The following is a 108,287-nucleotide window of genomic DNA, read 5'->3' as shown; positions in this document are numbered from 1 at the left end:
GTCTTCGACACTTCTTACAATTAAATCGAATAATACATCCCTTAAATTTTCTTCTGCGCTATTAATTGGTGTGGGTCCCTGGTTCCACTCAACAAACGCAGCAGACAGTAAAGTTATTACATTAATAGGATTAATATTTACCATCTTTCCGAATACAGTAAAAGCTGGATATACGCAACAAAAGATTGGCTGGATAAGTGCAACGTTTAAATGCCCAGAATCGGCACCTCGGCTGTATGGATAACCAACAATGTTCTACACGCTTATAAAGAGCTAATTGCAATATATATATATATCCAAGTTCTCCCACTTATCTACCAACAAATATTATTTTCACATGACAAGGGCAATCAATTTAATTAACTTTACGATATGTCACGTTATCAAAAGGTATAATACAAACTCCATTTCAATATACCCATTTTATCATGTTTATTACAAAAACCGTCTCGATTTTAAAGAATGTTAATAACAACAGAGATACAGATGCACATACTAATCTCATTTGACACGTGTTTTTATTATACAAATTACACAGAATGCTTTCACAACAGTGAAGATTTAGATAACGTGCGTAAACTGCATGATAGGCGAGCCGCAGAAATGACAATATTTATTTATTCAATTTGTATTTTAAAGCAAGTACATCATGAGAATAATAAGTGTATCTTTATCTCCTGGTATACACACTGCATATATTTATAATTTATAAATCGCTCCACCTTTGCCACGATGTCATAGGTGGGCAATAAAAATAATTAATCCTTTCGTTGCTGTTAAGAAACTTGTTACTGTTATTGTTACTCGCTACTTATTACTGTATAATTTAGTGCAAGCCTACAGTGCTTCATTAAAATCAAAGTTAGAACGGCTACTACCATAATGGATGTGCGCGCAAGATGTAAATCATTAAAAATCTGCAAAACTGTAGGAGGCAATTTTAAAAAATCGCATACCAATGGATTTGGAATAAAATGCTCGTCATTTTTTGTCATTATGAAAATTTCAATAAAATGAAAAATTAAGTTAATACATTTTTTTTTGTTATAAACAAATTGTATTTTTTTAAATTTTTTAACGCCATGTTATTGTACATAAGAAACCATTAACCTCGCCCATTAACAATTTTTTTGTATGTCTTTCCGTTTTCGAGATAGCCGTTTCGAGCCAAAACTTCAAGGGGTGGTTTCACCCCTTAAACTCGAGTTACCGCAGCTAAAAAAAAATACGTGTCGATTATTTTTAGCTGCTTTATAAGTGTACAAAGTTTCATCAAAATCGAAGCCGGACCGTTCGCGATGGTTCCTTGCAAGTGTCGCGAAGTCGAATTTCAGCTGTTACAGGAGCATGAAAGAGAAGCTCACACTCGCCTTCTTTCTTGATTTCCCGAAGTTGCGCAAAGCGCCGAGCTCACGTACACGTGACTCGTGCGGTAGTATATATCTACTATCCCCACCTCTCCGTTAGACGCTAAGGAAGTTTGTCGTTTCTAGTGTCGACGTCGATGCACTCAATTATGTACTCAAATCTGGTCACACTGAGTATTAGGCTTATTCTCATATTGTCCGTCGAATGTAGGATTGTCGATTTACAATACCCACCAAATAATATACCTCCTCTGATATTTTGCTATGAGTGATATATCTTCCTTAACATTGTCTTAGATATTTCATGTATAGTTAAGAATTTGTTTTTATAATATATATTTTATTGTATAACATATAGCTTTATTTATCTAATAAAACAAAATAAATTACCCATTACGTAATAATAAATAAATATGGTCTGAAGTATGTATGGCCTCATTTTAACTCAAAAAATTTCGTTAATATGTTACAAAAATGTTCGTGTGAAAAAAATTAAAAGCAAAGAAGTTGCATCATTATGCTTACTTTAGCACCATTGTGTATTTGTATTACGGCACCGATAAGCTAGCATTTAAATTTATTGGCTGTTCTCTTTTATGACCTTTCTGGACAGATAAGAGCGATAAGAGCTCCAAATTGTCCACTTTTCTTACCAAGCTAAGGGACAATGTGAGAAGAATTACTGTACTCATTTAATACGTATCATCAACAATGTTGAAATTAAAAATCGTGTAAACTTATTCCTAATTTAAATAGTATAAAATTACTAATATTTAACATCATAAATCTTCAATGTTTTTGTACTGTTGACAGAGAATTATTTTCATTTCATAAACACACGTCTAGATTACACATTTTAGAATTTGCTTTTAAAACACGGTAAAACGTTTAATAAATCATTAAACATATGTTTAACCCTGGCATTAGTATCTTATTCTCAACTTTAAGTATTGTGAAATTGTTGATAGCAATATTATTTCATAGTAACTCTTTGACTCTCGCATGAAAGTAGGTTATTTACGTTTAATATTTATATCAGTGGTTCTTAATTCGTGGTTTGCACATCCCAAGAGGTCAGATAGATATCTGGGGTCCGCGAACTTGCACATAGAAATATTAAATATTTAGATTCATTAGGTATAACATTAATTAACATTATAATAGCTATTAGACTAGAATAAATCTTTCGAATCAATGTCCCGAATTTAACAAAAAATTACAAGCTTTCTTAGCTAAGCTGCTGTTATAAGTCTTTGGAAACTTTCAAATGTTAATACGAGTATGTACTTTGCTAAGACGGAATTGAAATCCAAAATTCTGTAACAGTATCTGTTCAAAAGAAAGAATTTTGCAAACACCGGGAAACAACACAAAACACTAAACAATTGTTTTTTTTATGTTGACGACGTTAAAATTTACTATCTGACATAAATTCTATCGAAGATGCAAACCTACCTAAGGATAAACTCGTTGATTTCAAAATAAAAAATTTGCTAGAATTGAAATTAAAAGAATCTGAAAATTCTGATATTTCTTGTAAATTTATCTTAGTCTTATAAAGCTACCTCTGAAAGCTTTCATCTTGTTTCATGCATTATACAAATCTAAGCAAGTCAAAATTTTCAACATTAATTCAACTACTTAAAAAACATTTATTATAAACAATTATTCTGTAAAATATTGCATAGAAAGGGTATATGGAGTTCCATTAAATTGCCAAAAGGGCTTTGTGGGAAAAAGAAAGGTTAAGAACCACTGACTACGCAATGAGTGTACACGCCTATTTAAGATTAAGGTGTAGATGAAGAATTATTGTCAAACAATCCATATTCCTTTAACTTATTCATTCATGTAATTGTATTCAGTGGAAGTAGCAATACTTTCTTTACTACCTACATTCTGACAGAAAGTTATTGAAAATATGAATTAGAAAAAATACTACAATTTAATTTTAACTTCCATTATTACACAATATTAACTACTTCTTTCAATGGTAAATAAAGGATTAAATATTAATATGTATGTTTTTATCTTAAGTGTTTCTTCAATATTAAGTAATTGAGGTTCCAAATATTTGCCAATCTATTTGTTTTATTCGTATAAAGCATAAAATACAGTAGACAGTAGACGATCTCTTCTATCCAAACCCTTTCTTCGCTGTGGCTCTGAAACAAACTTTTTTTTTTCTCAATTTCAATTAATTAAAAAAATTTTTTAATTACAAAGAAACACTTGAAACAGCACCGGCAATTCTTCACTTTCAAATTTGACACAATTGTTTCTGTAGGACAAAAATTGGAAACGCTACTATTTTTCTTTTCCTTTTTCTCATATTTAAATCAGTACCTTTTAGGAATTAAACAGCCAGAAATGGCCACAGACCACAGAGAACACTAACTGCACAATCAATCTAAATGCGAAACGGGAAGAATCTTCTTGAAAAAAACAAAGAAAATCACATCACGAAATTCACGGTCAACTTCACAAGAAAATTTGCATTTAAAACCCATGCGACTGATTGCCAAGTCACAGCATGCATTTTGTAATAATATAACTAATCTTCTCTACGTAATGATCATTTTCTATTCCTTTAATACCACTGAAATTAACCAAAATATTCTTTCCAGGAAAAGATTTCTTTTTGTATTGTAGAAATTGTTATATCCTTTGATAACACTGAAAACATCAACGCATCCTCCTGTTAAAAGATTACATTTCTAATGTAATAATTATTGTTTTCATTCGAAGCCACTGAAACTTTGGTAGGTAAACTAAAAATAATGAATGCATTGACTCAGCATAATGGTCATCTATTTGTTGTTCCGACACTATTGTGTGATTAAACCACTGCACCTTCGTTTGCGCCATACTGTAACGCACTTTTAAAGTAATAGTTTAAAAGAGCGTCACAATGTTGGTCGCCAAGCACAAGCACTTGGATTTGTTTTACATTTCACTGTACACATTCTGTTTTTTTCTTTTATACTTTTCAAATATTTATCACTAAACACTGTCCTTTCAAAAAAAAAAACGATTTTGTCCTTTTTCACTGAGAGAAAAGCACAGGAAGCCATTTTAGAATTTTGTCCTTTCACTTTCTTCGGTTCACTTTTCAGAACACATCCACACAAGTCACTTATATAAGTATTATATGTATATATCACACAGATAATTCTACATAATCATAAAATGCAACTTTACAATTAAGTAGACTTAATTACTGTATCAAATATAGTTTAAGCAGATCTTTCATATTCCACCCTTTTCATAAGCAAGATTTATTTTAGTATAAAATATTTAATAAAAATTAAATGAAATTTAGAAATAAAAGATTCCTCTAGGAATTTCATTCGAATATGAAAGAACTGTGTATACACGCGCTAGTGTATAATTACAGTAAATATTAAATCTAGAATCATTATGAGTTACCTGTGATAGTTCGATCTTACTTAAGTGTGTCCATAACTTATTGAATACTGAATTGCTTCATTATTACGTTTTTCATACACATGTAAAAAGATATGATACAATGTAATAAAAATTTGTAATTGAAGATTACGAAAATATGTGTTAAATTCCTTCTTTCGTCCTTATTATGATTTTTGTATTTCATTCAGCAATTCAGACTCATAGAAATTTGATGCTTTTAATGGATATACAAATATTTATATGTCTAGTATCTTCTACTTTAATATTTCCATTATTTGCAACTTAACAAAATTATTCACACACAACTAATTTAATTTTGAGAAATTTGTAACATTGAATGTTTAGAATCTTTAGCTTTCATATATTTAATGTAGGCTATAACTTTGATTTGGATTTGATTTAAAAATTTTTTTAAATTTTGTTTTTAGTTTTATTTACTTCCATATCTTATTAACCCTTTTAGTCTTGGATTCCGGATGTTACAATCAGAATAATCAGTACATTTTGAAATCTCGAAAAATATAAATTTTGAAACAAATTTTATGCTTATATTTGCCCGTTCCAAGCAAATAGTGTTTTCCTATGACATTTTCTTATATCAAAAGCAAATAAAATATTTAATTAAGACGCTCAAATTAGGTAGGATACTCTACATGTTACAAAATTATTGAATTTAAAACATCATTTATATATTAGATCCAAAAGGGTTAATTAAATTCTATTGCCTTTTATTATCGTTAAGAGAGTTTGTTTTATAATCGCTTTGAATTTCTTAAATTAAATTAGTTTTTTTTCATAGGGTTTATTTTTGTACCTACTGTTTTTAATGCTTATTGGTTATACTTCTGAAATAAAAAATTTCATTAGATTATGCACAAAATTTGCAAGTTTTAACAAACTTCGGGTTATCATTTTTTTCCTAAATTTTTAACACTTATAGTTCACTATAGACGTTCATTGAATTGCATGATTGATGCGTGAAAAAGGCTTCCACGCTATTACTGTAAGATTGTTATACGCAGTGCACGATTTATCAGACAAACATGCTTTGAATTGGAATTGGTTTCTTGTAATTCAAGGATTAAAATTTTAACAAGACAAAAAATATGATCCTCTAAAAAAAATTATTATATAAAAAATTATATTAATGTACAAACTCCTTAAAGCCAGACGAATACTTAATATCCATATGAAACTTTTTCGAAAGCTGCAAATAATGTATTTAAAGTGATGATACTAAACACCTTAGTCAGTATACATCTATATATCTATATATTTATGTATCTGCATATATATGTATATACATATATAGATATATATATATATACACACACACGCACATATATATCTAAGCGCTACCCCCCTTAACAACGACGATTACCAGATGATCCTCTTTGAGTCCTTCTTCACTGAGACTTGGACAGGTTCTTTTCAATAGTTCTGTAGAAAATGCACAGGGTGGAAATGCATAAAGAACTCCAGTCCCTTCTGTGTCTTTGTTAAGTAATGAAATAACTCCTGCTGCCTCTTTTTGTTTCAAGTATGACACTAAGTTACGTAATGGTCGAGTCTGCACGTTCGTATCGTCTGTAGAAATAACTGTGCTTGAACCAGCCAGTCCTAGGAAAATAGCATGCGAACTGGAAGTTTGAATTCTCTTTGATACATCATCTAATTTAGGTTGATCTAAACGTAATCTTTGTGTAATTCTTAGCATATGTTTTCCATCTTCATCTTTCATTAAGGCTTCAATTATTTCTGTATCACCATCAGTTAAATGAAACTTGGCTGGAAATAGAGAATTTTTTAAGATTAGTGCTCCTTGCCATACTGCTATTGATTTTCTTGCAACTTCCGGCAACGTTCGGGAGGTTGAAAGCATTCCAGTACGAGTATTCTCTGAATCTGAATCTGAATCAATTTGTCTTCTACGAGGAGATCTTGATCTCGATCTATCTACACCAGGTTCTCTTGATAAAGAACGACGTAAGCTTCTGGGGGTTTCGTACTCTAGCTCTGGTGGTGGTCTACGGCTAGACCAATCAGCTTCATCTCTTATGTAACTGTCTGGGTAAGTTCCACGATAGCCTCCTCTTCCTCCACCTCTCCTGTCGTGCCATGGAGCAGATCCCCTACCTCTAAATCCTCTTGGTCCATAACCAAAGTCACTATCTGGTCCATAGGGATCATAAGAAGACTCGTAATCTACTGGTCTTGGTCTAAACTCTCCGCTTTCTTCCGAGTAAGGTCTTGGCTTAAATCCAAATCCTGGAGTTACATCTGCAAAGTCTACTCTCAGTCTTCTGTCTGGACCACCTAAAGGAAATCCTCTCATTTCTTTCACAGCAGCTTGAGCCGCATCGATCGAATCATACAGAATATAGGCATTACTGTCGCCTTTTATGTAATCAATTTTCTTTATTGCTCCGAATCGATCAAATTCTCTTTCTAGTTGTGGAACAGAAGTCCATGGTCCTAAACCACCAACCCAAATTCTCGTTGTAGGAGTAGCTTTTCCATAACCAATTTTACATTGAAATTTTCCTATATATTGCCCGGAAAGTTCAACTTTACACCTGTGTGCCATATCTAAAGTCTGAAATCTGACAAAAGCATAAGCATTTCCTGTTCCTGGTGGAGGTCTTTTAATATCAATATCATCTACAATTCCATATTTACTGAAAATCCTTCTTAATTCTTCTTCAGTGATATTGATTTCCAAGTTTCCTGCAAAGAGAGTTCTCGTTGCTAGTGGATCATCTTCTGGTGAAACATGATGTAAATAATTAGGGAATTTATCTTTTTTATTTTCTACGCGCTCAAATCCATGAACCGGATGTCGTATCATCATATGTCTTGGTGGACCATAATGGTGAGGTGGACCAGGATGAACATGAGGCGGACCGTGATGAATCGGTGGTCTAACAAATTCATGATGAGGAGGAGGAATCGCTTCGCGTCTCATTTCTCTATGTGGTGGAGGCAATCCAACTGGGGGTCCGTAAACTCTTTCATATCTTTCTAATGGTCTATGTCTATCTGTTGGACCAGGACTTCTAGTGTAATATCTTTCATAATCAGGTGGTGTGATAGATCTTGGACGACGATAAGTATCAGGTCTTTCATAAACTGGCTCAACAAGTGCTACTTTGTCATACATAATAATTCTTGGTTTTGCATGTTTTGCATCTCTAGCATCTTCTGAACTTCTAAAGCAAACATATGCAACACGCTCATCTAGTTCATGAGAAATTCTAATGGAGAAATCACCAAACTTTTTGTACTCTCTGTAAAGAGTATCTTTAATCACTTCATCGCTGGCTTTTGGATGAATCGAGCTGATACAAAGAACTTTATAACTGTATGGACGCTCTGGGGGTAATTCTCTGGGTGCTCTTAAATAATCATCTCTGTGTGAACTCGATTCTACATAACGTGCATGTGACGAGGCACGCGTTGGTGGACTAGGACTTCTTGCGCCCCTGCTACGACGACGAATTCTCTCAGGTGTTATTCGTTCATCACTGGAATCATCATATCTATAAATAGATAAAAGAATTTATAATAGAAGATACATTACTTTTTAATGTCAAGAAATAAAATTACAATAATTCAAAATTACTTGACACTGTCTTTTATGTACAAAAATAATGAAATAAAATGCACTTAATTACAAAAAAGTATTGAACGAAAAAGGTGTAGTTTATTTTTAACATTTTTCTTAAATAAATAAATCTCAGTAAACGACGGTAAAATTCTTACCGTCCCATGGAGGATCTGCTTCGTTTGACACGAGGAGGCGGAGTGTCTCGACTAGAGCTTCTCTTCATATTATTGCGGATTTTAACCGTGATCTTATGTCGATCGTCACGCGGAATTCCAATCATCAACGCTGCTTAACACGGCTGAGCCGAACGAATGTTGAAAGAAAAAAACAAAGAATCGATAATCACACGAAGGCTTTCAGCATGAACAAACCGTCATTCACGAAGTCTTTATCCTTCTCAACGAACACAAAATGGCGACTTTCCTCTTTCTTTGGTTGATTTCCAGAATTTCCTTGCGAGCTAAAAGTAATACTACAAAAATTGAGTTAAACATTCAAGTTCTGCATTTTTTATAATTCTATATTTTCGCGTCAACTTATTTTTTCTAAATTATTGTTATTTTAATTCCCATATGTGTGTATATTATACTATTTGTATTTGCAAGCTATTGATTTGCAATTGACTGCGTTTACACGGTTCGAATTTACGTCAAAGCTATACCATCGATGTACGGTCGCCACAATGACTCATACTCTAAACAAGGGAAAGTCACCAGCTCTAATACCAATCAAAACGCTTCATCTTTCAACAAGCATCCTTTATTGGTACCAGAGCTAGTGTCTTCCTCTAGGGACCAAGAATTAATATTTCTCTCTATACGTACGGAAACATTGACTCTGTCGCAAGGCGTAAACTCTTCCGATTTATGCAATAATGTTGGTAGCTCCTAATTGGTAGAATGAGGTGTTTCAACATCATTCCACCAATCGGAAATCCAGCATCACATATGCATCGTGAACTCTGGGCAGATTTAATACCCCTCAATGTAACTACGTCGATGTTATAATTTTGGTTAATGTATCAATATTTCAACTTTACCAAAATTTGCCGATCATTGCCGATTAGACATTTAAATTGACTGCGTCATTTCATCTCTCTCTAAGCAGAGTTTCGTCTCTTAGTATATAAGTATATATATCTATTTTTTATCATAGCTTGTGTCTATACTATATCTTTAAGGTGAACGAACAATAGCTCTTTGTATTCTTCTAATAAATAATATTATGTATTAACAAGTGATACAGTGTATGAATTAGAAATATGATTATGACACGCTGATTCGTTTAAAATATTAATTGATTTAAGAAAATAATACAAAAATGCACATTAAAGAATCTGTACAGATATATTAAACGCGGGAAATGACACTCACACGTCAGAATCCTTATCAATTCGATATATTCCTAATTTGACATCTAATTTTTAGAATAAAGGATAATATAAATAAAAGTAAATACACCAGGAGGCACCATAAGTTTAAGAATGTAACAAAGGAAGTTTATGGATTCAAAATAATAAAGAAATATATAAAAGGAAAAGTTAACCTTAAATAACTATGAGGACAGGAAGTACCCGCCCTTTTGAGTCAGCCATATTGTCCATGTCTTCCGCTTTGAGAAGCGAGTTACAGAAGGGTAGCAAACAAGATTAAAAGATTGGTAATAGTTCTGTATAGGTTTTCGTTTTTTAATATTCGTTCTATTACTTTATAATTACGGTAAGTCTACTATTCAGATATTCAGAATTTTTGGTAATTGAATTGTTTCTTATCGATTACTTTTTCAATGGTTTATAATTTAGTATAGACATTTTTTTACCTTTCTGTCATTTTCCTGTTTCAATATTTCTCTTCGTTTATTTTACAATTCATTAATTTCTTGATATGTGTTCAATCTTTTCATGTTATAGAAATATACGAGAAAGACACAGAAAATATGTTTTACTTTATAATTTTTCCAGCGTTTTATCTTTCTAAAAATATTCTATAGAAACATCTATATGACCATGCGTAAACGTTAAGTTTGTGTGCGTTTGGTATTCTTCAAATCAATTAATGACTCAAAATTGCTAAATATTATGCGGAAAGATCAATACTTTTCCGATACTTCGATTTCGCGTTGTACGAACTCCTATTCACATATGCCAATTCATTCACGTTTATTAAAATCTATAAATAATTTTTTTGTAATTTAATATTGCATTGTATTTAGTTTAATGAAATATTAATCTTAAATAAATGACAAAATTAATTTGGAAACTAAACTCCAATGTACAAGGTAAAAAATGTAAAATATTAATAATGCAACAGTACATTTCTGCCATAGTGAAAATGTCAGAGCTTAACACAGATCATATTGACTCTGTGGAAGAAGAACTGGAAGTGGAATCAAACTACAAGCCTCCACCAGAGAAAACAATAGAACAAATTCTAGAAACAGACAAAGAAGATGAAAGTCTACGCAAATATAAGGAAACACTTCTAGGGGAAGCAAAGTCTGGCGGTGTTGTTGTAGGTGCGAATTACATTAATTGTTAAAAATAAGTGTGTTAGAGAATTGTTAAATAAGAAACGGCGATGTGAATTTTTTCAGATCCAACTGATCCAAGAAAAGTAATAGTGAAGAAATTAGCACTTTGTGTCGTAGACAGACCAGACATGGAATTAGATTTAACAGATGATCTTTCTCAATTAAAAAAACAAACTTTTGTAATAAAGGAAGGTGTTAGTTATAGAATCAGGATTGACTTCATTGTGCAACGTGAAATTGTGCATGGTTTAAAGTATATTCAGAAGACCTATCGTCTTGGAGTACCTGGTAAGAGTATTGTTAAAGGTTAACTATTAATTAAATGGCAAATGCTTTGTCATTAATTTCGAATTTTTAATCTTATTCAATTTAAATTATGAGCTTAAACTTTTGTATTTGGTTTCTGTTCAATGTTATCATTGCTAGGTGTCACAGGTAATTTTAAAATTCAATACTTTTGTAATAAATGAAATATTTGATTATCAATTATCCATTGATAGCTTTTCATTTGTATTGCATTACAGTGGATAAGATGATGCATATGGTTGGCTCTTATCCACCAAAAACAGAAGTGCAATCATATACTACACCTGCAGAAGATGCACCGGCTGGAGTAATGGCACGTGGATCCTACAGTGTAAGCTCCTTATTTACCGATGATGACAAGCATGAACATCTGAAGTGGGAGTGGTCGTTTGAAATTAAGAAAGACTGGAAAGAATAAGATTCCTTTCATAATGGAAAATCTTATTAACAATCGCAATTAAAATAAAAATGCCAAAAGGGACTCTAATTTTAATAGATATTCAGCCGTAATGCGATGCCATAACTGTATTTTTTAAGTAATAAGAAAAAGAATAACGTTGATATTTATTTAGATACTTTTCCTGAATCGTAAACCTTGAAAGTAAACAATTGAATACAGACCTGCGCGGGTTCGCGCCAGTATATATATATATATATACATACACATAAGTACACACAGTCTCATATACACACACACACACAAAATTATGTCATGCCACCAAATCATGTAGACACTATTTTGTAATTATTTAGATCATGCACAATATTAATCATGATTTGATTACTCTTGCGGTGTGGTTGCACATATTCTTATAATTTTTTTTTTGCTTAAAGTAATTAACAGTGTAAGGTTTTTTAATGCTAAACAAGGCATTTACATATTACTTTATTAAAGATGCTAGGCTCTATTTTAATGCATTTGGTTTAATAAAAATGTATTAATAAGCAACAAACATTTTAATTTAAAGAGAAGTTGTAATTTTAATGTTGGGAATTTAAAATTATGTAAAACTTGAAAACAGTGAAAATTTTTTAGCTAAAAACGCACATTACTAATACAGGACATTTAGAATATGTAACAAAAATATTCGTTATATCGTGTATACCAGTATTACTTTTTATATGTTTATTATATTCATATTGTACTTGTTACTATTAAAAGTATCTGAAGGTATACAACAATTTTCGAAATATTTCCAAACATTTCAAAGCTAGTCGTCAATATGTGAAATTTCAAATTTCAATTTTATTTGAATTGCCAATTATTTTGTTAAAAATTTAATATTTGCAATATGAGAAGATAGTCGTTCCATAAACAGTAATTTTAAGAAAAGTTTTGTAATGTAAGTTGATAGTAACGCTAAGTCATTGCGATTGTAATTCTAAATTACAATAAAAGATAAAGTTGTGAACATAATTCGTGAGAAGGCGAATTTAATATAGATAACATTTTGTGTACGATTTATTGCTGCTTTGTTACTGCAGGCAGCAATGTGTAATAAGTGTGAGTGTATGTAAAATTAGTATAAGTTTTTGTTTCACGTACATTTATAATGTCATTATATGTATAAAGACCTAACCCAATCCGTTATTCAAGAGTGTTGTATTACAAGTATTACTAATTTTTCTATTCTTTGTATGTACCTGTATGAAATAGAGAAATTTATCGTTACTGAATTTGGAATTGAGATATTAGTATTATAGGTGTTTTATCTACCAGCAGTACAGATAAAAAATTGTTTAGTAAGGACTTTTAAACTCAATTTTTTCAGTTAAAACCATCAATAAAAAGAATTAATTTAAATTTAACAAATTTTCCAGGAGATTCTTGTTTGCGGTTTAATCCTGATCGCGTTGTAATGTAAATCCGTTTTAAAGCTACATAAATGATAGAAGGGTGGCAAATTCAAGAGAATTTCAAACGAAGGTATCAATTCTGGTATATTTAACACGTTGATTGTCATGGTTGGTCATTGTAACTGACGCTTTGACTTTTTAACTTTCATTCAAGTGCTTAGAATGAATGAACCCGAATACTTATAAATTTTTAAATATTATTGTTGTTAGGAGCGCTATAAAATGACAAGTGCACCATTGAGCTATTAAATATTTCTATTTTTTTATAGTAATGTGGAACAAATGATGAAGACATTCCTAGAAATGGAAAACAGACAGTCAATGTATTAATCAAGATTTATTTATATATAGGGTTGACGACAGAATGTGATCGACTTAGATAACTCTGGTTCAATAAGAGCTTTAAAAAGATTACAGTCATCGTTTTTTAAAGTAGAATTACATGTTTTTGTCAATACGATAATATAATACGATAATAACTGATGTTAAAAAGAGTACAATGGTATTTGACAATATGATGTTCAAATGAACTTGAATACAAAAATAATGATAGCTACGTTGTTATGTAACATTGCATTTGCTTGACGTCTGTTATGATACCGTAACGATAAGAATACGTAATTTCGTTTAAAAAAATTTCGACGACCTTGAAATCTCAGATTATGTGCACTCGTGTAAATGTTTTTTTCTAGTGCAAGATGCGGAAATATGTAAGGTGCTCGATTATTGAATTTTTCGTATTCAAGGTCATTTGAAGATTATGTATACTATTATGCTTATTTTGATATCAATTATATTACCATAATGACAAAAATGTGTAATCTATTACCACAGACGAGATATATCTCGTCTGTGCTATTACGTCATCAAACTGATCAAACGCGTGGTCGTATTAACAGTTCCCACTGTCCACCGACAGAGGTCTCTTCCAGTGATATCAGACGACAGATCGGTGTCCAAAGGAAACTGCACCTCTACTTACACAATTAAGTGTAAGTACTAAATACAGTGCTGGTAATATTGCATTTATTCTTATTATTTAGCTACCGGAAGTTGAAGGATGGTTTGATTAAAGAAATGCATGAGAAAGTTTAGAAAAGGCAGCCGTCCCGAAGTGTCACTGCTAAAGAACAATGCTGCTGCTTGAAGGATCTGGCCACGAAACGATAAAGACAGATCCTCGTAGCGGGACGAATTATTTTAGTAATTCTATAATATGTGGAACTAAACTTCGCCGATGGGACAATCACGGTATGTGGAGATGGACATTCACAAGAAACGTAACCGAATGAAAGTGGCATTCACCCTCTCTGCTTGAAAATCTAGTCGGGCGGGTTTTGATATGCCCCTCTGAATTTTCACAAGGCAGGTTTAATGTCATTCAACTTAACGTGTTTGCATTCCTATAAATTGAAGCAAGAACGTAATGTTGTCGAATATGTCGGTGAGTACGCTTCCTACATGGTAAATTTATAGTGCGCCCGCCGCCACTGGTCGCGCTACTTCCTTACGTGCGCGGCTGTTCGCAAATTGCCGTGATTCAGGCAGATCTTTAATTGTTAATAACTTTAAGTCGTAGTCCCTACTGAAATATCGTTATTCTTATATCTTATATTCTTGATTTTCGTCTTATTTTGGTCTATAGAATCACCCCCACAAAGGATGACTAATGGTAGCGGGGAACCCTGAATACAAAGTACATAAGTATTCAAAGTGTCTCATATTTTTGTACAGTACTGCAATTACAATGTTATACGGAAGATACCTGTAATATAAGGTTTATTGTTCGCAGCAGGTAGCGAGATTTAAAGCCATCACTACATTTTTTTGTATTCCACCGCGTGGCTCCCTCTGTCTTCTTTCATTTCCAAGTTTCTTTTCGTATCTCTCTTCCTTATATGCTTCTCTCTTCTTCGCAAACTTCTCTTTTTAAGAGAGGATCGTGGGCGGAAATTAGAATAACCAGTCTAGCCAGTCGTGTTGTGGTCGGCGCACGGTGTACGTCTGTTCCGTCTCGAGTGAAGATTTTTTGAAATACCGCCCTTTCGTTCTTTATATTAATTCGTTCGCCGTAAAGGAAAGTTCCTTGTCTACGACTTTAAAAACACGTTAAACTGTCGAGGCTTCGTTCGATTTAAGTTTCCACGATTTCGTTCGAATGGGAAACTCTACGATTTTTTGCAAGTTTCAGATATTATTGGGTTCCCTTCACGTTAATCGATTTTGGATACATCGATAGAATTGCATCATGATAGGTCTGAATTTATCGAGTGCAGCGTGCGTATATTTATACATACACATATGTTTCCTTTTTTTCATACAAATATACTGTCAGTGTTTTAAAAAATTAATATTTACATTGCCAATTGTGGTGTTTATCTTTAAATAGTGTTTCGTTAGTCTAAAAGTTTTCGCTTTGTGCGTCATTGTTTTTTTTTTTTGTAGACTACACTGTTTGTTGTGTCATTTTATAATTGACTTATCAAAGAGTAGTTAGCTTAAAATGTGAATTTATACTTTTGTGATCGCTAGATAATGGGAAATAAACGAGAATACTGTAGAAATTAATTAAATATGTATTTCGAGTTTGATGATTCGCGGTAAATCATTTTATGACCGAATTGCTATATTAGGAATATTCATTTCCAGGATGACTTTTATTTTTTTCAATAATTAACATGAAGAGACAAAAAATACTGTGCAAAGAAATATGATAGTAAAAAATAATCCGAGGCACGGTTAAAATAAGATCTAAAACGTAACGAAATAGTTTCATTTGACTTTTAAGTATTCGATGACACAGTAAGCGCGTGGAATGTCAATGAAACGTATGAATGGGATAGTATGGGATAGTACTCATGGCTGAATTAATAAATTACAAATTAATAAAGATATTAATAAAACAGTTCTTGTTTCATTTCAAATAGGAAATAAAATTGTTTTAAAAATTGTTGTCTAAATAGTATTTTTATATTATTTATAATACTATTTAATATTATTAAATATAAATAGTATTTTTTATATTTCATAGAATCGCGAGATATAAAATGAAACAATGATCGTATATCTTTTTTATGACATTATTATAATCAATTATTAAGTGTATTAGAAGTATCGATGCCATTTTTTCTAAAAATGTATTGTACATTATTATTCGAACGATGAATGATTCGTAAACAGATATAGTATTATCATAGTAAGAGTATTCGATTTAATTAAAAAAATATTAATGTTGCAAATCTTTCGAAGTAATTCGAATTAATCGATCGCCAAGATTTATAATATGGAAGTCGACTTGTGTTTCAATAATTTAAAACTACTAGCAACGGTGTGCGAGGAGGAAATTTTAATCAGCGCAGATATAGAACGTTATAATGCTTTCTACTTGTACAATACAATTTCTGATTACCAAACATTTTTTTATTTTCTTTTTCTAAACGATCGGTTGTCATTTAGGGGGATATTTTATATTATTTATTCTACCAAAAACCTTTGAAAATATCGATTTTTTGTTACATTTTATGTAACATTATTTAAAATTATTAAATTGTTTGCACATAATTATTTAAAATTTTTAATTTGTTGACAGTGCATATGTTGCTACTGAGAATTGTTTTCGTTAATGCGAGAGCTAATGATTCGATAAAATAAAAATCTCGATTACGAAAAATCATTTTGAAATTGCTACCGAATTGCGGTCAATTGGTTCGCATCGAAACCATTCTAATAGCGCATGCGTACGTACAATCGTAAGGCCTCTTTCAGATGAGAGGGTACGGGTATAGTCCTCTCTTTTTCGCGCTTTGGTTCGGTCATTCGCTTCTACGATGGTGAACAAAATTATAAGACACCCTCAGAATTACTAGGATAAAGACTAAAGTGGATACTCTACAGTAAAACGCGTATTTTAATTTTCTTTTTTATAATTTTTTGGCAACATTTTTAGCGTATCTACCCTTGGCATCGATAATGGTTTGAATTTTTCTGGGCGTACCTTCCACAAGCTGTTTTGCATCGTTCAAGACTAATTTACGAAAGAATGTTTTGTTTTCTGATTTTACGTCCCATCTTTACAATTTATGAAGTATTGCATAATGAAACAGAACTAATACTTATATAGAATAGTCATTCGTATTTATTGACAGTATAGATCCTAAGAAGCACTATGTATCTAAGTGTCTGAATATTGACGTAATATTCACAATTAGACATCGTGTCGTGCAAGATCTATTTTATAAGAATCGTTGTGAATTTAATAAATGAATTTTATATCTTCATTAGCTAGACTCAGCGTTTTAATGTAATATACAGGGTGTTTGGTCACCCCTGGGAAAAATTTTAATGGGAGGTTTCCCTGTATTTCTTATAAATAATATGAATTAAAATAAAAATTATAGTATACAGGGCGTTCGAACACCTCTGGGAAAAATTTTAATGAGAGATTCTAGAGACCATAATAAGACAAAAATAAAAAATACCAATTTGTTGATTGAGGCTTCGTTAAAAAAGTTATTAAAAAATTAAATTAAAAGATTTCAAATCACCGTAGAAAAATTATTTTCGATTGCAGGACTCAATTGCGATCATTTTTGGTCAATAGACATACCCCTGAAACACTACCCACTTTTGAGAAAAAAATTCGGGAAATTTCGCCAATTTCGGCGAAAAAAAAATTTTCAAATCGTTCTAAAAAAATTATTTTCGGTTGCAGGGATCGATTACAATTATTTTTAGTTACTACACATACCTACGAAATCCTACGCATTTTCGAGAAAAAAATTCCTAATCGAAAATGTAATTTATAGTTGTCCGAAAATTTCATGTGAATCTTTAAAACATCATAACTCCTGAACAGATTGGACGATTTTAATGTTTCAAAAGGCAACCAACGCGTATTTTGGTGAAGAATATATGGAAAATCCAAAAATATTCGAAAAATTGTTCCTTATCCCCGTAAAGTGAAGAAAACACCATAAAAATGGTCCCATTTTTAAACAGCTATAACTCCTGCAATAGTGAATATATTTCAATGAAACTTTTTACTGAAGTAGAGCTCATGAGTACCTACAAAAATGTACTAGACAACTTTTTTGTTGGGTGACAAACAAAATGATTAAAAATAAAAAACGAATTTTTAAGAAAAATCGTCAAAGGGTAATTTTTCGACGAGAAAAAAAAAATTTCAAGTCGTTCTGGAAAAATTATTTTCGATTGCGGGAGTCAATTACAATCATTTTTGGTCAATAGACATACCCCCGAAATCTTGCGCATTTTCGAGGAAAAAATTCAGTACGGGCGGCACTTTAAACGTTAATATCTTTTTATAGAAGCCTTCATCAACAAATTCGTATTCTTGATTTTCGTCCTATTTTGGCCTCTAGAATCTCCCATTAGAATTTTTCCCAGGGGTGGCCGAACACCCTGTATGTACCAGGGTATGAATGGTTAGTGTAAAAATAAAATTCATCCGACTCTATGTGACAATAAGGGCGGGAAATAATATCGCCAATATCTATGGGAAACATGAGAGACTTCAGAGAAAAAATTTGATTCGCCTCGTACAGGTCTTAGTTACGTTAAATAAATTTATTTAATTTGTTTAGTAGAATAAGAATTTATTTCTCGGTACGCAACATTATTTTTGGTGTTAAAAATAGAATATTCGAACTTGTTACTTGGTGAAATTAGTGTGGACTAATAGAATTAATAATTCTCTGGCGACGCGAGTGACGATTTTAATTATCGAGCTGGAAAATTGAAAATTCGACGGGAGACTAAGGAATCTATAGTACGTCCAGAAGTAACCGTGGCACGAAATCAAGAAGGACGAACAAAGACAACTGCACTGTGAGTAACGAATTTCAGGTATTCTCTTAACTCAGGAGAACTTTAACGTTTCTACTAATTGAATTTAAGAAGGAAGAAGAATAAAACCAATGGCCGGAATGAACAACATTACTGCCTCGCCTATTTAGATTCGCAAATGAAAAATGAGCGCGAGGCACAGTGTAATCGAATAATTTACATTAGTGTACTTTAAGGCAGTAATGAGTAGAAAATCTTTTCTAGGTGATGCCTCGGAAGCCTAAACCGAGATATTTGTTGGCCGTGCTGTTGTTGTTGGTTGGTCTTCTCGACTCTGGTTACTCGACGTCCGCTCCTCAATATCCGGTTTGCAAACCGGGTTTTGAATTTTGGTCCGTCGAGCGTGCCACCTGCTGGCCTTGCACCAAATGTACTCCTGAATTTACTTTGAGCCCCTGCGCGATTTACAAGGATTCCATTTGCGGACCACTGTCGGCCCTCGAGCTCGATTGGTCTTTCCTTTCAACGAGAAAGCGACCGGAAACGGGTCAAAGGAGCTTGGAAGCCGTTACCTCGAACATGCTATGGAGATTCCCAGATTTAGAGCAACAGCAGGTCAGACATGAGTCGAAGGACTTTGTCGACCGCGTAGAGAATTTCAAGAGGAATATCGAATTACAAACAATGTACCAGGTACAAAAAAGAATTTTTCACTTCTAATGCGTTAGCTGGTTCCACCTTCCTTTAGGGACCAAAAATAACATTTTAAATATTTTGAATATCGGGGAAAATCATTGACGAAAATTTATAATAGTCATTTACATCTAAAACGATAGAAATCGATATTTCTTAAACGATGAATTCCCTTTCTATAATTTCTTATATTTTATGATTGCTATCCTTAACTTCATTATTTAAGTTATAGAATTAATGGTTTAAAAAATATCGACTTTTATCGTTTTTGATATAAATGACTATTATACAGGGTGCGTGGCCACTTCTGGGAGAAATTTGAATGGGAGATTCTGGAGACAAAAATAAGACGAAAATCAAGAATAGCAATTTGTTGATTAAGGCTTCGTTAACAAGTTATTAATGTTTAAAGTTCCGCCTGTAGAATGGCAATCTGCAAACAGTTGCGTGCGCATGATAGTGGTTCTCACTCAGCATAAGAAACTCTACTTATTGACGTATCGACAGTCTTACAGTACCAAGTACAAAAAACAATTTTTCGCTTCTAATGCATTAGTTGGTTGCACCTTTCTTTAGGGATCAAAAATAACGTTCTAAATATTTCGAATATCGGGAAAAAATCATTAATTTGATTGTTATTTAAATTAAGGATAGCAATCCTAAAATATAAGAAATTATAGAAATGGAATTAATGGTTTAAAAAATATCGACTTCTATCGTTTTAGATATAAATGACTATTATATAAGGTGTGCGGCCATCTTTGGGGAAAATTTGAATGGGAAATTCTAGAGGCCAAAATAGCCAAAGTCATTAACGTTTAAAGATTCGCCTGTAGAATAGCAGTCTGCGAACAGTTGCTTGCACATGATAGTGGTTCTCACTCAGTATGAGAAACTCTACTTATTGACGTATCGACAGCTTTACAGTTTTGTGAATGAGAGCCACTATCGTAGCTGCTCGCCGATTGCCGTTCTACAGGTGAAACTTTAAACGTTGATAACTTTTTAACGAAGCCTCAATCAACAAATTGGTATTTTTTATTTTTGTCTTATTCTGGTCTCTAGAATCTCTCATTAAAATTTTTCCCAGAGGTGTTCGAACGCCCTGTATACTATAATTTTTATTTTAATTCATATTATTTATAAGAAATACAGAGTGAAATTTTTGTTTCAAGCCAAAGTAAAAAATCAACGATTTTTTAATATTGTTCTTTAATAATTTTTATTACTAAGAACAGTTACCGATTCAAACGACGATACGATATTTTGAAGTATAACAAATGATTGCAATCGATAATTTTTTTTGTGATCCCCTTATATTCAATTTCGTTGAAATTTCAGAGGACAACCGAGCCTCATCCAAGGAAAACGCCTACGTTGGAGGAGAGGATCTTGTGGGATTGGCAAACCGGGGCGCTGATCCTTGCAGTCTGCGCGTGTATTCTGTTCTTTTTGGTCGCAGGATGTTCTGCGTTGATCTACGCAAGGCAGTGGCGCCGAATGAAAAGGAACTTTGATCCAGGTAAGAAATCAGCTTCAAATATTTTGTTCGTGCATCACGAGTTGTTCGAGGCACCACTTTTAAGTTATACCTGTATCAACGAACTTACTCATTTGTAGTAGCTTTCACGTTTGTAACCCGATTTACGAATGATCTACAGGAGTTTTCTTTCAATTGGGACAAGGAGGGACATAAATATTATTTTTGTAGGCGGCGTAGTGGAAAAGATTTTAAAGTTAAATCAATTTCTTTTAATGGATCTGTATATTTTCATTTATGTGAGCATATCATTCTGTGACAAATTCATTGACCTATAACAAGTCTAGTACTCGAGTAAGCACCTTAAGTGTAATAAAATCTACAAAATCTCACAGCCTCGTACCATAATGTTTACTTTTCTAAATATTACTGTACGGCGAGCAAGTCGTCGGTTTAATTTTTCAATTTGTCTTTTCCAGATTCATTCTCTTCCATTCGACCCAAGCCTATTTATTTTATTTTCATCCGAGAAATTCACGTATTTTTTTGGTAAATTTGTTAACTTCAATGTTCTACGTACTTCTTCAATACTAATATTAATATCATCAAATGCTTTCAACTTATGTTTTACCTTTATGATATTATCAACTTTTACTGATCGTATAGAGTGGATTACGTTGTTACGAACGGTGCGCGATTAGGTTTGGACAGGAAAAGTAATGGAGGTCCGGAAATGGAATCGAAATAAAATTAATATATGATAGGAGAATAATAGTAATAGAAGATAAAGGTTCTATTGAACTGTCTCGATACATGATAGTTTGAAACAGTTATTTGTGAAACCTTTTCAATCCCTGGTTAATTGACAGTACCACAATACGGAAGGAGATACGAGGAATAACTGTTATGAAAAATTCAAGGCCACGAACTTTGTTAGATTCAATTCCGAAGGATTAATACATGAACTGTGGAGGGGGATAAGAAGTCGTTTAAAATGCCAGGCAGATTTTCTTCATTAGAGAGCCGCTCACGACCTATGCTCACCTTGGCTCGATCTATCACGCCCGGATATGACGTTCCGGTGCTCGATGTCTCTCTATTTTTTACGAAGCTATGTTCTGCGTTCTCTTTGTAGTTATCTGTCACCATTGTTTTTAACCGTTTTTTTTTTCATTGGAATAAATAATGTGTTTTTGTTTACAAGCTGTCAATCTCATCGTTTTAGACATATGGCTTATCCTAGTTGCGTGGGACACCCTGTATAACACGCCTCCTTCTTCAGCTCCTCGTGTGTAACAATAGTACCGGAGGCACATCAATTATTAAATAAAATTTTCGAAACGAGAGTTATATTAAAAACAGACTACGCTTGCTTCTGAAAGTAAATAAGTAATTTGTACTAAATATATTTTAAAACAATGCGAATGATAAGTATGTATCTTCTGATTCGATCGACAAGCAAACATGTAATAATTTAATGATCAACAATTATTGAATTAATCATGACCTTTGATTACAACCACTTTGATCACATTGCTTGTTCATTGACCAACGATTATTGATTATTTGATAATTGGTAGTCAGGATTAATAGCATGTTTTTATATTCATCATAATCTTCAGTCATCGATGGGATCACGTTTTGCCCAACTCTGACTTTAGACTGGAGCGAAGCTGTCGCTAGATTCATCCCATGAAGCCTTGAGAAAGCAAACCGCATTCCACAGCTGTACAACTCGCATTCCAGGCTCCGTAGACGATATCGTCGTCCTATGATTCTCAGCCAAACTATCGATTAGAAATAAACGACAGACTCGGAATTTTACTCTTCGAAATTCTTAAACTACGAAATTTTTTATATCTCAATTCGATACGATTATGACAAACATTATGTACTCATTTTCGCACGAAAAATTCATTTAAATAATTTTTAATCATTCAGAGATGCATGTTTGACCTACGACCATATCATGATATGGACTGTTTAATTTGTGGTGTAAGTCCGTGTTTAGAAAAAATTGTCAAAACAAAAAATTTATATTTAACTTTATATTTATGGACAATTTGTAATTCAAATTTTTAAATATTTGTTTAGAGCAATTGAAATTTCTAATATAGCTCTTAATTCTATTATTTAACAAATTAAAGATCATCGTGATATTTGCCATCTGAAATTTCTTCCTATTACAAAATATAACAAAAGTGTTCAAGGTGCTCCAGTTATTTCATTAACCCTCTACGTGCCAAATTTGGCGACTTTATGTCTGAACAATGTATAAGTCGTTCAAGTGATTTATCTTACTGTAATCATTTGTATTGCACTGCAATGTTTATTACATGAATTATGTAACTATCAAGTGATATAAATAATTGTTTGAATTGTATAGATTAAAATGAGAATCTTTTGGTACTTGCAGTGGGCTTAGAAGAGATTTCGTCTCGGCTGAATTTAATGGTCAAGGCGGAACTAGCGGAACTGGTTGCGGGCACGTCCATCAATTCAGGTGATCCAGAAAAGAGGTGTCAGTACCTACAAAAACTCTTAGGTAAGAAAATTTAGTGAATTTGAAACGATTTCAGACATTTTCAATTCGATTAAAAAGTAAGAAAGTAAAGAGATATTAATTATAGATATCGCGTAAGCGTTATTCGAGAAAAATTCATATGATAAAGTCCTTGATCATTATATCTAATAATGGACTTAAGAAACTAAAAATTTAGGTATTTAAATTCGTTAGGGGCACTTTTTTTACAAGCTAAATGTGTTTCTATAATCTTTTATCCGGACTACACTGATGTAGTTGATTTTTTGCCTAAACGTCACTAAACTCGATCTAGACCACTGTGCAGTGTGACAAGCCAGTTGAAACTAAGCGAGATGAAATACTTCATTGAGAGCAGATTACAGGATGGTAACCTGTATAGAACAACCCATGTAAATCAATTTCTTTGATGGTGTCGTAATAGTAAAGAAGCCAGCGAATGATAATCTCTGCTATGAACTCACCCAAACACGGTATCTTCAATTGTAAACAAAATATAGATTGGCCAGAGCACGAAAGACAGAGAGAATGAGCTGTGTGCAAAAATATGAAGAATTGCACTTAATAAAAGTAGTTAGAAAATTACAATCACACAAGATAATTCGCTGCAGATAAGTACAGTGATTCCAAAAAAGTTATGGCGCAACAACCAATTTTCATTTTTCTAAAGATGCGGCCGTTTTCTCTGTAGCGCGACACGCAGTCGCTTCAGCATTTCCAAATAATATTCTTTATTTATTGTGCGATCTTGTGGGATGTGTTCGTGGTGGACAACACCTTTGCCATCAAAGATCAAAATGTTTTTGTTATTTTTGTACAGATCGAAAGGGAGAACCTCCTGTAATGATCAGTTGGCCGGATGTCAGTGGAAACCTTTATATAGAGGAGGGTCGGACTACAAAAGGAAAGAAGCTACAAATTCCTAGAATTCATCGAAACATTGATACGATTTTAAATAAAAAAAAAAATCCAACGTTTGATAAATAAAAATTGAAATAGTATTAATAACTTTTTAAAATATTTGATTAAAAATTACCTTGATGGTACATATTTTGTATTTATATTTGCATTTACGACTCGTTCGACAAGGATTGCAGATAGAGAAACACTGAAATAATGAAAGTAACAAATATCGCCAATTATACACAAGATATTTTGTATTATTATTAAAAATGTAATAACTGCCAAGCACTTATAATCAATTTTTGTTATTTAAGCAAGTGCATAAAGTCTTCGTTCGAAGTTCCGAAATTCGATTAAAATCGAGCGACGATCGACTTAGCCTATCGATTATTTATTTCTTTTTATTAGTATTAGAAACTGCCATTTTTAAACGATAACTTTACAATGTACATACCGAAATATCGAATAAAATTATATACACGGTGAAAGTAAATTTTCTTTATTCGTTTTCGTGAGGGTTTCGATATTGAAAATGAAATAGAGAAGTCCAAGAATTGTTTAAATCGCTAAATTTAATTGCCTTAAAATTACAATTACAATTTATATTAAAATAATTAACGTTACGACACGCAATCTGTATGGATAGCATTTGAATTTGTCAGAAAAATATTCCCTAGAAAAAGACAATTTTTTCCTTTCTCATTCAGGCGTCCTCGCTCTCTTAACATTCCTTTCTCTTGGATTTCCGTTAATTCTAATATTCGAACCATCTGTTAAGTTTGGTCTAACGATACCGAAAATACAGTTTTATTTTATTTCCTTTCGTTTTTATTACTACGATATATGTTTCGTTCTATGATCGAGAATATCACTGCATTGTACAAGACGTATGGAAACTAATCAAGACAATGGTTTTGTAATTAACGTTGAAAAAAACATAATGTGACGCTCTAACATTCGTAGAATTCTTTACAATAAATTAAGTAACCAAGTCAAAGTATTTTCGCATAATAAACGAACACTTGGCGATTATTTGGCTGTATTATACATATATGTATGTACATTTAACAATTTACCGTTTCGATTGGGGCGCAAGATAATATAAAATATTTAAATTTAAACAAAATTGATTCATTCCGTGAACTTTATCTACAACTAGTGATGGGATTTGGAACGCTTCGTTTCTATAAAATGGCGGAAAAATCTTGGGTCTTAAAAAGCTTGATCATCTTGAAAGTTTTACAATTTATAAGAATTTCGATAATCGGTAATTCCCCATCCCTGACATATGTACTCAAGATGTTAAACGTTCTTTAACTCAACGCTCGAAACTGACACTTATCGATATTCTCAAGACTTTCAGAAGGACCAAGAATTTCACTATTTTCCGAATTTACAAGACTTCCAAATCAATCAAAACTTCCAACATCTTTAACATTAAGTCTTATTCGAATAGCTTTGAATCTGTGTCGCAATACACAATAAGATTCGAAACAATACGAACCGCTTCGAAATCCCATCACTATCTACAGCTAATCGTTCGCAAAGTTCAAGGTATCAATGAAAGACAAATTCGTGACGCAGTTTGCAGAATAATCCATATCGAAATGTTACAGTAATCCTATTTATTACCTACGGTAACGATAATTAGAATTTTTAATCGAAAACTACTCTAGCTGTGATATATGTCTCTAAATTTTGGATGCTCTCTTCGAATGTTTTCTCCTTTTTTAATAGCTTTCGTCGTTTATACTTGTAAATACTATCAAATATCGACAATAATAATTGGCACAAAAAGAATAGTAATTTCAAAATAATCGCTAATTTCGGTTTGTTAATTGTAAAAGAATATTTTGTTTTGTATTCGTTCGAACAGCAACAACTGGTTAAATAGTTTTGTTTCTTACGGTCGATTTAATCATTTTCAAAGAATTTGCGGCAGATTATTCATTCGAATTGACGAGCTATCAATTAGGAACGTATTTTCTAAAATATCGTTATACTTCAAGATTAAATCGTCACTATCTTCGAAAATATCTCCTCGTCGATAAATATTGGCAGCTTTCAATTCAATACTTTCGATACCTGCTCCCTTCGGTCGAGAATGAAGATTTCGATTTCAATTCCAGCGCAAGACCCAAACGGAACTCGAATTTGACCGCGAAACTCCGTCCAAATTCGTAATCGAACCGATTCTCTATTTATATCCATGCAAATTCTTGATTATCAATTGGTCCATTTTGTCTTTTGTCTCTCGACAAATAGCGAGAGAGTAGCGATGGTTTGATTCAGAGAAAGTAGAATACCCAATAAATGGCATTGAATAGCATAAAACTAACTGGAAATATGATTCTTGAATATTTATCGATAATATTCACATCCTTGATCTTCGGCATCGACACTCGCAGTACGGATGCTCCTCTTCGTATCGCATGTAAAACCTGTAACCATAATTTTATTATTTAAGACTATTTAAGAATTTTATAAACAGCTAGTTTACAATTAGCTTTAACGTTGGTCATTTATCATCTTTGAAACTTAAAATATAGCAAAGTCTGGAATTGTTTACCTTGGGTTTGTGCTGCTTGGGTCCTCTGTATCTGAGACCAATGTTTCTTCCATGTGTATTATAAGCCGCGACTCTGGAAATGCGAAAACTAGGGGGAAACTTGGCAGGATCGTGTTCTCTTATGGTTGCAGGTGTTGAACTACCGCTGATTAGGCCCGATCTATTTCTTATACTTGGCAGAGGTGACATTCGGAGGTCTTGCAGTTCTATTATATCCGCTTCCGTTGAACCAGGAAATGGGGAACTCGTTTTGATTCCTGCAAAAATTATTTTCTGTTTTCCATCTTTCTTTAAACCTTTTAAATTTATGCGTTCAAGGGACTATTGCTGTCGAGGCTGTCATTTTTTCTGCCTCTTATGTGAATTTTTTTTAATAATAGGTAGGCTGTTTTGTACTGAGATTTTGCAGGTAGATTTATTCCTCTTATAAGAATGTACAGTATTTTTTTCATAAAAAAATATTAGAAATTGTGGGAGTTATAATTTCTTGTTTAAATGCGTTTTTTTAAACTGGCTTCCATGATATTTCAAGATTTAACAGACCGATTTACTTCAAATTTGAAGAGAATATTCAGCAGACACGCCTTTATCGCTGGAACTAGAGATTTTTAAAAATGTTGACTTTTACTATTTTTTTTTTTTAATGTGCTAAAGACAAAAGAAAGGTTATAAAATAGAAATTTGAAACTTGAAACGCCGTCATTCCTTTATACATTATAGTTCTTGCTATAACTACACCCTTCCCAATGAAGATACTTTAGCCCCCTCTGTTTCAGATTAGTGGATTGGCTGGAATTGTGGAAGCCAGTGGAGCAACTTTTTCAGACAAGCCATTAAACAAGAAGTTATAACTCCCACAATTTTTAATACTTCTTGATGAATAAAATATTGTATATGCTTATAAGATGAATAAATATATCTGCAAAATCTCAGTACAAAATAGCTTACCTACCATTAACAAAAAAATCACAAAAAAGGCCGAAAAAATGACAATCTAGACAGCAATACCCCCTTAACTTCCAAACATACAAAAATATACTTGTGCGCTGGTAACATATCAAAACGATCGATCAAAATCAGTAATATTTTAGAAAATAGAATTATAATAATTTTTTAACTTTTAAACACTTAGTTTAGTTAATTAAAACATCAATTTAATTTACACAATACACATGATTTTTGCATAATAAACGGGGAATTAAATAATACCGGAATTTGAACTCAACAAAATATTAGTTATGAGCCTTTTCATTTAATTTGATGTTATTAGTGTGTGTACATAATGTCTAACGTACATTCGAAACTCATTATGGCTACCTGACTTGGAAGAAATGACTTTCTTGTCATCGATTTCCTTCTTTTTTGTCTTTTTCTTGGCTCTGGCGCCCCAATAAGTGTAGTTAACCGCTGCATACTCCAATAAAGCCGCAAATACGAAAACGAAACACATTACTAAATAAATGTCAATTGCTTTCACGTAGCTAATACGTGGCAGTGAGCTACGTACACCTGTCGATATCGTAGTCATTGTGAGAACTGTCGTTATACCTACAAAATAAACAAAGTTCACAAATTAATACTATCTTATGTAAGTACAAGTTGAATATTTGAAATAGACAAAGAATCGATCGAGTATTTTTTGCTGAAGGAATTCCTGAACTTAATAGTAAAAGTAGTAAAGTAATTTTTATTTACCGAGAGCAACTCTGGCACTGGTTGCTTCATGATTGATCCAGAAACTGACCCAGCTCAACATCACGATGAGGATACTAGGCAGATACGTTTGAAAAACGAAGTATCCGATGTTCCTTTGAAGCTTGAAGCTCAACGAAAGTCTCTGATATATGCCGGTAGCCAGCCTCTCTTTCCGGTCGTTTGTTTCGTATCCAATTATCGTAAATTGTGGCAGTTCCGCTTCTTCGACACCACGAACTGGAGTTTCTTTCCAATACATCACCACGTCCAGCACCGTGTATCCGTCTGAGAGAATAAACAACTCCTTTCAAGTTTGCTATCTCGATGACATTTTATCGAATTATTCTGGTATCCGTCTTTAAAATACCTTAAAGATACTTAAACAATCACAATTTCGTTTGTTCACAGTGTGTTGTAACGAGAAGGTACATATGTCGTAGAATTTGGAATATTTTACCACGATAAAGAAGTTCCCGAATTTCTAGAACGTAGACTTCTTCCGAGCAGCTAGATACATCAATAATTTAGTATTTAAGTATTTTATATTTATTATTTGAAATCTTAAAACAGGAACTTGATGATAACAATGGACGCAAGAAAATAGAATAGATTTGCTCAACGTTTATTTGATATACAGTTGCGGATAAAATTAAGTGGACAGGTCAAGGAAATAGGTATAAATTAAATTTAACCAAAGTAGTGTAACTATTATGCACTTAAGTTTTATACAGGGTGTTCGGCCACCCTTGGGAAAAATTTTAATCGGAGATTCTAGAGGCCAAAATAAGACGAAAATCAAGAATAGCAATTTGTTGATGGAATCTTCGTTAAGAAGTTATTAACGTTTAAAGTTCCGCTGGTATTGAATTTTTTTCTTAAAAATGCGCAGGATTTCGGGGCTAAGTCTGATCACCAAAAATGATTGTAATTGACCCCCGCAACCGAAAATAATTTTTCCAGAACGATTTGAAATTTTTTTTTCGCCGAAAAGTTTAGGCACCTACCCTCTGTCGATTTTACTTAAAAATTCGTTTTTCATTTTTAATAATTTTGTTCGACGCTCTACAGAAAAGTTTTTACTATTGTAGAAGTTACGGACGTTTGAAGATTGGGCCATTTTTATGAGGTTTTTCTCATTTCACAGTGTTAAGGAACAACTTTTCGGATATTTTTGGAATTTCTACATATTCTTCATTAAAATACGCGTTGTTTGCCTTTTGAAACATTAAAATCGTCCAATTCGTTCAGGAGTTATGATGTTTCAAAGATTCACATGAAACTTCGGGGAACTATTTCAGGCCTCAAATTATACATATGTATATTCGGTAAGGAATTTTTTTCTCGAAAGTAGGTAGGATTTCGGTGGTATGTCTATTGATAAAAAATGATTATAATTGACCCCTGCAATCAAAAATAATTTGTTTAGAACGATTTGAAATTTTTTAATTTTATCGAAAAATTTGACACCTTCTCGAATTTTGTTCTCGAAAGTGGGTAGGATTTCAAGGGTATATGTATTCACAAAAAATGATTATAATTGAGCCCCGCAACCAAAAATAATTTTTTCAGAATGATTTCAAATTTTTTAATAACTTTTTAATGAAGCCTCAGTCAAGAAATTAATATTCTTGATTTTCGTCTTATTTTGACCTCTAGAATCTCCCATTAAAATTTTTCCCAGGGGTGGCCGAACACCCACTATATTATATACCTTTATGGTACATTTAATTTAATATAAGTTTATGGAATATTTAACGTATAATTGAAATTAATATTTAATTAATACATATTTAACAAAAATGTTGGTTAATTGCCGAGGGACAAAAATAAGTGGACAGGTAATAAAATATATAAAAATATAAAATCAATATGTAGTATGACCACCCTTTACTACATTAATTGCTTTAAAAGCGAAAATTTCAATGTAATATTTATCAATATTTTCAAATGCCAATCGTAAATATGTATTTAAAGCAATTGTTCTTGTACTGCCGTTTTTCTAATCATACGTTTGGATTCAGTATGCTCTATTAGTTTTCGATTAGATTCAAATCCGGACCTTGTGCTTGTTCCTATTACAAAATAAATTCTTCTTCGAGTCCCATTTTCGCAACTGCCTCTTTTAAATTGTCGTTTATTATTTAAATATACCTGTTTGCATTCGTTATTCCGTCAGTCTGTACCAAATTGCCAACTCCATTCCACGAAAAACACAAAATTATTGACCCTTCACAAAATTTAACAGTTGCCGTAACAATACAAAACAGCTTTTTGTATGCTTCATTTCTTTTTCTCCATACATGACGCTTCTTTTTTCTATTGCTGCAGTTTAAATTTGTTTTCGTCGCTCCATATTATTTTTTTCTAGAGTGATACTGATATATGTATATATTTTTTTGCAAAAGCTATACGTTTCCTCGTGTTGATGTTGATAATATACAGCTTAGCAAATTACAAATTTGATATGAAAATTCTTTTTTTACTGACATTCTGCTGTTTCTTTAGAAATAATCTGTTCTATGCAAAGCTTACGCATCAACCAAATGGTTCATTTGAGACTACTGCGTGTCCACTTATTTTTGTCCCTCGACAATCAACCAACCTTTTCCGTTAAGTATATTTTATTTCAACACAAATGTAAACATTAATTTCAATTATTCGCTAAATAATTTATGTACCATAAAGACAAATAATATATAAAACTTAAGTGCATAATAGTTATAGTGCTTTGATTAAACTTAATTCATACCTATTTTCCCTACCTGGCCACATAATTTTGTCCGTAACTGTAATTTATTTAAATCAAATCGAAAGAGTTCCTGAAATTTGATCTCTTACTTTGTTAGAGATTTTAGATGAGATACTCTGAGAAAGAAGGAAGTAAAATGGGTCAAAGTGGGAAACGGAAGGATCCTACGAAAGGTAATATCGATCGTACAGCTTTCAATCTCTACGGTGCAGTTCTGCGAATCGAGCGGATAGTAGTGCAGATCCATCATGCAGGCCAGGGTCGTCGTAAATCTCATGCCATAAGTGACAGATCCGTCTCCGGACAACCGGACGAGTTTATTACGCTCGGTCACGTCGTGCAAGAAACTGCGAACAAACCGAAAACCAACATTTTCTTTCTCAAAAACATCCTACCGTCTACGTGTACACCTTTCCCAGTTAGTAGAAATTTCGGAAATATACAACGGTCAATAGAAAGGACCCCGCACGGATCTTATGGAAAATGGCCCCCGGTTAAATTAGCTGAATTTTTGATATGATGTAGTTTATTATGTCTTGTATACAGGGGATTAAAAGTCAATAATAGTGCGCCTTATTCTAGATTACCACGTTTGAGTATATTTGAGTGTAAAAAGCACTGTTGTACACTGTCCATTTATTTGACCCCTTAAAACTCAATAGCAGTACTGTGGGCTCTTAAATATTATCCCTTGACCCCCTAACCCTCTGACTCCCCTTCAGGAATCAAAATAAAAAAACGCCAAAAAGGTAAAAAATGATTCTCTTTTTCAATGTACAAACATGAAGCACCGTCGATATTAATATTACTCAGTATACACCACGAAGAGATTGCTCGATTGGATTCTGCACACCATGCGGCCCTGAAAAGGGCCATTTTTATAGTTCTCTCTATTCGGCCATAAGAATTTCAACATTCATATTGTCTTGATGCCCTCTATTAGCGGCATCTCTGGTCCTACAATTGAGAAGATTGCCATCCGAATATTTGGCATGGCTTTGATGACGAGCAAATCCTAAAAACCTTACAACACTTGCAATATGTGCGCATGTACCCAATGTTTTGGCACCAGATTGACAGGTGCAGTAGTAACCATTTATTACTTCCTCTTCTAGTTCCAGTTCATTTACGGGAATGTGAGAAATAACAACTTAATGTTTGGTACTGTTATCTAGCAACGTAGTGTCAATCTGCAATTCATCGTCATCATCTTTTTGCAACAGAGGGTCAGGGGAGTCAAGGAGTAATATTTAAGGAACCACAGTACTACTATTGAGTTTTAAAGGGCCAAATAAATGGACAGTGTACAACAGTACTTCTTACACTCAAATATACTCAAACGTGGTAGTCTAAAATAAGGCACACTATTATTGGCTTTTGATCCCCCGTACTTCGGAAACTTCAATTTACGAGCTTGGGCACATTGGAACTTTTCATCAAGACATAATGAACTACATTATATCAAAAGTTCAGCTAATTTAACCGGGGGCCATTTTCCATAATTTCTGTGTGGGGTCCTTTCCGACATTGAAATAACTTTGGACCCATCATTTTATAATTATTTAATATCTGTACTTGTAGAAATCATTTGATTCTGTTTAATTAATTTCTAAACATTAGAGAATAGAATGTCTCAAATATCTGTATCTTGATTTGTTTATAGTTCTATCTTACAATTGTAATTTCACAGTTATACAGTGTGTTTGGCCACCGCTCGGAAAAATTGTAATGGGAGATCCTAGAGGCCAAAATATGACAAACATCATGAATACTAATTTGTTGATGGAGGCTTCGTTAAGAAGTTATTAACGTTTAAAGTTTCGTCCGTACTGAATTTTTTTCTAGAAAGTGGGTAGGATTTCGGGGATATGTATATTCACCAAAAGTGCTTGTAATTGACCCCTGTAACTAAATATAATAATTTTAGTATGATTTGAAATTTTTTAATTGCATTTAAAAATTTCAGTACCTACTTGAATTTTTTCTAGAAAGTGGGTAGGATTTCAGGAGTATTGTATTCACCAAAAATGATTGTAATTGAGCCCCGCAACAAAAAATAATTTTTTCAGAATGGTGTGAAATTTTTTAATAACTTTTTAATGAAGCTTCAGTCAAGAAATTGCTATTCTTGATTTTCGTCTTATTGTGACCTCTAGAATTTTCCATTCAAATTTTTCTCAGGTGTGACCGAACACCCTGAATAAAAAAAATGTTTAATTTGAAAAATGTACTATTATAAATATTTTATATTAAACTTTTCTGATATGTATGCTAAAGGTAACGTAAATACCAAAAAAGAAATGTAGATCATCATTCTCAAGGCACTCATTTATATTTGTGATAAAAAATGCTTCAAAACAAAGAACAGTAACTAAAAATTAATATTTCGTATGAAATGGATCGGTAAAGAACAGTGAAATTTTCAATCAACACTGTCGTACGGATAATTTGTTAGTTATATCATATTTAAAAATTTCTGTTTTCACCTAAAACTGCCATTTACCTAAAATCCTTATTGTATTAACAATACATGAATCACTAATCCGTATACTTTGAGAAATAACGCTTGAACTCTCTAGATTTGGTAGATTACTATTATGTTATTTTTTAATCTATTAATTGTGTAATAGTTAGTATATTGCATGGTACAACATTAAAAGATGCTGGAATTTCTGGAAATTTTTAAACTTTAATAATTTGTCAATATCAACAACTTTTAGAAAGATTCAACTGTCTATTTTCAAACTCTTTTGATAGAGTTTATACAATACAGATTTCTAGACATTTGTCGTGCTCACCTGTTTTTGTCGTTGGCGAAAAATGTATCTGGAACCCAAATTTTTTCCGCAAAATCCCCACTAAGAGTAAGAACCTCCTCATCCTGGGAAAATGCTAGTCTTTCGTCCGTCCAATACTGATTTAAGTACATCGTTATCGTATAATCCTATTATAAAAAAGACAATGTTACTTCTTAAACAGAATCACAACAGATTTAGATTATTTAGATTACGGTAAAAATTCATTTTTAACCATTATCTATTACGTGATAAATAATACAAATGTATTTACCATATTCACTTCAGAGATTGCATCGAAACTTGCAATCGTAAGATCCATACCAACCAACAGAGGTTCTCCTGAAAAAGTAATTACAAAAATGTAAACAGAAAACATGAATAATTTTATTTCCAAACATCGAAAATACCGATAATCCGATGATTAATGCATTTTATTCCAGCTACTATACAAATATTTCCAATTTTAGATGAATCTGGTGAATTAAAATAATCGATTTCGATCGTTTTTCAATACTTACCGCCAAAATTTGGTCTCAATCGAATATCGTATCCATCGAGAATTCGAGATATAGTTTGTGTCACATTTTCCAATCTATCGGACAGACCTGTATTTTCAAAACTGGCCCTGAAATTTTACCAAATATGACAAAACAGTTGACATATAGTACAACAAAGTCTCTATAAAAAAAAATTATGGTGAAAATTTGGTGGTCTGCACATAGAATATAGTAGAGATATTAAGTTATAGATCCATTTAATATTAAATGCCTACTACATATGTAACTTGCTTTTGAATCTGATAAAATTAATTAATTATTACCAGGCTACTAGGTAGATCATCTGCAACAGAAGGGAAATCTGCTGCAGCCTCATTCTGCGAAGCATCCCCAACAATTACATCAGCAAATAAAAGAAGACGTCATCTTGTTAGGTTCTTGTACCTCAACATCAGGCTGTCAGAAACTGTAAGTAAAATCGATCTGAGTGTTTAAAATATTTGTTTGTTATTTGGGAATAAAATTTGCCCAGCTCTGTTTTAGTTTTCAATAATTTAGAAGATGACTAATTTAAATACATGTAGTCGTATTATAAATCAATAAATATTGAAGAAACTAATTTCATTTAATAGCCGAACAGAAGTGTTAATGAAGACATTTGTTTAAAATGATTTTTGTCCGGCATGCTATTGTCTGTGCAACCAAATTAGTGTAAAAATCATAGAATTTTCGATAGAAACGAGATAAAGAGATAATTTTTTGTTTGAATTATAACTAAGAGCATTTATATTCTAGAACGATAGAAGAGCGATAACAAGCACGTTTTGAAATAAAATTTCCACAATATTTATGAAATACCAATTCTGTATTCAGATCTGTACTGACCATATAGCTGACTAAAATTACAATAAAAAGAAACATACTCTTACTGACGTACCTACGCGTACAAAACATCGCATACTTCGATCTTATTTTCATATTTCAGTATTTTCTTTTGTCCATTATGAAAACGAAGAAAAACCATTGATAAAAGATAAAAGAAAATCGAAGAACATTCTTCGATGTAAAGGGTTGCTTTAAAGGTGGATGTACTCGATGCGTTCAGCGATTGGAGCGATGTCGACGGAAAGGCCGTCGACAGGATCTGCGGACATCGTCAAGGATAATGTCACCGGGTGTTAATGCACTCCCTTTCTGACACGGCAGTCTAATATCTCTTGACTGTATTCTCAACAATATAATTCTCTAACAATATTGGGTAGAGATCGAAATATGTGTCACATGATAATGATGTTGCAAAGTCACTTTTGCGCAAAGCAGTAGTGTGCGTTCTAACTTCTGGGACCGAGTCAGTATTAAAGTAAATGTACCTATTACTGCAGAATACTACAAAATATATGTAGCGAAGGGAAAAGAACAATCTTAAAAAATGGATGCATTAAAAAATAGAAAAGAAGAACGTCCGAAGAAGGAAAGGAAAATTCTACAAATAAACAATTCATTGATGGAGTTTAAAACTAAGGAAGCCAAACCACAGACAATGCGAAAGCAATGTGAAAATAAAAATTTCTAAGACTTCAAAAACAAAAGAGGAAAATTTAATTTCTGCTATTGTTTCATAGTTATAGATCCAACCGTTCGAATATTGTTTTCTGTCGATATTTCATCGGTTTTGTTTCGTCTGGTGTGTTGGAAGCGTGATATCATTAATTTGGTTACTAATGCCGCGTGAAAGTTATTTAAGTCGGCAGGAAAAGGACAAAATTTTAGCTTTTGATAAAAATAATGTGAAAATAGGGCGCAGTTTTTCACCACTGAACGGACAGGTTGATTCGCGAGCACTATCCCACATTGACGCCGTTGTCGAGGATATTTTCTGATGCTTTGGATGCTGCGCGGTACTCACCCTCTCTACTCACCCCTTTTCCCCTTTCTATACACCATCCGTGGCTGCCATTCTCTACTAACCTCCTTTTAACTCTTAGGTTACGTTTTATCCTTCCTCCTGGAAACTATTATCTTTCCTCGTCTCTCACTGTTCCTCGCGAACAACTTTTCTATTCGCCTTTTATCTTCCCCTTTTTATGCTCTACTCTCCTACCTTTTTCCCTTCTGTTTCACTCTAACCCTTGGATTCGTTCTATCGTTCTTGCACTTCCTTCCTTCGGTACTCATTCCTCGCCACTTAGTCACTTAATGTTTCTTCTTTATTTGCCCGTGTCATGCCCTCCTTTTCACTTATTTTTCATCCCTTACCCTTTCACATTCGCACTCTTAACTCTCCCTCTTTTTCATTGTCTATCTAACCCCTCACCTGCTTATCTTTACCTTCTGTTTGGACACTGATAACACTAGCCTGCATCTCTCTGCACTTGCCATTCCTTGGCTTCCGAGACGGACCGAAGGTTAGCGCAAAATGAACCACACATGCGCAACCCTGCTTTTCGACGACCTAGTGACACAGAGTTGACTACCCCGTCTCTCGATTTCGATGTCGAAATCGAACTAGAGCCACCCTTTGTATGTTGCTGCAAAATACACACCGGTATCGAGAGTCGTTAACCTTACAAACTTCCTACCCCCATCGATTCTACCCTCGGAATAAATTCTTTTATTTTCAGGAACATCGAAGGAAGTGGTCTCGTGAAAATACAGTGATTAATGAAAGTATTTTTTGTTTATTTAATACTTTTTAAATCTAATGTTTTATAAATATTCAAATATTAGCTGTACATAGTTTCATCATTATTTCATAGCCATTCATTTGAGGGGATTCTACAAACCAAAATAAGAAATTTGCGAACAACTGCGCGTGTAAAGCAGGTCTTTCTGTGGCGCATCCAAAGACGGCGGATACACGATAAATTTACCATGTAGAGAACGTACTTATCGACGTGCTCAATAGCAGTGCGTTTTTGCCTCAATTTATGGAAATGCAAACACATTGCATTGAATGACATTTAATCTGTCTTGTGAAAATCCAGAAGTGATATTTTCAAACAGAGAGGGTGAGTGCCACTTCCAATAGGCAATTTTATCCTCAAAAATCACCCACACACGAGCATACACGCACTGCGTTTGTCTCGTTCGGGGTGTGTAAAAAAAAAATTAAACTAAACTAATACTAAATTAAAATTGACAAAGAATATCACGCCAATTATAATCTGTATATTCATTAACGATAGCTACCAAATTGAGGAGACGAAAACTATTACAAAATTAGATCGAACAAGAACAAACAACGAACTAACGACAATCGTTGACTACAGGGATACAAAAGATGCAGCTACTGACCGAATGAACTCTAATTTTACTTCGATAAACGATTGAATTTAAAACCTGAATTTCTTAGAAGAAAAATAATATAATTAAATTTTATTTGATTATTTAACTCATTTATTTATTTGAAAATAGCAAATTAATAGTATTTTGTGTAGATTGTAAATAAATAAATCATAGAATAAAGTATTAATCGTATTGTTGAATTTAATATGAAAAGTAAGGAAAGAGAAACGAATAAACGATGCGAAAATTTCGTGAACGTTGTAGAATGTAGGATTATTGGAGTTTGCGCAATAAAAAGATTAGCTCCCAGGTGGGAGATTCACGAGGATCTGTAACAAGAATCGCGTGTAGATCTTCCTCGCAAGTGCCGGTACTCGGTCGAAGCTTATTCAATTTTTCGATATAAGTTATTAGTGTGTCGACAAGAAGTATCTTTCAAAAAAATTGAACGCAATGCTTACGTAAGTAAATTTTTTGTTTTGATACGAATTTATACATACTTTTAAATACGCGTGAATAATAATGAAATTTCTAGCAAAGTATGTACTTCGAGTTCAGAATTAATCAGTGTTGACGGAAAATTGATGGATAATTTTTTCAAAATTAGTGGAAAATTCAATAACTTTGATTCAGTTTTTACGATTTAAGAATATTTTTCTTTTTCAATTAAAATTAATTGTATATTTCAATATATTGTTGACACGTTAAATAAATAGGAAAGTTAGTAAGAAAAGCGGCTTGAAAATTTATGAACGTCGTACAAGATTCAAGGTTTTAATTATTAAGGCTGTGTACTATTTTTTATTATTAATTATTTGTTTCGTTTTAATATTGGAAAACAAATATAATCGCCGTGTAATTCACATTTTGTTACGATTACAGTTCTTCTGTAAAAAACATTTTTGGCAAGTGAAGCCGAATCGAAGAATATATGTATTGTGAAAGCTCTGCCAGTGACCGGGATTCTGTGTCGATTATTTAGCCAGCTTTACAAATATGGGCAGTATTTAAACAGGTCGTTAATGAAAAGCTGAAATTAAAGAGCTATGAGTTTCCATTAAACGTATACACGTAATAGCAGCGAAAAAAGCAATCGTTACTTTTTTTTCGTCGCTTTGACTCGCCTTGTTGATTAAAGTTCTATTTTAACAAATATTTAGTAGTATCGAAGCATAAACTTTTCAATCTTTCGCATCACAGAAATTGGTCTTGATTTATATACAGGGTGGACCACCTAACTTGGCCAACTCAATTATTTTTGTAACTAATGGACGAATCAAAACTTTGTTTATTATTAAAATAATTAAAGTTGGGTGATTCACTTTATATTTATATGAATTGCAATTTTTAAGAAACAATTTATGGAAATGTCTCAAAAACAAGTTCAAAAAAGTGAAACAATTTTTTTAAACGTTGATTTAGATATTGTTACTCGAAGAAATATGAGAATACAACAAATTTCAAAACTATTAATTTCTATAGTCATTTTGTAAAATGGACACCGGAAGAACTTAAAGAGCGATTCTGACGTAACGAGGGAGAACGTTCACTCGAAAGATCGAGAGAAACCCTCGTCGGAAGTTGCTGAATCCGCGACTAAGAAGAGCACTTTTGTACTCACATCCCTTCTTCTTTTTCCCCTTTCCTACAACCACCTACATATTTAACCCTGCTCTGTCCGATATCTGTAGTTTCTTTTCTTCAACTGATCGTGGTCTTTACCTATATTGTTTTTTTTAGTTCTGTCGACCCTCAGTGTTTGACTTTTTTGACAGAAAATTTTATTCGCGAATAATGAATACAGATTAATTCATAAACTAACTTCTATGTACACTTCGTCCATAAATTTATTTATAAATTAGGATCCATTAACGAACTTTTTCAAATCAATATTCAAACAAGCAAAGACGTGAGCAAAATCTAGTTTACAAGTGAGTCTAATTCTCATTTCTATTCATTATTTGAGAAAAGAATTTGCCCAACTCTTATAGCTGATGAAAAATGAATTCAACGACTTACAATACAATGATCTCTAGACAACCTTGTACTTAAAAATCTATAACAAATTATTAAGTAAACGAGTTTCTTTCGTAACACATTATCAATGATTTTCTACAATTGAATGTAAATATGTAAACACACTTATCCTTCAATCTTTTGTTCACGTTATAATTACGATTACAAATATGTCTTAAACGCATTACATAGTACTACTAGCTTTTGCCCGCGGCTTTTCTCGCACAGGAAACCGTTTAGTTCCCTCGAAAATGGATATTGTTTCTCCATAAAACCTTTTAAGCCCCCATTCACCTCTATAGAGTTTTAATTTTATGTCATATCGCCATCTTACATTTCAAAATTGATACCATTTTCATAATTAACGTCCCAAAAAAACCTTCATAACGACACCCATACCGATATTTAGGCGTATTTACACCATTGCAACGGTTTAGTGATAAGATAATAATTACGTACTTACATGTTAAATTTGAAGTTTCTAGATCCATTTACGGAAATAAGGCAACTTTAATGCGAAATAAGTGTATCAATGAGCATTCAGACCAAGTATCAGGTAAATCCGACCACGAACAAAATATGTCCCATACAAACGTTGCAGCCCCTTTTCACCCCTTCAGAGGTTAAATTTTTTTAAAATGTCGAAATAGGTGTTTGATTAATTATATCAAAGAGTATTAAGACCAAGTATGAAGCAAATCCGACAACAACAAAAATATGTCCCATACAATCGTTGCAACCCCCTTTCACCCCTCCAGGGGTAGAATTTTTTATAATGCCGAAACAGGTGTTTGTTTAATTATGCCAAAGAACATTAAGACCAAGTTTCAAGCAAATCCAACCACAAATAAAGTATTCCTCATACAAACGTTACAACCCCTTTTCACCCCTTCAGAGGTTGAATTTCTTAAAAAAACCGGAATAAGTGTTTGATTAATTATATCAAAGAGTATTAAGACCAAGTATGAAGCAAATCCGACAACAAAAAAAATATGTCCCATACAATCGTTGCAACCCCCTTTCACCCCTCCAGGGGTAGAATTTTTTATAATGCCGAAACAGGTGTTTGTTTAATTATGCCAAAGAACATTAAGACCAAGTTTCAAGCAAATCCAACCACAAATAAAGTATTCCTCATACAAACGTTACAACCCCTTTTCACCCCTTCAGAGGTTGAATTTCTTAAAAAAACCGGAATAAGTGTTTGATTAATTATATCAAAGAATATTAAGACCAAGTATGAAGCAAATCCGACAACGAACAAAATATGTCCCATACAAACATTACAACCCCCTTTCACCCCTCTAGGGGTAGAATTTTTTAAAATGCCGAAACAGGTGTTTGATTAATTATGTCAAAGAGCATTAAGACCAAGTTTTAAGTAAATTCAATCAGAAATAAAATATTCCTCATACAAACGTTGCAACCCCTTTTCACCCCCTTAGGGGTTGAATTTCGGAATATCCTTTCTTATTCTTTGTATACATCATAAAGGAAACCTCTATGCAAAACTTGAGCTTTTTATGTCCAAGGGCTTACCCTGGGTGTTGATGAGTCAGTGAGTCAGGCCTTCCATTTTATTGTATAGATAGATGGATAGAAGAAGAAGATTACATCAATTGGCGTAAATAAATTGAAATTTTTTTTTCAGATTCATACTACTTGTACTACTAACAACACGAAAGGATCAGAATTTCGCTCTTGATGTTTCCATACCATTATCGAGGACTTTATCGAAGTCCGAGTTAAACAGGGGAACAGTAAATGATATGGTATCTAAAAATATTACCATGGTTCTCGAGAATCTCCTAATGAATTATGAAAATAATCAGCTACCCACGCATGGAAAAGGTAAAGTATTTGGCAATAGTTGTATTACATGGAACAATATTGTTTGAAAATTAATGTACAAAAGTTAATTTGATGTTAGTGTAGATACTATTATGAATTTTTGATTAGCAGGAGTACCGACTGTGGTAAAAACGAATATTTTGATAAGAAGCATGGGCCCTGTATCTGAACTCGATATGGTACGTCTAAAAAATAATTAAAATAATTAATGTTTTCATAAGCAGATAATTATCAAGACATTGTATTACACATATTTGGTACCGGTATCTCTTCATATTCTTTTAAAATTTTAAAGTTAAATTTTTATAACTTTTATTTTCATAGGATTATTCGATGGATTGTTACTTTCGTCAATCATGGAGGGATTCACGTTTAAGCTTCTTGGGCCCGATAAAGTCGCTCAGTTTGAGCATCAAAATGCTGGAAAGAATCTGGAGGCCGGACACGTATTTTTACAATGGAAAACACAGCTACGTGCATACGATCACAGTACCTAACAAATTGTTAAGAATATCACAGGACGGGGACATCCTTTACTCTATGAGGTTACTTCCCGTTTATATTGGCAGCCAATTATTTTTTCTTTATTAGTAAATTTTGTACTACGTTTGTACAGACATTGATTATAGAGTTTCTTTTTTAATAAGTTAATATAAATCATAGTTAATGCTTTAATTATTCATCTGTATTGCTATTTCAAAAGAATATTAGGCGAAGTTGTCGAAAGATTATCTCATCACGAATTTGAACGGGACCTTTTTTAATTGCTTTGTTATAACATATTGTTGCGCCGGGACGGGGTGTTTCTTATTGAACTCATTAAAACACAACTAGACACAACACTAGAAACTAAGAACTGATGAATAGGAAACTTTATTAACAGAGCTTTGTCAACACGTCTTTACTCTACGAGGTCTCTCGTCGTTCTCATCTTTTGAATCGTTGCCGGTTCCTCTGGCAACCGGAAGGAACGGGCTCTCGCTTCCGCTCGTTCGAAGGAGCAGGTTTCACATCGTTGCGGAACAGTCTTCACGTTGCCGCAACGATGCATCTTCAGTCCGTCGCAACACTGCTCCCCCTCTTCAAAACGCGGACGTCCCGACCGCGGCAGATTCAGCTCGGACAGGCAACTTCAGTGTGAGCCTCCAACCTCCAAATCTGCCTCGAGTTTAAAACACCTCTGTCTGTAAAGTAAATAAACGAATAGATCGAACGTTTACCTGAGTGGCCTTTACCAGACAGTTAGCGCCTTGACATTCGTCCTCCGTCTCAAGGAAAACCACTCAAAAACCTTGAGCAAGACGCCGGTGCAACTTCCAAAATTCCTCTGCGAGAATGAAGAGATCCCGACTGCTCCTCGCCCTTCCCCTTGAATACTTGCGACTTGCGCGCTTCTTTCTTGACGTCTTCTCGGATGTGAGTTCCCCCAACTAAACGGAACAGCCCCCCTAGAGATGTTCCCCAATCATCAAGGAGAATTTCCTCGATGAAATGGTTGTCCGGAACATACTACGACTTTGCAGTCCGGCCACCAGAACCCCATCCGGATGGAGCCCCGGCTGTGGGGTAACCCTCCCGGTGAGGATTACGCTTCCACGACCGTTTGCGACACGCAAAGAAGAGAGGCTGTCCGCCGCCAGCAAGTAACCCCCACCCTAGCCTTCTGCGACGAAACGTCCTCTTCTTGGGCGAAGATGTCGGCCATCCTCCTCGATCCTCATCTCCCTGTATCCTTGCAGGAAACCTCCCGTGAATCGTACCGAGCGAGTCGATTCACAGGTACGACCCTCGGTTTGGACTTCGGTGAACGAGCTATTCGATAAATCAACTCATTAAGCCGATTTTTCACCTCGTAGGGTCCCTCCCAGTCGTACTGGAGCTTCGGGCATCTTCCCTTCGTTCTTCGAGGATTATACAACCACACCTTCTCCCCAGGAACAAAGGAAATTGATCTCGAGAACGAATCATACCACGACTTCGTTCTCTCCGAACAAATTCGCATCCGCTGTCGAACGAATTTATGAATTTCTTCTATTCTTTTCCTAGTTCTCACGATGTAACCATCTTCTTCTTTCCCCTTAGAAGAAACAGCTCCCCTTAGAAGATCCAGAGGAAGGCGCAGCTCCCGTCCCGTGAGGACCATCGACGGCGTATTCTGTGTCACTTCATGTTGCGAAGAACGATAAGCCAGCAAGAACGTTGGAATCCATTCGTCCCAGTCCTTTTGGTGTTCTGCAACAAACTGAGACAGATATCGCAACAAGGTTCTTATCATCCGCTCTACGAGCCCGTCCGACTGAGGGTATAATGGAGTTGTCCTCGTCTTCCTGATTCCAAGTATCTTCATTAGCTCCTTGAAGATGCTTGACTCAAAACTCCGACCCTGATCGGAGTGCAGCTCGAGCGGAACTCCGTGTCGGCTTATCACTTCCTTCAGCAACGCTGTGGAAATTGTTGTCGCTCGCTGGTTAGGAAGTGGAATCACCTCTGGCCACTTCGAAAAATAATCCATCACAACCAGCGCAAATCTGTTCCCAGCGGAAGACCTCGGCAGGGGACCAACAACGTCGAGCGCTATCCTCTCAAAAGGTGCTCCTACGTTATAAACCTTCATGTTTCCTCTTCCCTTCTCCGCAGGTCCTTTCCTCGCGGAACAGCTATGGCACCGGCGACACCAATCCTCCACATCCCTTCGGTGGTTCGGCCAAAAGAAGCGTTGTCGAATTTTCGCCAAAGTTTTCCTCACCCCGAAGTGACCTCCAGAAGGCGTATCATGGCATTCCTGGAGGGCTTCGGTAATCTTACTCTTCGGTACCACCAATAGCCGACTGGCCTCCTCTCCGCCAGCAGATTCCCACCTCCGGAACAATAAACCATGATGTACCTCCAATGAATCCCAGGTCTTCCAGAAGTACTTCGCTTCATGGGAAAGTGCTGAAATCTCTTGCCAAGTGGGGTTATTCTCTTCAATCTTCGACTGCCGAATAAATTGCAGATCCTCATCCTCTTCCTGGGCCTTAACCCAATCTTCCGTCTTCGCAGATATACAGATGGTTCTGAAGACAAGATGCTCCTCTTCGCGACCTTGCTCCCCCTCCACGGCTCCAATCCTCTCCTCGACCGCGGCATCTCTGGCCGAAGCGGCAGCCCTCTCCGTCGTACGCCGCTCCTCAGCTCGCTCGCGTTCCTCCACTAACATTCGCTGTTGCTCCTGGAACTGAGTGGCGATATTCCGCTGCAACCCCTCCAGAAGCAACTCCAGCGACGACAGAGCCTCCGCCCCGGCAGCAGAACGAGTCTCCATCCCACTTCTGACACCACTGTTGCGCCGGGACGGGGTGTTTCTTATCGAACTCATTAAAACACAACTAAACACAACACTGGAAACTAACAACCGATGAATAGGCAACTTTATTAACAGAGCTTTGTCAACACGTCTTTACTCTACGAGGTCTCTCGTCGTTCTCCTCTTTTGAATCGTTGCCGGTTCCTCTGGCAACCGGAAGGAACGGGCTCTCGCTTCCGCTCGTTCGAAGGAGCAGTTTCACATCGTTGCGGAACAGTCTTCACGTTGCCGCAACGATGCATCTTCAGTCCGTCGCAACAATATAAACAAAAATAGTAAAAAAGGTTGGTCACGTTGTAATAATTTTGAAAAAATCAATTACCGCCGACAAAGTTTGAGTGATGAAACAGAAGACAATTAATTATTCCTCTCTAAATTCAAATATTTATAAATATATAACACTATTTATTTACGACAAATTTTTTACGAGACAATTGAGACGGAAAAAAATTACCAATCTAATACCATGATTCATGCAACGTCCTGAATTAATTCAAGCGTATAACGTTGCTCGTTATGTGCTTATATTTGAAATGTTATAAAAGAAATTTCCTAACTCTATTTTTAAATTAAAAATAGGCTTACGATAAAAGCAAAATGTCCAATGGAACTGAGGAATTTTCCTATGGATCGACAGTCTTGTCCACTTATTCTTGGAAGTTGTAAGTAATTTTTGAATTTCTTAAAATTTTGCATAATATTGGAAACAGTATTAAAAATCATTATTTAATTTTTTTGGTCCACCGATCAAAAGGAATTATTTATACAGGGTGTTCAGCCACGCCTGGGAAGAATTTTAATGGGAGATTCTAGAGGCAAAAATAAGACGAAAATCGAGGATACTAATTTGTTGATTGAGACTTCGTTAAAAAGTTATAGAAACATTTCCAGCCACACAGTATATTTTCGGTAAAGAATTTTTTTCTCGAAAGCTTGTAGGATTTCGGGGGTATGTCTATTCATCAAATATGATTATAATTAACCCCTGCAACCGAAAATAATTTTTTTAGAACGATTTGACATTTTTTAATTTTGTCGAAAAAGTCCACCTCTCGAATTTGTTTCTCGTATGTCTATTCACGAAAAATGATTGTAATTGATCTCTGCAACAGAAAATAATTTTTCCAGAATGATTACAAACTTTTCAATTTTACCGAATTTCAGCACGTCCACTTGTTGATTTTTTCTAAAAATTTGTTATTCATTTTTAATAATTCTGGTCAACGCCCTATAGAAAAGTTGTTTAATACTTTTTTGTAGGTACTCATGAGCTCTACTTTAAAAAAAAATTTCATTGAAATATATCCACTATTGCAGGAGTTATGGCTGTTTGAAAATTGGACCATTTTTATGGGGTTTTTCTTACTTTACGGGGTCAAGGAACAACTTTTCAAAAATTTATGGAATTTCTACATATTCTACACCAAAATATGCGTTGTTTGCCTTTTGAAACATTAAAATCCTCCTATCCGTTCAGGAGTTATGACATTTTAAAGATATGCATTTTTGGGGATCCATTGCTGGCCTCACATTACATTTTCGATCAGGAATTTTTTTCTCGAAAACGCGCAGGATTTCGGAGGTATATCTATTCACCAAATATGATTGTAATTGACCCTCGCAACCGAAAATAATTTTTCCGTAAATTATTTGAAATTTTTTAATTTAATTTTGTAAGAACTTTTTAACGAAGCCTCAAACAACAAACTGATATTCTTGATTTTCGTCTTATTTTGGCCTCTAGAATCTCCCATTTAAATTCTTCCCAGGTGTGGCCGAACACCCTGTATAACTATCTATTAATTTTAAGTTTAATAATGATTATTCCGATTATTTTGCTCATTTTTAGATGCATATACTTCTCGTCAATTAGTTTATGAATGGCAGGAGGGTTCGTCGGTGAATTTCGTTCCTGGAATGGCACTTTCGCAATTCGATTTAATGGGCTCGCCATACCGAAATTTAACTTTCATTCGTCGGGAAGGTGAATTTTCGGTTCTCCAGGTTTCCTTTAATTTACAACGAAATACTGGTTATTTCATCATTCAAGTAAGTCTATATCCGTACAATTTTATATTTTCTGCTTTATTTAATTAAAGGACAATGTTAAAAAATCGATGATTTTTTACTTTGGTTTGAAACAAAAAATTCACTCTGTATTTCTTATAAATAAAATAAATTAAATTTATAAAAATTATAGTATACAAGATGTTTAGACACCTCTGAGAAAAATTTTAATAGAAGATTCTAGAGACCAAAATAAGACGAAAATCAAGAATACTAATTTGTTGATTGAGGCTTCGTTAAAAAGTTATTACCGTTTAAAGATTCGCCTGTAGAACGGCAATCTGTGAACAGCTGCGTGCGCGCGATAGGTTAAGACAGATCGGTCCTAGAGGTTCTCACTCACAAGACTGTAAGGCTGTCAATACGTCAGTAAGAAGAGTTTCTCATGCTGAGTGAGAACCACTATCGCATACCCGCAGCTGTTCGCAGATTGCCGTTTTACAGGCAGAACTTTAAACGTTAATAACTTTTTAACGAAGCCTCAATGAAGAAATTGATATTCTTGATTTTCGTCTTATTTTGGTCTCTAGAATTTCTCATTAAAATTTTTCCCAGAGGTGGCCAAACACCCTGTATATTTCACAAATCATAAGCTTTATCGGCCATTTTAATACTTTTATGAATTTATTAGGTTTACGTGCCCTGTGTCTTAATAGTAGTACTCAGTTGGGTATCTTTTTGGATTCATCGTGAAGCTACCAGCGATAGAGTCGGTTTGGGTAAATATAGGTAAAATACCGGTATACCGTTATACTGGTATTTCGATATTTCGGTTTCTATAAGGGTTGTTACAATACAACCAATATTTACCGATGTAAATCTCTGAAAATAACAAGTCTGTATTGTATATTGTAAATTTAAGTTCCTATTCCTTATTTGATTATAAATTATTGTTAGAGTAAAGGATCTATTACTTACATTTTTGTTAAATTGGCAATGCTTATATAATTAACAGAAAATTGTTTTTTTTTTTTAGGTATCACCACAGTTTTGACATTGTCAACTATTAGCCTCGATTCCAGAACCGATTTACCAAAAGTGAGATATGCAACAGCACTAGATTGGTTTCTGCTTATGAGTTTTGGATACTGCATCGCTACCCTTTTAGAATTTGCTGGCGTCCATTACTTTACAAAGGTATTTCAACGGTTAACACCTTCGAATCTTCAGTTTAACGATTTTTTATTTTTTTAAACGCTGCACCATTTTAAGAAGTTATATTACTCTACTTTGTGATACTTTGTTTAAGCGGTAATTATTCATCCTAATAAATCCATGTAATTATTAATTTAAATTTATTCCACTTTTCGACGATTCGTACGTTCGTACAATTTTCAAGAATTTTTAAAACTCTAAAAATGTATTATTGATAGGTTGGTAGTGGAGAAATTCCTTTAGATGAAGAGGATTGGGATAACACGAGCGACGCTAGTTATCAAGACGGAATTTGTAGTATCGTGTCATGTAGTTCTCATTTAGTACATCCAGAATCTACAACTGATGTCCCTCGCGAAAGAAGCTCCTTAATATGTGACGTCTACAGTCTTAACGTAAGTATCTTATGCTCACACATAAAATTATTCTATTACTAGATCGTTAACTAACTTCTGCGGATTACCCTTAAATGATGTTGAACTTTGCTGAAATTCAGCTGTTTTGCCATAACAAAACTTATTGATAAATAGTGCGTTGACACCCGCGAGTAGTGTAGAGGATGAAGTATTCTTCGAACTGCTCGCTTCCCGTTCTCTAGTACCGGATTGGTTTTAGCAATCGCATAGGAAAATAATTCCTTTCATTCAAAGCACTGTAATTTCATCGTGATTTATAAATGTTAAAATATTATTTGACATTCATTTTGTCGAAATGAAAACCAGTCGATAACCGTTGCTATTCACAAGTCGATCAATCAGCTAGCGGTCGATAACCATTACCATTCAAAAGCGATTCAATCGGCTAGCAGTCGGTAACCGTGGGCAACGAAAAGCCGATTAATCGGCTAACAGTCGGTAACCGTTGACAACGAAAAGCCGATTAATCGGCTAGAGGTAGTAAAGTTTAAGATAATAATAATTTGTTCATTCAGGAATCAGTAACCTATGGACAAGGATGCATTTCCGTCTCTTCGAAACCATCAACAATGGAAAGACAAACACAAACAGAAGTATGGATACCAAAATGGCGGCAATTTCTGTATTGTCTCACTGGAGATGAGGCATTTAGGTAGTATACATACCTTGTTAAAAAATATTTTTAACAATGCAATAAATACATATTTCAACACAACACAGTGAAAAACGCTACAAACCTTCTTTTCAACCCAATAATATTTCTAGTATTTCTTTTTTTTTTAATTGCAGGAGGTGCAGACAAAGAGAAGCGGCTAGAAACTGTAAACAGCATGGAGAAAAAATTGCAAGACATATAAATAGTGTTTCTTACATTGACAAAGTGGCACGAATAGTATTTCCAGCCTCTTTTGGATTTCTCAATATTTGTTACTGGGTCACTTATGTCACTTACCAAGAAGAATTTAAATGGCAAGACCCACCAATCGGGTCAATTTCATAATAATACTCGCGTGTAAAAAAAAAAAATAAACGGTATAGTCTTAACTGGTAAATTAGAACGATCATTATGTTCTGACTTCTGGTTTCGAGTCTATATTAAAAACTTGACTATTGTGTGTATGTATAATACAGTCGTGAACAGAATTGAGTAGTCATTAAATTAAAGTTGTTTTGTTTACTCATTACACCTGTCCACTTAATTTTATCCACGACTGTACTATTTATTATTAGAATCGGTTGGTTTTTCAAAAAATCTTTCACTACTGATTACTAACGACTCCCATTGATCAATTTACGTACCGTCCTTCCACGAGAAGAAGGCACAGCGTATTTACATCCCCACTCTTGCTGCAGTCCGCTGATTGGCTGTCACCGATTTCGTCACCGTTTTCGATCAATGCCTGTAAGTCAGCGGACTGCAACAGGAGTGGGGATGTAAACACGCTGTGCCTTCTTCTCGTGGAAGAATGGTACATGCACCCTCAAATTTGGTTTCGCAAAAACTGAAAAGTGTTGCCTCCGTATGTTACTCCGTGTTTATGCCTCATCTCTCCATGTCCCCAAGTCCGTGGTTCGTGATCAGAACTTTGCATATCTAGAAACTTTAGGGCCTTCTGTAGCAGTGTGGCCAGATCGAGCATATTGAATGCATCGAAAACGAGAAGAGCAACGACGAATTTGCTATGGTCCACAGCGAAGCATGTCAAGCATGTGTCTGCTTTTCCCCCCATTGCTCTCCTAGGGGCTATAGCAAATTCATCGTTGCTTGTCTCGTTTTCGATGCGTTCAATTATGACCAATCTGGCCACACTGCTCTGCAGTTACCCAATCTTAAACCCAAGTTACCGATAGGAGTTTTCACGCAACAGTGCAATCTTGCGTATGCCCTAGGAACTTTTATTCGTGTCATCATTGACAATAATTCTTACCTTCGTCCTTCGTTTAGTATCTGTCTCACTCATGGTATTATGCTACACCAGTTTCCGCTTTGTGATCATGGGCTTCTGTAAGAGTACTCTTTCTCGAAAAAGGTAGCTTCTCCAAGACGTTAATTGTGTTTCGCATTGAAGCTAGTGTATAGATTTTCGTCGAAGTTTTTCGAAGGTAAGGCATATTCATGGAACTGCATCTTTTATGGAAAAAAATAGTGACATCGATAATCAATAACAAGCTAAATAAAATGAAACATACCGATTATCAAACAGCTTTATGACGCCTTCTTGCTCCTTCGTCTGACGTATTTTTTTTCTTTTTATTTAAGAGAAAAGGTTTCAACATTAATTTACTCTTCTTACCACTCATCGAAATATAAATCTATAAAGATTTGTCGTGTTATGATAGTAATGATTCAGGAATTGTTTCACGACAAGTAAATAGCATCGTTTATATTTTATGATTATCTGCATTGAATACTATTTCATTGACATCATTCAGTGACACTTTTCTCTAACTATTGTTATACGTTTTTGATAGTGTCTTCTATGCAAAAATGTTTTAAAATTTACAAACACTCAACTTTTCTTATGTTAAATGTAGTTTGTAAATTGACTGGACCTGAGTCATGAACTGTCTCTAGTGGAGCTTTTTAGTAATGTTGAAACAAATATTTTGTTACCCTTTTCTTTCAATTAATCAGATTCTTTCATATTTTTTGTAATGCTAAATAATGCAACAATTATATTCTGTTCTATATCTGAATTAAGTAATTTTTTGTATAACCATGTGTGATAGTCAATAATAATATTTTGAAAGTGATTGAAATTACTTAATACATAGTTACATTTTTATTTTTATATTTCTCAGTATTCATACAAAAATTTATAAACATATACTTGCATAAATATAATATTTTCAATGATTTATCATTCTTAATAAAGATTTATTGATTGTAATGATTGTAGTATAATGTTTCTTTTAAAATCCTTTCCTTAAGAACATGATTTTTAATATATTAACCCTGTGTGGACAGAAGTTTATTTGAAAAGTATTCTATGTACAATTTTATTTTAATTTAGTGAGTTGTTGCACATATATTAAGGAAAATAATTTGTGGCGAAGGATTTTTATAGAATTTTTTTATGTATGTTTACAGCAATAAAAAAATTTGTCCGCAAAGGGTTAATTTCTTAATTAGTAATTCTATAATGCTATATCATTTTGACATTGAAAAGGAAATGATATGTTAGGTATTTTCCAGGAATTGTAAAGTACATTATTTATTTCATAATATTGTGCAACAAAATTATATGGTGATAGGTTTAATATTTACTTTGATAGTTCTATGAACATTTTCAATGTTAATAAAATATTTACTCCAAAATATGGTATTACCTTTAATTTGTCAACTTGTTCAATTAAACTATAATATGACTAATTGAATTCTGTAAATGTAAATAAAATAGTTATATTTCAATAAAATATAATGTAATATATTTCAGGCCAGTTTCTTTTAATGGAAGAACAGGCAAATTAATTCATAATGGAGGGTCCATTAGAAGTGAAAGATTCTGCTACAGGTGCAGAAGAACCTATTAAATCAGAAGCACCTGTGCAAAATCCAGATAGTAGCGATCGAAGCGATGGCGCTGTGTCACCTCCTCCTAATTGTAGTATTTGTTTAGGCAAGCTAGTGAATACATCATTCACAGACAGCTGCCTTCATCAATTTTGTTTTACTTGCCTACTTCAATGGTCTAAAATAAAAACAGAATGTCCATTATGTAAGCAAACATTCAAATCAATCATACATAATGTAAGATCTGAAGAAGATTACGATCAATATCACGTGCCTAGAGAATTGGCTACTTTGGATATTAATTTTGAACTTGGACATGGCGTGGACGTCACTGGACATCGTTTTCATTACAGGTGCTGTATAGAACTCCAATTTCGTGTGTATTTTATTAGTACTCGTTATTTAACGCGCGATATTCGTAATTATAAAATTTTAATCATTTTAGAACAACGGTGATAGGACATCATCGGCGTCCGCATGAAATAGTGCTTAATCCAGAACAAGTTGCAAGAAGAGAACAACTGCCAAGCATAGCTCCTCAAGTTTCAATGGGAGAGCGTTTACGTAGACGTATAAATCCTGCCGATTACCGTCGTACTATTTATAGGCATGGAATTTGGGCTTCTGCATTACCTGATGTATTTGGACGTTTTCGCGAATGTAGTCCTGATTACTATCGGTTAGTCAGTATTCATCTATTGCTCTACACAAATGTCAACAAAATTGACATAACAGTATTTTATTTACAGAAGAGAACCAAGAGAGTTAAATCGACTTATACCATGGTTAAATAGAGAATTACAAGTGTTACTTACTAACAATGCTTCACATGTTGCATATGTATTGAGAATTATATTGGATGCTCTTAGTCAGTATGATATTAGAAGTCTTGAATTTCGCGATTTAGTGCGCCCTCATTTTGGCACGTTTACAGATCACTTTGTACACGAACTGCTCATTTATGCACGAACTAATTTCGATTTAGTTGGATACGATCAGTCTGTGGTCTATTTACCCCAAGGTTCATAATTTCATTAGTTATTTTTATATTATAAATAATACTTTGTACTGTTTTTATATGAAATTAATATTTGTTACAGGGTTTTCAAACGAATATGTGTCAAATATTGTGTCACCTGCATCTAGCAGTAGTAGTACCAGTTCTGACGACTCGGACGTTCGAGTTCTTGATGAGGCCATTGACCTCAGAATGAACGTTGTTACGCCTAGTTCGGGTCCCCATACGATCAGTATACCTGGTAAACTATTATTTATTCTTTTTAAATATTTAAGTTTGAAATATAATTGAAAATATTTTTTTAATTAGGTCCAAGTACCGTGGGACAAATGTTTCAATTGGATATTTCGTACAATGTACCAGATGTATTAACTATTTCCTCCGATTCCTCTATTTCTGACAATGAGTGCGAGGTAATCGGTTACGTTAAACCTCGTCATGAAAGAACACCGGAAATTATAGAATTAGTGTCTTCGGATCCTGAAGAAATTAACATTTCCCAAGTATCGGCTGATAATGCACAGTAAATAAATAATTTTTTTACTTTTTAAAAATTTTAATTTTAAGCAAAATAATTTCTGAAATTATTCTTTTAATGTTTATACTAGATCTTCCACGTTTACTTTTTACGCAGATGACACTCAACCTAGTACATCCGCTAAAAAAAGAGCTTCAATTTCTTCATTTACAGAAAGTAGTTCTGATTCAAATAGCGATTATACTTGTAGAAAAAACAGAAAATATCAAAGTCGTGTCAAGAAATCGAAAAGATGCACCACCAAAAGACGCAATCGTTCGGTTGAAACTAGGTCTCGTAACCGAGCAAGTAGAAATTTGTCCAGTTCTGGAGAAAGTGAGACTAGAAAAAGAGGAACAAGAAAAAATACTCAACGTACGATAAAAAGGAGAATAAGCAGCAGTAGCGATGAAAAGAAATCGAGAACACCGCAATATTCTGCAAAAGGTACCGTACGCGTTCGTAAAGACTTGATTAAGAAAGAAAATTGTTGCACGGACGATGAGTCGTACAGCAGCGATAGTAGTAGCGAGTCTGATGAAAATACTAGTAATAAAAAATCTCGTGCGTTACGAAAGCCGAAAAGAAGTTACAGTTCTAGCTCGAGTGACTTTGATACGGGTGAAAATGAAAGAGTTACGAAAAGTAGAGATAAAACAAGGCGAGCATCAGTTGTAAAAAGTTCGTATCGAAAAGAATCAAGATACAAGGATGATCGACAATCTATATCTAGAAGCAGCAGTACATCTTCGTATACGTCACAAAAAGATAAAAGAATTAGCTCCAGAAGACGGGAATCTCAACGAAATGGAAGCGATGACGATAGCAAGTCTACAAATAGAGATATATCGAGAAAAGGACGCGAATCTATGTTTAAAGCAATGATGGCAATGCGGAGTAGTTCGGACTCTGAAGAAGACCGTTACCGATCGCACAGTCAATGTAGCAGTTATTCAAATAAATCGTACACGCGTAAGAAAAAATCTAAACATAAAGATAGGCATAAAAGCAAAAAGAGGAAACGATCTAGCAGTAGAACGTATAATTCATCGATGCGATCGCGATTAACTCGACGACGTCCTGTTTAAGACTTGATATGTACGCAGCATTGAAACATTCCGATTCGAAGAATGATTCTACTAGATAAAAAGTAAAGAGAAATGTACAGCTCCTATGAGTGAAGGAGTCATCTAAGATCTCAGGGTAACTCTAAATCAAAATCGATGGAAATACGACGATGCATTTGATCGTTAATTTAGTTCGAACATAAAAAGATGCTACTAATAGCCCATGTTAATAAACCATTTAATTCAAAATTGATAACGAAGTTTTTAAAGCATTCGTTCATAAATGAATTGTAAACAATGATGAAGCATTGCGAATTCGTATTAGTTCTTCACGGTTTAAAATTGACATTTTTAATGGTCATACCATGATAACATGATAACAATTACGGCCAAAAGAACTTTAAGGCAAAGTATTTGTATTACGCTATATGAAATATGCAGTCGTATTGTTTCACTCCTTTGCTTTTTAAAAGAAAATGGCTTCCATTTGTGTTGTGTAACAATTTGTAAAGACTCTGTATAAAAGTTCCAACATTAACTAATAGATTTTCCTGTTTATAATTTTTTTTTTAGTGTACATTAATTGGATAAAAAAAAGTACCCAGATTCAATGTTAAAAACTTTGGATAATGCGTGAAAGAAGGCAAAGCGTATTCTATAAATGAAAACGATTACAGAGTATAATATCTCACCATTATCTTCATCAATGTACAACAATCTTGGGTATATTTCTTTACGATCTTGATTCCCAAAGAATGTTTGTAAATATACATGTATCTTATAAACAAATAATTTAATTAAAAGTTTACACAAACATAGTTTTTTTGTAAAGTAGGTAAACCTAGAAATGTTATATGTACATTATACATGTTATACGTAAATCATAAGGTAATCGGTTTGTAACGGATAATGAGTTTACCTTTTTTTTTGAAACTATAACATACATATTTAACCCTTTTGCTACTATTGACGACTAAAGTCACTTTTCGTGAATCTATCTGTGGACACAATCGATGACTTTAGTCTTTCACGAAATATTGCGCACATGGTACAAGAATCGTACTGAACACTGTTGAAGTAACGTTACTTGAAATATTTTATTTAAGAAATAATTTCATGTCTGAGACAATGAAATGTTGCTTAGGAATATGTCATTTACTCGTACAGTAAAACTGGGTACGTGAATACTTAGCAGACCTTATGGCTGTAGTGTATGGATACTTTTTGTCCAGCACTACTGTAGCAAAAGGGTTAGCATCGATTCGAAATTCAAATGATAATATCGTTTCTATGTTGTTTAGACAATTTTATTTATTCTTTCCGTAAAAATGATACACTCTTTTTAATACATAAGGTATATTTTTTCTGGATGATTCAAACTTTTAGTTAAGTAAAATGCACTCCCTTTGCGTTGAATGCGTGTAAAAGGCTAAAATAAAAATTTTGTTACATAATTAAGCACATGTTACTGTGAATCATGATACATGAATATAATGCCTGTAGCTTGTTTGAAATTAAGAACAATATTTGTTATACCTGATAAAGTCATCTATATCCATAGTTCTAGCACGTTTATTTGCAGCGTCTGCTTCTTGTAAGATACCGTTTACCATCTCTTTAATATCAAATCCTTCTAATACTTCCTGAATAATGTGTAAAAAAGAAGTTTTTAATATTCAAAAGCATTTGCTTCATCAGATGTATAATATAACTTGCCTTATCGTTCAGACTACAATGAAGTTTATAGTTTTTCTCCAACATTGTTAATATTGTGGTCTGCTTAAATGCTGCGGAAAGTGTTTTATTTTTCCTAACAAACGCAATTCGTGTCAAACCATCCCACTCTTGATAATTAATAGGAGGTGGTGGGTTATGTGGTTCTATCCTAACTACGTTTGATTCCACTTTTGGAGGAGGTCTAAAGTTATTTTTTCCTACTTTCATGAGTAAATCTACTCTTGCCAACAATTGAGTATTTATACTTAAACGACAGTATAATTTATCACCTGGTTTTGCTACTAAACGCTCTGCAAATTCTCTTTGAAACATAAGCACAGCACATCTGTAGAAAATAACGTGCCAATCAATCCCATTTCCTCTTGTGTCTCCTGTATATTAGAAATTAGCACGATTCTTTTAAAAATATTTTTAATTTCTTTATCAATTCCATTGTAAATTACCTGAACAATGGCCTGTGTAAAAGTAATTTAAATATTAAGGGTGATGATATCTGATAAGGTATATTGGCGACACACAAATTAAAGAATGGTAATTCGGTCTTCAAAACATCCCCTATTATAATTTGCAATTTCGACTGGTACAGTGTACCTTGCATACGTTTCTGTAATTCAGCCACCATTCTTGTATCTACCTCGCATGCTATTACTTTTTTGGCTTTGTCTAATAATTTTATTGTCATGTTACCAGTACCAGGACCTATTTCTAATACAACGTCTGTTGATCTGACAGCGGCTTTCTCAACCATATTTTGAATTATAAGTGGATTCTTCAAAATGTGCTGTCCAATATTAGTGTTAAACAAAATACCTAATACGAACAAATCAATATAATTAAACTATATGTAAGAGAATAATTTTAATTTATTAATCTTTCTACATGACACTCGTTTGCAAAACGGAGTTAGATATTCTATACATACGATAAATAGTGAATAAAATAACTTTTTTTTAAATCTAATTCTACTTCTAATTCAAATAGCAGTTAGCTTTATTGTAAACTTATTTGGCACGACTATAAAAATATTGTAAATGCCTCATACCCTGCTTCACAACTTCTTTATGAATGCGGGTTTGTTTCTGTGCGCGCACTTTTGGCATTTTGATTTCTCTATTGCTATTTCGTTATGTCTTTTACTCAATATATACAAAAGCAGTATTTAAAATAAGAATATGATTTTTACCACGCGTAAGTGGTACACATGTTAGACGAGAAACGAGCCAAATTCTTGTATTCAGTAGATCGTAATGTAGCAGGTTTAATGCATTTCTGCGTTAACGTTTTCAGCTCCCTCTTACGTAGTAAGATAAAATTATAATCTGGCAATCTTTCAATTTCTAAATGCTTCCTATTAATTTCATATTATTTAACAAAACTAAAATAAACTGCTGAATTTTGAGTCTGTAAAATGTACATGCATATCTGTGAAAAGATGTGCATTAAAATTTCACTCTGTGAAGATGCATAACGATTGGTTACTGATTAAGGGAGCACAACTTTTTCACAAAGCAGCGTATATAACACTGTTATCACGGAAAGTTAGAGAAAAGCATTTGCCTGTCTTCTGTGTTATCATGGACTTAAATCTGTCATTTTAATGACTACATATTACAGGTTAAAGGAATCTGATTTTACTGTAATATTATTCAAGCTTCCAAAAGGATCGCTATCTAACGAAACTTGTAAACAATTGTTGGGTAAATTCACGTAATAATCAATGGTTTATTTCTTATTAAATTTAAGTTTAATAAATGATTTGTAACTTTTCAGTATCATCATTTTGCAATGCAAAGGTTTAATCTTGTGATTACAAATTGGTGACGTTATGGAGCTAAAAGTATGGGTAGAGGGTATACAACGTATTGTGTGTGGTGTTACAGAAACCACTACATGTCAGGTTGGCATTTTTTATTTAAATATTTTAAAGTAAAACTAAATCAGATAATCAACATAATTTTATGAATCTACAATTTGAATTAATTTGGTTAACGTTTGGTGAAAATTGTTTGCTAATGGTATTTTTTATAATAACAAATATATAATATAAATGTTAAATTAATTTTTAGGATGTAGTATATGCTCTTGCCCATGCAACTGGACAAACAGGTAGATTTACTTTAGTAGAAAGATGGCGTACAAATGAGCGTCTCTTACCTCCGTATGAAAATCCTCTGAAGGTATTGACATAAGTTTTTTTAGGAAATGATTGCTAAGTATTTAAAAATTAATAATATTATTTTCATTTGTTTGATAAGATCTTAGTCAAATGGGGAGAATACTCTTCGGAAGTACAGCTGATACTAAGACGCTCTTCGCCAGAAAATAATAAAACTCCTAGTTCGTTAGGAACCCGTTCAACCCATGGTTCAAGATCAAATGGTTTGGTAAGCTCTGCCTCTGAGCATGCCACAATGCTCAATAGTGGACAAGATGATACCAAGAGTGCCACAACAGTTTCAAACTCTGAATTTGATGATTTACAAGGATGTCTTGATAGGAATCGTCACATTAGACAATCTTTAACATTTGGAGGATTACATGGGAATGTTATGGAAAATAATACGGAAGTAAATAGTTTCTAGGTTACATTACACGCTTTTAAGAATTTTTTTATAATAGTTTATCATAGTTTATATTCGCATTGTAGATTCAAATGGAAAATGTTGCCATAGTTCAACCCACACCTCATTTAAAAAATAAGGAATCGAATATAAAAAAAAATATACAAAAACCGACTCAGTCTCCTACTTGTACGAACAGTGAAAGTAACACACATTTATCGCAAAAAAAAATACGTGAAGTTCCCCCATATAGGGATCCTCCAGGTCCAGCTTCGCCGCCTTTACGAACTTTACCCCCCTACAGGGATCCTCCACCACCTAATTTAAATAGTCCTGGAAGATCTCAATTTCAATCTAGTACAAATAGTGGAAGTCCTCATGTTCATAAAGAAGATCAACCATCTTCTAGTAATTCTGTCAAGCTAAAAAGAAATCTAATTCAGGTTCTACAGAAAAGATTCTTTTTACAAATATATACAGTTATATGTATTCAAATGCTTAATTAGTTTTGTATATTTAGGAATTTCAAGATACAAAAGGACAAACTCAGTCTGTAAATCAGTTATCTGGTCAGACTCAGAACATGGTTACTGTTGCATATACTCAACGATACGTTGAACTTATCAGACTAGTCAATAAGCAACGTGATACTATTAATGCACAACAAGCAGATCTTACTAAAGTATGAAGGTTTATCTTCATCATAGATAGAAACTTTGATAAAATATATTTAATTACTGGTTTTCAGTTTGATGCTGAAATATTATATTGGGAAACTAAGAACAGGGAACAAATGCATCAGATGGATTTCATTTCTCAGGAAGTAAGTCGTATGGAAACTACAGGTCGTCTTATCGAGGAACAGGCATGTATTTAAAACACAGCTAAAATACCTTTTACGATTACTATACTGATTGTCTTTATAGCTGAAAGAATTGGCACATGTAGAAGAAGAAAGTGAAATAGTTAGACAACAAGAAAAAACTTTAAAGTCGGAAATCACTTTGTTAAGATCAAAACTCGCTAATTGTGAAACAGAGTTACTTCAGTGTAAAAATAAAATCAGGTAAAGGTATCATTATGATTTGATTTTCATGCAATTAAATGTATGATACAGTATTGACTTTATTTCTTTACACTATAGATTAGTTATGGAAGAGCTTGCTATAGAGCAACACAATATAAGTCGTGAAACAGATGAAAGACAAATAATGGAACGTAAAATCATTAGCGAAGTTGAGCATCTTCAAAACGAAGTAGAACAAGCTAAACGTTCAGCTGAATTAGCTTCGCAATGTGCGGAATCGCTCAAACTTGAGGTAGTAAGTTTGGAATCGGCGATTGTTGAGAAAAAATTACAAGTCGAACGACTAGTAGCTGATATGAAAGAAGCTAATTTACAAAGTCTAGCTGTTGCTTGTCAAGACGAACAAGTCAAATCGTTACTAGAAGGTATTTGAGTGTAACTGAAAATATAAATTAGAACATTGAATTAATTCGCTAATTTCGTTTACATATATTTATAACTTAGGTGCTCACAAGCCTGGAAGTACGCGTAAAATGATAGGCTCCCCACGACAATTAGAGACTGCAGTACCTACGAGCAAAAATCCACACGGTGTTTGGGTATAAACATATATTACGTCGATGTAATTCAATATGTCGAACATAATATCTTTCATTCTTAATATAACACAGCTAAATATTTTATCTAGAGACATACGCGCTATATGCGCATTTAGGGTCAGTCACACGGGCATTGGCGTCGATATCGGTTACCGATTTTGGCAAGACAACCACAAAAGATTTTTATGACTATTTGAAAGCGATTGAAATATAGTTGACATCCAATCGTCGATGGCACTGTCGATGCTAACATCCGTGTGACATAGCCCTTAGTGGGGACGACGTAAGTAAAATAAATATTTTCCTTTCGTATCGTTCATGAATTTATAGCTGTTTGTTTCGTCCACTGGCCATATAATTTTCAACAAGCATAGCTATAAGTGTTAACAGTAGTCATTTTAAACATCATCATGTGTATATAAAGGATGATAGATATCGGACAATACATTTATTCAAAGTACTAAAATTATAAATCGTGTGGTGCACTCGCATTGTTTAACTTACAAAAACGTACTTATAAATTGTTGCAAGCTTCATGGAACAATTCATAATATAATATTATATATTTTCTATAATCAAAATGATTCTGTGAATTAAAAACATTTACATACTGGTGCACTATACATATAGTTGAAATAAAAATGTAGTATGTACGTTTACTTTATGTATCATTTATGTATGATCAGCTATGTTATTCGTTCTCCACTTTAGGAGAAAATTGCTAGCGTTTCATGAAGGAGAAGAGCAAGTGAAGACTTCTAAAGAAAAGTAGACACTAGTGACTTTCTCTTGAAGCAGAAAAATGAATCAACCTGGTGGACTGTACATATCTACATACATATTCGTTGAAAGTATGTGATAACGAAGTCTGAAACACGTTATTCAAACCTTCTAGTTTACGTTCAAGGTCAGCATTATGTGTATGCAAATCATGCACTGCGTCAGAGCGCCTCTTGTGATGGATGATTCAATAAAAAAGAAACAAACTGTAGTATGGATTTAATACAAAAAAAAAATACACGATTATCATATCTGAACATAGCTTTCTATACAAATTATCTCTATACAAAGTTTTGCTAGTTTAAAAGCAAGATTACTAGATTCGTTTGAACGACAATTAATTTGTAAAATAATATATATAATACATACTATTTTAGTTTACAAAATGTTAGTTCCATTTATATTTAATTCATATAATTTGAATTAAAAGAAGCGTTTATGTTACAATTTGCATCAAGTTACTAGTAATTCTGACGCTGATCTTGTTTATATTGTTTGTATTTCTAAATATTTAAAAAGCTGTTTCCTTAAATTTCATTACGAAATCATGTTCGGTGTAATTCGTTTAAAAAAACATTGAATTTTTGTGTAAAAAATTTAATTACGTTCGTTAAATAAGATAAATCTGTTTCGATTTATATAATAGAATAATGATAGTGCATCATTAGAACCACTTTCACACATTGCCATTATCATTATTAATTTAGATTATTTTATGTGTAATTTCATTTTTATACAAAACTTACGTACTTTTTAAGATGTAATCATTTCGTTATGGATAATACTGATCTATTTCGTACAATGATTTATTGTATTTACCAAAGTGTGTTAGCTTTTGATGAAAAAGCAAGCAATTATTGTATAATGAAATATACAAATAAAAGCTAAGATAAAGTTATGTCTGTATCCCAGTTAGAGATGTGCGAGATCCTGAAATATTGAGTCGGGTCGAGAACACGAAATTTTTCGTGTTTTCGGGATTTTTGAAAATTTTGAGAACCTACTAATCATTTATATTCGTTTTAGAAATAGAAAAAATATTATCTATCATGAATTCTTTTTAAGAGTGTCATATAAACAAACGTGTGACTGTGTATTTACATATTTTACAAGCTGCTATACAGCACTACCAAGTGCAGTAGTGCCCACATAAGTGACCAGAGTTATCCCCACCAATTCTTAGAAGCCAAGCGGGTTCGAACATCGAGCGTGTCGAGCGTAACTTGACGCCGGTCGTTATCGATATATTGTACATGTATACAACATATCGATAACGATCTTAAAAGTGCGTAGGATTTCGAGGGTATGTTTATTGACCAAAAATGGTTAAAATTGACTCCCGCAAACGAAAATAATTTTTCCGTGAATGATTTGAAATTTTTTAATAACATTTTAACGAAGCCTTAATCAAGAAATTGATATTCTTGATTTTTGTCTTATTTTGGCCTCTAGAATCTTCCATTAAAATTTTTCCCAGTGGTGGTCAAACACCCTGTATGATTTCGGGTGCCAGCTATTGTATCTTACTTACACCCGAGCTTCGTCATTTATATGGGCACTGCTATAGTTCGAGAAACAATAGCCGGGTGCTTGAAATTGTCGAGAAATCCGATAATCCGATTCTTTCACATCTAATTTCAATCTTTTAATTTATAAGTTAAAGATACTCGTAAAGAGAATAATAAAAACATGAAAGACCGGGTAATCAAATTGGGGAGACATTCTTACAGAGTTGTCCACAGTTTCGTATATTTAAAAAGTCGTTATGTATATTTACCTCTTTTATGACAGTAAAAATTGAGTGTTATTAACGTTTAACTTACGACTATTGCATATGCAAATAACGGAGTACAAAATTTACATTATTAAATGATATACACATTAAAATTGTAATATTTAGTAATTATATTTGTGAATCGACAAGTACGTGAGATTTTGGTAACAATTTTTGAAGTATTGTACAAAATATTTTAAGATGAGTCTTTGGGTAGATAAATATCGTCCGACAATGCTCGGAAAATTGGATTACCACACAGAACAGGCAGAATATTTAAAAAATATGGTAATTACATCTGTTAAAACATATATGAATTAAAAGAAAGGTTAGGAACGTTTATCTTTATTAAATTAGTTGAACATTATATTGCAGGTAAAAAAGGGAGATTTTCCACATTTATTAGTTTATGGGCCACCTGGTGCAGGAAAAAAAACTCGTATAATGTGTATTATACGAGAGTTATATGGAAGCGGAGCTGAAAGGCTAAGAATGGAAACTATGAATTTTGAGGTATTTTATATTTGTTACTGGTTAAGCAAATATAATTATCTTCAAGTATAAAATTTATTTATTTATACTTTTTAGACACCAGCTAAGAAAAAATTGGAAATAACAACGATAAGCAGCAACTATCATATAGAAGTAAATCTTAGTGATGTGGGAATATATGATAGAGTTGTTGTAATGGATTTGATAAAGACAACAGCACAAACTCATCAAATAGACTCCAGTGGGCAAAGAGAATTCAAAGGTAAATGTAAAATTATAATTGCTTGTCTGAATTATTTAATGTTCATTCAATAATAGTAATACTTTACACTAGTGGTACTGCTAACCAATGTGGATGAACTTACAAAAGATGCTCAACATGCCCTTAGAAGAACAATGGAAAAATATGTTGCTACCTGTAGGCTAATACTTTGTGCAAATTCAACGTCGCGGGTTTTGCCAGCAATAAAGTCGCGATGTTTAGGAATTAAAGTACCAGCTCCGTCAATATCAGACATAAAAAATATCTTGCACTCAATTTGTAAACGTGAAGGTTTAACTTTACCCGATGAATTAGCTGTTAGATTAGCAGAAACAAGTGGTAGGAATCTTAGACGAGCAATATTAATGCTTGAAGCTTGCAAAGTCGAACAGTAAGTGTAGCTGTAACTACAAGAATTCGCGCAAATAAAACAATTTTTCATATATTAATTTCACTTACAGGTATCCATTTACTGAAAATCAAAAAATTACGGAACCGGACTGGCAAGTGTATATTCGAAACACGGCTAATATGATGGTTAGCGAACAAAGTCCGAAAGAGCTTCTCAAAATACGCAACAGACTTTATGAGTTGTTGACGCATGCCATACCATGTGATTTAATATTTAAGGGTCTCTTACAAGAATGCATAAAGAATTGTGACTTACAATTAAAAATTGAAATCGCAACGGTTGCTGCCGAATATGAACATAAGATGCACAAAGGGTCAAAACCAATTTTTCATTTAGAAGCATTTATTGCTCGCTTTATGTTAATTTATACAAAATTTATTCAGTCATCTCTTGAAGGTTTTGAGTGATATATTTATTGTTTATTCAAATTATAACTACCCAAACATAAATAAATTTTTGAAATAAATTATCATATACACTTTTTAATTATGCTACACTTATCAATTATGAATTAATCAATGATTCTGTCTAACAAATTATTTTATTCTAAGTTTAATATGATTCACAAAATATAAGATGCAACTTACCAACTTGGTAATACAATTAATTTTGAATCAAAATTATATCACAACATAGTAATGTAATTATTTAGACTTACAATGCAGCCAAGAGAATAGCAGAAACTGCTGATAATGCAAGTACTGCATAACCAGTGCTATACACTTCTTTGATTGTAAGGAACATTCCCATATCCCAAGCCTGCGAATTCAAAAATAAAGATTTATTCCTTTGCATTTTAAAAAAAAAAAAGTTATCTAAAAGATAATAAATTATCAAGAATGTATAAACGATATTTTACCAAGTGTCGAAATCCATTAAAAGTATGATACGTAGCAGGAAAAGCTATCATAGTTTTTCCTAAAAACAGGAGCGGAGTAGACAAACCTAAATTTTGAGTCATTTCAATAAGGCAAGGAATACCTCCAGGAATAAACAAAGTTCCTGTAATTAGAAATTGTTCATTTAACAATGAATGGTTTTCTATGTTTTCATTTTGAACAGAGATAACATAATCTTACCTAAACCAAGTAACATTGCATAACTTGATAATATCAATCCCGTTGTACGATGCGTTATTGACAAAAACGATGTTAACTGAATTTGATATATAGTCAAATGTGGTGACATAGGTCGCTTGAGGCGTGCATTCTTCTCATCATGAGTTTCACAAACCGTGCTTCCCATACACAGTGGTTTAGAAACAGCAACATTAAGTGGGCTATGTAATTTATTTCAATAACTGTTACTTCTACATTTTAATGTCACATGAAACTGTGAAAGCTAAAATAACGTTTACCGAAATCCTTTAAAATGAGATTATTTTGATATTAAATTTTGAACTGTCAAAATTTGAAAAGTGAACTACACGCGTAATTCGTACATAAATATAATTTATAAACTCTGAAATATGTTCAAATTTAAGTGACATTCAAATCAAACGAAGGGGTTATATATTATGTAACATGTCACCTGCAAGTGTATAAACTCCGAAAACTATGAAAATTGATGTTGCGTCGACATAGCAGCCTAAAAGAAATTCATTTTTATAATCTATATTATTTTAAATGGAATTAAATCAAATAAGTAATTAAACAACATTTCACTACCTCGTATAACACAACGCCATGTTTGTTTTATGAGTACTCTATAATTCAGCTGTAGGTAAACACGCTCGCAGCTGTATCAAATACACTTCTTTTTAATAAATCTGCATGTACAATAGGCTACAATAATCTCGTTTAACTTAGGGGAAAATTGTAGGAAGTCACCAACATTGACTACCCCTTCTCCGTCATAACGAGCTTGTATGAGTGTGCACTGATCTCTATGTCCTACACAGCTATCTATCATCTATGTAATATAGAGATCAGTGACTTCAACGGTTGAAGTTCGACCAACTTAACGCAGTAAATGTACAATTGAGCTGCTTGGGAACCCTAATTGTCGAATTGTCAGCAGTTTGTGGATTTGTCATTTATTATTACTACAATAGTCAGAAATTTACATAAATATTTTGAAACATATAATCAGTTTTTGCATATACACGTACACATATTCTATATGGCTGTAAATAAAATTACAATTGAAAACTGACTTCTTATTAATTTTATTTTGTTTTCGAAAAATGGTTAATTTAGAATTGTATAAAATCAAACTAGAAGAGATTCGCCAGTATGCACGTGAAAATGATATTTCAGAGTCTGAAATTGATACAACTTTACAAACCTCCTTTCGTATTCTCAAAAAAAAAGAAAAAAAATGTATATCTTGTTTAAAAATCATGATTTTAATTTCGTTTATGACTATTATATGTTTCCTATCTTTTGATTCGAGATTCTTAGCAGTTATGATAATGAGAAATTTGCAAAATTCTATTTATCCATCTTTGAAATTGCTTAGAAAAATAGCCATGCCAATAATTCAATATTATCCTTCTTTATCTGGTACGATCAAATTATAAATTATTTTAAAATAATGATATTAATAATAAATTTTAATAACCATCAATTTACATAGAATGCATAGATTGTTTGATAAATAATTTAATATAATATTTTGTAATTTAATTAGAACATAATTTGTTTTAACCTTCTTTCAAAACACAAAACTGTCTATAAATATAGAATAAAATATTAATAAAAATTATTAACACGTTCGCGGACGTGAATGCTATAGCATAAATTTTCATTGTAATGCTAAATGATACGAATGCCATTAACATTCATATTTATAAGCCACATTATTATGCATTCAAATCTATATAGTTTTTATTTTTTCAAATTATTATGCACTTTAATGTAATGGTTAAAGAATAAATCACCTGTTCATTTTTGTAGCTCATTAAAATTTGTACTATCCGCGAATGTGTTAACATTGATAAATATTAATTATTAAGTTATGTAAATATTTTAAGAGATATTTTTCAAAGATTGTTCTACATTTAGTTAAAACATCCACTACAAAATAGTGGATTAATATTAAAATATAATTTTATACACTACATCATGAACTGTGTGTTTTTTCGAATTTTTTTTTTATTTCTCTTTAGTTTAATATTAATAATTTTCTATTTTTATTTAATGAAGTATAACTGAGTTCTAAGGGCAAAAATTAATACATCTCATTCAGAATTTGTTAGTAGATTCTTAGTATCAAAGAAAGCACACTACATGAGTCTTTATAATTTATAAGAGAAAATCAATTCTAATTTTCATATTTATTTTTATATTCATATTTTTGTAGAATTTTATGATGAATGGTGTATATTGGAAAATCCATATTTCTATGTAAATGATATTGATTGTTGGCCCTGTAGTGTTGTACACTTTGTACCCGATTTAACTGGTCATCATATATCTAGATCCTTTAATCCTGGAATTCCATATACAAAAACAGAAAATCTATCAGAAATTCGTATGGAAAATGTACGACAATTATTTTGGCAAAATTTAAAAGTATTTGAAAAAGATGCTAGGAAAGTATTTTCTAATAACTTGACCTACAGGTAGTACACAAAAATTGAAACGAGAAGATTATTTAAAATAAAATAAATATATTGTTTTTTGAATCCTGAACAAATTGTTTCAGAAATGTTCACAGTATAATGGAAAGTAAAATGGATTTAAATCCTTCGAAGAACTTAGATAATCATATCACGTGGAGAATTAATCGCATGACAGCAGGGAGAATTTTGAGAAAATTATTTCCAAAGCCTGAAAGTACTCCAATTTGGTGGGAACAAAGTATGGAAAAATTTATTTTCTTTGATGAACAAAATTCTCCGCCTTATACTCTGGTAAGAGATTACTTCTTAGATATTTTCATAAGTTAAAAAATATTATTTGGTATTTACAAAGAAAATCCTCTGGCGCAACGCTAACTTTTTAATAAAGTTTTATAAAATTATGAGTTTTCAGATACTGGAGCTAATGATATATATATGTAGTTGTAAGTGTAGTTGGTTAATAGTATAAGAAACATTTAATGTTTTGGCATTTTTCATCTTCCAAAGAGTAAATAATTTGATGAGAATGTACAATAGCTATTAAGTTATTTTGAATGTAGGCATTACATACTTAAAAATATGTAATAAAAATTAAAAAAAAAACTGAAAAATCATTCAGGAAGAAATTTCAGCAGGTTTTAATCTGTATTGAAAGAACACAGGTTCAACAAACAAATACCTTATTGGTCGTATTATGTGCTCAGCTTAGTTAAACTAAATCTTCAAGAAACAAAGCATACAAAAATTTTAACATTAGTCTTGTACACTAATAATTTTCTACTCTCAAAAATCATATATGTATTAATAATAACAGTATTTGTAGCTCTGACGCTGCACAAAGCCCTAATTAAAAAGTGAATGACACATTCAGAGAATTCTTTTTGTTAGATACATGGAATCAATATTATTGTACTAGTTACTCAGATTATCAACAATATTCTTTAACAAATAGTTTCATTGTTACTAATGGTATTTGAAATCTTTATCATGTAACTTATAATTCATTATAGTTATTTTAGTTTATAACTATTAAAATTATATAAATCCTAAACTTTAAACTATTTTTATAATTAATAAATTGTATTTTATTAAATGACAGCCAAATCCCGAGTGCAGTAATGTAGTGATAAGATGTACGACTGGTGCCAGATTGATCAAAATGATATCAAGTCCAGAATGTACTGAATCCTGTAAACCCTTCACAGTATTACTATCCACTGGAAAAACTTGTATGTACCCTAATTTACAGTTAATTAGCCCCTGAATGTACATGCTGGTAATATGCATGAATATATTTTGTATGACTCATTTTTTATTAATTTATAAAAGTAAAATCTTATCTTTACATTTCATTTTAATCTTACCTTTTTATTATAATAATTATTCTTTCTATGTTGTTGAAAATGAAACTTATTATATTAACCTTAGATTATAATTTCATAATGATGAAAATTGATCATTTTTTTTATCAGAAGACTAAAAAACAAATCGTACGTTAAAGGGCTAAATAAGTAAATTAATTTCAAGTTCATGATGTCAATCTATCTTTATTCTTGATGTTGTATATTTTTAACAAACATTTTATTTATATTTAATTTAAGTTATTTTTTGCTGTAATTAATTGCGTGCTATTTAATATTCTTAAGACAATTAATTATTTAAATTACATTTTTGTTTCAGTGTGGTACAATTGGTGGTACTGGCGACCAATCAGCCTTTCAGCTATAAATACAACTAATGTTTCCATAAATTACATGACTTCATTTTGCTAAATTACTTTGCAACGTTATTTAAATTATTATTTTCTTTGAAAATAGAAGTTAATTGCGCATTAAAACATATATAACAGCAATTCAAATTCAGTTTGTCAAGATTTTATAAATCTAAAGTTTTGTTGATAAATTCAATAAATTGTTACAATAGAAATATAAGAAAGTTTATATGAAGAATTGATTAAAATAAATCTGAAAAGATTGAAAAAATCTACAGAATTAACATTTTTAACGTTTTCTTTTTATTAATTTTTAAGTAAATGTTTTTAAAAAATCCTTCATTTTTGCTCAAGGAATGTTTTTTACTGTTTGATTAATAACAATTTTTATTATATTGAAATTGATTCAACATTAACGATTGAATTGCAACTAAATTAATCTTAAATATTTTTGTTATATCTTTAGCTTCCTAAACACTTAACACAAATAAGTGCATTTTTTGAATAAATAAAATTTTATTCAATTTTTCCCTAAAATTTAATCTAACTTTTGTTGTAGTTTTTGCTTAAATAAAACAGGTACTAATGATAGCACTGCAAACACGCACAAAATTAGAATACTGTTCCAAGACCATGCGTCACTAGAAGAAGTTAAATTTTGCAGCGTCTGACCTGCTTGTATTGCAACAAAAGATGGGGGAGCAACTCCAAAAAATGTGCCTATAGCAAAAGGTGCAAGAGGTACTCCAATTACGGGACTAGCTAGATTGATGAACCAATTTGGTAGTAGTGGAGTTATCCGAAGAAACAACATATAATTAAAAAGGTGGTGTTTGTGTTTTTTTACTGTTTGCATCCATTCTTGTGCTTTTTCTGGGAAGTATCTAAAAAGTAGTTTACGCCCCAGAAGCGATGACAGAAAGTAACAAAGTGATGCTCCTACTGCACTGCTGGTACATACTAGAAATAAAGCTAAAGGAAATGGAAAAAGAAAGCCAGACAGGATTGAGAGGAAAATGGAACCTGGAATAGCAAAAGTTTGTAAGCTGAATTCATGTTAAGGAATTTTAGATTATTTTATAAATTACACTTATAAACAACTATAACTTAATGTTCAACTACGAAATGCATTCTAATAAATTTTGAATTATTCCAATTTTAACAAAAACTAAATCTATAGCATTTCATATTAACTCTTCCACTGTGGCATATTTTAATCAAAAATATACTCCTTATGCGACAAACATGCTCAGTTTCTTTAAATTACTTTGTCTCCTTAAGTCTTTGTAGACTTACAAATAAAAATCTTGGGTATAAGGCTATTATTTGATAACATATCTATATGTACACTATCCACAGCAAAAGGGTTAAAGATATTAAACGAAATATTTAAGGATACAAAATATATGTAATAAATAATCCAGCTAGTACTTGGAAATAATAGAGGTCTTTATAACGACTTAACAGTTTACCCAGGTTTTTAGCATCTTCAATATGTAATGGTAACTTCAAGTGTTGTCTTTCATTTCTGAAAGAATAAATAGCAAATTTATATGTTTCTATTAATGGAATGTGTTCATTTTTTCTTACTCTGCAAGTTCTGGAAAACTAGTATACACATAAAACATTGCCGATAATGAAGTAATAAAGATCACTGCAACTGTTAGAATAGCTTGCTTAGTTGATGCTTGTTTCAAGGAATCTGAAAATATGTTTAAATGTTTGTTAAAGTATTAGTAAACATTTGATAGTATTAAAATTAAAAAAATGTAAGACGTTTCGTTTGCTTTAGATAATGTTTTCAATTGAAATAGGTTAGAATTTGAAATAGGAGATAAATATTATTTATTTATGAGTATGCAAATTTTAAATTTGATTAATAATGAAAATGACAACGTTCGCTACATTTATTATTTTCATTTTTAATATTCACTTAACAATCGATTAAATTTTAAAATTCGTTTTAATAGAAAATAATAAGCACAATATTACTTCAAAAAATCGAAGATTACTGTCAGAAAAATATATTCTACAATAGTTTTCTCACCATCATTTTGCCTTACTCTACTTTCCGTTTTCATATCTGTATACTGACACTGTTCTACTATGAGTCAAATTCCCAGAAATTCAAGATGGCGCGGGAGTAGAAAAAAACGTTTACTTTTTCGTACAGTTTCCTCAAATTTAATAGTATATGCTCGATCCTAATTACATTTAATATTTAATAATTGTAACACGAACAACTCTGTACATGATTTTATACATTCCTTATTGGGTGTCGCGGTATAAAAGATTAGACCAGTGCAAACCAGTGTTACCAGATTGCACACCGGGTGCACTGGTGGGGACCCGATGCCTGATGGCTCGCTACGCAGTATTACCAGATTTACCAGACCCGAGAAGTCCCGAGAACCAGTGTGGCCAGATCGGGCATAATTGAGTGCATCGAAATCGACAACAGTGACGACGAACTTCCTTAGCGTCTAACGGAATGGTGGGGATAGCAGGCATACACTACCGCACGAGCCACGTGTACGTGAGCTCGGCACTTCGCACAACTTCGGCAAATCGATAAAGAACGCTAGTGTGAGCCTTTCCTTCTTGCTCTTGTAAAAGACAAAACAACTGAAATACGACCTCGCGATAAGCGGCATACGATTCCAAGCCTCGACTGCCCCAGCATTTTTACTTTCCGACCTATATGTAAGGTATAAGGAAATTTATAAAGTATTATAATGAAAAAAAATTATGAAATTTTTTTTAGCGGAAATACACGTTTTAGGACCCCCTGATCATATTGTGACTATTGAAAAAAACGATATTTTTTTTTGTTCCTATGCTATTAACATGAATGCATTAAACGACTAAGTGAATTTCAATAACGAAAAAAATATTTCGAAATTTTTTTTTAGCGGAAATACACGTTTTAGGACCCCCTCATCATATTGTGACTACTACAAAAAAACATATTTTTTTTTGTTCCTATGCTATTGACATGATTGCGTCTAAACGGCTGAATGAATTTCAATGAAACTTAACATTTAAGTTTTATGTTCTCGTTTTAAGGTCTCATTATATTTTAAGCGTGATCAGCTCCCATATAATGATGATTATACGTTTTTAGTTTTATAATTATTTCGATACATACACATCATTTGTAACAAATTTTTAAAGCGATTTATATAAATCTTAAGAAGGATTAAGATCAAATATATTTTTCTCCTATCTTTCCTAGACAGGAAAAATTAAACGAAATCTTATGCCTTGCATACCTACCTAAACCACATAAAAAACGTATTCCACAAATATTTTAGAATAATGTTGTTCAAAGCAGTCTTACTCGTAAAGGGTTAATTAAGGGTTAATTAAAATGAAAAACCACTCTTAGCCAGTACCGTGCACGCTACAGAAATAGATTACTACTGACTTTTCCCACTATGTTTTTTAATAACCGTATCAAATTGTTACACACAATCAAATGTTATATATTTGACTTAACTTTACATAACAAAATAATTGTAACGATAGGTAAAAGAATAACGTGCACGCTACCGTTCAATGGAAACCACGGGAAGGTGGTGGTCACTTCCATCAGGAGGGAAATGTAAAAAATTGTTATTTCTTTGTAACATTATCACATGGCATATATTAGAACGTCTATATTCTTCTTTCCTTTTTTTTTGATTCCCCTCTAAATTCATTTCTGCAAAATGAAATATATTAAATTGACGTCTATATACTGCTATTCATTCAATAGAACTTTATTTCTAATTATTGCCTTTTAAAAACCTATGGGAACTGTGCTATATATATCTACGTCCTTTCTTCGTCCGGGCATTTCAACGGCCCATCGATGCGCGAGCAGTATAAACAAAACACTATCGCCACGTGCTCGAGCCACTGCTGTTTCTCTTGAGTCAGTTGAATTCGGTCGACGAGGACGAACATCAGGACAAATTTAAAGGTACGTGCCGTAGGTCATTCTGAGATATTTAAATTGAAAAAAAGCTTTCGCGTAATTTCTGTAATTTTCTGTTCTTTCGCTTTTCTGCTTTTATATCACGGAAACGGTTGTGAAATTGAAGAATAAGTGTAAGCGCGGTTTTTTATCTTCATGGATAAATGATCATAGGTTTAAATCATGGATACGTGCAGTACCCCATGATAGAAGTCGTTTTTATTGTACTGTATGCAATAAGTCTTATTCTTGCGGTTCCTCAAACGTGTATAGACACGGAGAATCTGGGTGTCATAAAAAGAATAGTACTTCTAAAAGGACTTTTATGCCTCAATGGCTTGAGAATGATTATTTCAAGCCATGGTTGCATAAAGTCGACGGCGACCCTTATTCGTGGTTCCGTTCGGTTTGCAACAATCAATTTTCATGTCGATTATCGACGATTTATAATCATGCAGATTCTCAGTGTCACATTGGGAATTATAAAAAGAGTAACAATAACGCAGACAATTTGAATAATAATTTTACGACGCAATCCGAAGAATCGCCTCTGTCGTTGGATGAAAGGATAAAATCCGCGGAAATCAAATTTGCCAAATTAATAGCCGAAAAAAATATTCCGTATCGAGCCGCAGAGACGATTCTTGAAGTTTTCAAAGACATTGGGCAAGATCCTGATGTCTTGAAACATATGTCGTTCGGTCGAACAAAGTGTTCAAATATTATATCAAACGTTTTGTATCCTTCAGAAACAAAACGTATTTCTAGTGTTTTACAAAACACTAAATTTTCTATTTATATTGACGAAACATCCGACTCGACCAACGAGAAATGGATGACGTTTCTTGTTCGTTATGTTGCACCCGAGACTTTGGATGTTCGAACGGAATTGGTAGAATTATTACATCTTGATGCCAGAAATTGTGACGCAGATAATTTATTTAAAACATTCGAAAATGCCATGATAGAAAGAGAAATTCCGTTCGAAAATATTGTCGCGTTGTCATGTGACAACGCTGCTGTCATGACAGGGCGACACTCGTCCTTTATGACAAAGCTTGCAACAAAATGCAGGGACAAATTTTTGACTGTCAGCTGTCCGTGTCATCTGTCTGCAATGGTAGTGCGCGAAGCGTGCAATACCATTCCAGACATATGCGAGGAGTTGTTACGAAAAGTAGCAACTTTCATATACAGTAGTCCCAAACGTTCGGCTATATTCCGCGAATTTCAGCAATGTTTTCAAACAACCGACAGAAAAATTTTAAAATTGTGTTCTACGCGATGGTTATCGCATTATACATCCGTAGTTACACTTTTAGAGAATTGGGACTCTGTATTGCTTTTTTTGCAAGAATTGACAATAAGCGAGAAATCAGAGTCCGGGGAACGTCTGTTAATCTCGATGCAAAATCCAGAGGCCAAAGCATATCTTTATTTTCTAAATTACGCTCTTGAGTTTTTTTATAAATTTAACATTTTCGTTCAAACTCAAGAGACAAGAATTCATTTGCTTCAAAAGACTGCGGCAGAACTTTTATGCGATATATTACGCAATTTTCTGAAACCGCAGCTTTTGAAACACATGGATTTAGTAAGAATGATGAATTTTTCTGTAGTCGAAAATCAACTTCCATTTGATAGTATAAATTTAGGAACAGAGTGTCTTAATTTTCTGCATCAACTGAATGCAGAAGGCAAGTCCGACATCGTAGAAACCGTAAGGAAAAATTGTTTAATGTTTTATATTACAGCTGCAAACGAAATTCGTCATCGATTGCCAATCGATGACGAATTTCTTAGCATGTTGTATGTTTTTGAACCAACTTTTATATTAAATGATACAAATAGAGACATTTCCTTCAGAAATGTTCTCTTAATCGCTAAGAAATTCGGCGGTTTCGACGAAGAAGGACTGCAAACAGAATGGTCAGTATTGCCTTTGGAATTTACAACGAAAGGTAGACAGACGCTTATCGAGATGAAATTCGATGGTTTCTGGAAAACAATTTTATTAACGCGAAATTTGGACTATAAAATTAAATTTCCTGAATTGATGAAATTAGTAAATACAATTAGATCACTTCCAAATTCCAATGCCGATGCAGAAAGATTGTTTTCCATGTTACCTGACATAAAAACAAAGAAACGGAATAAACTTTCTTCGGCCAGCGTCAACTCTATTTGCGTTGTGAAATCTTCGTTAAAGGCGCAGAGGGAAAACTCTCAACCCATGGAGGTAGATGACGATCATCTAGCTCTATTGTATTCCAAAAATTTATATCATAGATTTGCTAAGAAGCAAAAGTGTAATTTAAGATTAAACGCAACATATGACAATAACTTTGAGAATTTTCCCGCTACGTCATATGACGAAAATTAAGGTACCGATTTACTACAGAGCTTTTCTCTAGAGAGATTTTTCTCTCCAGAGAAAAGCTCTTTAGTAAATTCGTACTATTAGGCTGCAATGACAGTATAAACGTTTTCATGCGACGTCGCGATAGACTGGTCTTGTTACGTCAACGGTACCGTGACGTAGGCGCAACAAGGTGTGATGCATGTATGTGCCATAACGTTACGCGATAGCGCTTACACTGCAACCGCAGTCTTGTTAGTGATGTCCAAAATATTTTTTTTTGGACATCGCTAATATGTAAATAGTCGTTCAATTTGTCTCGCGTTGTTACTTTTTTTACGTATTTCGCTTGCTGTAAATACTATTCTGCTTGCTCTAACTATCATTTTTTTTCTTAATTTATTTGCTTATATTTTGCCGTATATTTTTAGTTAGTGAAATTGCTTGCTGTAGATAGTGTGGCTATGACGTAGAATGTCGCGCCTTGTTACACTTACGTCACGGTACCGTAAGAGCAACAATGCACGACATAACGTGCCAGCTTAATCGCAAACGTCCTATCCCGACATCCCATCCTTTGGAAATGTAAACAATTATATCTTTTTTCCATTTTTATGGCTCGTGTGTATATTAATAAAAATTAATGCATTCACGAGTTAGTTTTTCATTATATTGTAATTTCATTACATTAATAAAAACATTTTAATATACGGCATGTGATAATGTTAGAAAGAAACAACAATTTTTTACATTTCCCTCCTGATGGAAGTGACCACCACCTTCCCGTGGTTTCCATTGAACGGTAGCGTGCACGTTATTCTTTTACCTATCGTTACAATTATTTTGTTATGTAAAGTTAAGTCAAATATATAACATTTGATTGTGTGTAACAATTTGATACGGTTATTAAAAAACATAGTGGGAAAAGTCAGTAGTAATCTATTTCTGTAGCGTGCACGGTACTGGCTGAGAGTGGTTTTTCATTTTAATTAACCCTTAATTAACCCTTTACGAGTAAGACTGCTTTGAACAACATTATTCTAAAATATTTGTGGAATACGTTTTTTATGTGGTTTAGGTAGGTATGCAAGGCATAAGATTTCGTTTAATTTTTCCTGTCTAGGAAAGATAGGAGAAAAATATATTTGATCTTAATCCTTCTTAAGATTTATATAAATCGCTTTAAAAATTTGTTACAAATGATGTGTATGTATCGAAATAATTATAAAACTAAAAACGTATAATCATCATTATATGGGAGCTGATCACGCTTAAAATATAATGAGACCTTAAAACGAGAACATAAAACTTAAATGTTAAGTTTCATTGAAATTCATTCAGCCGTTTAGACGCAATCATGTCAATAGCATAGGAACAAAAAAAAATATGTTTTTTTGTAGTAGTCACAATATGATGAGGGGGTCCTAAAACGTGTATTTTCGCTAAAAAAAAATTTCGAAATATTTTTTTCGTTATTGAAATTCACTTAGTCTTTTAATGCATTCATGTTAATAGCATAGGAACAAAAAAAAATATCGTTTTTTTTCAATAGTCACAATATGATCAGGGGGGTCCAAAACGTGTATTTCCGCTAAAAAAAAATTTCGAAATTTTTTTTTCGTTATTGCAATTCACTTATTGTTAGTCGTTGAGGAACAAAAAAAATGTCTTTTTTTCAATAGTCACAATATGATCAGGGGGTCCTAAAACGTGTATTTCCGCTAAAAAAAAATTTCGAAATTTTTTTTCAATTATGATACTTTATAAATTTCCTTATACCTTACATATAGGTCGGAAAGTAAAAATGCTGGGGCAGTCGAGGCTTGGAATCGTATGCCGCTTATCGCGAGGTCGTATTTCAGTTGTTTTGTCTTTTACAAGAGCAAGAAGGAAAGGCTCACACTAGCGTTCTTTATCGATTTGCCGAAGTTGTGCGAAGTGCCGAGCTCACGTACACGTGGCTCGTGCGGTAGTGTATGCCTGTTATCCCCACCATTCCGTTAGACGCTAAGGAAGTTCGTCGTCACTGTTGTCGATTTCGATGCACTCAATTATGCCCGATCTGGCCACACTGCCGAGAACTCCTCTAAGAGTAGTCCTATTTCCACTTTCACACACTACGTCAGATCACGTATACGTGAGCTCGTAGAGTTTTGGGAAAAACAAACTGACACTGACACTCGTCTTCTTTCTCGATTTTCCGAAGCTGCCCGAAGTGAGCGCGGATGCACTTCGCACTATCTCGAGGGAGTCGAAAAAAAAGAGAAATGTGAATTTTTCATCTCACTCTCTATACAATTGAAATCCGATTTCGCGTCAACGGCAAATAACTTCGAATCTCAACTGCCCAGACATCATTACTTTCCGACCTATACAGGCACATACAGGGTATTTGGCCACCCCTAGGAAAAATTTTAATGGGAGATTCTAAAAGCCAAAATAAGACGAAAATCAAGAATACAAATTTGTTGATGGAGGCTTCGTTAAAAGTTAACGTTTAAAGTTCCGCTCGTACTGGACTTTTTTTCTCGAAAATGTGCAAGATATCGGGGGTATATCTATTCATAAAAAATGATTGTAATTGACCCCTGCCGCCGAAAATTATTTCTCCAGAATGATTTGAAATTTTTAAATTTCGTTTAAAAATTTCAGTTCCTACTCGAATTTTTTCCTTAAAAGTGGGTAGAAATTCAGGGGTATGTGTATTCACCAAAAATGATTATAATTGAGCCTCGCAACCAAAAATAATTTTTTCTGAATGATTTGAAATTTTTTAATTTAATTTCGTAATAACTTTTTAACGAAGTCTCAATCAATAAATTGATATTCTTGATTTTCGTCTTATTTTGGCCTCTAGAATCTCCCATCGAAATTTTTCCCAGGGGTGGCCGAACACCCTGTATAATCAAAGTACCATAATTAAAAAAAAATTATGAATAATTTTTAAAAAGCATGGAAAATACGTACTATGATTTTGATTCTTTATTAATGTAAATATAAGGAATCTTTTACACATTTCTAACTCTATTAAATAATAAAGTGCCTCGAAATCTTGATAGTGCGTTTTGTAAATAAATTAAATTGATGAATAATATTTTGCAGGATATTATTCTAAAACATTTATGACATATGTTTTTAATGGGATTTAGAAAGGTATGCAATGTATAAGACTTCATTTAATTTTTTCTTTTTGTATAAAATTTAATTCTTCCCAAGATTTATACAAAACATTTCAAACATTTTTTTATAAATAACACCTATCTATCGGAATAACTAAAAAACAAAATCTCATATATAAGAAAAGTAAAAAAAATGGCTTTTCACAATAGTTAAAATGTAATCTGGAAATCCATAAAAAATTTCTTCGAAGTACGTGATATTAAACTAAACTGTCTTAAAAATTAAACAGTAATCGGAATCAGATTCTATGTATACATATTAATTACATTAAAAAGTTAGTTGGATTTCTGCATTTACATTAATCATTATCTAGTTTCAAGATTATTTTTAGTAATATTTTCTCAAGTTACGTAAAAAAAAGATGTAAAAACTTATTTCAAATATATTACTATTATTTTGTAAATATGCTCGAGTATAAAAACCAATATTGTATTTTACTGAACAATGTGTGAAGAATACTGATATGTAAATAGTGCAAAAGTAGATTCATAATAGTCATATAAAGAGTTTTAGCAAAATGAACTTCTGAATATATACTTGTAGCTAATTCAATCGCATTGTAATTATTCTATAAAAGCTATTATACTGAAAGTAAATTTTAATCTTTCATACAATAAATATTTAAATTATCTCAACATTTTTTTTGTCTCTAGAATAAAAATATTTATACCATGACATATCTTTTTTTAAATCTCACAATTTTTTTATAAATCATATTTTATGTTGTTAACAATATAGAATGTTTTGTATATCTGAAATATGTATGTTATCAATATATTTATATATTTTAAAGATATAACAAAATATTTACAATTGATTATGAAAGTTTATTTTTAGTTTCTTCAACATATATTTTTACTTGTTGTTCAAACTTTTGTCTGTTAAATTTATATTCTTGAGCTATATCTATCATTAGAGGATCATCAGGATTTGGATTTCCTAGTAGATGTTGTATAGCATCCAAAAGATTTTTCAAACCAATAGTAGGCTTCCAACTACCTTTAGGTGGCATGTTTAATAAATCCATACAAATACGGCCTTTATTATCAATGTTTGGATGATAAACAGGTGTCTTAAAAGTAATCCGTGGAGGTTCAAATGGATACTTCTCAGGTACATCAATTTCTAGTTCAAAAATGCCACCATTGTACGGGCTTCCACCTGGTCCTACAATTGTTGCGACAAGACTTGCAAAATTATTTGTCTTTGTATAACAACAAATTCCTTCTGTAGGATTACATTCTAGTTGTTTAAGTTCACGTTTTAATCTAGAGGACCTTTGCATTATGTTACCTTTAATAAGAAAATTTTATTATTTTAATTAGTAATTTCAATAATCATAGTCATACTTTCTCCACATTTGTTTCACATACGTTGAAACTTTAAAAACTTATAATTAACAGCAATGATGTTTTAATTATCTTTATCAACAAACTTGAACTTTTTTTTTAATTTCTTCATATTATATTTATAACATTTACCTGTTTAAATTCGTTTTAAATATGATTTTGTTTCAACTGTTTTGCTTCCAGTTGTTTTAGTTGTTATTTTTAATTTAATCTTTCGATTTGAATATGAATCAGTTTACACGAAACCACAGCCAATTCTAATACATATCAGTAGGGTGTAGCGATTTCAATGTTATTCCGCTAACTGGAAATCTAGCGCCATATATACATATGACATGTTCTCGCGCAACTTTAATACACCCTAGGGTACAGTGGGTTAAATAGATTTAGGCTATTTGAAAGTAAAGTCACCAGTCATTGAACTCCAATTACATGCAGGCATAGAGTAACATACAAGGACAACACTTTTGTTGAAATCTTTGATGTTCGGTATCCTAATTTCGGAGACCTTGAACCACTGATCTCTATATACCTGTGTTACGTCGGGATTCCGTCGGCATTGGTAAAAGAGAATTTCCCTAGACTTACTTGGCTTCAGAGATGCCAGAAAAGCACCGCCGGGTGCACACTCGCACATGCCAGATACGCGTACGTGAGCTCGTGGAGTTTCGGAAAGTCGACAAAGGCAAACTGACGCATGCCCTCTTTCTCGATTCTCCGAAGCTGCCCGAAGTAATTTCGGACCGCTTCGTGGGAGTCGAGAGAGAAAGGCTCATATTTGTCTTCTCGCTCTTAACAACTGAAATCCGACCTCCCGTCAACGGCATACGATTTGGATTCTCGAGCCGAGATTCTCGACTGCCCAGGCATTTTTACTTTCCGACCTATGTAGGCGCACATAAGCAAAGTACCCATAATGAAAAAAAAATGTTGTAAAATTTATTTTACGGAAATACAAGTTTTAAGACCTCCTGATCATATTTTAATTATTGAAAAAAAAGAAATTTTTTTTTATTCCCATGTATGAGCACACATATGTACATTATTAATACGATTTTTGAAAATCAAAATACTTTAAGATTGAAAATTAATAAATTAAAATGAGATTCCACTCTTTACCAGTATTGTGCATGTTGTGGCACTTTTCAATAAGAAGAGTTCTTACTTTTATAACATAAACAAAACAGTAGAATTAATAATTGCAGAAATTAATTAATAATGATTTTCCTCGATTGTTTTGAGATAACCGTATCAATTTGTTATGACGAACTAAATAGAACTAACTAGAAACAAAGGAAAAGTGATCCCGTTTGCCAGTTTAATACAAAGTATGGGTTGTATCTTAAATTTTAAAAGCACATAGTCGAATATTTTTAAAGGTACAAAACATAGCGTTTCATTGTAGAACAGTAACATAAGTTAGCAGGTAATGTCATAAAACTGTTTTTCTCAGCTATATCCCATTTTACCTGAAGTATAAGGTAAAAAGTACGAGCTACAAGGTACGACTATCCGAAAATCGTTCACATTTTATCAATGTAAATGAAGCGGCCTTTCCATCAGAGTTAAATACAAAATTTTGTAATTTCTGTGAAAACAAAACTTTCAGTAAATGTACGTGGTGCTTGAAATTTTTATGTTTTGACTGTTTTTGTGAAAAGTACCATCCAGATTCATGTACTTCGTACATTGAAAATAACATATGTTAAATGTAATCGGTTAAATTTAACTTTAAAAAAAAATATTCGAAGGTCAGACAAAAATATAATGTCATATTTAGTGTACGATTAAAATATGATTGAAAAAATAAAAAAAAAAAGTTCAAGCAGGGTTCGAACCAGCAGAGCAGAAGAAGTTCGGAACTTGCAGGCAAAGACCTCATCACTCACGCCACGCTGATTATTGGTGAACATAGTTCTATTTCTGAAAATAAGTACCTGTAATAACTTTAATAATATCTCAAAGTAAAACCTAACCCAAAACCTGGTACCATTCCAACTTTTCCTTGTTAGAAACGAGTTTTCAATTTGTCTTAGCGAAAATCGCAATCACATTTTGCACATTATTCTAAAACATTTGTGGTATTCGTTTTCAATGCGATTTAAGTAAGCATGTAATGTATAAGATTTCATTTAATGTTTTCTTTTCTAGAGAAGATAGAGAAAAAGTTTATATAATTTTTTTTATATAAAATTTAATTCGTCCTAAGATTTATATGAAACATTTAAAAGATTTTTTATACATTATGCCTATATATCGGAACAACTATGAAACAAGAGGTATAATCTGTAAGGAGTGTATGCGTGGCTAGGAGAACCGTTATCGTTTGCGTCGATAGGAGTGTTTAGTCTAAGCTAGAGTAGGTATCGAGTGAGGTGTTTAGGTTTAAGCTGAAATACGTTTTAGAGACTGCGTCTCGAACGTGCGTTTTGTTTAGATCATTATTATAAGATAGGAATAAGGAAGGGTCGACTTTGACTGCAGGAACGTCACTCTGTATCGAACGTTAGTCGAGAGCAATCACAGTTTTACGTTTATGATCTTTTACGTTTACGTTTTATGTCTTTCTTTTATGTTCTTTATGTTAAATAGTTAGTAAATATTAAATAATATAATTACATCGTTACGATTAGTGTTCACGTATTTGAATCCGTCCACACGCCTTTGAAATGAGAACATAAAACTTAAATGTAAAGTTTCATTTAAATTCATTCAGCTATTTATATTCAATCGTATTAATAATATACATATGTGTGCTCATACATGGGAATAAAAAAAAATTTCTTTTTTTTCAATAATTAAAATATGATCAGGAGGTCTTAAAACGTGTATTTCCGTAAAATAAATTTTACAACATTTTTTTTCATTATGGGTACTTTGCTTATGTGCGCCTACATAGGTCGGAAAGTAAAAATGCCTGGGCAGTCGAGAATCTCGGCTCGAGAATCCAAATCGTATGCCGTTGACGGGAGGTCGGATTTCAGTTGTTAAGAGCGAGAAGACAAATGTGAGCCTTTCTCTCTCGACTCCCACGAAGCGGTCCGAAATTACTTCGGGCAGCTTCGGAGAATCGAGAAAGAGGGCATGCGTCAGTTTGCCTTTGTCGACTTTCCGAAACTCCACGAGCTCACGTACGCGTATCTGGCATGTGGAGTGTGCACCCGACGGTGCTTTTCTGGCATCACTGTGCAGGTATAAACAATATAATGAATTATTAGCTTAAAAATTAAAATTACTTATTGCAACATTATACAAATTTTAATAAAATAAGTATTCACCGTTTGATTTGAAATAATTCGTACGAAAAATATTATTACAGAAAATATCTCAAAACAAACGATGTCAGTAAAGGTTATAAAACGCTTCAAAATGACGAATTCAGGAGGTAATGTTATACCTAAATTTCGTGATATATTTCCAGTAGTGGAAAAAGATATATTGAGATGGTTCCCTGGACATATGAGTAAGGGGTTGAAACAAATGCAGCAAGGATTGAAAAACGTAGATTGTGTAATTGAAGTTCATGATGCAAGAATTCCAATTTCTGGACATTTTGCTAATTTTAATAATACTTTAATTGGAATTAAGCCTCATATTTTTGTATTAAACAAAATGGATTTAACTGACATGAAGTTCAAAAAGTCTATAATAGCAGAATTAGAAAGAAGAGGAATACATAATGTATTATTTACTAATTTTAAAAATGAAATGTGTACTGGTGCTAAACAACTATTGCCTTTAGCAGAAACGTTAATTAAACAATCAAATCGTTACAACAGAGCACAAGAAAGTTCATTTGCCATAATGATTATTGGTGTTCCGAATGTAGGGAAGTCTTCGTTAATTAATCGTTTAAGAAGTAACAACCTTCGTAAAAGTAAAGCAGCAGCTGTTGGTGGAGTTGCTGGTATTACACGATCTGTATCAATGCGTATAAAAATATCAGAAAATCCAAATATTTATGTATTGGATACACCTGGGATTTTAGCTCCTATTATACCAGATATGTACACTGGTCTAAAATTAGCATTAGTTGGTTGTATGCAGGATCATTTAGTAGGACCAGAAATACTTGCAGATTATTTATTGTTTTGGTTGAATAAAAATAAACGATTTAAATATGTGGAAAAACTTGGCTTAACAGAGCCAAATGACAATATATTATACATTCTTACATATATTGCAGCAAAACAGGAAAAAGTTATAAAAAGGAAAAATTATGATGGAAGCATTATTATGAAACCAGATTTAAGATATGCAGCAGAGTATTTTGTTAACATATTTAGGAAAGGGGAGTTAGGCCACTATTGTTTAGATGTAGATATATTAAAATCACCAAGAGAACAAATTTCACAAAAGAAAGATTCTATATAAACATAAAAGTATTTAACATTTTATTATAATTAGATGAATATACTTTCATTGATATGTTGTTTATGTTAAACAATATTGTAAATTTGAGAACTGCAATATTTTAATATAAATTTCTATATTATTATACAAGTATGTGTAAATTAGAAGAATATATTTGGTATCATGTAATTATTTTTCTGTAATATGTTTAATATATAGATGTACAAAAATAGGAAATTATATTAAATCTAAAAAACAAAATTTTAATATTGATTATATTGATTCATAGAAGGATTACACGTAATTAATATGTTTACTGTGTTCATAAACAGGAAGGGATATAGCTTATATGTTCCAAAAAGTATTATAAATGTTAAAGTACAATTAATATGGACTGATAAATATAGATATATTTCAACAAGTATTAAATAATAATTAAAATTATAAGAACAATACAGAAATAGTCCTAAAAATATATATAAACTGATTACCTTAACTTAACAATCTTAAATTACTTGTTGACTGTTAGATCCTACATTATTGGACAAAAAGATACATGCAAATACGCGCGCGTGTGTATGTATCATACAAAATGAAATACAAATACGAAAGTGAATACATAGATATCAATTTTACTGTTTTTAAATATAATTGCATTTAAATTATCTTATATTTTCGAAAGGTATAAGTTCATGTTTTCACAAAGACATATGTTTCATTTAAAATAAATTGAATCTGACCTTCTACAAATAAAATGCATTAAAATAGGGACACATAATGAATATATATGTATAATATAGTGAATCTTTAAAAATTCATGGTATAATTTTAAACGTTAATTTCCTATATTTCATGGAATGTAAACATGTTGCATAAATTTAATTTACTACAGTTACAATTCTTGAAAAAAAAAAAAATAAATACTCTTAACTAAAGTTTTATTTTTATTTACTTTAAATAACATTTTTCATATTTAAAAAAGTTATAAACGTTGCAAATATTATTGTCACATAATAATTAAATAAATACGAAAATATCAATTTGATAAATAAAACATTAAAATTATTGTATACATTAAGAAAGTCGAACATTATAAGTCCCATTATGGTCCTACAATCTACAAGGTGATTTAGAATTAATGGTCCTGTAGCTATTCGTAAGTTCTAATTAAAATAAAGCGAAAGATGTTAGTTTCAAAGATTTAGAAATCTACAACTTTGAGTTATAAAAAAAATGTTTTTTCTGTTAAAACAGATGTTTAAACTATTTCCGTCCATTTTTACGTGTGTTTCTTGAAATATGCGCACGCAGAACAATGCCATTTCAACAATCGTATGATAAAAACAAATGACTTTCAAGATTACATTAAAAAGACTTTATTGACTTACAAAAATATCTCTTTATTGTATTCGCTAAGTAAACAGATAAATTTTGAAATTTTTATTAATCGACACCTTTAAATGATTAAAATATCGGAAATGGCAAACATTTTCGATTGCACTTCGGAAAATACTGATTTCTAAACCTGTTTATTAGCACTTTTTTACTTCAGCTAATGAATTTTATACACGGTCACCGCTGGGAAAAATTTTAATGGGAGATTCTAGAGGCCAAAATAAGACGTCAATCAAGAATATCAATTTCTTGATTAACGCTTCGTTAAAATGTTATTAAACAATTAAATTTAAAAATTTCGAATCATTTAAAAAAATTATTTTTGGTTGCTGGGGTAAATTACAATCATTTTTGGTGAATAAACATACCCCTAAAATTATACCCACTTTCGAGAAAAAAATTCGAGTAGGTACTGAAATTTTTAAACGAAATTAAAAAGTTTCAAATCATACTAAAAAAATTATATTTAATTACAGGGGTCAATTGCAAGCATTTTTGGTGAATAGACATACCCTGAAATCCTACACACTTAAGAAAACAAAAATTCCTTACCGAAAATCTAATTTGAGGCCAGAAATGATGGTTCCCCGAAATTTCATGCGAATCTTTAAAATGACATAACTTCTGAACGGATTGGAAGATTTTAATGTTTCAACCGGCAAACAACGCGTATTTTGGTGTAGAATATATAGAAATTCTAACAATAATGAAAAAGTTGTTCCTTGACCTCGTGAAATGAGGAAAACCACATAAAAATGATCCAATTCCCACACTTCCATCACACCTACAATAGTGAATATATTTCATTGAAATTTTTTTCTGAAGTAGAGCTCATGGATACCTACAAAAAAGTATTAGACAAGTTTTCTGTAGGGCATCAAATAAAATTACTAAATATCAAAAACGAATTTTTAAGAAAAATCGACAGAGGTGCCTAAATTTTTCAACGAAAAAAAAATTTCAAATCGTTCTAAAAAAAATATTTTGCTGCAGGGGTCAATTACAATCATTTTTGGTGAATAGACACACCCCCGAAATCCTGCGTATTTTCGAGAAACAAATTCAGTACGAGCGGAACTTTAAACGTTAATAACTTTTTAACGAAGCCTCCATCAACAAATTGGTATTCTTGATTTTCGTCTTATTTTGGCCTCTAGAATCTCTCATTAAAATTTTTCCCAGAGGGGCCGAACACCCTGTATATGCTCCAAGTCAATGAATTTTCGAACACCCTATGTATCATAAGTACTGTTACTTTTACTTAGCATTACTACTTTCCACAGTAGTAGACTCATTTCTTTCTTCGAATACTTTAGCAAATAAAATTTGAAACATATTTTTAAAGATATACAGGGTGTCTTGTTTAAGTGAGTACAACAGGATATCTCGGAAGGAGTTGTAGTTATTAAAAAAATATTTGTTCAAAAATTGTTTGGTAGAACGGGCTACATCATTTAGTACTAATTGTTTTCTTGTGGGTGAAGTTGAGGAGGAAATCTATGCTATATCTTGTTCTTCAAAAAGTAACAGCAGGCACTGAAACAAAACCAAAGAGGTGCTATACGACATTATTTTAAGTTCGATAAAAGTAAATCGGTATCTTACGTTGACGTTCTGGATCAGTCGGGGGCCGACAGCCAGCAGCCGCTGCTATGTAGCGTAAAATTCGTCCGTATTAAATAATTTCTCACGCGCTTCTTTCATTAATTCGCACATGTTCGATAAATCAGTTTAACAATAATCCTCAATTCCTCTTTATGATATCATAATTGCAGTAACTTGATACGAACGCAACCAACGCTGCTCAGCAGCCGCTGCTGGCTGTTGGCCGTCGACTGATGCAGGACGTAAACATAAGCCAACAATTTACCTTCATCGAATTTAAAATAATATCGTATAACACCTCTTTGGATTTATCTCAGTACCTGCTGTTACTTTCTGAAAAAAACAATATAGCATTCCATTTAAGAAAATTAGACTCCACATGAAAACAATTAGTACTACATGATATAGCCCGCCCTACAAAACAACTTTGGTACGAACATTTTTTTAATAACTACAATTCCTTCTGAGATACTCTACTGAACTCACTTAAACAAGACACCCTGTATATGAAATGGTTACGAAATAAAATAAAATTTTATACCAAATTGAGGTGTTGGAACTTAATTTGTAATTTTTGAAATTGTTAAAAAAATTTACAAGATTTATTTATGAACTATAATTGTAGAAGCGATGTTTGCCAGATTGACATTTTATCCTTCGCTACTTTATAATGTATTAATGGAAAAAGTTTCGTCGAGAAATTGGTACAACAGAATTGACGAGGTTGTAGTATTAGGTGCTTTGCCGTTTCGAAGTATGACCAAGCAGGTATGTAATTATGCGTTGTAAATATGTATTTATAAATTTATTGCCGTTTGTATCTTAATTAATAGTAACGATATTTAAACATATATTGGATTTAATATATTTTTTAATTTATATTTGGCAAAGTATAGTCATAATATACATGGCGAAGTATATATATTAATTATCTAAGAAGAACTGTTTAAAATTTTAGTTAATAAGTGAAGAAAATATCAAAGGTGTTATTTCAATGAATGAAGACTATGAATTACGATTATTTTCAAATACTGAAAAGGTATGAAATAATTAGTATATAATTTTTAATAGTATGTCTATTTTAAACTGTTTAATATAGTGTGTATATTTTTTAGGAATGGAGAATGAATAATGTAGAATTTTTGCAACTATCAACAACTGATATTTTTCAATCCCCTTCACAAGAAAAATTACAGTGTGGTGTAAACTTTATCAATAAATTTTGTAGAACATCAAATGAATTAAATAATTCTAATTTCCCTGATAAATGCAACTCCCAAACTGGTAGTGTTTATGTACATTGCAAAGCAGGAAGAACACGTAGTGCAACATTAGTTGGATGTTATTTAATGATGGTTAGAGAATGGAATACATATAAATCATATTTTTTAATGAATTTTCATGTAGTCATTAATACGATTAAAAATAATATATTTTATAGAAGAATCAATGGACTCCAGAGGAAACAGTAGCATACATGAAGAAAAAAAGACCCCATATATTGCTGCATACAGCACAGTGGGATGCTCTAAGACTATTCTACAAGAATAATGTAGAAAATACAAAGTTATAGAAATAATAAAATAATTGCTATAATTGGGACGAGATTATATCATTATTTTGTAATAGTAAATAAATGAAATGATATTTTAAGAAATTATTATTTGCAAATTGTATTCAATCTATATTAATTTGCACAATAAGATAAAAAAAATCAATGAATACAAGAAACCTAATCAAATATTATTACAACATACTTTTACAAAATTTATTTTTAAATTAATAAATATTTACAATATAATGAAATACAGAATTTACATTTTCCTTGTATGTATAGATGCAAAAGCTTTAGCTTGCTCAATTGCTTTGTGTATTAAGGATTCTTGTAAGGTATCTGAAATACTTGTAGTCGCCATACTAGCAATTAGAAGTGGATTAAAACCTTTAATCGGACCATAATCTGTATTAAAAATATCAAGAAGTACTTTCATCCATACTTGTGCATTAAACATTTCAGACGCAATTTCCTGTAAAGAATAATTGAATATTAAATGTGAAGAATTTATCACTGAAATTTAGAAGAATTATTCGTCTATATTTATCGTATACCTGAGGTACATAACATCGTGCTCTCACTGTTCCATTGTGATATAACATAATCAGTGTTGGTATATTTGTATAAAAAGATACAATTTCATGAAGGGATAAATACATGGGATTTTGATATAAACAATGAACGATAAAGATATTGGTTGAATTAGTTATACCTTTTATATCCATACTTAAAGTAGACCTTTGAAATAATATGTACGTATATATAAATAAATAAATAAATCTATTAAACATTATATTAAATACCATAAAAAATAATTCAGTAAAGGCATACACAGTTTGAAGAAATTAACTTGTATTAGAGAAGAAACATTTGTCAATAAATTTGTCACGCAATATTGGAGAAATTATTTAATTTTTTTTTAATCAGAATATCATTTAAAAAGTTAATTTGTATGCTGATTCGTTTAGGAATTACTTTTTAATACTATAAAAGAATTAGCTATTTTGCAATATACAAAAGTAAATTTATAAACTCTAAATATTTTAATGTCACCACAAATAAAGTACTATACTTACTTTTCTATTTCTTTTGCTTGCACCCAAGCATTTTTATTTAAATCATTCAATTTCGTTAAACATTCTTCTTTAATAAGATACGGTATTGGCGTTTTTCTATCATCATTAGTTATATCATTTTTAATTTCTTGACTTATTGTTTTGAAAATATCATATGCAAGTTTTTCAGTTTTCAATTTTTGTTCCAAATTTAATATTTTTCGTTGTACATTTTCACCTTCCAATTTAGCAGACATAGCAAACGATCCTACAGCCGCTTTAATATTCAAATTTGCTGATCCTTTTGAAAAATAATTTAGCAAACAAAAATGTTTCAATAATCCCGTATTAGGTACATGTGTGCCACAACATGCTTCTCTAAACAAAATTTGTAATATCAGCTGTTGCTAAAAATAAAAATAAATACAAAGAGAAGTAATCTTTTATATATAGTTATTTTTTCACTACCTACTTTGACTTTAAGTTATTAGAGTAAATTTCCACAATTCGAATTCCTGTATAGGGGTAAATTTCTCCTGGTATTAATGTTATAAAATCCTCGGATAATAACTCTAACGAATTCACGATTTTTGTTGTAACAGGAACATCAGCCTGTATGACACTATTAATATTATTCTCAATTTTTTTCAGTTGTTCAAAAGTAAGTTTCTCCTTAAAAGAGTTAAACTGAAGTTTCAAAACATGTGAAGAAATATGAGAATTTCGTGAATAAACTGCTTGCATAATTTGCTTTAACGATGCATTTAACAAATGTGCCCCAGTATGATGTTGCATTATTCCAATTCGAACTTCTGGATTAATAGATACAACACAGCTGTCACCAACTTTTAATTTTTCATTTGAATATCTAAATACAAAATTTGTACAATCATATACTTTTTTGTCCATTAATAAATTCTATGCAATTATTCAAAAATTATAATAAATACATACTTCGAATCACTTTGTGCAAATTTTCCAAAGTGTATAACATAATCGTTAATCTTTCTCACATTAATTATGTTGAAAATAAGATCTTTTATACAAATAATACCATTATCTGATGTTTGGCCGCCCTCCATTGAATAACATAATGTTTTATCTAATATAATTCCAATTTCATCTTCTTGATCTGATTTCGTATTAGAATCAACAATTTTCTTCTGAATGTTTGAAACTGTTTTTTCATTTGTAATTTCGTTCTCTCTATTTAATATCAAATTACCTACAATGAATTAACAATATACATTTTCTATTGATTAAAACTTAATTGGAATTAAATATGCACAAGCATCAATTTTTACCATTTACAATCAATCCCACAATTGTACTCGCAATCGTAGGAAATTGGCAATTATTTCCATTGAAAACATACTCGTATTTAAAAGTGTCATCAGTTTTAGGTATTTGATTTTTTTCAAGTAATTCTATGATTTTTTTTGCAAGGGTTTCACTACTTTTTTCTAGCCCAATTTTTGATCGATACCTAAGATTCTGTAACTTGTCTTGGAAAGCTTTTTCATCAAAATGTAAAGATTCAATGTTCGCAAGTTCTCTTATTGTTTCCGCACTTAAACCATATGAATCGTGCAAGTTAAACGCAACATCTCCTGATAGTACTTTGGTATCTTTTCTGTAATACCAAAAGGTTTTTAAGAAATACGTATTTTCTAAATTTGTGTTAGCATGTCCATAATTATATTTGCTGGTACTTACAAATCTTTAAGTGTATGCTGCAGGTACTTATATCCATTTAATAAGCCAAAAGACATCCAGTCGGTGACTGCTACCAGGTCAGGACGTATTTCAACCATTTTTTTCCAATCTTTACCACAAGTATTTTGTAATCTTTTAAATGAATCTTCTTCAAATTCTATTATCTTCTGGACCTAGTTACAATTGTATTACAAAATAAATTATAAAATCTTTTGTTAGCACATTTTATATTACCTTTTTAAGATTAGTTTGTAACTCTGGATAAACATCACCCAAACTGTCTGCTACGGCATATGAAAGTTCCAAAAGTATCCCTTGCTTCTTAAATGTATTCTCACCTATATCAATTGCTTTTCTTATTATTTTTCTAAGCTTATTACTGAAAATGTTATTAACTATAATAATTCATGACAGTGACTATATTGAATAAGTAGATCAATGCCCTTGTACCTTTCCTCTGGTATCATTCCATCTGCTAATGCTACAGTGATCATTCTACTATGATCTGCTAATATTCTGTATCCACTGTCAAGCTTACTTTCATCATTATGAAATTGTCCTTTATATTCCGGCGTTTTTGCAAATTTTTGAATAGCTTTAAAAAGTGGTTGGAAAATATCTGTATCATAATTTGATTTCTTTTCTTGTAATAGAGAAACTAATCTTTCAAATCCCATGCCTGTATCGACATACTGTTTCGACAATGGTACTATAGTACTGTCTGTTAACCTAATATAGAAAATAGAAAAATTAATATTTAAAACTATATAAGTTTAATAATTAACGCATGAAGTTAATCATACAAGGCCCATACACAATTGAAGTTTACAAGTTTATTTGTGGGCAAATTACTTTTTGCATTATATTACAAAAATGTTAGTTCACATAATTAAAAAAAAGTTTCTTTTTGTGTTATTTATTATTTATCGCATACCGTTCATATTGTATAAAAACTATGTTCCATAGTTCTGTCAGATCTGTATAACCCTTGTTAATCCGCATAGATTGATTTGCTATTTGTTTTGTATGATCTACATGTATCTCTGTACAAGGACCACATGGCCCGGAAATACCCATTTCCCAAAAATTATCTTGCATACCAAATGGTAAAACTTTATCTTTTGAAACGCCAATACTTAACCAAATATCTTTACATTCTAAATCTGGTTTTAATCCTAACTCTTCGTTCCCACCAAAGTATGTTACATACAAACAATCTTCTTTAATTCCATAATGTTTTGTTAATAAATCCCAAGCATAACAACAAGCTTCTTTCTAAAATATTAAATTTATATTTAACACTCTACGTTTCTAAAATTTATATTCAAAAGTGTAATCTGTAAGAATATTTAAAATATTTTAAGAAAACATAAGTTAGTTACCTTAAAATAGTCTCCAAAAGACCAATTCCCTAACATTTCAAAAAATGTATGATGATAAGTATCATTTCCAACTATATTTAGATCATTGTGTTTTCCACTAATTCTAATACACTTTTGTGAATTCACAACTTTTGTTGTAGGTGGATCATAATAATCTAAGAATATACCTTTAAACTAAACAGAAACAAAAAAATTTAATCAGTAATATTTGTTATAGATACATTAAAATTTATGAAAAGTAAACATCACTCTATGATAGATATAATATAAAATTATAAAATCTATGCATACTTGGTTCATGCCAGCATTAACAAATGCAATTGTTTGATCGTTAAGTGGCGTAACAGGACTTGATCGAATAAAAGTATGTCCCAAATCTTTTTTAAAATAATTCAAAAATTCATTTCTAATCGACTTTGCACTTTTTTTAATTGTATTGGAGGTACTGGAACTGTACGGCCGTATCAATAACAAAGAATTCATTGTGTAGAAATGCATTAATATTTATTTAAAATTTTCCATAATATCAAGAAAAGTAAATTGCTAAATATACTGTTATATATTTCTATCCCACTAAATAAAAAAGTTCTATGTTCATTAAATAATTGTTTCACTCAACAATTCGAACACTTTTTTTTTAAATCATTTATAGATTAAACTTATGGGATTGCATGTAATGATAGAGTGCATAATGACCAAGAGAGCGAAGACGATCATGTACAATACCATTACTGTATAACAAAACACGACACTACAAGTTGTAATTTGTAACAAACCTGGTCGCGACTGGCTCGCCATCTCTCTCTCGCCGTGATACCGACGAGGGCGCCACACATTTCAAAATAACAGAGCTTACAGACAGAGCCCTCTCTAAGGCCGGAAGCGGGGGTACACCGGGCACATGAGCGTCGATGTGCGTTGCGACTTGCGACGGACATCGATTTCAACGACCGTTACAACTCCAATCATACAAACGTTGCTACTTTTGTGTCAATTGGCCAAGAAACGGCAGGAAATTTTGTAATAAGGACACATATTTCATTCTACGCTGCAAATTTTTTATTTTTGTCTTTGTAGTCCTCGTCAGAGGTATTCCATAATAACTCTTTTTTGAACTTCATGATTCTGTACCAATTCAACTCTTTTTTGGACTTCAAATTCTGTATCAACCGTATTACGGTTATTTTGCGTAAGGTATGAAATATAAAGAAATAAAGCTGAATGTAAAACTGTCTATCACGATAGCCACCTAATAAACGACAGATGGTACGCCTCGTGTGACTTGTTGCATTTCTCGGTATACAATGGAAAATGTGCGTCGACGTATCCCAACGTGCGTGCGTTCTAGCATAAATACGTAGATGAAAAATCAACGCACGTTGCAATGGATGTTGAAAGCGACGCACCTTCGTAGGATGTGGTCTCTAATAACGACAATGTATTTCTACAACGGACGTTGTAACTTGTAACATCAGTCGCAACACACGTCGTTTTAACGCTCGTGTGCCCCCGGCCTTAATAAACACAACCTAAAACTTGAACCTGTATATTTAAAATGTTGAATTATAGAAGTATTTAAACAATACAGATTGTCTGTTTTCCTTCCTACCTTTTCATTTTAATCATTTACATTCTCCTATAAATAGAATCTTAAAACATATACACAGGAATTTTTAATAAAATGCTACAAAATATGGACTTATTCGTTCTATTCTTTAACCGTTTACATATTTATCTTTATTCTTTTGGATTTGGTATCTATTGCTTCTGTAAATCTATTGATTTTATAGAAATATGCATAAATATTCTGTAATAGAAGGTTACTTAATGGTTATAGAATTTAAAATAATTATAAAGCGTTTGAAATGTAGGTTCATTAGAATGTTAAATGATACACCATATGTATTGATTTTTAAATATTACTGTAATGTGGACCAGGAATACTAGTAACAAAGACAATTTAACAAGAAGACTCCGTGGCGCAACGGTAGCGCGTCTGACTCCAGATCAGAAGGTTGCGTGTTCAAATCACGTCGGGGTCATGTTCTTTTTCCTTTTTGTTATTCCCTCATAAAAATGTATTTTTCCGAAAAATAAAGACAATTTATATATAAATTAAAATATTATTACAATGTAACAAATAATACATTGATTGATATTCTCGAATTTCTAGCTGGACTGAATATAACCTATTTTACTACCGTCATATTGAGTACACATTATTTATTGATACCGATGTTCAAGTGTTCTATAACAGTCTTTTAAGATAAGTTTTAATATTTGTGGTAGCAATAACAATATACCTATTGGGTTCTGAAAACATAATTGTAGAAACAATATTAGATAAGTACAAGCGAGACGTATACGTTGCCTAAGTGTTAACAGAAAGAAAATGGGTAAAGAAAATGATTCTGATAATTCGAAAAAAAGAAGAAAATCGATTAGTGGAAATTCTGGAATATCGCTTAAAGAAGGAGATATGTATAAGGTATAAACATTTATTTAAAGCAATTCTTTTCGATAGTAAATCAAATTTTTTTTTAAATATCTAGGTTATAATCAGTTACGAAGAGAAAGAAGCTATAGAAAGATTGCCGGAAAATGATTCTGAGAGTTTTCTGTCGACTTGCGACAGTATACGTAAAGCCATGAATAAAATAGCAAAACTGAAAATCAATGGAGATACGAATGTTTGTATTTTGATCAACAAAATCTATACTTCATTAAAGTTACAGTAAATTGTAGAATTGTATATTTTCAGGCCCAAGATGAGATACGTGAACTTCAAATTCAGACGTCATTAGCATTTATCGAACTTAAGAAATTAAATAGAATGGAAAAGTTTCGAACAAAATTTGCCAGAGATTCTCTTATATCCTCCAAGAGCAGTGTCGATAGTAGGCATTTACATTTACAAAATTTATTATATGAAGTGATGCACTTAAAGAAAGAAGTTATTAAATGTCTTCAATTTAAGTAATTGTCCCCTATTCTGAATATTTTATACAATTCATTTTCCATGTGCTGAAATAATATAATCATTCGTAGGTCTAAAGATGAATTGATACAACTTGTATCGGAAGAAGAATTTCATAAGCACGCACCTGAAAATATTTGTAGACCAGTATGAAAAATATTAAAACTATTTAAGATGAAATGTAATACTTGTCTTCGTCGTATTATAAGTAAATATTTTTAGGAAATAACAAAACATAATCCTCATCAACTAAGATTAGCACGTTTAGAATGGGAATTAACGCAGAGAAAACAACTGGCTGCTCTGTGCGATGAATTGTCAGAAAGTAAAAAAGCAGTAGCCTCGAGCATCGAGTCTAAACAATCTCGACTAGATAATCTTGCACCACAGCTTCATTCGATTTTAGAAGTAATTGTTTATACTTTTATAATATAATACTATTTCAAATAATTAAAATTAAAATAAATATTCATTTTCTAGGCAAGCAAACCGCTTCAAGAAAGTCTTGGTTTACCATTGGACAAGATCAGACAAGAACATCATAAAGCAATGTTACTTGCATCACCATTGTATGTTCTTTATGCAAAAGCATCTGCATATAGAGATGCATATGGTATGCTTTATTTTGTTAGAATTATACTATCTTTACATAAAAGAATGTAAACAAATTTCCGACGTTTTTTGTACAGAGTAACTTTCTAAGAGTCTTACTATCTTTATAGCAAAGATAAGGAGTCAAAGTCTGGTGAAAATTGTTTTGTAAAGATAATAATTAATATGACAAGTCCAATGAAATTTAAGAACATATTCACCTATAATCTTTCTTATATAGATAACACTATAATAGTAAAAGTGGAAGGTGACGAGGAAGAAGCAAAACGTGCAAATAACCAAGACGGATTGCAAGAATCTGATTCAGATCCAGAATTTTTATCCGAAAGTGTCATAGAAGAAATACCTGTACATAAAAAGAGGCATCATAGATTATCTAGAGAAGCTAGACAAGAAGAAAAGAAATCAAAGTTATTACAGAGACATCCTTTAAACGTGAAGATAGTTATTAAACTGAAAAGTTAGTATCGAGAATAATTAGTGGTTATAAAGATTAAATATTTCAAAACTCTAATATTTTCAGATGAAACGAAATTAACGTTACAGTTTTTTTATATAATGTTTCTGAAAGTGGTTACTGTAGAATCAAGATTAAAAACTGAAGGTGTTGGAGGAATTAGCACTGGGTATAGAATATTTTCAATCGATAACTATATAAATATTTGTCACTTTCTAAAAATCTTGAAATTTTTGTTGACAGAGACATGCTCGTATCAGAATCAATTTTACGAGAATTGTATCCGCGGGATTTAGGATTGGAGAGTCCAAATCCTGCTAATTACTATCAATTAAGCCGACATAATTTGGGTCAGTTTTCGACGCTTGGATTGGGGATTCCGTATAAATGGGCGCAAAGAATGGCTGGTTTGCATTTTATTTCATCTGATATTCGTGAACAAAAAGTACGAAACTTTTGATGCAGTATCAAAAAATATATCTCATATTAAATTATTTCAAAGTACTTTTAATGTATCTAATTATATAAATTATAGTACACAAGTTCCGAAGTAACACAAGATAGCGTCGACAGCGTACTAAGAGAAATTAAAAGACGCGTAAAGGCAAGGTTGGAGTTGTGCACAGAAATCCAGCAATTAGAGTCTGGAAATTTGCCAATTTTTACTACTGCAATTGATGCTCTGCCCCAAAAACTTAGTACAATTTTACAAAAATTTACAACAATATCGTGGAACAGTTATTCCACTTGCACTAACCCTGCCTTCCAACAGCAAGGAATAGTGTCTTCGCTGGACATATTTTATGAGGCTACACTTCGACGAGGGAACAGTAAGATATTCTTAAACTATTTAATATATATAAATGTTTATTGCATCGTTTAATGTACAATATCTGTTATAGATGAATTAATTGCAAGAATAGCTATTAAGCCAGATTATCCAAAAATTGCACCAGTATTTAACATTAGCGTAAGTCCTATGGTACCAGCATCTGTAGATATATTGAGAGATATTGAAAGAGAAGTGAACGTCATGTGGATAAAGCCGCCAACGTTGTCTGCACAACTACAACGACTAAGAGCATGTTTTGATATTTATTTGGAAACAGAAAGTATGATACCGAAAGAAAAGATATTTTTCCATCCTGTAAAAGGTCGTACCCGTGCCAGACCTTATAAATATTTAGAATTAGGCGGAGGAATTTTTATTCATCGATAATTCGATATAATACTGAACGACACACAAATGCATTTATATTTTCGAATGGGAACACCATTTGACAACTATTTGTAGTCATGAAAACTAATTCTAATGTGCAAACAGCTTAAATTGAATTCAAAGCAAATGAAAACATTGCTGGTACCCCAGAGACTGTTATAAGATATGTTTGTAACTTGTATCTTAATTTCTCATTCTTTGAACACAGATTTTTACACTTCTTTTCCAACAAAATGTTGTTTGCTGTCATATGATTATACTGTTCCCAAAATATATCAATTTTATTAAACGAGCTGGACGTCTGAAATATTTTATTTATTTTAAAATACTATTAAAACATTTTTGTACTATACCTTATACTAGTGTGAAAAGAGTCGATATATACTGTATCTTCCATAGAATATTTGTTTAGATTAAACAGGAATGGTTCCAAAGCAGAACACATTGCAATTATTTCAAGGATTATGGAACCCGTTTTCATACTTTTTCGCAATTTCTACAAATGGAAAAAGAATACTGTTTTATATAAAGAAAACTATGATACGATAAAATATTTATTTCTTACCAATAAAACATCGTTGCCAAGAACAATCAATTTTTTTAATCGAGAATAATCTACTACTTGAATTGCAGTAAACTGTTGTTTAATATTTTGTATCTTCTTCTTTATATTTGTATCTTTCGCTTTATGTTTCGCAATTTGCTCTTTTCTCTTAAACGATAATATTTCTATATCGCGTTTTAAACTTTCAACAACATTTTGTAATTGTAAATGTACTCCTGGATACTGTAGAACATGCTGCTGATGAATATTTTCTTGTTCCCTTAAATACTCGTATTGCTTTTTTTTATCCTTAGTCATTCTTTCATATTCAGTCAGTACTTTATTTAACTGCACCCAAATGTTATCCATATTTACAAACGATTGATATACTAGATTCGATGCCACATTGTTCTCCTAATATATAATAAATTTATTTTTTAAACATTGTTTGAAAATTTACTACCACGTTCTAAGTTAATTTTATTACCATAAATAAAACATTATGAATGTTAATAGCATTCTGTGTCTTTGTTATAGACTGTTCATTGCTTAAATTATTATTCCTGTTATTTATATTGTTTTGAATTTCTTTGTAGTTCTTGTTCATACAATTTTGTAAGAAGTTTAATTCAATTAAGTTATTTGACTTGATGTTATCTAACTTGTAGGTATCGCGTAAATTTGCTAATTTCTCTTTGTATTTTGCTATATTACATTAAAAAAATTAATTGTATTCATATATTTATGAATAGTAATACAAAAATTAATTATTGTGTATAGTTTTATTTAAAAAATACCAATTATATCGTTGATTAAAACAATATGAGCTTCTTGTAGTTTCCTATGATCTTCGTCTGCTATTTTTAAATTGTCGTGTAATCGACATATTATTCTATTCTTTAACTTTACCACTCTATCGAAAGATTCGCAAAGGTTTTTTACATTATCATAAATTTCCCTAGACTTTATTTGTCGTAAAACAAATCTCCATTTTTCATTAATCTTGGCAATATTTAATCTAGAAAAAACTTCTTCACGTTTCAATTTATTCTGTAACAATTTATTGTTAAAAACATTTTAATAAAACGTTAACTTAGTCTTAATAAATTGCTTAATACTTTAGTAAAAGTTGCAATTAATTGCTGTTTGCGTCTTCTTGCTTCTAATTCAGATTCAGCACGACATTGCATATAACGTGCACGTTCTTCTTCGTTCATTTTGGCAAGTTTATTGCCTTTGGTTTTTCGTTTTCTTATCATTTTCTTATATAGTGAAGAAGAATATGTATTGATAGAAGAAACCGTTCGTCAAGAAGCAGCACAATACAAATTTTCAAAAATACTTAATTAATAACTTATTTTTTATTATATAATACTCAAAATCATTTGTTATTTGTAGTATTTTAATATTATTCCAACAATACAAGATGTGCCTCTTGTCTTATTTATATCTAATATGTTTGATCAATACTGTTAAGGAAGAATATACATTTGGAGGGGCATACAAACTGGTAAAATTAAAACACTTTTCAAAGCTTTGAGTTTTGAATATATGATGATCGTTCTCTGTACAGCTGTAGAACCTACAAATGTACTCATAAAAATACTGAAAGTAATATAAACTCTTTCAATGGCCATAGTGCAGCTATATGTCATTTTTGAAGTTATTTTCTAAAGTAATTTATTTAAGCTTCGTTATTATTTGGATTAAAATCGTTTAAATGTTGCTATAACAATTCTTCTTTATAAATTCGATGAATTGCAAATGATGACAATATTGTAGCATACAATTTCATTTGTATTGCTTATAACGTTTTTTATAAGAACTCCATGTTTGTTCTATAACATCATATGTACCTATTATTACCAATTTTAATAGTTATGTGTATGCATTATATATTCAATAATGAGTAAAGTAAAACTGTAGAAAAGATTCTTTGAGATAAGTTCTATACAAGATATTATAGCCATCATTTTTTCTATTTTCAAATTTTCATTTATATAAGTTTTATATTTAGATTTTCTATTCTTCAATTCGAATTTCGCTCCATTTTGGTCACTGAAAATTAAGGTTATCTCGATAGACAGATTTACACAAGCCTTTATAGGAAAAGTTGGGGCGCTACTATCAGTACTACTTCCCTGCCAATGTGGCCAGATCGGGCATAATTGAGTGCATCGAAATCGACAATAGTGACGACGAACTTCCTTACCGTCTAACGGAATGGTGGGGATAGCATTTCGGGAAAACGATATAGAACACTAGTGTGAGCCTTTCTTTCTTGCTCTTGTAAAAGTCGGCATCCGATTCCAAATCTCGACTGCCCCAGCATTTTTACTTTCCGACTTATGTAAGGTATAAGGAAAATACCATAATGAAAAAAAATTTCGAAAATTTTTTTTAGCTGAAATACACGTTTTAAGACCCTTTGATCATATTGTGACTATTAAAAAAAAAGAAATTTTTTGTGTTCCAATGCTATTAACATGATTGTGTCTAAACGGCTGAATGAATTTCAATGAAATTTTACATTTAAATTTTATGTTCTCGTTTCAAGGTCTGATTAGATTTTGAGCGTGATCAGCTCCCGGATAATGATGATTATACGTCTTATAGTTTTATAATTATTTTGATACATATACATTATTTATAAAAAATTTTTAAAACGATTTATATAAATCTTACTTTCCTTATACCTTACATAGGTCGGAAAGTAAAAATGCCGGGGCAGTCGAGACTTGGAATCGGATGCCGATTATCGCGAGGTCGTATTTCAACTGTTTCTCTTTTACAAGAGCAAGAAGGAAAGGCTCACACTAGCGTTCTCACTATATCGTTTTCCCGAAACTGTGCAAAGTGCCGAGTTCACGTACTTACACGTGGCTCGTGCGGTAGTATATGCTTGTATCCCCACCACTCTGTTAGACGCTAAGGAAGTTCGTCGTCACTATTGTCGATTTCGATGCACTCAATTATGCCCAGTCTGGTCACACTGGTACGATGTAAGGCCGTCATTCGAGTACACACGGATAATTCAATCTAGTAGAACAACGTTCAAAAACCGTCAGCGCCATCTGGTCAAAAGAACAATTGACTCATTTTTTCTGCAGACAAGCCTCATTATGAACAAAAAAAGTCATATGGTTCACATTTTATCTATACATATAAGAGAGGTCTTGCAGACCTAAACCTAACCCAGCAACGAGTTCATAATAGAGATCCCTATTTTACGTGTAGTTAAAATATGCGTGTTGAAATTTGTGTAATAATATTCACATGATGAAGTGGCTCGGCACACGTGTAAACTTTTTTACTAAAAGTAACTCTTGGTTTAAGATGTGTGAATTACTTGATATCGTGGGAGACTTAGACGTGCATTGCACGATTGTGTTTTTCTTTTTTGTGTTTTTAGCAGCATACAAGGTATACCATTTTAACTTGACATTCAGTTTTCGTAGTCATACTGATAATACTGGTCTTGTTTTTTTTTTGTATTTAAAGATTAAACGAAAACAAATCGAAGACTCTTATCTTATTTCTCTTTCCTATCTTTTTATACAAACTGTACGTAAGTATATGGCCGCCATTATATTCTGAAAAACTCCCGAAAAAATATTCTTTGCAATATATTTGGTCTCTCGATAAATATTTGTATCATCATTGATTTAAATATTATTTAGGTGGTCTGGTTTTAAGTGAGACACCCTTCGTACGCGTGACAATTAAATAACCTGTTCCATAAAATGACCAAATTGGTAAAAAAACTGTATCATACGAACGAGCTGTTTTCTCAAATTTCTATCCACGATCGAAGACGCCTTATTTGAGATTGATCAGTACAGGGATGCAAGTGGACGGTTTGTTGGTGCTACACCTGCACCCGAAGATACGACTGCAGAAAGTGTATCAGTGGTGGCCCCTGTACCCGCGTCCTTCTCGTCCCACGTCGTTTATACAGAGCCAGACACGTCTGGTCGGCGTCTGAGCCACTGCGATACGTTGACCTTCATCGAAACTATAGCTCCTATGTCTCCCCCTACCCTGCCCGGCTGGAATTCCGCCGCTAATCGATGGAAGGAAGGTATGCCCCGCATATAATATATATATATATATAACGCGAGCACGGCCGAAGCTCGCGGAAAAGAGACGGATCGACAGACGCGGAGGAGAAGCACTGAGGGTGTGGAGAGGCGGAAAGGGGATCAGAGAGTACAAGTGTGTGACGTAATGGTTCATTCATCCCGAGACCGACGATATCCCGGTCAATGGTGTGCATGCACACGCAGGCACGCATCTGTACATACACGTATCCCAATACACGTGTGTAACGTACAGTTACGGGTGCGACTCGGGTGTTCGTAGGCTGCTTGTCACGTGAAATGCACAGGTGCACGTGGTTGCTCCGTTTGGTTTTACCTCGTTCCTAACCTTCGGTCAGTTTGCACCGTGGCTCTCGAGTTGGGTCGTTCGCGTTTCTGATTTTCACTGATGCGTTGCCGGTGTCAGGTGCCACCTTTTTAGCTTTGCACAGTACCTAGTACCTATATACGAGTAATCTTTTAGAGAGTGATTGTATTATACCAAACTGAGACGAAAGTTAATAATGAAATTATGCGGACTAAATTATTAAAAGTACAAAATGATCGAACGGATCTACTAGACATGACCCATTTTAGACTTTTAATAATAATTTACTTCGTACAATTTCATCGTCATTATTGATATACATATATGTATGTATATCAATGTACATATATGTATACATATGACTTCCAAATGATTAACCCTGGCAATAGCCACTGAGGCAAGGAACGAGTTCAACAATTCTAAATTCGCAGCCATTAGCTCGGTGATTATCTGGAATTCAGATTCCATTTATCTCCCTTTTATATTTTTAGAAACTAGATTACTAAACTAAAGAGATAGAAGAAAGCAAAGTTCCTTTTGTAGCGTTGCCTCCCATGCCCGCCACTAGAGGGGTCGCGCTCTCACAAGCGCTTGGCCGACGCCTCGGTTGTTATATACATATGTATACAATCCTCGACCAACTTCCCAATATCCCAGTCGTCTAAGGCAGGGCCTGCTAGGAAGCCTTACTGATGAGTCCACTAGCAGGCCCGAACGAAACGTGCCCCCCTCATTTCCTTTCCTGTCCTACGAAATTCTTCGAGTTTCTACCCGTAGCAAAGCGCAGCAGCGCCACACTTCACATCCATAGTAACGAAAAACATATACATATGTAAATTGAACGATATCAATTTTTCGTCAACAAATATTCAAAAATAAACGAGTAAGTCTTGCATCAATAAAATGAGAGATGTTGGGATTCAGTTAGGATGGGTCTCCATTCGCAGCAACCTCCTCGTGGTGAGACCTGGGTATGTTATTTAGTGTGTAATTAATAATCGTATTACTCTTAGCTGGGTGATACAATTATTAATTAAAAACTAAATAATATGAGCGAATTGGCTGTGATCCGCCTCGTGTAGTTTCTTTCATAAATGTAGCTTCTTTTCCAAACCAAAATCGATTAGCATTTAGAGCTGGTTATCAGCTAGTTTATAATCAGTTTTTGTCAGCGGAAACCGATCTTCTTAGTGATTCCTGGTGATAACCAGGTACCGGTTTCTCCACGACATCATCCTTCCTAGTGATTACCAATGATAACTACAGTCGTATGCAAAAATTACTGGTCAAGCTTTTTCGACGTATGTTCCAAATGCTGTATTTGAATGTTAACATTTCGTGGTTTGCACTAATAAATGCACATCGGCTAAGCATAGAGTCTATTAACTTCGAAATAGTATCCGATTGAATTTTATTGCATTCGTCCATTGTATTTTTAATTAACTCTATTTTATTTTTACACACGACCTTTTATTTCTTCCCATAAATGCTTTATTGGATTAACACCACTTTTATCGCGGTTTTATTTGTATTTCATTGGTATTTCAACATGTAAACATTCAGATACAGTGTGTTTAATCATAGACATCGTACAGATCAATATACAGAAGTGATCGAAAATTGTTGAAGACGCTGGTTAAACAATTTCATAAATAAATAGTTACAGAAAAGGAAACAAAGTTTGTTTATTGTTTTGTTTCCTTCCATTTACCATACCTGTACGTATTATGATCAAAGTATTATTAAATGTTGATTTGAAAACATAAAGCGAAAAATCTGTGTGACTGGAAACTTTTGCACGCTACTGTAGATACCGGTTCGTCCGCAACTAACAAACTCTAAAATAAACCCCTGATCCTCGGCTTCGCACCTGATCTTACTTAGTCCTCGGTTCATAACACCGAAACGGATTTTCAGCGTCGAAGCTACATTGTCGACGAAAAGTTTCCGTCCACCTTTCTTCCTTTTTCTATAATACAGTGCGTTGTACAGCTTAACACAGCTGAAAGTTATAAAATTCGACTCGTAAGGGTACGTTAGATTTTTTATGCATATAACTTCATAAGATTTAGTCGATATTTTAAGCAAATCAGTTTAGGGTGTCGCATTAAAATGTTGAATTCGTAACTACTTGTTAGTTTAAATCGACTCATGGTTTTGGAAGAAGTGATATATCTCCCTTAAAAAAACCCACGTTTTACAGTTGAAAATCGCTTGGATATTTTGCGTTACATAATTTCATATTTTATGTTCGAAATAGTTTTATTTACATGTATTTCTTATAATTCTTGGTTAGGTAGTAATACATTTTTTTTTTGTTATTATATTTTTGATGCCACAAAAAATACTGGTAAGTTACCGGTAAATTAGCTTTGTTTGGAAATTGTTCTGATTTATCGACGAATAAAAATGTCGGCAAGTAATTTCCGATAAAAAAAATGTCGGCAAATTTATGATTCCTTGTTCGTGCGATCTCTTTAATATTTTTTCGTTTTACGTAATTTAATCGTCGATTTAATAGCGTGTTTGTTCGAGAAGAACGGGAACGCGTCACGATGTTTTTCTTATTGATAACATTCGCGGCGCATCGCAGACCGGAAAAGTAAATTAGAAATATTGATCGACAAAGCTACAGCTGTGTGTGCAGGTGGTAACATGAAGAAGAGTCCGCCGTTTATAATTTACCTCGCCTATCTACCCCGAATATCGATCCTGACAAAGGGTCACTGAACGAACGAGCGAAAAAGAGAAATACATCTCGGGTGCAGTTTAGCTGATAATCATTAACATCGCTCGCTGATTACCGGTACACGCGTGACGAATGTTACAAAGGGGCGTTCTGAAAATTAAGTATACAAAAAGAGAAAAAAAAGAAACATACTTATCGCTGGTAATAACTTCCATTTTCGACCGAACGTATCGTTAGTCATGTTAAATCCACTACTAACCAGAATTATAAGTAATACATCTAATACATCTTTGTGCCACTTTAATATCAATTCTCTGTCTGACTTACTCGTTTGCTACTATTTCCGACAGCAAAAAACTGTGCCCATTAAGTAAATATAAATTTATTAAGAACAATTCGATCAATAACTGTATTGTAAACAAATATACAGGGCAATTAATTCGATTCACTGTACATGAAATGTACAAATACGTAAAGTGTTATATCATTTTATATCGGATTACAAAGATGGCAATGTGTGATCTCTGGTGAAATTTTTGTGAAACTGATAGGCAACGTGTCGGTAATTGTTTATTCTGTTTTTAACGAGTTTGCGATGTTAGTAATAACAATGCATGGCGTTATCGATTCTCGGTACACATCGGTTGGCACGTAGAGTGGATATCGATCTGTGCTGGAGAAGCCGACGTGCTCCGTTTCCTGGGCCTCTATAATTCATCGTTGTTCTGCTTCCTGGTCTTTGTGCCTTCCGGACGGAGTCGAAGGCTTTGGTCGAGTATCGAGTGTCCTTAGAACGTTCGCTTAGAAACGCATCGCTCGACTACGAAATAAAATTCCGCCTGGTATATCGCGAACGAGTAGGAAATATCGATTTACAATTATTTTGTATGTAATACACCTCCACAAAAGAATCTCAAAAAATTATATATTTATAACGGTAACAAGCTATTAAAATTGTAACAATACGAACATGGTCACATGAAAAATTAAAGTAAAAATACAAGCAAATGTCGATTTTTGATTTTTTCCAACATCGTTACCCCATTTCTAAAAATCTGAAAAAATTACAGATTAATAATCATAATAAGACGCTAACACTGTAAACATATAAGCGTGGCCATTTAATAGTTTCTATTAAAAAAAAATATTTTTAAACTTTTCGAATTTTTTAAAAATCCATTTTGCGATGAAAAGTTCTGAAAAATTCATAAACACGTATGCCGTGGAACAAGATACCCCCAATTTTTTACAAAATCCTTGATACAATACAACAAAAGATATACAGCTTAAATTGAAAATTGCGTTACGCTCTGTAACTGCCCTCCCAATAAGGGTACCGGATTGATACTTCGCACAAATGATTTTCGTTGAACAGTCTATTAACTGATATGCTCACTGATCAATTTGGCTCAAGGGCACTTTTTACCATCTTATTCGGCTATACCCTTTGCTTACAAAATGTACAATTGTTATTTGG

At 32.5% G+C, this 108,287-nt stretch overlaps 17 protein-coding genes and 1 non-coding gene across 29 annotated transcripts; 10 read left to right on the top strand and 8 right to left on the bottom strand.

Moving 5' to 3' along the window:
- Nucleotides 1-3,465: 3,465 nt before the first annotated feature.
- Nucleotides 3,466-9,014, bottom strand: LOC122402067 (RNA-binding protein spenito-like). Its single transcript, XM_043404582.1, has 2 exons — nt 8,559-9,014; nt 3,466-8,335 (listed from the first exon to the last, which is right to left on the bottom strand). The coding sequence occupies exons 1-2, from the start codon at nt 8,681-8,683 to the stop codon at nt 6,145-6,147; spliced, it is 2,316 nt and encodes a 771-aa protein (XP_043260517.1). The 5' UTR covers nt 8,684-9,014; the 3' UTR covers nt 3,466-6,144.
- Nucleotides 9,015-9,587: 573 nt separating this feature from the next.
- LOC122402098 (rho GDP-dissociation inhibitor 2-like) lies at nt 9,588-12,296 on the top strand. 3 transcript variants are annotated; one of them, XM_043404633.1, is made up of 5 exons: nt 9,588-10,121; nt 10,713-10,917; nt 10,996-11,220; nt 11,359-11,367; nt 11,457-12,296. In XM_043404633.1, the coding sequence occupies exons 2-5, from the start codon at nt 10,734-10,736 to the stop codon at nt 11,654-11,656; spliced, it is 618 nt and encodes a 205-aa protein (XP_043260568.1). In that variant the 5' UTR covers nt 9,588-10,121; nt 10,713-10,733; the 3' UTR covers nt 11,657-12,296. The 3 variants fall into 3 exon arrangements, with proteins under 3 accessions (XP_043260568.1, XP_043260567.1, XP_043260569.1); XM_043404632.1 differs by having other exon boundaries at nt 9,592-10,121; nt 10,729-10,917; XM_043404634.1 differs by lacking the exon at nt 11,359-11,367 and having other exon boundaries at nt 9,598-10,121; nt 10,729-10,917.
- A 2,792-nt stretch (nt 12,297-15,088) lies between these two features.
- LOC122402118 (tumor necrosis factor receptor superfamily member wengen-like) lies at nt 15,089-24,995 on the top strand. Of its 5 annotated transcripts, none has more exons than XM_043404671.1 (6): nt 15,089-15,372; nt 18,753-18,942; nt 19,165-19,593; nt 20,935-21,115; nt 23,490-23,618; nt 24,436-24,995. In XM_043404671.1, exons 3-6 carry the CDS (start codon nt 19,168-19,170, stop codon nt 24,600-24,602), a joined length of 903 nt encoding a protein of 300 aa, XP_043260606.1. In that variant the 5' UTR covers nt 15,089-15,372; nt 18,753-18,942; nt 19,165-19,167; the 3' UTR covers nt 24,603-24,995. The 5 variants fall into 5 exon arrangements, with proteins under 5 accessions (XP_043260606.1, XP_043260604.1, XP_043260607.1 ...); XM_043404669.1 differs by having other exon boundaries at nt 18,753-18,946; XM_043404672.1 differs by lacking the exon at nt 18,753-18,942.
- Nucleotides 24,996-25,239: 244 nt separating this feature from the next.
- Nucleotides 25,240-35,615, bottom strand: LOC122402078 (gamma-aminobutyric acid receptor subunit beta-like). The gene is made up of 9 exons (XM_043404593.1): nt 35,150-35,615; nt 34,848-34,954; nt 34,601-34,668; nt 34,330-34,475; nt 31,721-31,878; nt 28,783-29,067; nt 28,405-28,635; nt 27,088-27,344; nt 25,240-26,959 (listed from the first exon to the last, which is right to left on the bottom strand). The coding sequence occupies exons 1-9, from the start codon at nt 35,212-35,214 to the stop codon at nt 26,807-26,809; spliced, it is 1,470 nt and encodes a 489-aa protein (XP_043260528.1). The 5' UTR covers nt 35,215-35,615; the 3' UTR covers nt 25,240-26,806.
- Nucleotides 35,616-41,858: 6,243 nt separating this feature from the next.
- Nucleotides 41,859-49,962, top strand: LOC122402092 (gamma-aminobutyric acid receptor alpha-like). Its single transcript, XM_043404615.1, has 10 exons — nt 41,859-41,978; nt 42,090-42,157; nt 42,303-42,523; nt 45,904-45,986; nt 47,174-47,373; nt 48,023-48,110; nt 48,368-48,528; nt 48,765-48,941; nt 49,478-49,614; nt 49,752-49,962. Exons 1-10 carry the CDS (start codon nt 41,897-41,899, stop codon nt 49,960-49,962), a joined length of 1,428 nt encoding a protein of 475 aa, XP_043260550.1. The 5' UTR covers nt 41,859-41,896.
- Nucleotides 49,963-50,947: 985 nt separating this feature from the next.
- Nucleotides 50,948-56,135, top strand: LOC122402123 (E3 ubiquitin-protein ligase Topors-like). The gene is made up of 7 exons (XM_043404680.1): nt 50,948-51,065; nt 52,400-52,829; nt 52,922-53,155; nt 53,226-53,497; nt 53,577-53,735; nt 53,804-54,017; nt 54,103-56,135. The coding sequence occupies exons 2-7, from the start codon at nt 52,441-52,443 to the stop codon at nt 55,097-55,099; spliced, it is 2,265 nt and encodes a 754-aa protein (XP_043260615.1). The 5' UTR covers nt 50,948-51,065; nt 52,400-52,440; the 3' UTR covers nt 55,100-56,135.
- Nucleotides 56,136-56,340: 205 nt separating this feature from the next.
- On the bottom strand, nt 56,341-58,055 carry LOC122402126 (probable dimethyladenosine transferase). Of its 2 annotated transcripts, none has more exons than XM_043404684.1 (5): nt 57,858-58,055; nt 57,259-57,625; nt 56,791-57,140; nt 56,615-56,717; nt 56,341-56,507 (listed from the first exon to the last, which is right to left on the bottom strand). In XM_043404684.1, the coding sequence occupies exons 1-5, from the start codon at nt 57,913-57,915 to the stop codon at nt 56,465-56,467; spliced, it is 921 nt and encodes a 306-aa protein (XP_043260619.1). In that variant the 5' UTR covers nt 57,916-58,055; the 3' UTR covers nt 56,341-56,464. The 2 variants fall into 2 exon arrangements, with proteins under 2 accessions (XP_043260619.1, XP_043260618.1); XM_043404683.1 differs by having other exon boundaries at nt 56,615-56,721; nt 56,795-57,140; nt 57,858-58,053.
- Nucleotides 58,056-58,215: 160 nt separating this feature from the next.
- LOC122402124 (ras association domain-containing protein 8-like) lies at nt 58,216-61,527 on the top strand. Of its 2 annotated transcripts, XM_043404681.1 has the most exons (11): nt 58,216-58,512; nt 58,586-58,712; nt 58,882-58,992; nt 59,071-59,382; nt 59,463-59,819; nt 59,897-60,058; nt 60,125-60,241; nt 60,303-60,442; nt 60,521-60,828; nt 60,908-61,002; nt 61,092-61,527. In XM_043404681.1, exons 2-11 carry the CDS (start codon nt 58,641-58,643, stop codon nt 61,116-61,118), a joined length of 1,701 nt encoding a protein of 566 aa, XP_043260616.1. In that variant the 5' UTR covers nt 58,216-58,512; nt 58,586-58,640; the 3' UTR covers nt 61,119-61,527. The 2 variants fall into 2 exon arrangements, with proteins under 2 accessions (XP_043260616.1, XP_043260617.1); XM_043404682.1 differs by having other exon boundaries at nt 60,908-61,525.
- A 1,520-nt stretch (nt 61,528-63,047) lies between these two features.
- On the top strand, nt 63,048-65,155 carry LOC122402165 (replication factor C subunit 3-like). Of its 2 annotated transcripts, XM_043404759.1 has the most exons (6): nt 63,048-63,085; nt 63,758-63,844; nt 63,932-64,069; nt 64,145-64,310; nt 64,383-64,701; nt 64,772-65,155. In XM_043404759.1, the coding sequence occupies exons 2-6, from the start codon at nt 63,758-63,760 to the stop codon at nt 65,127-65,129; spliced, it is 1,068 nt and encodes a 355-aa protein (XP_043260694.1). In that variant the 5' UTR covers nt 63,048-63,085; the 3' UTR covers nt 65,130-65,155. The 2 variants fall into 2 exon arrangements, with proteins under 2 accessions (XP_043260694.1, XP_043260693.1); XM_043404758.1 differs by lacking the exon at nt 63,048-63,085 and having other exon boundaries at nt 63,488-63,844.
- Nucleotides 65,156-65,244: 89 nt separating this feature from the next.
- Nucleotides 65,245-66,610, bottom strand: LOC122402166 (succinate dehydrogenase cytochrome b560 subunit, mitochondrial-like). The gene is made up of 5 exons (XM_043404760.1): nt 66,390-66,610; nt 66,253-66,309; nt 65,802-66,001; nt 65,582-65,724; nt 65,245-65,481 (listed from the first exon to the last, which is right to left on the bottom strand). The coding sequence occupies exons 1-5, from the start codon at nt 66,407-66,409 to the stop codon at nt 65,377-65,379; spliced, it is 525 nt and encodes a 174-aa protein (XP_043260695.1). The 5' UTR covers nt 66,410-66,610; the 3' UTR covers nt 65,245-65,376.
- A 79-nt stretch (nt 66,611-66,689) lies between these two features.
- LOC122402164 lies at nt 66,690-70,240 on the top strand. Its single transcript, XM_043404757.1, has 5 exons — nt 66,690-67,226; nt 68,026-68,287; nt 68,371-68,578; nt 69,387-69,516; nt 69,968-70,240. The coding sequence occupies exons 1-5, from the start codon at nt 66,908-66,910 to the stop codon at nt 70,057-70,059; spliced, it is 1,011 nt and encodes a 336-aa protein (XP_043260692.1). The 5' UTR covers nt 66,690-66,907; the 3' UTR covers nt 70,060-70,240.
- Nucleotides 70,241-70,352: 112 nt separating this feature from the next.
- LOC122402107 (transmembrane protein 41B-like) lies at nt 70,353-72,366 on the bottom strand. The gene is made up of 4 exons (XM_043404649.1): nt 72,046-72,366; nt 71,589-71,700; nt 71,398-71,526; nt 70,353-71,044 (listed from the first exon to the last, which is right to left on the bottom strand). The coding sequence occupies exons 1-4, from the start codon at nt 72,077-72,079 to the stop codon at nt 70,537-70,539; spliced, it is 783 nt and encodes a 260-aa protein (XP_043260584.1). The 5' UTR covers nt 72,080-72,366; the 3' UTR covers nt 70,353-70,536.
- A 7,958-nt stretch (nt 72,367-80,324) lies between these two features.
- LOC122402134 (ubiquitin-conjugating enzyme E2 T-like) lies at nt 80,325-81,432 on the bottom strand (the record flags this gene model as incomplete). Its single annotated transcript, XM_043404699.1, has 2 exons — nt 80,977-81,432; nt 80,325-80,788 (listed from the first exon to the last, which is right to left on the bottom strand). A coding segment is annotated over exon 2 (456 nt), but the record flags the coding sequence as incomplete, so codon positions are not given.
- A 2,571-nt stretch (nt 81,433-84,003) lies between these two features.
- On the top strand, nt 84,004-89,830 carry LOC122402090 (phosphatidylglycerophosphatase and protein-tyrosine phosphatase 1). Its single transcript, XM_043404612.1, has 6 exons — nt 84,004-84,036; nt 84,164-84,229; nt 88,823-88,965; nt 89,156-89,236; nt 89,313-89,552; nt 89,639-89,830. The coding sequence occupies exons 2-6, from the start codon at nt 84,184-84,186 to the stop codon at nt 89,768-89,770; spliced, it is 642 nt and encodes a 213-aa protein (XP_043260547.1). The 5' UTR covers nt 84,004-84,036; nt 84,164-84,183; the 3' UTR covers nt 89,771-89,830.
- A 236-nt stretch (nt 89,831-90,066) lies between these two features.
- On the bottom strand, nt 90,067-94,551 carry LOC122402105 (alanine--tRNA ligase, mitochondrial). 3 transcript variants are annotated; one of them, XM_043404647.1, is made up of 11 exons: nt 94,197-94,551; nt 93,906-94,079; nt 93,458-93,798; nt 92,974-93,252; nt 92,758-92,902; nt 92,524-92,696; nt 92,112-92,440; nt 91,762-92,032; nt 91,280-91,675; nt 90,829-91,185; nt 90,067-90,224 (listed from the first exon to the last, which is right to left on the bottom strand). In XM_043404647.1, exons 1-11 carry the CDS (start codon nt 94,401-94,403, stop codon nt 90,185-90,187), a joined length of 2,712 nt encoding a protein of 903 aa, XP_043260582.1. In that variant the 5' UTR covers nt 94,404-94,551; the 3' UTR covers nt 90,067-90,184. The 3 variants fall into 3 exon arrangements, with proteins under 3 accessions (XP_043260582.1, XP_043260581.1, XP_043260583.1); XM_043404646.1 differs by having other exon boundaries at nt 90,086-90,490; XM_043404648.1 differs by lacking the exon at nt 90,067-90,224 and having other exon boundaries at nt 91,051-91,214.
- A 1,324-nt stretch (nt 94,552-95,875) lies between these two features.
- Nucleotides 95,876-95,947, top strand: Trnaw-cca. The gene has a single exon. It is a non-coding gene; the product is annotated as a tRNA-Trp (tRNA).
- Nucleotides 95,948-96,179: 232 nt separating this feature from the next.
- Nucleotides 96,180-99,170, top strand: LOC122402108 (THO complex subunit 5 homolog). Its single transcript, XM_043404650.1, has 11 exons — nt 96,180-96,393; nt 96,458-96,595; nt 96,667-96,881; nt 96,954-97,029; nt 97,105-97,290; nt 97,363-97,495; nt 97,715-97,954; nt 98,018-98,120; nt 98,195-98,396; nt 98,487-98,781; nt 98,854-99,170. The coding sequence occupies exons 1-11, from the start codon at nt 96,298-96,300 to the stop codon at nt 99,168-99,170; spliced, it is 2,001 nt and encodes a 666-aa protein (XP_043260585.1). The 5' UTR covers nt 96,180-96,297.
- Nucleotides 99,171-99,276: 106 nt separating this feature from the next.
- On the bottom strand, nt 99,277-100,973 carry LOC122402109 (dynein regulatory complex subunit 2). The gene is made up of 6 exons (XM_043404652.1): nt 100,833-100,973; nt 100,512-100,764; nt 100,202-100,419; nt 99,736-100,128; nt 99,524-99,666; nt 99,277-99,463 (listed from the first exon to the last, which is right to left on the bottom strand). The coding sequence occupies exons 1-6, from the start codon at nt 100,971-100,973 to the stop codon at nt 99,277-99,279; spliced, it is 1,335 nt and encodes a 444-aa protein (XP_043260587.1).
- Nucleotides 100,974-108,287: the final 7,314 nt, after the last annotated feature.

This window comes from Colletes gigas, unplaced genomic scaffold, assembly GCF_013123115.1.
Source record: "Colletes gigas isolate AHSC1104 unplaced genomic scaffold, ASM1312311v1 Colletes_gigas_Sc00033, whole genome shotgun sequence".
Lineage (NCBI taxonomy): Eukaryota > Metazoa > Arthropoda > Insecta > Hymenoptera > Colletidae > Colletes > Colletes gigas.
The sequence above is the reverse complement of the archived record's forward strand: the minus strand, read 5'-3'. Positions and strand labels throughout refer to the sequence as shown.

What these genes read in the sequence shown, in the direction of transcription:
- LOC122402067 (XM_043404582.1), bottom strand. Translation starts at nt 8,683, where the DNA reads ATGATTGGAATTCCGCGTGACGATCGACATAAGATCACGGTTAAAATC. An exon ending in AGCAGATCCTCCATGGGACG is followed by an intron (nt 8,336 to 8,558) that starts GTAAGAATTTTA and finishes ATCTATTTATAG; the next exon opens with ATATGATGATTCCAGTGATG.
- LOC122402098 (XM_043404633.1), top strand. Translation starts at nt 10,734, where the DNA reads ATGTCAGAGCTTAACACAGATCATATTGACTCTGTGGAAGAAGAACTG. An exon ending in GTCTGGCGGTGTTGTTGTAG is followed by an intron (nt 10,918 to 10,995) that starts GTGCGAATTACA and finishes GAATTTTTTCAG; the next exon opens with ATCCAACTGATCCAAGAAAA.
- LOC122402118 (XM_043404672.1), top strand. Translation starts at nt 19,168, where the DNA reads ATGCCTCGGAAGCCTAAACCGAGATATTTGTTGGCCGTGCTGTTGTTG. An exon ending in AATTACAAACAATGTACCAG is followed by an intron (nt 19,594 to 20,934) that starts GTACAAAAAAGA and finishes TTGAAATTTCAG; the next exon opens with AGGACAACCGAGCCTCATCC. An exon ending in GAAAAGGAACTTTGATCCAG is followed by an intron (nt 21,116 to 23,489) that starts GTAAGAAATCAG and finishes TGGTACTTGCAG; the next exon opens with TGGGCTTAGAAGAGATTTCG.
- LOC122402078 (XM_043404593.1), bottom strand. Translation starts at nt 35,214, where the DNA reads ATGCTTCGCAGAATGAGGCTGCAGCAGATTTCCCTTCTGTTGCAGATG. An exon ending in CAATCTCTGAAGTGAATATG is followed by an intron (nt 34,476 to 34,600) that starts GTAAATACATTT and finishes TTTTTATAATAG; the next exon opens with GATTATACGATAACGATGTA. An exon ending in CCAAGCAGCACAAACCCAAG is followed by an intron (nt 26,960 to 27,087) that starts GTAAACAATTCC and finishes TTATGGTTACAG; the next exon opens with GTTTTACATGCGATACGAAG.
- LOC122402092 (XM_043404615.1), top strand. Translation starts at nt 41,897, where the DNA reads ATGGTATCTAAAAATATTACCATGGTTCTCGAGAATCTCCTAATGAAT. An exon ending in CAGCGATAGAGTCGGTTTGG is followed by an intron (nt 48,111 to 48,367) that starts GTAAATATAGGT and finishes TTTTTTTTTTAG; the next exon opens with GTATCACCACAGTTTTGACA. An exon ending in GTGACGTCTACAGTCTTAAC is followed by an intron (nt 48,942 to 49,477) that starts GTAAGTATCTTA and finishes TTGTTCATTCAG; the next exon opens with GAATCAGTAACCTATGGACA.
- LOC122402123 (XM_043404680.1), top strand. Translation starts at nt 52,441, where the DNA reads ATGGAGGGTCCATTAGAAGTGAAAGATTCTGCTACAGGTGCAGAAGAA. An exon ending in GGACATCGTTTTCATTACAG is followed by an intron (nt 52,830 to 52,921) that starts GTGCTGTATAGA and finishes TAATCATTTTAG; the next exon opens with AACAACGGTGATAGGACATC. An exon ending in TGTGGTCTATTTACCCCAAG is followed by an intron (nt 53,498 to 53,576) that starts GTTCATAATTTC and finishes TATTTGTTACAG; the next exon opens with GGTTTTCAAACGAATATGTG.
- LOC122402126 (XM_043404684.1), bottom strand. Translation starts at nt 57,915, where the DNA reads ATGCCAAAAGTGCGCGCACAGAAACAAACCCGCATTCATAAAGAAGTT. An exon ending in TAGTCTGAACGATAAGGCAA is followed by an intron (nt 56,718 to 56,790) that starts GTTATATTATAC and finishes TTATTCAGGAAG; the next exon opens with TATTAGAAGGATTTGATATT. An exon ending in GATATAGATGACTTTATCAG is followed by an intron (nt 56,508 to 56,614) that starts GTATAACAAATA and finishes TTTTTATTTTAG; the next exon opens with CCTTTTACACGCATTCAACG.
- LOC122402124 (XM_043404681.1), top strand. Translation starts at nt 58,641, where the DNA reads ATGGAGCTAAAAGTATGGGTAGAGGGTATACAACGTATTGTGTGTGGT. An exon ending in TAAAAAGAAATCTAATTCAG is followed by an intron (nt 59,820 to 59,896) that starts GTTCTACAGAAA and finishes TTGTATATTTAG; the next exon opens with GAATTTCAAGATACAAAAGG. An exon ending in AACAAGCAGATCTTACTAAA is followed by an intron (nt 60,059 to 60,124) that starts GTATGAAGGTTT and finishes ACTGGTTTTCAG; the next exon opens with TTTGATGCTGAAATATTATA.
- LOC122402165 (XM_043404759.1), top strand. Translation starts at nt 63,758, where the DNA reads ATGAGTCTTTGGGTAGATAAATATCGTCCGACAATGCTCGGAAAATTG. An exon ending in TGGAAACTATGAATTTTGAG is followed by an intron (nt 64,070 to 64,144) that starts GTATTTTATATT and finishes TATACTTTTTAG; the next exon opens with ACACCAGCTAAGAAAAAATT. An exon ending in GAAGCTTGCAAAGTCGAACA is followed by an intron (nt 64,702 to 64,771) that starts GTAAGTGTAGCT and finishes TTTCACTTACAG; the next exon opens with GTATCCATTTACTGAAAATC.
- LOC122402166 (XM_043404760.1), bottom strand. Translation starts at nt 66,409, where the DNA reads ATGGCGTTGTGTTATACGAG. An exon ending in ATGGCGTTGTGTTATACGAG is followed by an intron (nt 66,310 to 66,389) that starts GTAGTGAAATGT and finishes AATTTCTTTTAG; the next exon opens with GCTGCTATGTCGACGCAACA. An exon ending in TTAATGGATTTCGACACTTG is followed by an intron (nt 65,482 to 65,581) that starts GTAAAATATCGT and finishes TTGAATTCGCAG; the next exon opens with GCTTGGGATATGGGAATGTT.
- LOC122402164 (XM_043404757.1), top strand. Translation starts at nt 66,908, where the DNA reads ATGGTTAATTTAGAATTGTATAAAATCAAACTAGAAGAGATTCGCCAG. An exon ending in ATTCTCCGCCTTATACTCTG is followed by an intron (nt 68,579 to 69,386) that starts GTAAGAGATTAC and finishes ATTAAATGACAG; the next exon opens with CCAAATCCCGAGTGCAGTAA. An exon ending in ACTATCCACTGGAAAAACTT is followed by an intron (nt 69,517 to 69,967) that starts GTATGTACCCTA and finishes TTTTTGTTTCAG; the next exon opens with TGTGGTACAATTGGTGGTAC.
- LOC122402107 (XM_043404649.1), bottom strand. Translation starts at nt 72,079, where the DNA reads ATGAAAACGGAAAGTAGAGTAAGGCAAAATGATG. An exon ending in AGTTTTCCAGAACTTGCAGA is followed by an intron (nt 71,527 to 71,588) that starts GTAAGAAAAAAT and finishes TTATTCTTTCAG; the next exon opens with AAATGAAAGACAACACTTGA. An exon ending in TTATTTATTACATATATTTT is followed by an intron (nt 71,045 to 71,397) that starts GTATCCTTAAAT and finishes ACATGAATTCAG; the next exon opens with CTTACAAACTTTTGCTATTC.
- LOC122402090 (XM_043404612.1), top strand. Translation starts at nt 84,184, where the DNA reads ATGTCAGTAAAGGTTATAAAACGCTTCAAAATGACGAATTCAGGAG. An exon ending in TATTTTCAAATACTGAAAAG is followed by an intron (nt 89,237 to 89,312) that starts GTATGAAATAAT and finishes TATATTTTTTAG; the next exon opens with GAATGGAGAATGAATAATGT. An exon ending in TTGGATGTTATTTAATGATG is followed by an intron (nt 89,553 to 89,638) that starts GTTAGAGAATGG and finishes TATATTTTATAG; the next exon opens with AAGAATCAATGGACTCCAGA.
- LOC122402105 (XM_043404646.1), bottom strand. Translation starts at nt 94,403, where the DNA reads ATGCATTTCTACACAATGAATTCTTTGTTATTGATACGGCCGTACAGT. An exon ending in GTTTTTATACAATATGAACG is followed by an intron (nt 93,253 to 93,457) that starts GTATGCGATAAA and finishes TTTCTATATTAG; the next exon opens with GTTAACAGACAGTACTATAG. An exon ending in TGTGGGATTGATTGTAAATG is followed by an intron (nt 92,033 to 92,111) that starts GTAAAAATTGAT and finishes AATTCATTGTAG; the next exon opens with GTAATTTGATATTAAATAGA.
- LOC122402108 (XM_043404650.1), top strand. Translation starts at nt 96,298, where the DNA reads ATGGGTAAAGAAAATGATTCTGATAATTCGAAAAAAAGAAGAAAATCG. An exon ending in CTGAAAATATTTGTAGACCA is followed by an intron (nt 97,030 to 97,104) that starts GTATGAAAAATA and finishes AAATATTTTTAG; the next exon opens with GAAATAACAAAACATAATCC. An exon ending in GTTGGAGGAATTAGCACTGG is followed by an intron (nt 98,121 to 98,194) that starts GTATAGAATATT and finishes TTTTGTTGACAG; the next exon opens with AGACATGCTCGTATCAGAAT.
- LOC122402109 (XM_043404652.1), bottom strand. Translation starts at nt 100,973, where the DNA reads ATGATAAGAAAACGAAAAACCAAAGGCAATAAACTTGCCAAAATGAAC. An exon ending in TTTAATCAACGATATAATTG is followed by an intron (nt 100,420 to 100,511) that starts GTATTTTTTAAA and finishes AATGTAATATAG; the next exon opens with CAAAATACAAAGAGAAATTA. An exon ending in TCTTTTCACACTAGTATAAG is followed by an intron (nt 99,464 to 99,523) that starts GTATAGTACAAA and finishes TCAGACGTCCAG; the next exon opens with CTCGTTTAATAAAATTGATA.